We start from the raw sequence: 144,179 nt of genomic DNA, 5'->3' as shown, positions 1-144,179 counted from the left end.
GCAATGGCGAGGCGCTAAACAACTCCGTGAGACCCCGTCTCTACATAAAATACAAAATAGGGCTGGGGATGTGGCTCAAGTGCCCCTGAGTTCAATCCCTGGTACCCAAAACAAACAACAACAACAAACCCGAGTTTGACACAGGCATTTGCTTAATTGCCCAGGCAGCCTGACTGGCATCAACCTGCCTCAGCCCCCTGGTGTGTGTGATTACAGGCGAGCGCCAAGACGCCAACCATAAATGCTGTCTTTTACCGGCACAGAAACTACCCAGGTAATTATTCAGACTAGTTTTTATGGTCGGTGTTTGTATTCTTTAAAAATCTATCTTTGCCCCCCACCCCCATCAATGAGGGTAACCCCCTGCTTTGGCTTCCAGTGGGGTTGTGGGTGTGGTTTTGCTGGTCTCTATGAAGTGAGCTGGTTAAAAGGAGGGTGGTGGGCTGCAGGCACAGCTCAGTGGTAGAGGCCCCCGCAGCATGCGTGGGAGCCTGGCTTCGGCCCCGCACCTCAAATGAGTAGCCCGGGAAAAACACGCCTATTTGTCTCACAAGGGTTTTCTGGCCCCAGGGCAATAAATACAGCTATTTTTTATTCACAAACTTGTTGTGAGACTCTGTGCTGCTCTATATATCTCTATCTATGCCTAACTTGCTCCAGGACCATGCGATTGGACTTACATTAGCTTTTATAGTAAATCTAGTATCTAGAAGTATGTGTCTTCCAACCGTTGTTTAATTTCTTAAAGACTGTTTGGATTGTTTAAGACTTTGGTTTCCATTTTTGTATTACCAGCTTGTCTGTGCAAAATGAGCATGGTGAGATTTTAGAGAAGATTGCCAGAATCATTCTGGGAAGAACAAGAAAGCTTGTTTGTTTTGGTTTTGGTAGAGGGGATTGAACTCATTCGATGGTGCTTGTTGCCCAGAGCCACATACCCAGCCTCCCCTATTTATATTTTATCTAGTGACAGGAATTGCAAAGTTTCTCAAGGCCTAGCTAAATTGCTGTAGCTGGCTTTGAATTTCCGATCCTCCTGCCTCAGGATCCTGAGCTGCTGGGATTCAGGCATGCATGACCACACTTGGTGACCGGAAAGTTTGAATAAGGATTGAACTCGGGCATGCTTTCCGACTGACCCATCTCCCCAGACCCCCCTTTTTCACATTTTATCTAGAAACCGGTCTTGGTAATTTTACCGGGGCCTCATTAATGTGCTGAGGCTGGTTTGCAATTGAGATCCTCTTGCCCCAACCGCCCAGGCTGCTGGGATTTGGGCATGCGCAGCGCCCCCTCCCCACCATTAGGCTTTAACAAGGACTCATCCCAAGCACAGAAAGACCATTTGTCTCCACTTAAGCAGCTCTTCAGTTTCTCTCCATGATCTTTTCTCTTCGTGGAATGCCCCAGCACATCATCATTACATTGTGTGCCTACATTTTCAGTGATTTGGGCACTGTTTTCAGTGGGGCTTAAATTTTCTTTCTGGTGACTTGGTGCTCTTATACGGATGTGCTGGTGGTGTTTGAAGAGTGTTGCTGGATCCAGCAACTTCCTACAGTCACTTCCTACCTGCAGTGACTTTGTATCCTTCCGAATATTCTCCCTACATAGAAATGTCCTCAGAGAAAGACTGAAAGTTCCACTTGAAACATTATACGGTTCTGTTTATCTGGCTGTAGTGCACTTGGGGGACCTTCAACACCTTATTGACTATATGGTAGACACCCTCATCTTGTTGACGAATTTGGGGACAAAATGAGCAATACTTCACCTGTAATTTGGGTGGTTCCATGTTTTTTTTTTTGTTTTTTTTTTTTAATTTTCATTGAATTGTTTTGGGGTGTTGGTTTGTTTTTGGAGGTGGGGGAGAAGATTTTTCTTAAGTTAAGGAAGTTTCCTTCTATTATAAGATACTGATCGTTTTCAATCATGAATAGGAGTTGCAAATTAACCAAAATATAAAAATGATCATGTGAATTCCCTTATTTCCTTCTGCTTCTTGTTGTTAATGTGGTTAACTCTGACTGATTTGAGGATGTGGACAGGTCTTGCCTTCCTGCATTACAAGGTGCCATGCCTTGATGTATGTGTTTTTATCTATCATTGCACTGGGTTGGCTTTTATTTTACTTAGGATTTTCATCAGTGTTGTCAGGACAGATGTTGGCCCATGGTTTTCTTTCCTTCTAATGTCCTTGCTAGCTGTTGGCATCAAGTTGACATTGGCCTCACAAAGTGAGCCGAAAACTTGTTCCTTTTATCTACTCTACAAAGGAGTTTGTGTAAAACACATTTCTCACCTGAGTATTTGGAGGACTCATTAGGGAGATGTCTGAACTGGAAGGTGTGCATTTTTTCTTTGTTAATAATTTTACCATCCCAGTGGCTCAGGGAGGCTGGAGCAGGAGGATCTCGAGTTCAAAGACAGCCTCGGCCACTTTGCAAGGCCCTAAGCAACTCATTGAGACCCTGTCTCAAAATTAAGAAATAAAAAGGGTTGGGGGTGTTGCTCAGTGGTTAAGCGCCCATGGGTTGAATCCCCGGTACCATGACAAAAATTTTACCAGACATGAGAGCATTCAGATTTCCTCTTTCACATGGGATTGAATTTTATTTTTTTTCTACAAGTGTTTTCTGCTCCATCTCATTTTTCAAATCTGAAGTCATCATTTTCACATTAATCCCAACCTCTTCTTTTCCTTCTCTTAGCATGCTTTATTTTCAGGTAAAATTTTCCTTTTTCTCTCTTCTCCTTAAAAATTTATGGAATGTTCCACAAATTTGCATGTCATCCTTGCTCAAGGGCCATGCTAATAATTCTCTGAGTCGTTCCAATTTTAGCGTACGCACTGCCCCGGGAAGCACTAAGATTTTTGTTGCTTGGTGAAGTCAGACATGTCTACCTTTGGTGTGTGTTTTAAAAGATCAACTTTGCCAGTGTTGGTCTTTGCTATTGTTGCTTTCTCATTCCATTTCATCTGCTTTGCTTCCCCTTAAATAGTAAAGTGGGGCTGGGTGTGTAAGTTAGTGGTGTTAGTGGTAGAGCCCCTGCCTGCCTGTGCTACAACCCCAGCTTCCCCCTCATACCCACCCCCCGCCGATAAAAGTAAAGCTCCTTCTCCTATTTTCTTTGCATTTGGATTTCTTGTACTCCTCTTTTACCTTACTGAAACTCACAGCTTAGGAATTTTCAGAATTTTTTTTTTTTTTTCTTTTCTAATACTGCATTCCACATGTTATGTTATGAGATCTATTCCTCGGAGCTCGATCACTTCTGTTGATTTCAGTTTAATTTATATTTTTGAGATGGGGTTTCAACATGTTGGCCACGTGGGCCTCACACTCGCTGCTTAGGATGAATGGGGCTGGGGCTGGGGCGGGGTATGAGACAGCAAGAGGGAGAGGGAAGAAATGTGTGTCACTGTAAAGGCCCACGCCCAGTGACCCATGGCTTCCAACTCGGCTCCACCTCCTAAGGTTGCTAAGCACCAACCAATAATGAACCCCACTGAGGACCAAGCCTTTAGCCCATGGCTTGGGATCAAACCATAACAGGCAGGAAGAACCCACAGGGTTGCCATGTTCCCTGGCTGCAGAGGGAGTCACTTGGTGGTGGTGATGTCTCTAGGGGCTGCTCAGCTCTCACATCACCACCAGAGACTCGGGCTGATGTGCAGCCTTTTGGGTTCAAACTTCAGTCTAGCAGCTTCCTGGGGCTTGAGAATTCCAACAAGTGTTGATTCACACAGAAATGTCACAAGAGCTTTCCAGAGAGCCAAAATGCCCAGGGTGGAGTGAGAAGCCTGGTACTGCTGGGCAGACGGCATTGCTCTTTTGCTCTATCCTGCTTCCTAGGTGCCTGGCAACTGTCACTGAATGAAGCCCCTGGAGCTTCCTCCTGTGCAGTTCAGCAGTCCTCCATTTCCTTTCTTGCTGGCCTCAGGGCTGACCACCCCTGTCACTTATCTTCCTGTCTTCCCCAGATGTTCCTCCTTCACGTCCAGAGGGGTTCGCTTAGCAGGTGATTCTTGGGGCAGAGTGCTTGTGACTGGAACAGTTTACCTGTAGGACAAGCCATCCCTGCCAAGGGGGCTGAACCTTCCTAACCACTAAATCTTCTCTTCCCAGAATTGTGCTTTGCCAAATAGCCAGCTAAGACGTGGAAGGCATCGGAACAAGTTATGCTGTGTGCGTGGATGAGGATATGAAAACGCATCTCATTCTTATGTATAATTCTAATCCACAAGGAAAAGTAATGACAAATAAAACAAGGAATTCCTGGCCGTTATTCAATGACCTCTGGAAAATTCTTCCCTCCTCTTTTGCACTCCTCTTCATGGGTAATACAGGAGGCTCACAAAACGTGTTGTACTGATTTTATTCCAGTAATGCTGGGGAGATTCTTGGGTTTCGCCTGGACAATAGGGCCTTACGTTAAGTCTTCTCTGTCACTGCCTCTCACCTTTACCTGCCACCAACACTGCATGGTGCACATGCAAGCTTTTCAGTGCCACCGTTGTGGTATGTAATGAACTCTCTCTCCTGAGAACAGGAAAAGGAATTCCATCTCCAAACACGGGTAGCCACAGAATAGTGGGGAGTTACTCACTGAGGTCACTGTGTGTTCCAATGTGGTTGCCGATATCCGCTCATTCCACAAGTACTAATTAATCGTGAGCCATGTCTGGGTGTGAGCAGCACCTTGCATGTCACTTCCTCCACGATCCACCTAGACTGGCCTAACATTAGGTTAGTTTTCTGAGAACAGTGTTTGTGAGGTATGGCCAAACTTGGCCCACGGGTGAACTCACATGGGGACACAAGCACACAATTCTTTCTGCATGCAAAGTCTGCTGGCACTTACGTGATGGTCACATTTAGTAATGAGCAGAATGTATCCGCTGGTGTGTTTCAGAAAACCATGGCTAACAAAGCAGATGAATTCTCGGGCGGACCTAGGCCAAGTCCTAGACCACACAAGCGGAGACGCACTATGTCCCTGATGTCAGTGCCAGAGGAAGGAGAGGGCCACTCCCGTTGGAAGGACTCCACCAAGCCCCAGGGAGATGGTAATTGCGTCCTGGGTGGGTGGACAAGCCTGCAGTTGGCGTGTCAGATGCAGTACCTCCGAGAACAGGAACCTATTGGGAGAGGCTGCAGGAGGCCAGCATGAAGCAGCTTCCTGCAGGGCAGGATGGGGGCAGCAGCAAAGGAGGATGCATGGGAAGGCCCTCTCTGCCTGGCTCTTCTGTGGGTCAGGACACAGCGCGCCCTCAATCTGGCCTCTCCTCACACTGTCCAACAGGGGCTTCGCCTCCTGCCTCCGCACGCCACAGAAAGCAGGGTGGAGAAGGCCAGCTTGGCAGCTGGCACTGCCAGTCATTTCTCAGCTGCATTTGACCCGTTGTTCACTGGCTCCGTGATGGCGACGTTCAGGGATTTCCATCTCTCCAGGCTTCTTTCTTCCTTGAGGTGGATCCTGATCTTTCGTTTATCTGCCTCTCCAATCTCACTATTGTGATGACTTTAAAATCACACCATGTTCCTCCTCGAGTCTTTGCTCCTACTCTGACGTGATTGATTGCCACTATGTTCCAGTAACATTTTCCCGTCCTTGTGCTTCTCATTCCTCCCCTTTCACCCCTCCCCTCTCCCCCTGCATCCAGACTGATGGTGTCAGCAGGTAAGGAATGGGCCCGTTGTGTGTCTTTCCTGGAAGAGCATCGTCCTCTATGTTCCCAAGCACACAGAGCACAACCTCAAGTCCTGGTCCTGACGGTGGACCACAGTCTCTGCGTGGCCCCACATGGGTTCTGGGGGCCTCCTCCTCTGTCTCTCTGCTTCTCTCCTCCACTCCTTGGTCCTCAGCAGGTCCCCCTCTGACCCTCACCCTTACTGCAGCCTGAACTGTCCCTCTAAATCTGCACAAGCCTGCTCTAAGTCTCCTCCTCAGGCTCTGCTCAGAGGACACCACCCAGAAGGCCCTGCCACCACCCTCAGCCCTGGAGGCCCCTCTGCTGCTCCCTCCCACTCCCCTGCCCACATCTCCCCCAACAGGAGTCCAGCTGGGATGGCCTGTTGCCCTCCATGCACTTCCTCTCTGACTTCCCATCTCGGTGTAGGTTCCATCAGGGCAGGTGCAGTTTCTGTCTGCTTCACTGCTGGTGGCCAGCTCCTGGCACCAAGGGGGTGGCGTAATTAGAGGTGTCGCACTTGAGGGACATAAATGCCTTTTTCTGATACTCCAAACATGAGTGAGGAGGGTCTGTCCTCTTGACAGGGATCTCTGGTGACTAAGTGTGAATCTCATCAGGCATCTTGACACCACATGAACCTTCCAGCTTTTTGACACCTAAAGTACATCACAGGGCAACAGACTCATGAGTGCCATGGCTCTGTGAATGTTTTACTGATAGATGTCCCGTCCCCTGTGTTTCTACATGCAGTCACAGAGCCACAACTTAGGAGGTGCTTTCCCTGTCCTCTGTGTCGCGATGTCCACTTTGGAGGTCCAAGAATTCTCTGGTGCTCCCAGCTGCTCTGAGAAAAGTAATCGCAGGACACGAGCTTGTAAATGTCCCGTGTAGGGCGTAGGGGGGTGAAGCCCACCTGCCTCATAGCTGAGCCTCTCCATTGGTTTCCAGATGCTACTGCCAGCCGCGTTGTCCCTGAGGAGACAGTGCAAAGTGGTCCCACCACAGTGAGAGGCTCCTTGGCCACAAGCATGGCAGCTGGCAGCGTCCCCTTCTATCTGCTGGCTTCTCCACCTGATGCCTCCACTGGTCCCAGTCAAGGGGGGCTGCTTCTCCAGGCTGGTGGGGACCCCTCTGGGGCAGGATTCGTGAGCAGCGGCCCCTCTGCACGTGGCCCTGAAGTTCCTGCCATGCCCATGGTGGCGGTGGTGCCTGATCCATTTCCACAGAGTATTGAGGAAATCAACGTTGGTATCAAACATCAGCTCATGAAGGAAGTTCGACAGTTTGGACGAAGTAAGTGGCGGGAGGATGGTAGCGATGAAAACGCAGGAAGGCTCTCTCAACCTGTGGTTTAGAAGAGCTTGGAACTGCCCGAGTGGACTCGGCCTCGGCCAGAGTTGAGTCCTCGCTAATTTCAGACGGTTCCCCTCCCCTCTACTTTGCTTAGTGTGTCCCCCATACCTCTTTCCTTGTCTTGTCTTTGATGGTGGCTGTTTCCTAGAACTCTTTAGTGGCTGTGTGCAGAGGTCTCCATTTCAGCATTTCAGCCCCACACACTCTGTACCTTTGCAGCCCAGAGGGCATGGTTAGTGAGGGCCACAAACGGCAAGACTGAGTTCTGTTTCTTCCTCAATATTGAGGTGTTCTTAATGCCTTCAGAATACGAAAAGATCTTCAAGTTGCTTGAAGAAGTGCGAGGCCCTGTGGAAGTCAAGAAGCAGTTTGTTGAGTTTACCATCAAGGAAGCAGCAAGGTGGGTGGCCGAGGAACTGGTGGAGTTCTTTCAGCAGTTGGGCTGGGGCAGTGTGGGGGCTGAGTGGTGGGGGCAGGGCCTGCCCCTGCTTGAGCATCCTGGGTCCTGCCCCCACTCACACTTAAGGCTTGCTCTGTGTTGTTCAGCCTGTGTCCTCTGAGTCTGACTCGCCCTCCCACACCCACTGGGCCTGGCCATCTCGCCATGGTCTGGGCTGGTTGCCGGCCCCTGTGGACACTCCTTGTGCACCTGAGCGTCTCTCCCCAGGTGTGTGTTCCTTTCCTTCCCGTGTAGACCGTGAGCTCCCTGCCTGTCTGCCACAGTGCCCCCCACTTCCTGGTGTCTTTGGGATTCCGCTGGGTGATGGCATGTCTCTTCATTTTCAGATTTAAACGCCGTGACTTAATTAAGCACCTTGAGAAGATCCTGGAGAAAACAGGTTCTGGCAACTAAGGTATCGGACCTGAACACAGTCCTGCTCTCACAATGATCAGATAGAAACCAGAACCCATTCGCTGTGCTTGAGAACGCAGCAAGATGTCACTGAAGCCTCGTGGCCTGTGTTGCTTAGGAGACTTGCCTTCCAGAGGCTGAGTCGAAGGGGCGGAGCATTTTGATGTTATGAATTTCCATTAGTAAAAGTTGGCTTTTGCCCTCATTGTTTGGAAAGAGTCGTTTTTTTTGTTACTCATCTGAGCTGGGGATGTTTTTATCTCAGCAAGCCAGATGCACCTTAGTCCTCAAGTGTCAGTCAGCTTGTCATCATTGTGACCAAAGTACCTGGCAAGAACAACCTAGAGCAGAAATTTCGTTTGGGTTCACAGTTTCAGAATCTCAGTCCATGGACAGCTAGCACCGTCCCTCTGGGGCTGAAGTGAGGCAGAACATCATGGTGGACCGCCACGGTGGAGGAAAGTTGCTGTGTCCAGACAGCCGGGAAGCAGAGAGTGAGACAGACAGAGACAGAGAGAGCAAGGGGCCAGCAACAAATAGGGCCCAGAGCTCGTGCCTTTGAGGTCTATCTCCTCTAGCCACGCCCCACCTGCCTGTAGGTACTACCCAGTTAGTTGATTCAGTTCATCCACCAGATGGATCAGTCCGTGGCTTAGGTCACAGCTCTCATAATCATCTCACCTCTTGCATCAGCACAGGGCTTTTGGAGGGACTCCTCCTTCAAACCAGAACACCTCATTTCTGTAGAAGGTCACAAGGTGATAGCTGCTATTTATAACCATCTTCTGCACTGCCTATTTCTTATTCCTTTTGCCCTGGGACAGCCCCACAGCAGGCCCTGGTGCTTGGGGTGGCAGGATGACATACAGAGTTCTTACTGAAGGCTCTATGCCACTACATTTCCTGCTGAATTGGCTTCTTGCCCTATTCCATGGTCTCTAGTCACAGAACCCGTCAGTACTAAAAAGGGCTATGGATGTTCTACACACATTTCCTCTACACACATTTGAGAAGGAAATTCTATGCACTGCATAAATGTCTATTGAAGTAAGTATAAAAATTCTTTGGTCAGCTTCCAAAATAATCAGCCTACCTCCTGGAAGCCCATTAATCACTCTGGAAGGTAATTCATTATTGGTTCCTCAGTGTTGATTACTCATGGTGGTAGGTTGTATAGTTAGCTGTGTCTGTGGTAGGATTGATCTTGGCATGGAAGTTAATTAACCTCCATCCTTGCCACCATTCACTAAATACAATATGAGAAAGATTCAGATGTGCACTTAGGGAAGTATAGGTGTGGCCCTGTAATTCAGAGTGTTTTTTTAATACCTGTAACCTTAAAAATTAGACTTACCAGTACCCTGAATTATCTTGCATATTGTTTATCTCTGAATCTCCCTTAATCATCAGCCTGATTGATACCTTCACTTTGATTCTGTGATAATGGAAGCTGAGGCACACATAAATGTCTGTTTCTGTAATTTTGTTGTAGTAATCTTTTGTTGTTCCAGGTAGTTTGTTTTGTAGCAGTAGGAAAATGATGCAGATGATGCCTGCAAACATGAAGTAACAACTGAAAACCAGGCATGATCTTTTTGTTGTTGTTGTTGTTTGTTTTTCTTGGTTTTTCTAGTAAATTGATGACAGGAAATTATACATAAGAGCACAGATAATGCCAGAAAAGCTCTTTTTTTTTCTGGACCCCATTGTAGCAGGATTTCAGGACACTTATCAATTTGTCATAGTAGTGCACAACTATAGGGTATATGTTACTACCAGAACTATTAGGCAACTCATTGCGGTATTCCCTTTTAGTGGTAATAAGAAAGGCAAAATGTAGGAACTTGTTTTTTACCTTGCAAGAATTATCTTTTGTTAAAAATTTTCTATTCTAATTTGTTATATATGACAGCAGAATGCATTTCAATTCATAGTTCACATATAGAGCTTAATTTTTCCTTCTCTGGTTGTACACAAAGTAGAGTGACACCATTTGTGTATTCATACTTGTATTTGGGGTAATGATGTCTGTCTCATTCCACTGTCTGTCTTGCCCTCTTTCCCCCTCCATTCCACTCCCTCCCCTTTTCCCTATCTAAAAATCATCTATTACTCCCACGCTCTCTCCCTCATTCCCATTATGGATCAGCATCCTCATATCAGAGAAAACATTCAGCATTTGGTTTTGTGGGATTATCTTACTTCACTTAGTGTAATATTCTCAGACTCCATCCATTTACCTGCAAATGCCATGATTTTATTCTCTTAATGCTGAATAATATCCCATTGTATATATACACCACAGTTTCTTTATCCATTCATCTGCATCTGGGTTGGTTCCACAATTTAGCTATTGTGAATTGTGCTGCTATAAACATTGATGTGGCTCCGTCACTATAGTATGCAGTTTTTAAGACCTTTGGGTATAAACTGAGGAGTGGGATAGCTGGGTCAAATGGTGGTTCCATTCCAAGTTTTCCAAGGAATCTCCATACTGCTTTCCATATTGGCTGCACCAATTTGTAGTCCCACTAGCAATGTGTGAGTGTGCCTTTGTACCCACATTGTTGCCAACTCATATTGTTTGTATTTTTAATAACTGCCATTCTGACTGGAGTGAGATGATATCTTAGAGTAGTTTTGATTTGCATTTCTCTGATTGCCAGAGATGTTGAACATTTTTTCATATATTTGCTGATTGATTGTATTTCATCTTCTGAGAATTGTCTGTTCAGCTCCTTAGCCCATTTATTGATTGGATTGTTTTTTGTTGTTGTTTTGGTTTTTTTTTTTTTTTTTTTTTTTTGGTGTTAAGATTTTTTATTTCTTTATATATCCTAGAGATTAGTGCTGTATCTGAAGTGTGTGTGGTATAAATTTGCTCCCATTCTGTAAGCTCTCTATTCACCTCACTGATTTTTTTTCTTTTGCTGAGGAGAAGCTTTTTTGTTTGAACCCATTTATTGATTCGTGATTTTATTTCTTGTGCCATAGGAGTCATATAAAGGAATTTAGGGCCTAATCTGACATGATGAAGATTTGGGCCTACTCTTTCTTCCATTAGGTACAGGGTCTCTGGTTTAATTCCTAGATTATTGATCCACTTTGAGTTGAGTTTTGTGCATGGTGAGAGATAGGGGCTTAATTTCATTTTGTTGCATATGGATTTCCAGTTTTCCCAGCACCATTTGTTGAAGATGCTATCTTTAGAGAAATGCAAATCAAAACTACTCTAACACATCACCTCACTCCAGTCAGAATGGCAGCTATTATGAAGACAAACAACAATAAGTGTTGGTGAGGATGTGGGGAAAAAGGCACACTCATACACTACTGGTGGGACTGCAAATTGGTGCAGTCAATACGGAAAACAGTAAGGAGATTCCTTGGTAATCTGGGAATGGAACCACCATTTGACCCAGCTATCCCTCTCTTCAGTCTATACCCAAAAGACTTAAAAACTGCATACTACAGGGACATAGCCACATCAATGTTTACAGCAGCACAATTCACAATAGCTAAACTGTGGAGCCAACCTAGATATCTTTCAGTGGATGAATGGATAAAAAATGTGGCATATACACACAATGGAATTTTACTCAGCAATAAAAGAGAACAAAATTATGGCATTTGCAGGTAAATGGATGGCGCTGGAGAAGATAATGCTAAGTGAATTTAGTCAATCCCAAAAAACCAAATGGTGAATGTTTTCTCTGATATAAAGGGGGTGACTCAGAGTGGGGTAGGGAGGGGGAACATGGGAGGAATAGATGAATTCTAGATAGGGCAGAGGGGTAGGAGGGAATGGAAGGGGGCAGGGGATTAGCAAGGATGGTGGAATGTAATGTACATCATTATCCAAAGTATGAAGACATGAATTGGTATCAACATACTATATATACATCCAGAGATATGAAAAAAATTTTGCTGTATACATGTAATAAGAATTGTAATGCATTCTGGTGTCATTATTTTAAAAAATCAATAAAAAAGAAATGATGTTATGTATGGTATAAGGGAAAAGTGATCAAGGACCCTAATGAACTTTTGTATGTAAATCTAGAAAGTTGATATAACCCTGAGGTAAAAAGTGATAGTGCTTAGTTCAAAACATTTTTTATTTGTTTTTCTTATGCTTTCTTCCTTGACTACTGAGATATTTATAAGTGTGCCATTTAATTTTGAAATAATTGACACGTGGGGATGGGGTTCTATATATCTTAAGGTGATTGATTTCTAATGTAATAAATCGTGCAGGAAATAGTCTGCATGATTTCAAATTTTAAAAAGTAATGGAAATTTTAAATTTATTTCATTGGTTACATACATCTCAAAACTGATCAAATTGCGTACTTCAAATGTGTGTGTTTTATTGTACTTCAATTTTACCTCAATAAAGCTATGGAAAAAGTAGTGATAGAGCATTGCTGCCCTTTCCAACTGAAGCCAAACTCTTCCTTTATTATAATTAGGTACACAGGAGTGTATTGATAACTAAAATAAGGAAACCACATATAGAAGGGCATCTGTGATTTCAGTAATCATCTGGTCAAGATTATTATAATCATTATCATTCACTATGATTCATGTTTTTCTGTACATGGCATAAGGATCACCAACCTTCATCTTTGAAATCCTTGATGATGTTACCAATCACTACATTCCTTCTGAGAATGATGTGTTGCTTTTAGTTTACTGTAATTATGGGTAGGCTGTTCTAGTGGTTCACATTTGACCTTTTCTACCATAATAGCTTTCACTCCATAGGTGAGTGAACCAAAGTATGAAATCTGCCATTTTCTGAACACATCTCCTCTAATGATACCTTCTGAATCTGGGGACATATGAGGGTGAATTCAGGGACCAACCAGTGAGATGGATCTGAGGTAAAACTAGGTTGATCACATGACTTCCATAAGCTACTAGAGTGATCCATTAACCATAGTGAAATTTTGGCTCCTCAGAAATTAGTACTATTTCAGAGCCAGTATCAAATAATCCCTGAGAATTCAGATTATTTCTGTAATAATAGTGCATCAACCTGACTGTACTATGGGTAAAACATTATTTCTGAATGAATTTATGATGATTCTGGTTTAGACTAGCATTTGAATTGGTACATTCAGTAAAGTAGACTGCCCTTCCATCTTAGACCATTTTGTGCTGCTATAACAGAATATCTGGGACTAGGTAGTTTATTAAAAATAGAGATTTATTTCTTGCAGTTTGGGAAGCTGGGAAGTCCAAGGTCAAGTGGCATCACATCTGATGAAGACCTTCTTGCTGTGTCATGACATGGTAGATAGCATCAAATGGCTACAGAAATCAAGGAAGAGCCAAACTTGCTTTTGTAACAAAACAATTCTGGTGATAACTCACTTCCACAATAATAACATTAATCTGTTTCTGTGGAAAGAGACCTCATGGTGTAATCACCTGTTCAAGGTCCCACCTTTCAATATTCTTACACTGGTATAGCTCCCATGGTTCTCAGGCTTTCAGACTCAGACTGAATTACCTCACAAACTGTGCTGGGTCTCCAGCTTGTGGGACTATTCAGCCTGCATAACTGCATAAGCCAATTCTTCATAAAAAATAAAATCTTCCTCTCAGTACACATCTGTAATCCCAGAGGCTCAGGAGGCTGAGGAAAGAGGATCATGAGTTCAAAGCCAGCCTCAGAAACTTAGTGAGTCCTTAAGCAACTTGGTGAGACCCTGTCTCTAAAATATATAAGAAAAGGGATGGGAATTTAGCTCAGTGGTTAAGCACCCCTGGGTTCATTCTTTGGTACAAAGAAATATAAAACTCCCTCTCTCCAATAAGATATATCCATATATGTATATATCTTATAGTCATATATCTTATTGGTTCTATTTCTCTGGATAACCTTAAGGAGTCCACTTACCTTTTAATAAATACATCATTACACTAGTAATTGGTCACAGTTCCATTTGGTGAAGGTTGGGACAATAAACAGCATAATTATTTCTCATTTCTCAAAATGTCCCATCCCATATTCTCCCTTAGACAATATTGGGTTTCCAACCATAATCCATAATCTTATACCACAAGCATCTGTAGGTTTCCAAAATGCCTTATAGCTTTTGCAACCAGTACTGCTACTTTCCCCACATGTTCTGAGTTATGCAAAAGACAGATGAACACTTTGCCTCAGGATTTTTTTATTTTTTGATCCACGCAAATTAAAACAAATTAACACAATAATATATAAATAAAATTTTCTATGTTTTAAACAGCATAATTATTTAGCTATGTTGGTAGCAATTCTTCCTCAAGATCGAGTACACAGTATTTTCTTACCAACAGAGCAGAACCACCAGAGTTCTTCACAGATGCCTGGGCTCTGTGAAGTCATTCACCACTGCCTTGCTGAAAGTCATGTCTTCCAGGCCTACCAAGGTTGGTGAAAAGTTCTTGCATGATCAATTCCCTCTAGCATTGCGATCTCCTAAAGCATTCATATCTCTTCTTGTGCACACCAAGTTTTTACATTTGAGTTTAATTTGGACACCTTTGGGCTGACCAAACAAGTGAACTATGAGAAGTTTCCCTAACATCTGAAATTAAACCATTGAATCCAGATATTATGTATAATATTTAGCATTGATATGAGCCCATATCAATAAATTTGGTGTCATTTGATATGAATTTCTTCCTACCTTCATAGTCAACCCTCAAGAACCATTCCCACACAAATTTTCCTGACTTTGTTGTCTATATGCATTGGTTTTAAAAATAATTGATCTCTTCAGTGCATTCTATACCTCCACAAGGGTCAAAACTTTACCTCCAACTTTTTTGGTCTCTGGGAATCTGAGGCTCATTAAATATTTTCAAAACAATAAGAGGTGGTGAGTGTTGGTCCTAAAGAGGATCAGTAGTGCCCTGCAAGAACATTACTTCAGGTGAGTTAATTACAGGTTCTTCAGATAATGGAGAAATAACTACATCAAACACAAGGAGAAGGTGTTTTTCTACTGGCAAAAACAATTTACATATTTTTTTCGTTTGGTATCTCTAAGCAATTTTTAAGTATACTATACATTGCTATTGCAATAAATTATTATCAACTATAATCACCAGGTTGTACAATAGATATTTTGCACTTATTGCTCCTAACTAAATTTTTGATTTTTGACCAACATCTCTGAATCCCCCCAACCCTCAGGCCCTGGCAACCACCATTCTGTCTGCTTTTATGAATTTTACTTTTTGGACTCTCCATGTGAGTGAAATCATACAGTATTTGTCTTTCAGCTAGCATAATGACTTCCAGTTACAACCATATTATGACAAATGACAAAATTTCCTTCTTTTTAAAGGATAAATAATACTCCATTATGTATATACCACATTTTAAAATTTTGTTTAGTTGTCAATGGACCTTTATTTATTTATATGCAGTGCTGAGAACTGAACCTAGTGCCTCATACATACTAGGCAAGTGCTCTACCACTGAGACACAACCCCAGCTCTATACCACATTTTTTTATCCATTCATTTGTTGACGGGCATGTAGGATGGTTCCACAAATTGGGTATTGTAAACAACTGCCATAGTGAACATGAGAGTGTGGACATCTCTTCAAGATCCAGATTTTATCTCCTTTGGATATATACTCAGAAGTGGGATTGCTAAATCATAAGTAGTGATATTTTTAGTTTTTTATATAGCTGTATTAATTCACAAAATTATCAACAGTGTGCCCTTCTTTCCACAGGGTTCTCTTCTTTGAACATCCTTGGCAATATTTATTATTTCTTATTTTGTTTTGGGTTTTTTTTTTAAATAAAGCAGTTCTGACAGAAATGAGGTGATATTTCATTGTGGTTCTACCCATAAATTTTCATGATCCCGCTTATTTCCAATAAGTGCCCTAAGATTAACAGAATGGACCCCCTGAGGTTAAAAATTCAATATGTGTTATAATTTACCTAATCACATGATTAGCCTTTGGGTTTGGTTTTCCCATATCTCAATACCACAGCTATAGGAGGTAATAGGTTCAGGCTCTTCATGTAGATTTTGATATGGAACATGAAATATCTGAACACATGTTTTTCTTTGGCTGGTTCTCCAGTTTGGGAAGCCACCCACCCATAAGCTAAGCAGCCTCCCTCAGCCTTGAGTAAGGGGGCGTTGGTCTGGCATTGCAAGCCTTGTGCTGTGCGATGCAAGTGGCCTCCACCTTCGCTCAGCAAAGAAGTTTGCTGAAGCTCTGGACTTGGGCGTTACCCAATGGGATTGGACAACCCCCCTTGAAACCTTATCCCTGCCTTATTTGGTGAAAAACATTCTATGGAAACTCCTTTGTGGGTCCCCCTATAAAAATAAAGAGATTCCAGGTGCATGCTTTCCTTTCTAGTGCTCTTTCCAGCACGGAAGCTGACTTTTAAGGTTGCAGAGCAGTCCCGCCCTCTATATGAAATTACTTCTGTGTCCTGTGCTTTCTTGCTGTTTTCTTAGCTTAATGTCGCAGCCAGATCTTTTGAGCCCAGTTCATCTGGTCAGCACAGGTTGCTGCTGAGACTCCAGCACATTAAGAGACAAAAAGTCATCTATATTATCTTTCTCATTGTGACTACAGTGTTCCCAGGGAGCACCTACTTTATCACCTAGACCCTTGCATTTTGTGATAGACTATAGGTATCTAAAATGTGATTATTTGAGAATCTCTCTTGGTACATCCTGCCATAGACTAAGAGCCCCCCTTTACCATTGGGAACTAGGTCACTAATGCCTTTAAATATAATTTAAATCAGATTATAGAAGGTTTTCCAGAAACCCAAAGTAATTTCAGGAAACTCATCCTTAATATTGTTCTCTAAAATGTCTTTCAGTATCAGAGTCTCTATTAGTTAGGCTTTAATCAGAAAAGGGAAATCAGTAGATAACAATATCAGAAGACAATATGTGTGTCCATATGTATATAACTACATATATGATCATGCATACATGTACACATGTGTTTGTGTTATGGATTTGTCACAGGGAAATGGCTTTGTGCAATGGCAGAAGCAATCCTTGTCTGGTCGATATCCCCTCACTTGATGCGGTGGCAGGGCAGAACTCTAAGAAAAGACAGGGAGCAGGCCACAATCCATGCACACGAACTGGAGCCCCCGCCAAAGGACACGGGCTCTTTTCCTTTTGCACTCACCTCAGGGAAGAGTATTCTGAACCCAGGAGGCATTTCACAATAGCACAAAGAGCCCAAGGCCCTCCTCTCCTTCCTCAGTAGCTGTCTTCTCAGGGAGGTCTCCTTCGCTGCCAGTCACCTGTTGGTATCACACCATCTGCTCATTTCCCAGCTCCTCACCCAACTTCATCCTTCTGGCAGTGCACCCACCTGATCTCACTTTGGCTCTGGCGGCTCAGTGTCTTATCTCCCAGTTGGAACCCAAGGTCCATGGAAATGGTGGTCTGTTCACTGTTTCTTCCTGCCTAGATAACTGCATGGCCCTTGGGTCTTCAATAGATGTAGAATGAATAAATGATTTTTAATTCTTATAATAGGACTAAGCGGTAGAAGCTTCCATCACCATCAGTTTACACAAGAGGGTATGGAAGCACAAAGAGGTAAGGTAACTATCCCCAGGTCACAGGTAAATAAAGGCATACCTGGAAAAACACTTCCAACAAGGTCTGTTTTGAACCCAAAGTATTTTGCATTCATCCAATGTGGCCTCACCAGACTACACAGGCATAGACTCCTGCTCACCAACCCATTGTCACCTATTGGTCTCTACTCATCAAGTGATCCTGAGTCTAGTGTCAGGAGTCATTTGTGAAATGTGCATGGAACAGATCGGCATGGAAGCCAGTGAATGGAAAAGTCTGGTGTTTGGAAACTCACAGCAGCACTCCTATTGTTGAGATGGCCCAAATACAAGTGAACTCCCACTCAGCTCTGCCAAAGGTCTCACCCAGCTCTGCCAAAGGTCCCACACAATGCCGGAGATGGGGTGACCTTCTACAGCCACATAGATACACAGCCTCTCAGAGATGGGTGGCTTGACAAGATGCCAATCAACCTGTTGACTGCAAGATACCATAAAGTGAGATTCCACCTGCTAAAACCTTATCCCTGCCTTTGAAGTACTCCCTTAAAGAACTGGAGCTATTTTTTAGCTGTTCTGTTTCAGCTCCTATGAAAACTGGAAGAAACTTTGTTTTTAAGGGAAATTTTCTGACTCTGAACCCAGCCTAATTCCAGCTTAAGATTGGGAGTCATCTTGTCACAAAGTCATGAAAAGTTAATTTCTGTTTTACTATAAATTACTATGATTTCTAAACTTGTTTGGAATTCCTGCCCATGCCTTGAACTCACCCATGCCTGGCTTTCCCTGACCAGATAACAACCCTCTCTAAAATCCTAGCGGCACCTCATAAATCTTGGCTCCCCCTGACCAGATAATAACCCTCTCTAAAACCTCAGTGGTGCCTCATAAGTTCTGATGATGGGATCTGAATTTACTCCCTATCTTGAAATATCATGCCATGCAGATCATTAACCTACTATCTGCCTTTGTATTATGCTTGTCAAGTTCCTGTTAGCTGTAAGTTCTCAAGACACCCCCCCCTTTGCAACTTTTTGTGCTATAAAACTTTGTTCCTGGAAAGCTGAGTTGCTAATCTCTACCCTGCATTAGGAGAGACAGCTGCTACTCAGCTCTCTTTGTGTACACAAATACAAGCTTGTTTTAATTTGATCTAAAATTGGAGTCAGTGCTCTTTTCTTTCCATCAGGGTTCAACGATCCCCTTCTGAGCAGGAAAAATTACCCTGGTGAGATGCTGGCCACCTCACAATAGTCCAGAACATTCTCTATTCTTGCCCTGTCAGGATCACTCAGGGGATGAAGGAACTAACTTTCATGTGCATTTGCCTCATGTTCATCATATTTTTATTTTGGTGAAAAACACATGACATTTAATTTTCCACCTTAACCACTTTATTCATTGTTTATTGTTACTGGGGGTTGAACCCAGGGATGCTTAACCACTGAGCCACATCCCCAGCCTTTTTGCTTTTTTTAAAAGACAGGATCTTACTAAGTTGCTTAAGGTCTGCTTAGCTGCTTTGGCTGGCCGAGGACTTGTGATCTGCCTGCCTCAGCCTCCTGAACTGCTGGGATTACAGGTGTGCACCACCGCACCTGGCTCTCAATCATCTTTAAGTGAATAGTTTAGTAATGTTAAGTTTATTCAAATCATTGTACAACAGATCTCTATAACTTTTTCATCAGCAACACTAAAATTCTATGCCTACTGAACACTCATTCATTCCTCTGTTCCTCCCCCTAGCTCCTTTTAACTTTCTTTTTTAGTGACGAATCCACTGAAAGAGAAACTAGGAAAACTACCCCATTTACAACAGCTTCAAAAAAATAATAAAATACTTGGGAATACATCTACAATGAAAACTACAGTACACTAAAGAAATTAAAGAGGACCTTAGAAGATGGAAATATCTCCTTTGTTCTTGGATAGGCAGAATTAATATTGTCCAAATAACCATACTACCAAAAGCACTATATAGATTTAATGCAATTCCCATCAAAATCCCAATGACATTCCTCATAGAAGTAAAAAAGGCAGTCGTGAAACACATCTGGAAAAATAAGAGACCCAGAATAGCCAAAGCAATCCTTATCAAGAAGAGTGAATCAGGTGGCATCGCTATACCAGACCTTAAACTATACTACAGAGCAATAGAAATAAAAGCAGCATGATATTAACATCAAAGTAGACTTATTGACCAATGGTACAGAATAGAAGACACACAGACAAAACTACATAAATAGAGTTATCTCATATTAGACAAAGGTGTCAAAAACATATTGGAGAAAGGATAGCCTCTTCAATAAATGGGGTTGGGAAATCTCAAAATCCATATGCAATAAAAAGAAATTAAGCCCCTGTCTCTCACCATGCACAAAACTCAACTCAAAGTAGATCAATAATCTAAGAATTAAACCAGAGACCCTGCATCTAATAGAAGAAAGAGTAGGCCCAGGCCTTCATCATATCAGATTAGGTTCCAACTTCCTTTATAAGACTCTTATAGCACAAGAAATAAAACCAAGAATCAATAAATGGGATGGATTCAAACTAAAAAGCTTCTTCTCAGCAAAAGAAAAAATCAGTGAGGTGAATAGAGAGCCTACAGAATGGGAGCAAATTTTTACCACACACACTTCAGATAGAACACTAATCAAAAAATATAAATATAAAATATAAATACAATATATAATATAAAGAAATAAAAAAATCTTAACACCAAAAAAGAAGCAAAAAAGCCTAAATAACCCAATTAGTAAATGGGCTTAGGAGCTGAACAGACAATTCTCAGAAGATGATATACAATCAATCAACAAATACATGAAAATATGTTCAACATCTCTAGCAATCAGAGAAATGCAAATCAGAACTATTCTAAGACTTCATCTCACTCCAGTCAGAATGGCAGATATCATGAAGACAAACAACAATAAGTGTTGGCGAGGATGTGAGGGGAAAGGTACACTCATACATTGCTGGTGGGACTGCAAATTGGTGCAGCCAGTATGGAAAGCAGTATGGAGATTCCTTGGAAAACTGGGAATAGAACCACCATTTGACCCAGCTATCCCACTCCTCAGTTTATACCCAAAGGACTTAAAAATAGCATACTATAGTGACACAGCCACATCTATATTTATAGCAGCACAACTCCCAATAGCTAAATTGTGGAACCAACCTAGATGCCCTTCAGTAAATGAATGGATAATGAAACTGTGATATATAGACATAATGGAATATTACTCAGCATTAAGAGAGAATAAAATCATGGCATTTGTAGGTAAATAGATAGAGTTGGAGAACACTGTGCTAAGTAAGCCAATCTGAAAAACCAAATGTTGAATGTTTTCTCTGATATTTGGATGCTGATCCATAATAGGGATAGGGGGAGGAATGGAAGAACTTTAGATAGGGCAAAGGGGAGGGAAAGGTAATAAGGGGAATGGGGGTAGGAAAGACGGTGGAATGAGATGGACATTATTACCCCAAGTACATGTATGAAGACACGAATGGTGTGACTCTATTGTGTGAACACCAGAGACATGAGAAATTGTGCTCTATATGAATTGAAATGCATTCTTCTGTCATATACAATAAATTAGAATAAATAAATAAAAAGAAAATGCTAATCCAATTTTTACTCTTCCCTTTCTGTTATCAATGACACAAATAACCTCTTTTTATATTGTACATCCATTAACATAAATTGGTAATTATGCTTTATGTTTTTTGTTTTTAAAGTCTATGCTAAATTTAAATATGACTCATGTACCTGTGATACAGTATTACAGAATTCTCTAATATACCTTCACCAGGAAATTTTATATTTTCATATGGTTGTGTATTTCTGTGTGTCACATTCTCATTGAATCTTGAAGGGCTTTTCAGAATTTTGTGTGTAGTGTGGATGGGGGGAGACAGTTCCACTGGTGACAAACTCCCTCAGCTTTTGCTCACCCAGGACAAAAGTCCCATTGCTCCTTTGTTTTTGAAAGACAGTTTTGCCATATACAGTATTTTTGATTGGCAGCTTTTATTCATTGAAGACTTTGAATATATCATCCCATTCCCTTCTAGCTTACAAGGAGTTTTCTGGGAAATCTGCAGATGATCTGATTAAAGCCTCCTTATATGTGACAAATTGCTTTTCCTTTTGCTGCTTTCAAGGTGCTCTCTGTATTTGACTTTTAGAGTATGATTATGATGTGTCCTAGTATAGGTCACTTTACATTAATTTTATATTTGGAACTCTTTGGGCTTCTATTAGTATGTCCATGTCTGTCCTTAGATTTGGTTTTTATTTTGTTGTTGGTGTTGTTGATAGATCTTTAAATTGTTTTTCTGCCCTTTTCACTCTTTTTTCGTAATCTGAGACTCCCTAGTACCTTGTTCCAGATATCTTATTCTGCTTGATGGTAGTCTTATAAATCCCTTAGGATCTCTTCATTTTTCTTCATATATATATATATATATATATATATATATATATATATATATATATATATATATATTGATCCTCTACTTTGGTAATTTCAAAAGTCTTAACTTTAAGTTCATTAATTCTTTTGCCTATTATGGGTCCCTCTAGTGATTCTTTCAATTCACTTATTGTATATTTCCATTCCAGAATTTCTTTTTTTTTTTTTTTTTGTAGTTTCTCTGTTTTAATCTCTGTAATCTAATTTCACACTTATATAATTTCCCTGATTTCATTTGGTTATCTTATCTGTATTCTCTTGAATTCATTAAACATCCTTTCTGATTGTTATTTGAATTTTTGTCAGACAACTAATATATTCCTGGTTTTTTTTAGAGTTTGTTTTTGGAGATTTAATCAACTACTCTAACAGGGCCATGTTTGCTTTTTTATTTTTGTGTCTCTCATTGCCTTCTGTTAGGATTTCAGCTTTTGAAAAATCAACCATTTATTCCAGACCTTGTGGTCTGCGTTCAGAGAAAGAAGATTTTATCTACTCTTTCTGGGTATCAATGCGGGACCCTCCTAAGTCTTTCTGTGGATGAATCCTAATTGTTTTGCTGATTTCTACTCTGAAGTACCTCTGTGCCTATTCGTGGTACTGCAGCCTCACCGATGCCATGCTACTCCGTGGTACACGCCCTCCACCTAGTGTCTATCTATGATATTGTAGACTCCGGTGCATGCTGACCTCAGTAAACTCCAATCTGGAGCCCAGTTGTAATCAGTGCTTGAATTCAGGCGAGACTGAAACTGGTCCTTTGGGCAGCCCCCAAAGAGTCAGAACATCGAACATATATTTCACATCTTTCCCTGTCTAGGGAGAAGATGGCAGTTGAGGATTTCCTCCAAAATTTGCTGAACTGCCCCAGGGTCAAGGGAGAGTTTCTCTGATGAGAGGGAATGTCATAAACTTTCCTGCTAGTCTTAAATGTGATTGGTTTTATGCTCACCTGGGGTGCAGAAACTTAACTGGTTTCTGTATTTTTGAGAGTGGTAATTTTTTGTCTATTGTTAATTGTGGAGGACAGGGGAGAGAAGCTCTAAGAGCTTCCCATTCTGAAGTCTTGCTGACATCACCTGCATCAGTCCATTGTATTTAAAAAGTAAAATATGATACAAGAGAGCTTATGTGGAATGTGCAAGTCTTTTGATTCAAGATTGTGGTTGTTGAATGAAATAGTATCTGCCATTGATAACATACCTAGTATCATTTTGAACTATCACATTTAATTCTCAGAACCATTCTGCAAGGTGGGACTTACTCTGTTCTCTCCAATAAGAAATTAAAGGCAGCCAGGGTTGTGACTCAGTGGTAGAGTGCTTCCCTAGCATGTGTGAGGCACTGGGTTTGATCTCTGGCACCACATAAAAATAAACAGATAAGATAAATAAAGATATTGTGGAAAAATAAAGAAATTAAAGCACACAGTGGTCAACAGCTTGCCAGAGTGATAGCTTAGAAGAGATAAAGCTAGGAATTGAACCCATAGCATTCTGGCTCTGGAGTCTAGATACTTTCCCACTCATCCATAATTAATCTGTTAATGTCAAGATCAAGTAAACTGTGATCTTGATATTAACAGACTTAGTGTGAATGTACTGTGTTCTTGACATTAAAAGATTGAGTAAGAACTGGTGGGAAAGAATCTGGTTGTGATGGTGCACACTAGTAATCCCAGCAACTCTGGAGGCTCAGACAGGAGGATGGCAAGTTCAAGGCCAGCTTGGGAAAGTTACCGAAACCTTTTCTTAAAGTAAAAAATAAAAATAAATAAAAATTTCTGGGGATGCAGCTCAGTGGTAAAGCACACACTCTGGCATTTGGCTTCTAAACTCTGCTCTGGCCCTAGATGCCTTTATCTTAGGTGCAACCTTTCCTTATTAGGACCTCATTTGTAGCTCTGTAAGATGGTGACTCCAATACAGACAATGTCTGAAAGTCCTTGCAGTCTTGATATTCCTGTCTGGGGACCTTGCTTCCCCTATTCACAAGAGTAGTGTTCCTCTGTAATTCCTTTATTTTAAAGATTGAAAGTCACTTTACTGGCAATCAATCCAAGTGAGCAACTTAAATAATCCTCAGACATGTGTTATGGTGTTTCCTTTACTAGGCAAATGTTTCTGGAGAGTCTTCTATGGTTGGGTTTTCTCCTACATGCTGGGGAGATAGTGACAAAGATATTGGGTGATTGGCTTTCTCATCCCACAGTTCAGTAGTGGTGTGACTTAGGAGTGCAGCTGGGTGTAATAAGCAAACAGTCTGCCTGGGGTTTCTCAGGGGCTCACCATTGACAAGTCCCCAGAGAGGTAGGTAGGCTGACAGGCAGGAGGGTCCAGGTTGGGAGGAGTGAGCCACTCACCTCAGGTGCAAAATTTAGCACTTGGTAATTAAGATGAATAATAGTTTATTGTAATTTTTTAAAAGTCAAAACACCCACGATGAGCAAAACATTTAAATTATAAATAAAGACAGGATCTCACTTGCACAATCTGAAAGTCATGTGTGCAAAGGAGGCAGGTAGGGGCCACAGGCTAAAAACTAAAACAAAAAAACAGGTTCTCTTGCAATTTCCTCCATAGTCATGCCTTTCTTCTGCCCCAGGGTGCCTGGACTCCTCATTGCTGTGTAATGATCACAGGACAGCAGACTCTGGTGAGGTCTGAACACAGAAGGAGAAATGGGGAAGGGGTAGAGATGTCTGTCACAAAGGGCAGCCAGGAGACAGGTGACCATACATTTTAGAGGCAGGAAAACAGACCAGATTTGAGATATTACATCATAGCTTTAAGCGGAATTTCTGCTGTATGGTATGAATTGGTTTTATGAGTACCTCCTGTTGAGAGGAGACTTGTTGTAAGTGCAAGTTACACATACCAAGGGCAAGTTTTTAGTAATGAGAACCTCCTTTCTTCCTTGAAAAGGTCCAAATTGCCGATGTTGCCCTTGTATTGTATTCTCTTATACCCAGGAGAGAGTTGCATTGTGCTTTGAGAAGAAAAAGGTTCTTGCCATGGACTTCACCTGGTAAGGCAAACCTTTTGCACTTTTGAGTTTTTAATCTCTCAGTTTAGTAAAGAATGTAGTCTTCCTTTTATGTAGTACAGTCACATTGTTGTAAAGTTCTTTAGAGATGGGCAGCAGTGAAAGACTGGGTTTAAGTCTGGGTTCCACTGCCAGCCAGGAATCTGATCTTATGGGATGACTGAATCTCTCAGTTTCCTCAGTTGTTAAGGGGAAATCATAGCCCCTCCCTCAAAAGGTTGTATAAGGGTTTAAAGTGAACATGATGGCAGAATGGGATGACCAGTGCCTGGCATGCTTTGCATGTTACATGGGAATATGTTCTCATGAAATAGACTCCTTCTGAAATTAAGAGAAACTTCTATGGTTTTAACTTCTATACTTCTGCATACTGAAAGTGGAAGCTGAAGAGCACACCATACTCCAAATACCTAGGAAATTAAGACTGACAGGTTCTGGGTTAACTAATTTTGCATATATATTTCCTGTCTTTTCTCCCAATTTGCCATCTCTTCTATAAAAACGTCCCTTACCCTTAAGTTCTCTGATAATGGTGATGTGAAACAAGTTTCCGCTATCTTCCTTCAAAGATAGCTTTGAATAAACATTTTTCCTGCTAATATGATAGTTGAGTATTTGTGGAGCACAAGGGGTGGTAGAACATAGCCTCTTGCCTACTGTGTAGTAAGATTCTCAATATTCTTGATGCAAAAAAAGAGTCATGGTCAAGTACCTAGTGGAGGCTGCAAGTTCTGGGACAGAGAATTCAAGGTGGGTCACTGATTGATTTCAAGTGTCTGTTTGAGGGAATAGAGAGAGGCCAGCTGGGATGGCCAAGGATAAACTGAGTGAGAATAGTGGGGCCCATCCTGGCAGGGGCAGCTTCCTGGGAGATCAGAGCTGACAGGCTGCGGCAGAAGCTGATACAGGGGAGTGCTTGCCCTTTCTTCTCCTGGAAGATCCTATCAAGGAGGGAAAATAAGTAGAGAATGTTCTGAATCCAGGGTCACTTGATGAATAAGAACCCATAGGAGACAGTAGGTCAGGGGAAGCCTGAGGGTCTATAGTCTGGTAAGGCCACATAGTTGGAGTGGAAAGTACTTTGGGTTGAGGCAGATCTGGCTTTGAAGTGTTGCTCCAAGTATGCCCGTATTTACCTATGACCTGGGGCTAGTTACCTTGCCTCTTCCTGTTTTCAAAGTCTCTCTTAAAGCTGAAGGTCCTAACAGCACATAATACCTGTGATATTGCTAAACTGAGGAGACTAATGGAGATGACTGGTTATCGCTGATGTGCTGGAGCTCTGGAGGAAGAAAATGATGAGCCAAGGGCTTTACACTCCCAGCAAAGTGTCCACATAAGTGAAATGAAATAGTCTGTGATTGCTGTGAAATAGTAACCTAAAATGCTCCCCAACCCCCCTCCCCCCCACACACACACACACACATTTTCTCCTATAGCCTCAGGGTCAGGACTAATCCATCTAGGGCTAAAGGACGTGACTTTCAGAAACATTATGGTAAATGATTTTCTAAGGCAATCTCAGATATCTGTGGTGACCCCTGTGGTGGCTTTGTTCTGTTGGTCATACATTGCTGTGGTCCTGCCCTTCAGGAAGGACCATGTGTGATGGTTTATATGAGTGTCCCCCAAAGATCAATGCATTAGGGCTGGAGCTGTGGCTCAGTGGTAGAGTATTCACCTGGCACACATAAGACACTGGGATCCATCCTCAGCACCACATAAAAATAAAATAAAGGTATTGTGTCCATCTACAACTAAAAAAATATTTTAAAAATTCATGTGTTAAAAGCTTGGTTTTTCAGAGTGAAATGTGGTGGCACCTTTAGAAGGTGAGGCCCTGAGTGCAGTGTTTGGGTCTTTGGGGATGTGCTCCTGAAGGGGAATGTAGGACCCCAATCCATCTTGTCTTTTGCTTCCTGGATTGTGATGTCAGTAGAGTTACCCCACTATGCCTGCCTGCCATGATGTGCTACCTTCACCAGGCATCCAAAGCAAAGGTATCACCTGATCAGGTAATCCTGATCTTGGACTAGAACCTCTGCAACCATGAGACAAAATATAACTTTTTCCTTTATAAGTTAAAAACCTTAGGTATCTCCTTATAATAATATGCAGCTGACTAATATACCATGCTGCACTGCCAAATGTTTATGCTATTAATTGTCCCAACCTTCCTCAAATGGACCTGTGACCAATTAATAGTGTGTCAGTACATGGTAGAAAGTTAAGTATCCCAATTTTCAGGGGTAACAGATGCTGGATCTGAATGGCACTAGTTTCAAGGGTGCCAATATGACACTGTAGGCCCCCAGTCGAAGTAGAGGCTTATGGAAGTCAGGTGATCAAGGACTTTTGCCTCAGTTATGCCTTATAGTAGGCCCAGGTTTTCCCCAAATCTGCCCTGTGATGGTTTGTGATATTATCAAGGATTTGAAATATGCAGGGTAGTTATTACTACACCATCCATTTAAACTTGTCTATTTTTTCTATGCAGAAACAGTTGGATCATGGAGAATGACAAGCAATTATAAATCAAATCTGCTATTTGTTTCAGTAACTGCCGCAGTCTGGCTGGGCACAAATGCCGCAGTCTGGCTGGGCACACAATCACGAGCCACCACACAGCTTGTAGATTCAAACAGCAACTCTTTATTCCCGAACTCACACCAGCCGTCTACAATCACGTTCTGGGGAAATCCACGTTCTCTTCCCAAATCCACCTTCTCTCCCAAATTCACCTCCACTGGGCTTCTATCTCCAAAATATACTGTCTGAATCCCGTGAGAACTCAAGGGGAACTCAGGCAGCAGGATACGCCCTATTCCCAGCAGGAATAATCTTAAACCTTAAACCTGGAACCTAAACTGGGAACGCCCTAAACAAGATTATCTTAAAACCGGGAACACCCTAATCTGCCTTGGTCCTTGAGCAAGGTTAAGTACATTCAATGTCACTGCAACATGGGGTACGCTGGCAAGGAAATTGTCATACTTACTTGGCTAATGGCTCCCAGCAAGTAACCACTGCTGTTCTACCTGTGGTTTTGATGCTTGGGCAATTAACACATCCCTGAACACCTGATAACCATGTACTTATTGGACAAATGTGATTTTTGTTTTCCTTTCAGTAATTTTCACAAGGAAGAGTTTGGCTTCTCATGGAAAGGGTAGCAATACACCATTACTTACTACTTCAGATTGATATTAACTCTCCAGACATATGTCATGAACTACTCCTTAGGGATTTTGATCATCTTTCCCTTATACCACACATAACATCATTCTGCAACATCAATGACATGATTCTGATAAGAAGAAAGTAGCAACTAATTCACACACACATCAACAGCATGCTTGCAAGAGAATTTGGGACATCAATTCCACACATCATCAGAGCCTTGTGAATGAGTGAAATTTTTGATGATCTAGTAGACTACGGGCATGTCAAGATAGTTATAAGCTAAAGAGCAAACTGATATAGCTGAACCTTCTTATTGCAAAAAAAAAAAAAGGAAGCAACAATAAGTTGGCGTATTAGATGCTGGTAGTAACATAAAATTTAATGTTCTGTGCTACATTGACAAATTGGAAAGTCACTTGAAAGCCTGCTAGCTTAGAGTAGAGTCCAGATTGAGAGAAAAATTCTCTGTGGCCTCACAGGGAGTTCCCTATTACCCGTCAATTGGGAAAGAAAAACACATTGCACCTGATTTTCAATTTCTTCTAAATACACACATACCTCTTGTATTAGGTTTCTATTATTGAATAACAAAATAGCCCCAATTTAGCAGCTTACAAAGCCACAAATATACAGTTCTGTAGGTCAGAATTCCTGGAAAAACTGCTTAGGGTCTCACAAAATCGACATCAAGGCATTAATCAGGTTTGTGACTGAGTACTCAGTACGATGTTGATTTTTGGATGTTAATGACTGGATTAAATGACACCAAGATAGCTAGTAAAGCATTAATGATTCTCAATGCTTCAGTGGGCATTGAGCCTGTCCCTCTTCTATTGAGAGAAATCCAGGGGGGTTGACATTGAATTAGAATGAATGGACTACCACAGGTATGTGTGAGAGGGTATTTCCAGATGGTATTGGCTTGTGGGTCTGTGGATTGAGAGAAGATACACTCTCAATATGGGCAGGCACCATGCAATTGGCTGGAGGCCTGGATGGGAAAGAAAACAGAAAAGGGTGAACTCTGTTTTTGAAATGAGGACATCTTTCACCTCCCCTTGGATTTTAGAACTTCATATTCTTTTGCCTTTGCACACCACAACCACACCAGCCTCCTCCAGCCCAGGCTCTGGGATCTGTAACATTGGCCTGACAAATATACACATTGGCATCCCTGGTTCTAAGGCCTTCAGATTTAGACTGAGTCATGGTAATGGGTTTCCTAGTGTTTCAGCTTGGCCTAATGTGGGACTTTTCAGTCTCCATAATCAAGTGAGCAATTTCCCCTAATAAATTTATTTTCACATTTCTATATTTCCTATTGTTTCTGTCTCTGGAGAACCATGACTAAAAGACAAACACACACACACACACACACACAAAATGTTTTAAAGCTCATTTGCATTACTGGCAGGTCTAGGTTCTTAATGTTGTAAGATCAAGGTCCCCATTTCATTGTTATTTCTACTGAGGCCAATCTAAGCTCCTAGAACCAAGATTATATCTCCTTACGTACACCCCTGAATATTCTAAGTAGTAGTGGTGCATCATGTTCATGGAGTCAGGAACAGAAGTTATACATAGGCCCATAAAAATGAATTTCTATTTACCAAGATTGATGTTGGCATAGCCACTGTCAACTGTCCAGTTTACCAGGACCAGAAACAAATACTGAACCCTCAATAGGCACCATAGCCCAGTGTGGTCAGTGAGATATCAGATTACAACTTAGCTTGGTCTATGTCCATCAGGAAAAATGTAGCTTTTTTTTTCACTAGAGTAGACACACACTCTAAATATGGATTTTCATTCACACCTAATGTACTTTCAAAATACATTCTTAGGAAAGGGCAAATCCTCCATGATGGTCTTTTGACAGTGCACCACATCTAAATATGGAACTTGCTAATAGGAAATGAAGTACAGCAATGGGCTTGTGCTAACAGATTATTCACTAGACTGGCTAAATTTCTCACCATTCTAAACTATAGGAAAATCTTATAAAGTTTCAGTTATAGTTCTAGATTTATGGCAGTCATTTTGGAGCTAGATCAAATAATATAGGAGATAATATTCTCTTGGGTCTCCACCCACCACTGCCACCCCCACTCTTCCATCCAGGATGAGAAGCTGTTGCTCACATTGGTATATTCATGTCTTCAGCAATGAAAGCAATGCAAAGTCTCCTCTACTTACTGAGTATCCAGGAGCACAATTTTGCTTCCCATACCAACAACTTGGCTCCTGTAGACTACATCTTGTCATTGCAAATTGGATCCCTTTTCATAGTGGGATACAAAAATGACTCCATTGAAATGGAAGTTAAGGCATTGAGCAAGTTCATCACTGTGGATTGTTCCTCCCTGTCAATCAACAGATAGAAAGAAAGGCTTCCTTAATGTCTGGAATGACCATCAGAGGGGAATGGGATGCTGCCAAACAGAGACCAAGGAGGAAATGTGTGTAGAACATCCATAGCCCTTTTTAGTACTGACGGGTTCTGTGACTAGAGACCATGGAATAGGGCAAGAAGCCAATTCAGCAGGAAATGTAGTGGCATAGAGCCTTCAGTAAGAACTCTGTATGTCATCCTGCCACCCCAAGCACCAGGGCCTGCTGTGGGGCTGTCCCAGGGCAAAAGGAATAAGAAATAGGCAGTGCAGAAGATGGTTATAAATAGCAGCTATCACCTTGTGACCTTCTACAGAAATGAGGTGTTCTGGTTTGAAGGAGGAGTCCCTCCAAAAGCCCTGTGCTGATGCAAGAGGTGAGATGATTATGAGAGCTGTGACCTAAGCCACGGACTGATCCATCTGGTGGATGAACTGAATCAACTAACTGGGTAGTACCTACAGGCAGGTGGGGCGTGGCTAGAGGAGATAGACCTCAAAGGCACGAGCTCTGGGCCCTATTTGTTGCTGGCCCCTTGCTCTCTCTGTCTCTGTCTGTCTCACTCTCTGCTTCCCGGCTGTCTGGACACAGCAACTTTCCTCCACCGTGGCGGTCCACCATGATGTTCTGCCTCACTTCAGCCCCAGAGGGACGGTGCTAGCTGTCCATGGACTGAGATTCTGAAACTGTGAACCCAAACGAAATTTCTGCTCTAGGTTGTTCTTGCCAGGTACTTTGGTCACAATGATGACAAGCTGACTGACACTTGAGGACTAAGGTGCATCTGGCTTGCTGAGATAAAAACATCCCCAGCTCAGATGAGTAACAAAAAAAACGACTCTTTCCAAACAATGAGGGCAAAAGCCAACTTTTACTAATGGAAATTCATAACATCAAAATGCTCCGCCCCTTCGACTCAGCCTCTGGAAGGCAAGTCTCCTAAGCAACACAGGCCACGAGGCTTCAGTGACATCTTGCTGCGTTCTCAAGCACAGCGAATGGGTTCTGGTTTCTATCTGATCATTGTGAGAGCAGGACTGTGTTCAGGTCCGATACCTTAGTTGCCAGAACCTGTTTTCTCCAGGATCTTCTCAAGGTGCTTAATTAAGTCACGGCGTTTAAATCTGAAAATGAAGAGACATGCCATCACCCAGCGGAATCCCAAAGACACCAGGAAGTGGGGGGCACTGTGGCAGACAGGCAGGGAGCTCACGGTCTACACGGGAAGGAAAGGAACACACACCTGGGGAGAGACGCTCAGGTGCACAAGGAGTGTCCACAGGGGCCGGCAACCAGCCCAGACCATGGCGAGATGGCCAGGCCCAGTGGGTGTGGGAGGGCGAGTCAGACTCAGAGGACACAGGCTGAACAACACAGAGCAAGCCTTAAGTGTGAGTGGGGGCAGGACCCAGGATGCTCAAGCAGGGGCAGGCCCTGCCCCCACCACTCAGCCCCCACACTGCCCCAGCCCAACTGCTGAAAGAACTCCACCAGTTCCTCGGCCACCCACCTTGCTGCTTCCTTGATGGTAAACTCAACAAACTGCTTCTTGACTTCCACAGGGCCTCGCACTTCTTCAAGCAACTTGAAGATCTTTTCGTATTCTGAAGGCATTAAGAACACCTCAATATTGAGGAAGAAACAGAACTCAGTCTTGCCGTTTGTGGCCCTCACTAACCATGCCCTCTGGGCTGCAAAGGTACAGAGTGTGTGGGGCTGAAATGCTGAAATGGAGACCTCTGCACACAGCCACTAAAGAGTTCTAGGAAACAGCCACCATCAAAGACAAGACAAGGAAAGAGGTATGGGGGACACACTAAGCAAAGTAGAGGGGAGGGGAACCGTCTGAAATTAGCGAGGACTCAACTCTGGCCGAGGCCGAGTCCACTCGGGCAGTTCCAAGCTCTTCTAAACCACAGGTTGAGAGAGCCTTCCTGCGTTTTCATCGCTACCATCCTCCCGCCACTTACTTCGTCCAAACTGTCGAACTTCCTTCATGAGCTGATGTTTGATACCAACGTTGATTTCCTCAATACTCTGTGGAAATGGATCAGGCACCACCGCCACCATGGGCATGGCAGGAACTTCAGGGCCACGTGCAGAGGGGCCGCTGCTCACGAATCCTGCCCCAGAGGGGTCCCCACCAGCCTGGAGAAGCAGCCCCCCTTGACTGGGACCAGTGGAGGCATCAGGTGGAGAAGCCAGCAGATAGAAGGGGACGCTGCCAGCTGCCATGCTTGTGGCCAAGGAGCCTCTCACTGTGGTGGGACCACTTTGCACTGTCTCCTCAGGGACAACGCGGCTGGCAGTAGCATCTGGAAACCAATGGAGAGGCTCAGCTATGAGGCAGGTGGGCTTCACCCCCCTACGCCCTACACGGGACATTTACAAGCTCGTGTCCTGCGATTACTTTTCTCAGAGCAGCTGGGAGCACCAGAGAATTCTTGGACCTCCAAAGTGGACATCGCGACACAGAGGACAGGGAAAGCACCTCCTAAGTTGTGGCTCTGTGACTGCATGTAGAAACACAGGGGACGGGACATCTATCAGTAAAACATTCACAGAGCCATGGCACTCATGAGTCTGTTGCCCTGTGATGTACTTTAGGTGTCAAAAAGCTGGAAGGTTCATGTGGTGTCAAGATGCCTGATGAGATTCACACTTAGTCACCAGAGATCCCTGTCAAGAGGACAGACCCTCCTCACTCATGTTTGGAGTATCAGAAAAAGGCATTTATGTCCCTCAAGTGCGACACCTCTAATTACGCCACCCCCTTGGTGCCAGGAGCTGGCCACCAGCAGTGAAGCAGACAGAAACTGCACCTGCCCTGATGGAACCTACACCGAGATGGGAAGTCAGAGAGGAAGTGCATGGAGGGCAACAGGCCATCCCAGCTGGACTCCTGTTGGGGGAGATGTGGGCAGGGGAGTGGGAGGGAGCAGCAGAGGGGCCTCCAGGGCTGAGGGTGGTGGCAGGGCCTTCTGGGTGGTGTCCTCTGAGCAGAGCCTGAGGAGGAGACTTAGAGCAGGCTTGTGCAGATTTAGAGGGACAGTTCAGGCTGCAGTAAGGGTGAGGGTCAGAGGGGGACCTGCTGAGGACCAAGGAGTGGAGGAGAGAAGCAGAGAGACAGAGGAGGAGGCCCCCAGAACCCATGTGGGGCCACGCAGAGACTGTGGTCCACCGTCAGGACCAGGACTTGAGGTTGTGCTCTGTGTGCTTGGGAACATAGAGGACGATGCTCTTCCAGGAAAGACACACAACGGGCCCATTCCTTACCTGCTGACACCATCAGTCTGGATGCAGGGGGAGAGGGGAGGGGTGAAAGGGGAGGAATGAGAAGCACAAGGACGGGAAAATGTTACTGGAACATAGTGGCAATCAATCACGTCAGAGTAGGAGCAAAGACTCGAGGAGGAACATGGTGTGATTTTAAAGTCATCACAATAGTGAGATTGGAGAGGCAGATAAACGAAAGATCAGGATCCACCTCAAGGAAGAAAGAAGCCTGGAGAGATGGAAATCCCTGAACGTCGCCATCACGGAGCCAGTGAACAACGGGTCAAATGCAGCTGAGAAATGACTGGCAGTGCCAGCTGCCAAGCTGGCCTTCTCCACCCTGCTTTCTGTGGCGTGCGGAGGCAGGAGGCGAAGCCCCTGTTGGACAGTGTGAGGAGAGGCCAGATTGAGGGCGCGCTGTGTCCTGACCCACAGAAGAGCCAGGCAGAGAGGGCCTTCCCATGCATCCTCCTTTGCTGCTGCCCCCATCCTGCCCTGCAGGAAGCTGCTTCATGCTGGCCTCCTGCAGCCTCTCCCAATAGGTTCCTGTTCTCGGAGGTACTGCATCTGACACGCCAACTGCAGGCTTGTCCACCCACCCAGGACGCAATTACCATCTCCCTGGGGCTTGGTGGAGTCCTTCCAACGGGAGTGGCCCTCTCCTTCCTCTGGCACTGACATCAGGGACATAGTGCGTCTCCGCTTGTGTGGTCTAGGACTTGGCCTAGGTCCGCCCGAGAATTCATCTGCTTTGTTAGCCATGGTTTTCTGAAACACACCAGCGGATACATTCTGCTCATTACTAAATGTGACCATCACGTAAGTGCCAGCAGACTTTGCATGCAGAAAGAATTGTGTGCTTGTGTCCCCATGTGAGTTCACCCGTGGGCCAAGTTTGGCCATACCTCACAAACACTGTTCTCAGAAAACTAACCTAATGTTAGGCCAGTCTAGGTGGATCGTGGAGGAAGTGACATGCAAGGTGCTGCTCACACCCAGACATGGCTCACGATTAATTAGTACTTGTGGAATGAGCGGATATCGGCAACCACATTGGAACACACAGTGACCTCAGTGAGTAACTCCCCACTATTCTGTGGCTACCCGTGTTTGGAGATGGAATTCCTTTTCCTGTTCTCAGGAGAGAGAGTTCATTACATACCACAACGGTGGCACTGAAAAGCTTGCATGTGCACCATGCAGTGTTGGTGGCAGGTAAAGGTGAGAGGCAGTGACAGAGAAGACTTAACGTAAGGCCCTATTGTCCAGGCGAAACCCAAGAATCTCCCCAGCATTACTGGAATAAAATCAGTACAACACGTTTTGTGAGCCTCCTGTATTACCCATGAAGAGGAGTGCAAAAGAGGAGGGAAGAATTTTCCAGAGGTCATTGAATAACGGCCAGGAATTCCTTGTTTTATTTGTCATTACTTTTCCTTGTGGATTAGAATTATACATAAGAATGAGATGCGTTTTCATATCCTCATCCACGCACACAGCATAACTTGTTCCGATGCCTTCCACGTCTTAGCTGGCTATTTGGCAAAGCACAATTCTGGGAAGAGAAGATTTAGTGGTTAGGAAGGTTCAGCCCCCTTGGCAGGGATGGCTTGTCCTACAGGTAAACTGTTCCAGTCACAAGCACTCTGCCCCAAGAATCACCTGCTAAGCGAACCCCTCTGGACGTGAAGGAGGAACATCTGGGGAAGACAGGAAGATAAGTGACAGGGGTGGTCAGCCCTGAGGCCAGCAAGAAAGGAAATGGAGGACTGCTGAACTGCACAGGAGGAAGCTCCAGGGGCTTCATTCAGTGACAGTTGCCAGGCACCTAGGAAGCAGGATAGAGCAAAAGAGCAATGCCGTCTGCCCAGCAGTACCAGGCTTCTCACTCCACCCTGGGCATTTTGGCTCTCTGGAAAGCTCTTGTGACATTTCTGTGTGAATCAACACTTGTTGGAATTCTCAAGCCCCAGGAAGCTGCTAGACTGAAGTTTGAACCCAAAAGGCTGCACATCAGCCCGAGTCTCTGGTGGTGATGTGAGAGCTGAGCAGCCCCTAGAGACATCACCACCACCAAGTGACTCCCTCTGCAGCCAGGGAACATGGCAACCCTGTGGGTTCTTCCTGCCTGTTATGGTTTGATCCCAAGCCATGGGCTAAAGGCTTGGTCCTCAGTGGGGTTCATTATTGGTTGGTGCTTAGCAACCTTAGGAGGTGGAGCCGAGTTGGAAGCCATGGGTCACTGGGCGTGGGCCTTTACAGTGACACACATTTCTTCCCTCTCCCTCTTGCTGTCTCATACCCCGCCCCAGCCCCAGCCCCATTCATCCTAAGCAGCGAGTGTGAGGCCCACGTGGCCAACATGTTGAAACCCCATCTCAAAAATATAAATTAAACTGAAATCAACAGAAGTGATCGAGCTCCGAGGAATAGATCTCATAACATAACATGTGGAATGCAGTATTAGAAAAGAAAAAAAAAAAAAAATTCTGAAAATTCCTAAGCTGTGAGTTTCAGTAAGGTAAAAGAGGAGTACAAGAAATCCAAATGCAAAGAAAATAGGAGAAGGAGCTTTACTTTTATCGGCGGGGGGTGGGTATGAGGGGGAAGCTGGGGTTGTAGCACAGGCAGGCAGGGGCTCTACCACTAACACCACTAACTTACACACCCAGCCCCACTTTACTATTTAAGGGGAAGCAAAGCAGATGAAATGGAATGAGAAAGCAACAATAGCAAAGACCAACACTGGCAAAGTTGATCTTTTAAAACACACACCAAAGGTAGACATGTCTGACTTCACCAAGCAACAAAAATCTTAGTGCTTCCCGGGGCAGTGCGTACGCTAAAATTGGAACGACTCAGAGAATTATTAGCATGGCCCTTGAGCAAGGATGACATGCAAATTTGTGGAACATTCCATAAATTTTTAAGGAGAAGAGAGAAAAAGGAAAATTTTACCTGAAAATAAAGCATGCTAAGAGAAGGAAAAGAAGAGGTTGGGATTAATGTGAAAATGATGACTTCAGATTTGAAAAATGAGATGGAGCAGAAAACACTTGTAGAAAAAAAATAAAATTCAATCCCATGTGAAAGAGGAAATCTGAATGCTCTCATGTCTGGTAAAATTTTTGTCATGGTACCGGGGATTCAACCCATGGGCGCTTAACCACTGAGCAACACCCCCAACCCTTTTTATTTCTTAATTTTGAGACAGGGTCTCAATGAGTTGCTTAGGGCCTTGCAAAGTGGCCGAGGCTGTCTTTGAACTCGAGATCCTCCTGCTCCAGCCTCCCTGAGCCACTGGGATGGTAAAATTATTAACAAAGAAAAAATGCACACCTTCCAGTTCAGACATCTCCCTAATGAGTCCTCCAAATACTCAGGTGAGAAATGTGTTTTACACAAACTCCTTTGTAGAGTAGATAAAAGGAACAAGTTTTCGGCTCACTTTGTGAGGCCAATGTCAACTTGATGCCAACAGCTAGCAAGGACATTAGAAGGAAAGAAAACCATGGGCCAACATCTGTCCTGACAACACTGATGAAAATCCTAAGTAAAATAAAAGCCAACCCAGTGCAATGATAGATAAAAACACATACATCAAGGCATGGCACCTTGTAATGCAGGAAGGCAAGACCTGTCCACATCCTCAAATCAGTCAGAGTTAACCACATTAACAACAAGAAGCAGAAGGAAATAAGGGAATTCACATGATCATTTTTATATTTTGGTTAATTTGCAACTCCTATTCATGATTGAAAACGATCAGTATCTTATAATAGAAGGAAACTTCCTTAACTTAAGAAAAATCTTCTCCCCCACCTCCAAAAACAAACCAACACCCCAAAACAATTCAATGAAAATTAAAAAAAAAAAACAAAAAAAAAAACATGGAACCACCCAAATTACAGGTGAAGTATTGCTCATTTTGTCCCCAAATTCGTCAACAAGATGAGGGTGTCTACCATATAGTCAATAAGGTGTTGAAGGTCCCCCAAGTGCACTACAGCCAGATAAACAGAACCGTATAATGTTTCAAGTGGAACTTTCAGTCTTTCTCTGAGGACATTTCTATGTAGGGAGAATATTCGGAAGGATACAAAGTCACTGCAGGTAGGAAGTGACTGTAGGAAGTTGCTGGATCCAGCAACACTCTTCAAACACCACCAGCACATCCGTATAAGAGCACCAAGTCACCAGAAAGAAAATTTAAGCCCCACTGAAAACAGTGCCCAAATCACTGAAAATGTAGGCACACAATGTAATGATGATGTGCTGGGGCATTCCACGAAGAGAAAAGATCATGGAGAGAAACTGAAGAGCTGCTTAAGTGGAGACAAATGGTCTTTCTGTGCTTGGGATGAGTCCTTGTTAAAGCCTAATGGTGGGGAGGGGGCGCTGCGCATGCCCAAATCCCAGCAGCCTGGGCGGTTGGGGCAAGAGGATCTCAATTGCAAACCAGCCTCAGCACATTAATGAGGCCCCGGTAAAATTACCAAGACCGGTTTCTAGATAAAATGTGAAAAAGGGGGGTCTGGGGAGATGGGTCAGTCGGAAAGCATGCCCGAGTTCAATCCTTATTCAAACTTTCCGGTCACCAAGTGTGGTCATGCATGCCTGAATCCCAGCAGCTCAGGATCCTGAGGCAGGAGGATCGGAAATTCAAAGCCAGCTACAGCAATTTAGCTAGGCCTTGAGAAACTTTGCAATTCCTGTCACTAGATAAAATATAAATAGGGGAGGCTGGGTATGTGGCTCTGGGCAACAAGCACCATCGAATGAGTTCAATCCCCTCTACCAAAACCAAAACAAACAAGCTTTCTTGTTCTTCCCAGAATGATTCTGGCAATCTTCTCTAAAATCTCACCATGCTCATTTTGCACAGACAAGCTGGTAATACAAAAATGGAAACCAAAGTCTTAAACAATCCAAACAGTCTTTAAGAAATTAAACAACGGTTGGAAGACACATACTTCTAGATACTAGATTTACTATAAAAGCTAATGTAAGTCCAATCGCATGGTCCTGGAGCAAGTTAGGCATAGATAGAGATATATAGAGCAGCACAGAGTCTCACAACAAGTTTGTGAATAAAAAATAGCTGTATTTATTGCCCTGGGGCCAGAAAACCCTTGTGAGACAAATAGGCGTGTTTTTCCCGGGCTACTCATTTGAGGTGCGGGGCCGAAGCCAGGCTCCCACGCATGCTGCGGGGGCCTCTACCACTGAGCTGTGCCTGCAGCCCACCACCCTCCTTTTAACCAGCTCACTTCATAGAGACCAGCAAAACCACACCCACAACCCCACTGGAAGCCAAAGCAGGGGGTTACCCTCATTGATGGGGGTGGGGGGCAAAGATAGATTTTTAAAGAATACAAACACCGACCATAAAAACTAGTCTGAATAATTACCTGGGTAGTTTCTGTGCCGGTAAAAGACAGCATTTATGGTTGGCGTCTTGGCGCTCGCCTGTAATCACACACACCAGGGGGCTGAGGCAGGTTGATGCCAGTCAGGCTGCCTGGGCAATTAAGCAAATGCCTGTGTCAAACTCGGGTTTGTTGTTGTTGTTTGTTTTGGGTACCAGGGATTGAACTCAGGGGCACTTGAGCCACATCCCCAGCCCTATTTTGTATTTTATGTAGAGACGGGGTCTCACGGAGTTGTTTAGCGCCTCGCCATTGCTGAGGCCAGCTTTGAACTTGCCATCCTCCTGTCTCAGCCTCCTGAGCCTCTGGGATTACAGGCATGCACCAACCAGCCTGGCTCAAACTCTTAAAGTTAACACATAAGAGAGGACTTAGGGTGTCCTTCAGTGGTGGTAGGGTACTCCCGAATTGAATCTCCAGTAACAGGGAAAAAAAACACTGTAAGACGAAAACAAAGATTTGAATCAAAACTCAAACTTGTGCTTTTGTCGATGTGCTTACGTACATAAAAGTATGTAAGTGAAAAAATCTGAGTGGAACCCTGACATAGTGGAGCTACATATTTCGCCACTCCTGCAAGTACAAACACGCCAATGGAGTTTGTGCACAAGTCCTGAACACTGAAACCCTCCTCAAACTCATCAACCAGCAGAGAAATGCAAGTGCAGACAGAGGGGATGGCTGCACACCCGCCAGGGTGGCGGATGTTCCAGCGTGACTGACTGGGCAGCGCAGCTTCCAGTATGAGGGGCTACTGGAACCTTCCGACACCCAGATTCACACCCAGGCGCCCAAGGCCACGGTGAAAGAGCTCCGTGGGGGCTGAGGCCCAGCAACCCCTCGCCACAGCCCAGAGGTGCAGGACTGCTCGCCGACAATGTGCCCCGGGCAAGGGCGGCGGGAATCCCCACCAGACAGACAGTGGCTGAGACCCAAGGCAGGCGAGATGACGCTGCCACCCCCATGCCGCGGAGCTGGACTGGCCAAGGAATGCACCTCACCTGGGGCTAAGAGCCGTCAGGAAAGAAGCCCCTTCTGTGTGGAGATCCACACTTCGGGGAGCAGTCCCAAGGTAAGGAGCGAAGCCCTGGTGGCCAGGCAGCACGGAAGGTAGGGAAGAGTCCCCTCGTGGGGCTCCTACCCAGGACGCCAGGAACACTGCCCCCTTAAGGATGGCTGCTCGCCTGCAGAGAACTGCCACACGGGTGGGTGGGTGTGTGTGTGTGTGTGTGTGTGTGTAGAGAGAGGTAGAGAGAGAGAGAGAGAGAGAGAGAGAGAGAGAGAGAGAGAGAGAGAGAGTCACCAGCACAGTGTCCCTCCCAGAACTGTGGGGGCTTCCTGAGGACCTCTGCAGAGCTGAAAAGGGGTGCCAAGGGAAAGCCCTCCTGGACTGAGCGCATCGCCTCACCAGGCGTCCATATAGGGCTGAGCAGAACCTCCCCAGGTCTAGGACCCCAGACTGCACTGAGACCCCCGTGATAAGCACACCTCCTGGGCTGAAGGACAGCACCCCAGGAAAAGTGGCCGCTCCACAGCTGAAATGCCGACCTTGTAAGGGAGCCTGGGATGAAGCACCTCCCCAAAGGGCAGTGAGGTTGGGGCACACCCCCCCACCCTCGCAGTGGGCTTTCTAGAATGCGCCCCCTGGGGCATCTGCGGGTCAATGGGGGGTGTTTTTCCGGAAGCATCTGGTACATGCCTGCCAAGGGAGACCCAGGGAAGTCGCTGGAACCAGAGTGTGGCTGGCCTCTGCGCCCTGCCCAGCCGGGTCCTGGGGGAGCCGCCTGCAGTGCCCAGAGCTCCGTGGGGGACAAACCCGGTGACCAGCAGACCCTCTGTGTCAGCCACAGAAAACGGGGGGGGGGGGGCGCCACTTTCCCTTTCCCTGTCTCTGGCGCCCTCCAGGCACAACCTTCCCTGACAACTGCCACAAGAAACATCTCCAAAGGAACCAGTACCTCTTCAGCTGAGCGGGATAAAAGCGTAAATTTGGAGCCGACCGGTAGTGCAAGTGCCACCCGACTTGACGGAAGACGCTGGTGGATCTTCCTACCGGGTAAAAAATTCGTAGGATCAAATCCCACGACTCCCCGTGAGGAAAAAAATAAAGCATTTGTGCGAGCCCGGTGCATCGCGCACACCTGTGATGTCAGGGGCTCAGGAAGCTGAGGCAGGAGGATTGCAAATTCAAAGCCCGCTGCACCAATTTAACAAGGCCAAGAGGTAGTTAGGGAGAACTGTCTCCAGATAAAATCTTAAAGGGGAGGGGGCTGGTGATGTGGCCCAGTGGGAAAGCAGCCTGGGATTCAATTCCTGAAACGGAAAAAAAAAAAAAAAGGGGGGGGAGGGGCTGGGATTCTAGGATTGTAGCTCAGTGCTACAGCACTAGTGGAGCCTGTGCGAGGCACTGGGTTCGATCCCCGGCACACAAATAAATAAACAAATAAATAATACGATATAAAAAAAAAAAAACTGAAGCTTCAAAAAATAAAGGACTTGTTGGGAAGCACGCTCCCCAGAACCAAAGGTACGCATTATTCCCATGCACAATGTTAGAAGCAATCCTAATAGGGTCCAAGTGAGACGATGACGGCCACTGTCTTTCTTGTGTGGACCACTATGCTCCAGGGGTTCCCAGCTCGCACCTGCAGGTGGCAGGTGAAGCTGTTCCCACCCAGCGAGTTCTCTGGAACAGCCTTGAGAATGGCGCTTTTCAGGGGTCGTCCTGCATGTGGAGCAGTGACAATTGGGTCGGAATAGAGATCTGAGGGCAGCCGCCCCTCCAGTGGCAGACAGATGCTCCAGTCCTGAGCTCCCACAGAGTAAGATTGCTGGTTTCAAGGCTTCTGTGGAGGCGAGGGTGGGGGATGGCGATGGGGCAAGTTGAAACACCACAGAGCTTGCTGGCCATGTTGAGATTCCACCTTTTGGGCTGAAGAAAGGCTCTTCCTGTGGTTGCAAGCGTCTGGTTAATTTTAGGGTTCTGAAAACCTGTGTTTTGTTTTTACTCTGTGAGTCCGGGTCTCACTGTGTTGCCCAGGCTGTTGTGGAACTCCTTCCACCTCAGCCCAGGGAGAAGCTGGGACCACAGGAGGGCGCCCGTCCCTGGGGAAAACATTTACTCAGCTGATATTTACCAGTATTTTTACCAGTGATATTTATGACTGATATATGCCAGTGTTTGCCTTGTTTTTATGCAACAGTGGCTCCCCGTCCACCATCCCTCCCACTTTCTCTGTAGATTTGCCAATTCTTTATATTTTAACACAAATGGAATCACAACTTGTGCCCTATTTTGATTGTCTTCTTTGACTAGCATAATATATTTAATATTCACCTACTCTGTGGCATGTATAAATACTTTATTTCCTTTTATGACCACGTGCTATCCCGTTGTAAGTATATATCACATTATGTTTATCTAATCACCCATTGCAAGACATTTGTACTGTTTCTACCTTTTTGATTTTGTGAAGAGCGCTATTATCAATTGTGAAAAGAACTTTGTGTGCACCTGTTTTTCAAGTCTTTAGAAAACATATGTTGGAATAGAATTTCTGGGTCATATAGGGACCCTATGTATAACTTAAAACTAAGTATCAAAATTTTTGTCCCAGGGGGCTTTACCATTTATTTTCTAAGCAGGAGTGTATGAGGATTCCAATTGGGGCTGGGGCTGGAGCTCAGAGGTAGAGCACTTGCCTGGCATGTGTGAGGCACTGGGTTCTATTCTCAGCACCACATATAAATAAATAAAATAAAGGTACATTAACAACAACAAAATTTTTTAAAAAAAATTATGGTCATTATATGTGAGCTTCTACCTTGTTGTAATTTTGATATGATTATCCCTAATTACTAAAGATTTTGTGCGTCTTTCATGTTTGTCAATTTTATATATTCACTGAGGTTTTCTTCATCTTCTTTGCCTGTGATACATTGGGTCATCTTTTTGTTGTGAGTTGGAAGAGTTTTTTAAATATTATTAATGCTTGATCCTTATCATATGTATGCATTGCAAGTATTTTCTCCCATCCTGTGGGTTGTCTTTCACTCTCTTGATACAAAAAAAAAAAAAAAAACTAACATTTTTTTGATGCAAAAATGTTTCTACCTTTGTTAAAATCAAATGATCTCCATTTTTCTTCTTTTGCTTGGGCTTTGATGTCCTATTTGAGAAATCATTGCCAAATTCAAGGGTATTAACATTTACTCCAAAGTTTTCATCCTAAGAGTTTTATGGTTTTAGTTCTAATGTTTAGGTATTGGTATTGATCCATTTTGAGTTATTTTTTTTGTATGATGAGGTAAGTGTCCAACTGCTCTTGATTTTTAGTTTGACTCTCTTTTAATCAAATAAGGTACTTTTTCAATATTTTAAAATTTGTTTTTACTTGTTTTGTGGCCTAATATATCAATCCTAAAGAATACTCCATGAGTTTAGAAAAATGAGTAATTGATTTTTGTTGGGTGGATTGTTTTACAGGTATCTGTTAGATATAATTGGTTATACTATTATTCAAGTCTTCTATTTCTTTATTTGTCTTTTCACTAGTTGTTCTATCTATTCTTGAAGTCCCAACAATATTATAGAACAGTGTATTTCTCTCTTCAATCTGTCAATTTTTGCTTCATTTATTCTGACACTCTCTTTTGAGTAGATGTTTATAATTTTTACATTTTCTTGATGGATTAACCTGTTTATCAATATATAACATCCCTTTTTGTCTCTTGTAGCAATTTTTTACTTCAAGGTTTTTTTTTATGATATTAGTATAGCCACCCATCTCATTTTCAGTTATTTGTGTGGATTTTTTTTTAATCCTTTCAGTTTCTCTCTACTTGAGGCTTCAAATCTACAGTGAGTCTCTTTTACATAGCATGTAGTTGAATCATATCCTTTTTAACCATTTTACTAATCTTTAGCAAACAACTTTTTTGAGACATGATTCACATCCAGTAATTCAGCCATTTGAAGTATATGATTCAATGCCTTTTGGTAGATTACCTAGTTAATGTTTTAAAAAATTGGTTGAAATATATAATCTAAAATTTGCTATTTTAACCAATTTTAAGCATACAATTCAGTGCCTTTGATTACATTCACAATGCTATGCAAACATCACCAATGCCTATTTCCAACTTTTTCATCACTCAAGCATAAACTATGTAACCATCAGCAACAACTCTACATTGTCTCCTCCCCACAGCCCTAATCAAAATCCCTTTCTCGTAGGGAAAGTCCACTAGTAATGAACTACCTTTGTTTTTCTGATAATGTCTTAATTTCTCCTTCCTCTTTGAAGTTTACTTTGGCCCAGGACAGACAACTTGGTTGAGGTTTTCTTTTTTTTGTCTTTTTTTTGTCTTTGTGTGTGTGTGTGTGTGTGTGTGTGTGTGTGTGTTTTGTTTTGTTTTGTTTTCAGTGCTAGGAATCAATCCTGGGTCTCATTCTTGCTAGGCAAGTGCTCTACCACTGAGCTACACCCTCAGCCCCATTTTTAGAATTTTAAACATCATTATATTACCTTCTGACCTCCCATGCTTCTGATAAGAAATTAGCTGTTAATCTTGGTGTTGATCTCTTGTTATGACAGGTGTTTTCTCTCTGGCTGCCTTCAGGAGTCTCTTTGTCTTTGAACATTTTGATTATAATATCTCTCAGTTTGTCTCCAATGCAGTTCTTTGAGCTCCTTGGGTATATGGATTCATGTATATTATTAAACCTGGGAGTTCGAGGCCAACATTTACTTAAAATTATTTCCCCCCATCTTTCATTCCATGCTTGATGATGTTATTTGGGCTAAGTTTCTTAGGTTCTATTTGTTGTTGAATTTCTGTTTTCTTTATGCTTCTCATGCTGGATAATTTCTGAGTCTTTCTTCTGTCTGCTCATATCTGCTATAGAACCCTCTGAGAGAATTTTCCATCTCAATTATTGTATATTCCAGGTCCATAATTTTTATTTGGTTCCCTTTATTCATTTTGCTTTGTTCATCATTCTCCTGGTTGTTTGGTGTTTATGCAGGGTTTCCCTTAGCTCTTCAATCATATTGAAGACAGTAAAGACATTTGTTTAAAGTATTTGTTTATTGAGTTCAATTCCCATGCCTTCTGAGGGATACTTTGTGTTAATTTCTTCCTCTCCCCCATTGTTTTTAAAATATTTTTAGTTGTTGATGGACCTTTATTTTATTTATTTGTATGTGGTGCTAAGAATCAAACCCAGTGCCTCACAGATACTAGGCAAGCATGCTACCACTGAGCCACAATCCCAGCCCCTTATCTCCCTCATTATTGGTCCATACTTTTTTTCTCTGCAAACCTCACATTTTTTTTTTATTAAAAACTGGCCTTTTTTAATATTATGATATAATGACCCTAGAAATTCTGACTCCTCCCAGGGTTTATTGTTTACTTGTGGGTTATTTTGTCTTATTTCTTGCCACAGTCTGGCTGAGCACAAAATAACCGAGCCACCACGAGTCACTTGTAGGTTCAAAACAGAAACTCCTTTATTATCCGAACTCCCTCGAACACCACCCACACAGCCCATCCAGGAACCACCAACCAGAAATCCCTCCTCCGGCACTTCCCCAACCAACTCGAACTCTCCAGGAATCCCCAGGAGAACTCCAAAGTAGCATGAGAACTCCAAAGTAGGCGGACAGCAGGGGTCTAAAATACAATTGAATACACAGCTTAACATAACCATCATCATCTCAATGGCTCGCTGGCGTCACCTCTCAACTACTCACTTCTGGCAAAAATGCCATGCATCATTCCGACTCGGCTGTGGCTCTCAGCAATTTTTTAAAATATTTTTTTAGTTGTAGTTGGACACAATATCTTTATTTTTTATGTGGTGCTAAGGATCGAACCCAGTGCCTCACATGTGCGAGGCAGGCACTCTACCAATGAGCCACAGCCCCATCCCTATTTTGTCAATTATTTATTAACTTCTCTAAACTCTTTTTAAGGACTATATTCTTTGTCATGTATAGTCTCTGAAGTCTTTGTTCCTATAACTTGGAGGTCATCTAGTAGTTCAAAAGGTTTTCTCATGAACCTGGAATAAAAAGAAAAAAAAATATTCTCCAAGTGATAGTATATTAGCTGTCTATTGGGATGCTTCTTCAACACTTAAACAGGTTGTTTACAACTTTGCCTTATTTTAGCCTTCATTTCCTGCTTGAACTGGGTCTAAAGATCAGACAGAGGTGAAATCTGTGCTCTCAGGTCTTTTATAGATAGGAGTTCTAACTTTGGGTATGTATATGGTTTCCTAGATTTCCAGGTATATGTGGGAGAATTTTAAAGCCCTAATTCTCTAAAGTGTCATATAACCCCCAATTTCCTCCCAGCCTTTTTCCATATTATTTTCTGCAGCTTATTCGTCTGCCTTGAAATATTTTTGAGAAATATCCTCCACATAGATGCTGAGAGACTTTGGAGTTATGTAAAACAAAGGCAATTAATCCCTTTTCGTCAGTTTAGGGAGTCCTCCAGACAGGTGCAAACATACACTCCCTCCAGAAACGGGAGCCCAATACTTGGAATGCAGGCTGCCATCTTCAAAATCACTGCCATGCCATGGTGGGGGCGGGGAGGGGGAGGCATGGACAAGGGTAAACTGAAATGCATCAAAGTTCTTATCATACTCAATGGTTTTTCTCATGATATAGCATTTGCTTGGTTGCTATAAACTTTTGACTTATATTCTAGAAATTCAATAAACTTGATTCTGACAGTTTTTCCTCTTCAGTGTTTCTTAGGAGAGACTGGCCTCCCCAGTACTTTCACTAACATCACTCAGTCCTGTGAGTGATATTTGGAAGCTTAAAGCCTATGTTAATATCTTAATCATTGAATAGTAAGCACTTTTCTGAAAATGACACAAGAATCACACCACTAGAAATTTCTCTATCATCAATAAACTGTGAAAATCAATAAAATGATTAATTTTTTTATATGCAAAGTCAAAAATCTCTTTGAATACTTAAATTTTTACAAATAATACAAACATAACAATACTGTTCCATATAAACTTTTATATAAACATTAAAGGACACATACACATTTTTTTTTCTTTTAGTGCTTCCAAAGCACTTAAGTCCACCTGAAGATGTTCTGTTATCACATGCAAGAACAAAAGCCAGAGCATAGGGCAGCCTCAGGTGCACTTTGTAATGTCTTTAGACAAAATACAAGAGAGTTGGAGGTAGATTGTTTGGTGACTCTCCCTGCCCCTTCCCACAGAGAAATAAGTTACCCAAATAGCAGCTTCTTACTCTTTGATTCAAACTTTCCAAAATATTGCATGGTTTAAAAGGCACAACTAGGAATTGTTGAAAGTTCTGTTTAGCACACACATGACTAATACTTGGATTCTGTAAGCTTATTCTTTCTAAAAGACATTGTAAGAACATCAAGTGGTGTTCCACTTGCAGGTAGCCCCTCATTACTTTGAAAATGCCTGAAATGGCAGTTTAAATGAGTGATTCCCTTATTGCCTGTGGTAGGGACAGCAGGGTTTTATGAAGTTAGCCTACTGAATTAACACCACCACTTTCCTTTAATTTGGGAAAATAAACAAGAAAATTTTAAAAAATGATGCTTTTCACAAAAATTTTTAAGGCAAAAGTCCAACATTTACTGCCAGATAATCATAAAATTTAAAGCTCTACCACTTTCTCTTAGACTCTTTGAGGCTTCAACAATATCCTGACCAGTCCTACAGTTCAGAAATCTTATCTTTTTTTTTCACTTGTCTCTGCATTAACTTGATGATCTGCTGTTGATGTGATTCACATTGTTGAGAAGGTGATGAGAATCTATTTTTTCTAGCACCTTCTCAAGTTGCTGAATTAAGACTCGTCTTTTAAACCTGAAAAAAGAGAAAATTTTATTAACTAAATGATACTTAGAGCACTTATGGTGTGGAAGGTACCAAATGGGATACAAAGCAGAACTTTCCACCTACAGGGGGATATACAATTTGTCCTTACAGGAAGATATGATTTACCAAATACAATGAGTGCCAGCTGAAGGCCCAAGCTCACATTAGTCTAGAGTAATGAATGAGTTGGATACAGATAACATCAATCTAAATACCTCTAGAGACAGCCTTAACTATGACTTAGGACCAGAGTTTGCGAAAATCAAGGCAAAGCCTATTCTTCTCTGTCTTGCATTGGGCCATGCTGCTAAAACAAAACTAAAACAAAACATACTCTGAAGAGCTTGTTTATACTCACCTTGCAGCTTCCTTGATGGTAAATTCAACAAACTGCTTCTTTATCTCCAGAGGTCCTTGAACTTTTTCAAGCAAAATGAAGATTCTTTCATACTCTGAAGAGATTTAAAAAACTTTAGTATTTTTAAAAATATGAATAATATATAGTATTGAATCATGATTCATCCTCAGTAATCATTCTTCATGGGTATTTTAAACACTCAAATGAAAATATTTGCTTGTATCTACTAAAGAAACTCTTGCAAACACTACCAAATGTGGAAGGCTAAAAAATGGCTCCCTCAAATTGCCCTAATCCCTGGAGCCTGTGAAAGTGTTACTTTTAATGTTACCTAATAAACGTTATTTGCAGATAAAATTAAGTCAAGGATGTTGAGATGGGGAAATCATCCAGGTTTTTATGTGCAGGTCCAATGTAATCACACAAATATCCTTATAAGGTGGGACAGTAAATGCCAGAGAGAAGAAAGATGGAAGGACAGAAGTAGTGGTTAGAGAGAAGAAAAAGTGATAATTCTGTTGACTCAAAGATGAGGAAAAGGGCTAAGAACCAAGGAATACAGGCAGCCTTTGGAAGTTGGAAAAGATTCTTGCCAGAGCCCTCAGAACACTGGCCTACCAATACCTTCATATTAGCCTAGTGAAAGTATCTTCAGAATTCTAACTTCTTAAACTATCAGATAATAAATTTGTGTTGTTTTAAATAACTCAATGATACATGATGTAATAAACAAAATAATTTGTTATAGCAGCAAAAGGGAACTATTACAAGAAGCAAGAAGAAAGGTGATTATATCTTTTTAAAGTCAGAAGGAACCGCATTAAATTATGTGAGAACCCAATATTGCCCAAAAATGCACATCAAGAGGTGGTTTGGATCTTTTCAGAATCATAGAATTAGAGGTACCGCCTGTTTTACTGTTACATTATTGATAGATGGTCCTACTTACTTCGTCCAAACTTTCGAACTTCTTTCATTAATTGATGTTTGATATCAGCATTGATTCCTTGTGCCATTGCAGGAGTGATCTGCAATGCATTTGGTGCAGTTCCCAAAGTAGATACTACTGCAATTTTTTGGTCATCCACGGAGAGATTGCAGTTTGGGGCTCCTCCTCTAAGTACGTTATTACCAAGTTTGTGAAATGGTCCATCTCTCTTGAGACTAGTGAAGTCATCAGACAGAGAATCTAATTGGCTGGGTGGGACACCATCTCCTGTTGTGTTCATAAGCTCTGCTGGAGCAGATTTTGACAAGAAGCCATCAGGTGGGGTTTGCCCATTTTCCATCTTCTCTTCATGCACATCATGAATGACAGTGGCATCTGGAAAGCAATTTAAGAAGTTGAGCTATGAGGTAGTTGCATTATGTCAATCCCACAGGTACATCCCTGTGCTTCTAAGTTTCAAGGAAGTTATTTACTTCACAGAGCAGAAATATGTACCAGGTGGAAATCTGAAACCCCTCACACTGAGCTCAGGAAAATAATACTACATGATCACCTTTTTCCCTCTTGCTACTATGAAAACATGTAGAAACTGAGATAGCACAACAAACATTGGGAAGTCTCTGGTACTCATGATTTAGTGCCATCCTATTACTCTTTACAAAGCAAAAAGCACCAAGTCTCACTTGATGACATGATTTCTCAAAGTCACATATAAACTACCATGCATTGCCTGAGCTAGCTGTTACCTGAGCTTTAAGCCAGGTAACATGAATAGACAATTCTGCCTCACTTCTATCTAAAATATTCTGAGAAAATACATTGGGGCTGAATATGCTCTCTCTACTCCATCACCCCAAATCAATCTATCTATCTATCTATGTCTGTCTGTCTGTCTATCTATCTATCTCATTGTCCTCATCCTTCGTCCCTTCTGTGTCAAAGTGGGTTTCTTTTTACTCCAAGCCTGACATATCTTTTACTCATCTTTTGCTATCCCAAGAGATGGATCATCACTGAAGCAGACAGAAACTGCACCTGCCCTGATGGAACCTACACCGAGATGGGAAGTCAGAGAGGAAGTGCATGGAGAGCAACAGGCCATCCCAGCTGGATTCCTGTTGGGGGAGATGTGGGCAGGGGAGTGGGAGGGAGCAGCAGAGGGGCCTCCAGGGCTGAGGGTGGTGGCAGGGCCTTCTGGGTGGTGTCCTCTGAGCAGAGCCTGAGGAGGAGACAGAGCAGGCTTGTGCAGATTTAGAGGGACAGTTCAGGCTGCAGTAAGGGTGAGGGTCAGAGGGGGACCTGCTGAGGACCATGGAGTGGAGGAAGAGGCTGCCTGCCTCCAGGTGAAGCTGTGCAGAGCCTGTGACCCACAGTCAGGAGTTCAGGGTGTGTTCTAAGTGCTTGGGAAAGTGGAGGATGCACTTCCAGAATAGGCATGGCATGGACCCATTTACCTGCTGACACTATCACTCTGGATTCAGGGCCAGGAGTGAGTTAGGAGCAAGAATGTGAATCAGAACCTGAGTGCCACTGTGGTGCACACCTATAATCCCAGCAACTCAGGAGACTGAGTCAGAAATATCACGAGTTCAAAGTCAGCCTCAGCAACTTTGTGAGGCCCTAAGCAAGGTAGCAAGATCCTGTCTCTAAATAAAATACAAAAAAGGGTTGAGGATGTGGCTCAGTGGTTAAGCATCCCTGGGTTCCATCCCAAGTACAAACAGGGATGCCCTCTCTCATCACTTCTATCTAAGATAGTTCTTGAAACACTGGCCAGAGCAATTAGATGAAAAAAATTAATGGGATACGTATAGGAAAATAAGAACTTAATTTAGCACTATTTGCTGATGATATGATTCTATACCTAGAAGACCCAAAAAGCTCCACCAGAAAACTTCTAGAACTAGTAAATGAATTCAGCAAAGTAGCAGAATATAAAATCAACACCCATAAATCAAAGGCATTTCTTATATCAATGACATATCCTATGACAGGGAAATGAGGAAAACTACCCTATTTACAATAGCCTAAAAAAAATAAAATATTTGGGAATCAACTTAACAAAAGAGATGAAAGATCTATACAATGAAAACTACAGAGCCCTAAAGAAAGAAATCAAAGAAAATCTTAGAAGATGGAAAGATTTACCTTGCTCTTGGATAGGCAGAATATTATCAAAATGACCATACTACCAAAAGCACAAACAATAAGAAATAAAAGAACAGGAATCAGGGAGATCAGAAAAGAAGCTATCATAGTAGCATGGTGAGAGATCATGGTAGTGTAGAGTCATGGAATAGAAAAAATGGTAGAGTACAGGGATTATATTAAATGTCAAGTTCCTGGATTTGATAAATTGATGGAAGTAAGAGAAGAATAAAATAATAAATCAGACTGACTCTAAAGTTTGTAACCTGAACTACTGAGTAAATAACAATGCCAGTGGTATGAATGAGCCAGTTTTCTACTGCTCTTGAGAGGGAATTGCGCCCAATTCTTCCTGACTCTAATTCAATAGTCTCAGATTGCTATTCTGGCATTAATACTATTAGCATTATTTACTCTAGAGAAATCTGAAAATGCTATATAGAGTTTCTCTGCCATCTCAGTCCCCACAGGTGCTGTAGCTTTACCAGCATGTCACTGGATGAAGTCATTAATTGCTATGCATAAGGATGTCAGCAGAGTTATTTTGAAGAGGGGAAAGGTTGGGAGCCTAGTTGAAACACATGCAACCTATTGAGTTTTATATGTCTATTAGATACCTAAGTGGAGAACCCATGTCCATGGTAAAATAAGAATCTGGAGCTAAGGAGCAAGCTCTCATCTAGAGGTATAAATATTGAAGTTGTTGAAATCTAAATCAATTTAATAGCCACCAGACTGCATGGGATCACCCAGGGAGAAAACACAGTGAAGAGAAGATGCCCTGGAATTGAGCTTTGAGGCCCTCCAATTTCTAGAGGTAGGAAAGGGGGGAAAACACAGAAAAAGGATGGAAAGAGCCATTTTTAAAGGGAAAAGAAAACGAGGTATCTGGGAACTCATGAAGGTCTTCACGGAGAAGGGAATGGACAACGGTGTCCAAATGCTGTTGAGAGGTAATGGCAAGGTGCAGCAGACACTGGTGAGCCTGAGAAGGGTTTTAGTGGGGTCAAGGTGGCAGACACCATGCTGTACTTGGCTAGAGCATGAACAGGAGGTGACAGCACAGGGAGCAAGTGTAGATTCACGCTCTAGCCAATTCACTCCGACTGCCTTGGAAACCTACTTTGTCCCAACCCTTGAAGCTGCTCCAAATGGCTACAATGAACATGCCCATAACTCTCCATCTCTCTATTAATTACTGTTATTTATTTACTTACTAAGTTATGAATTAATTAGTAATTACTATGTCCATGCCATGTGTTAATTGCTGTGTTATTATGAATCTCTTCTCCTCATATATACTAAGATCCTTGAAACAGGTTGTCTGCTCCCCATGGGGTCTTTTGCACCTACCACATAGATGGTTTAATAAATGACTTACTTAATAAACAACAACTAAACATAAAAAAAGGAATACAAAAGAAAATAAAACTGTTTAGCGTCTTAGTCCTCTAGGAGCCATAAGGAAATCACAACCACTACTCTATACCTGGATGTACAAGGGTGGGTTTTATGAGGTTTGGATAAGATGGGAACCACGAGGCTGAGAGTGGTCCCTTTCCGCCCACATGGTTAGTTACAGTAGGCGGTGTTTGTGGTTTCCTCAACTGCAGGGACATACTCCGCCTTCTCTTAGATGACATAGGACTGTTGAGTTCTCCAGGACGTTTCACTTTGTTCTGTGGCCCTGCTACAAACTCATCTGCTTCATCAATCATCATTCCCTAAAAGACATTAACAAACATATTCTATTGAAAACAAAGATTCCACTATCAAAAAACTGCAAACACTTGTCTTATACATATACAATCAATCAATTACACATTACATTACTTTACATAAGTATAAACACAGGCCAAATATTTATCAACTCTATTCTCAGAAAATGACTCAATTTTAATCCAGTCTAAGTGGAACGAAGAGGAAACTAACATACAAGGTGTTGTCCAAGGCCAAACATGCTATAATAATAATCAGAAAGCTTCAGGAATGAGCAGTTCTGACCAAACAAAATGGGATAAACTCATAGTTACCTTTTTGGAGAAGTATAAACCACTTTGCATACCTGCCCACCCCTACCCCAGTAAGTTCTCCTTTTGGTGCTTTTGTGCTTAAAACTAATCATTAAGAAACACTGATTATCATTGTACAGTTAGATTATGCTACAGTTAGATTAGGAAAGGCAGATAGATGGAAAAAGTGATTTTTCCAACCAGAACTTCCAATATGAATTCAAATACGTTCACCTTGGTGCTAGCAAAGTAGCAAGGAGACTTTTTGCTCTTGAGGGTAGATGAAGGATGAGAGCCAGAAATATAGAAGAATAACCTAAGAGTATGTACCCTATAATTTGAACAAAATCATGAAAAATGACTTTTCCAGAGGAACCCCCCATATACTATACTGGAAGGGGAAAACATTTTCACGGAGGATTTATTACATGCCCAGTAATGTTCTAAACAGTGTGCATGTACTAACTTGCTTAATATTTCACAGAGCTCTGCCTGTTAGGTGCAATTATTATCCCCAATGTTACGTAAGGACACTAAGGTACAGAAAGATAAAACATACTTTAATTAGTTAACCTTTGCGGTGAGGTGAAATACTTTTAAGTTCAGAGATATAAAAGAGATTATAAAAGAGATTACTGCCTGGTCTGTGCCTTAATAGCAATGGTCTCCTCCATGAGGACATATATAATCTCATTTGTTTTCATGCTAAAATGGTCAAGTTGATATATCACACATGTACCACATTGAGAGCTCTAGATGATAATTCCAAAAAATTGACATCACCCCAAAAAAAGTTCACATCACCTAGTATTCCATATTTCAAGGGACACACTCATCACCATCTAGCTAGAGCCTGCTACCTGATTCATGGAAACAGATGAAATAAAATAATTGGTGAAATTAATGTGTGGTGGTAGGACTGAATATAGACTCTGGAGCCAGAAAGATGTGGGTTCAAATCCTGGTTCTTATTACTTATGTCACAGAACTTTGAAACTTGCTCAATATAAGCCTTGCAAAACAGTTGTAAGCATTAAAATGTAATCATTAAAGTCACCAGCTCCTACCAGGTACTTAAAAAATGGCAGGTATTATTTTACTCATTCAACACATTCTTGCATCGGGAGGCTCCCATTTCCATCCACAAAGAGCCCTGGGATCACATTTTATCTCTCATTTGTATTCCTCTTACCAAAAAAGAAGAGAATCAAAGGGGTATCACAATTTAGACAGAAATAGAAATAGGCATCCTACCTTCTTATCTTGTTTAAATGGATTGCCAAAAGTATGCAGTCGTTTTGGTTGGTCTGGATCAATCTCTCGTAATGGGGAGGCCACTGTCTTTAGATATTCCTGATAGTTACCCATTTGTGCAACTGGAACACTATGAAGGGAATCTGTAAAAATCACCAGCAATTAAATTGATGCTCTACAGTTGGAGTGCATGTCCCTTTTGAGATGACTTGATCATCATTGGGTTTAACAATGTGCATCTTGGCATCCAATAAAGTCAAAAATCTTGAATCTGGCATTCTGGGATCTTGAATCATTTCTCTCTTCATCCCAATCATTATTTAGTCTATCATTACTACTGCCTTCAGGCTCATATCCCTAGGATGAGAACAACTCCCTTACCTTCAAGCCAGGTTTAAGAATGGGCTGACCTTCTATTCTTCCAGTGGATTACACAAAGGGGAATGAAGAGAAGGGAGAGAGGATGGGGATGGGAAAGACAGTAGAATGAATTGGACATAACTTTCCTATATTTGTATATGAATACACCAGTGAAACTCCATATCATGTACAGCCACAAGAATGGGATCCTAATTAGAATAAGTTCTACTCCATGTAGGTACGATATGTAAAAATACACTTTACTGTCATGTATACCTAAAAGGAACAAATTAATAATAAAAAAGAATGGATGACCTGCTTCATACCTTTCATCTTAACCCAAAACACTATGAATCTGCTACATTTGAAAGAGCTGAGGTTCCATGGCATTCTCTTATTATACAGAGAATCTTGGTTAGTGGGCCATAACCTGAGGATTTAATTAAATGTGTATGCTATCTTTCTAGCTAAGTCCCCTTACACAAAATTTTGTGAGGGGTTTCTGAGGATTGTCCAATTTAAGATTTGCTGATTTTTCTAGATGGATGAACCCATTTAAAATGAACAAAACTGAGTAAGGGGAAATTGCAAACGATCATGATTCTCCAGTTCATTACTATTCTAGAAATGAGGTATTCTCTTTATCACAGTAAGCTGAGTGGTAGAGTGGGTAGTAGAGTTCTGGGTGTGCAGATTGGAGAATCTGACAGACCTAAGTTCTGTTACTTTGGGCTATACCTGGGAAAACTACAAAAATGCTCATTGTCAATTTTAATGCCCATTTTATGAGCATAAACACACTATCTGTCTAATGGGGTTGTTTGAGGCAAAGTATGGTGAGTGTGGTGTATGTGCTGATGAATGCACACTTGCCTTTAAACTTGAGAAAAATAAATTATGTCTGAGCAGATGTAGGGATTCCATGAAAACAGGCACTTGGAAACATTAAACTATTACAACAAACTACTCATAATGAGAGAAAATTTCATGAAAGTCATGCCTGGCATTTTCCTAGTGAAAATTACTCCCCTGTTCAATTTACCTTCATCTTGTCCAACAATAAACTTGTGAGTTTTCAGCAGATTGGATCTCATTCTGGTCAACTGGTCCAAAAGACCTCTTCGTGGAATATCATAAGCATTTCTGTATGTCTGAGGCTTCAAATCCTGTTTGAAATGAAACAATTTCAATTACTCCTGAGGCTTCTAATCTAGAAATGTAATACCTGACCTCTTAAACTCTTTGAAAAGAGCTATATTTACTTTAACTAACTATCGTAGAATTTTCACAGTGAAAAATTTCCATTTGTTGTTCTGATTATTCTAAGACACCCACAACACTATTAAAGTCACTAGGAATATCCATTTTCTTTTTCTTTTTTTAATTTTTTAAATAAATATTTAATTTTTAGTTTTAGGTGGACACAATATCTTAATTTTACATTTATGTGGTGCTGAGGATCGAACCCAGTGCCTCATGCATGCTAGACAAGCACTCTACCACTGAGCCACAAACCCAGCCCTGGAATATCCCTTTTCAAGTATATCATTTTAAATTCAAAATCCTGAGATTTATTCCTGTGGTCACCTTGCATGACCACTGCTTGTAATCTAGACATAGTCTTTTGGCAGCTATAGAGGTGGGCTGCTGGAATCTCCCCATAGGACAGCAATGGTTGACTCCAAAGGGAGTACAGTGAGCTGCGTCCAGCTGTAGGGACTTAGGCAACTGCTACAGAACTGAGCTGAGGTCCTGCTCCTTCTAAGAATGGAGAAAATGGTAGAGCCTGGCCAGTTCTGCCAGTGGATCTTCTCCATGGGAAAAGCTCATACCAGATGTCCCCACTGGGCTGGCCCAGACTTTCTCCAAGCTGCACCAACATCTGCGTCTCTTCATTCTCAATCCTCCTTCCTACCTGCTCTCTCACAGATGCTAGATTAGCATGGCAGCCTGGAGGCTCTCTCCATTACCTATCACAGGTGCTGTTTCCCAAACATTCCTTGTACATTTAATTCCATCTTGGCATCACTAGCAGGAGAATTCCTAAACTGTTCCATTAATAACTACTAACTCCAAAATAGGACTGTCATTATCTCAAAACTAAAGCCATATGAATAACATAAATGTATCAGACAAGTTCAAACGTATACAATCTCTTTATGTCACCATTTACCTTGTTTAAGAGCCCTACTTGGAAGCCAGCAAATTCTTTGGTATTCAATTCTGTCAGTCTCAGTGCAGTTTCCCCTGTAATCTCTTTCAATAGTTTTCTAAAATTCTTATTGTGAACCAAGGACACACCACCTCCAGAATGATTTTTCACTTTGATACCAGTTTCCTGGGGAGGTTTCTTCCCCACTGATGCTAGTATTCGTTCTGATTCTAGTTTGGTCTAAAATGAAAGTACATAGTATGTTATGAAAACATCTACCTTACTGCTGTCCATTTTTACTACTTAAGAAAGATAATACTTTAAGAACCTCAAAGAACAACTTCAATTGCAAATTACAGAAAAACAGATAATTAAACATTTTCCTGTGCTTCTCTGTACTATCATAGCAAACAAAGAGGGGGCTGGAAAGGCAAATAATATATTTTGTCTCTTGTCTATTGTCAAAACTATGGCTGAATTGTAGAAAGAATGGAAACCATGGGGAAGAATTTCATTCATAGTAATTTTAAAGCATCTAGTCTACATCAACATATTTGTTTCAGAAACAGACATAAAGGTTTAGACTCTATTTACACATGTAAATTAGTGCTAAAATTCAGATTATATAGACTGGCGTTATATATAAAAAATTAAACTGTTTATTTTTAACATTGGACTACATAAAAAGCCTTATATTGTAATGCTTAATTTAACAAATGTTACCAAACCAATAATTTGTAATGTGTACTCAATAAGTTTTTCACTAATTTATGATGAAAAATTCTTTTAATAGACATTTTATACTATCTTGATTAATTTTGCTTGAGAATGCACTGTAGCAAGATATTTAACATATTTTGTGTTCTATATACATCTGAGATGGTTCAAGGAGCACTGATGACATAGTTATTCAAGTAGTAATTAAGTTAGTAATTAGAAATATTATAAATTATTTATGATATCTTTCTCTCTAAAAGGTAAAATTCCACCAATGTTCATTAAGTCCCCCCAAAACTTTGGATTTATTTTGGTTTGGTCATGGATATTTATTGATCTTCCCTAATAGTTGGAACTGAGTCTATGTTTATTAGCTCTAAAAAATTCTTAAATATGACTTAAGAGCAAATGAGTGGTCTACTTCATTAAATTTTCTTGAAAGCTCATTTATAAAACTATATATAATCAATGTGCCCGAGAAGGTCCAAGAACTTGCATTAGTTTCAAATCTGTTCATTATTCTTCCTTGTGGCCATACCCTGCTGACACAGCCTTAAAGGCCTAAGGTAAACATCATGTTAAAAAAAAATAAATGGACCAATAGATAGATAAATAAATAACCAAATCAAAACATTTACAACAAAAACAAAAAAACTTAGCAGAGAGGAAAAGGGGTTGGGGGGACACTTGGCAGATAAGATCTCTGGGTTTGCTTTTACTTTCTTTTTTCATTTTGGAGCACACTGGACCAGTAGGAACCAGTAAGCTCTTAACAGTATTGAAGTTTTTGCCAGTTCCTAGCGAGATGTGTCAGCATGCCAGTTGTGGACTCCTTTCGGTCCTTTAGTAAAATGACACTTTGCTTACTATTCTTGGTTTTTGCAAAGGCCAAACATCCAAATCTATTTGTTTTGAAGCATTGTAGCCACTGCAAATGCTACTACTGTTCCCTACCTGGGCATACAATTTTTTTTTTTTAATTTTTCTGGGCATACAATTTGCACAAGACAGTAAAACTGCTGCCTGAATTTGTCACATAATATAGAACAATTGTATGGTAGTAGAGTGCTAACTCAATAGTTCCTAAACATTTACATCCTATAAGAATGGGCTAGGTAGAGGTGAGAAATATGGTAAGGAGGGGTGAGTGGAGGATGAGGTACTAATAGAGAGGGGCATCCAAGGGACAAAGTGAATAATGAATGGCACATGAGGTGGGGTCTAAAGGAACAGATGGAGTTCGAGGGCAAGAAGAGAGGAGGCTGAATCCCACTCTTCAGGTTGAGGAACACTGGTCTCATCTTCACCTTCTCCAGGGTAAAGCAGATAGCTGTTTATCCAAGGGCTAGTAGCATGTGAGAGTGTAAGTCCTTTACATGCTGCCTAAAAATGAATTTCAAGCAAGTCATTTCACCATACCAGGCCTCAGTGTGCTGACCTACAAAAGGGGGATGCTCTAGCCCAAAGTGATTCAAGGAGAAACTAGGTTGAGAATAGACAAAATGTGACCCAGGAGAGAATTCTTTTAAGCCTCTGTCCCTCTTAGGCCACAAAATATCAGCCAGTTGTGAATAGGACAAACCAGCAGGCAGAAGGAAAAATGGCACAGCATCAAACGATACTGACAGACCCTTAACTGCAGTTTAAATGGTGAAGCTAGAAGCCATAGAAAATCACATTATTACTAGCCAATAAAGTGTAGATATATATATATATATATATACATTTAATTGGAAAAATTACAATTATACTAAAGAATAAGGAAATGCACTTCTGAGGGCAAAGGATTTTTGTTTGTTTGTTTTTACCAATACTACCTGTTGGCTGAGTTTTTTAAGGTAAGAGATAACACTGTAACTAAGTCCACAATCTAAATTATCTGATATCAGATTTGGAGCTCCCATCATCCTTAGTGCTTTCTTTAATGGCTATAAGGAAACAAAATACACAACAGTAAGAATAGAATAAATCTTAAAATACTCAAAGTTCAGTTATAAGGGGCAAAGGGACATGATTAATTTTTTAGAAGTCAAGGCGCTGCACATAAAACCAAACATGGAACATTAAAAAGTGGCAATGAAAATAGCAGAGAGGTAAGGAGCAGAAAGTAAAAAAAAAAATCAGAAGAGAGTGGGATAAGAAGAGCAAGTAACAGCAAATTCAGATAAGTAAATTGCTTTCAGTCTTAATTCCAAAGTCATAAAATCATTTCACATTGCATTTTATTGTGGACCCCATTCCTGCCATGGTCAATACTAACACACCCCAATTTCTCCTCCCAGTGACACCAATGAAGATTCTGCCTTTTCACCTCTAGAAAATTGGTTTTAAGTTACCACATCAACCTCTGAAATAGGTTTGAGAATCTGGATTTAGATTACATTACAAGTTCAAAGTCATTGTGAGTGTTTGTCTCCAACTATAATACCCAAAATGAGGCCAAGTAATGTTTACAGTGCCTCTACTTCTTGCTGTGCCTAGAACATAAACAACTACAATGTCTTCAGCATTTTGTTTTCAGAGGGAGTCCCCAAGATTGAGAATTTCTAGAGTTAAAAAGGGAAGTTGGTATAACACATGAATCAATACCCATTTATTCTTCATTCCAAAATTATAATTTCATAAGATCAGTTTTAATAAGAGAAACATGGATGTGTTTCATAAAAATAGCCATGGCAGTTAAAAGAAACAAGAAAGAGAAAACAGTGCTCTTTTATGCTATCATGACATCTCTAAACTCTTACATGGTTTGAGAAGACAGTGATGACACAAATGTTCATAAAATAAATAAAAAAGATAACTATCTTATAGCAAGGTAAAGCTTTTGATTCATTGACATTTCTTATGACAAGAATCATCATTGACACAGTTAATACATATACACATCAATACATACTAATAAATAGTATGGAGGCAGAGTTTTTAAGTAGCTGTCAAAAGCCTGTCGCCACTTCAGATTTGGCTTAAGCTTGTGAACTTTGAACAAGTCATCTGTAACAGAAAAACAAATAAAATACTACATTATTTTAATATAATAAATCCCAACATCTGAATTCCAATATCTAAATCAAGCAGTTAGTAACTTGCATCCATAAATGTCAGATTTTAATTACTGAGATGAATATTCCATCATTTATATTATTGTGTTTTTTTTGGTGGTTGTATTTTTCAAAATTATATAGAGATGACCCAAGCTCACAACAGTTCAACTCATGATTTTTCAACTTTACAACAGTGTGAAAACAATATGCATTTGGTAGAAACCAAGCTTCAAATTTTGATCTTTTCCCAGCCTAGAAATATGCAGCACAATCAACTCTCTCTCACAATGCTGGGTAGCAACTGTGGGCTGCAGCTCCCAGTCAACCATGCAATCATCAGGGGAAACAATTGACACTCTACAGTGTACTGTGTTGCTAAGCTATGGTGGGGTGGTTAGTAGATTAGGGCATTTACCACCTAAAGATGGTTTATCTGACTTGACTCCATCACAAGTTGGAAAGCATCTGTATTGTAGAATTTTTCTAGAAAATGAAACAAATTATTGAGAAACACACTCCTCTTCCATCTACAAAGCTACATGTTGACTCTGATTCACTTGAAATATTTTTCCTGATCTATTACATATGATGATTCCACTGTAGTAAATTTTCATCAGAGGGTGGCTCCATAGTCAGTGGTGGATGGAATAATATTTCTTTCATTTAAACATAGAATATGTTATTAGTTTTGCTGAAAGGTTAAGGTAAAGAGATTTTACAGCGGCTGGGGTTGTGGCTCAGCGGTAGAGCACTCGCCTAGCATACGCAGGGCTCTGTGTTCGATCCTCAGCATCACATAAAAATAAATGAATGGAATAAAGGTATTGTGTCCAACTACAACTAAAAAATAACATTTTTTAAAAGAGAGAGATTTTACAAAACATCTGAGAAGAAAAGCTCAGCCTCTAGTTTCAAGGCAGTGAAGGGCAAGCTCGAAGTTATATTTTGGATTCTCCTCAATTGGCTCCTATTTGTTCATCCATATTTCCCTTCCTCTTCATTGCTTCATTTTCTGTGTTCAAGCATTTTGAGCCAAACTTTGTGTCACTTAAATTTTAGTTATTGGGTGATAGTAAAAGCACATAGAGATGTTAGGATAAAGTTGAAAATTCGGTACAGATGAATATGTTTCATATATATATATATATATATATATATATATATATATATATATATATGTTTATTTTATTTACTTATTTTTATGTGATGCTGATGATCAAACCCCAGGCCTCATGTGTGCTAGGTGAGTGCTCTACCGCTGAGCCACAACCCCAGCCCTGAATATGTTTCTTAAGTACCATGTATATCAATGTAACTGAAGATATTTAACTTAAATATGCAGACATTCCCTACCTTTTCACACTTTAATTATTTTGATAATCTAAATATATTTTATATACTGTAAGAAAATTTCCAAAACATCTCATTATTTCCTTCATACTTTATTATTTCCTTTCAAGGGTAAGAAGCATATATAATAATTCAAAATTGGCATCCCCAGACATCAAAATGAATCTGACACACATACTACAAATATAAAATATACCATGAATTCATTCTCTACTCTGTTTCTTCAGGTTTTATTAATTTTTACTTTTAAAAAAGCAAATATTTACTTCCAGAAATAAAACCATGCTTAATTTCTCTACAAATAGGCTTTTCTTTGAAATTCTGAATTACTTTAGTTAAGAAAAGCAACTATAGGGCTGGGGCTGTAGCTCAGTGGTACAGCGCTTGCCTCGCATGTGTGAGGCACTGGGTTCGATCCTCGGCACCACATAAAAATAAATAAAGACACTGTATCCAAGTACAACTAAAAATATATTTTTAAAAAAGGCAACTATAAGCTGGATATGGTGGTGCACACCTGAAATCTCAGCAATTTGGGAGGCTGAGGCAGGAGGATTGTTGGTTCAAAGCCAGCCTTGGCAATTTAAGAAGGCCCTAAGCAACTTAGCAAGGCCCTGTCTCAAAATAAAAATAAATAAAATAAAAAAAGGGCTGGGGATGTGGCTCAGTGGTTAAGTACCCCTGGGTTCAATCCTCAGTACCTAAATAAATAAATAAATAAAAAGCAACTACACATTTTCTTCCTTTTAGTGCTATAACAAATTATTCACTCCTGCTGAAATGAATTTACAGAGCCATAAAATGTAGGTCTTTCATTCTTTGGTATAGGCTTAAAAACAAAAACAAAAAAGATCTGAAGAGATTTCTGGTTCATTGCAGCATGCCAGTCCTTTAAAGACCATTCAGATCTTCATTCATATCTTGATACCATGAGACACCATGGAAATATCCCATCATACTGTGTCTTTACATGGAATCTGTTTGGAATTAGGCAGATTTTTGAAAACTGACAAATAAAAACACTGAAGAGACTTTTAGATACAAATAGATTAGATAACCAGAGTCAGTAATACACTTAGTATTTCTAACAAGGCCAAGTGCAATGATTCTGCCCAGAAGTTGGCTGAGTCTAAATATTTCTTGTCCAATTTTTTAAATGAGGGTCAGGGGAAGGAAGAAAATGTTCCATAGTCTAGAATAATAGTAGGAATACTGCGTTAGTTGCTACCTCTGTGGCTCAGAAAATGGTTTCTATGCTATTAGATGTCTATTTGCATGGGGTCTCTAGGATGGTACAGTAAAGACTTCATCAACAATTAGCTGATTCATATTTGAAAGAATAGGAGATAAAAGTGTAGAATAAAGAAAAATAATACAGGCAATACCTCAAAAGCTACTGATATTTTTTCTTCCAGTTTCTTTCTTTCTACTCCACTCTCCTACAGAGAGTAGACCTGTTTTGGAGTGCAAGCTCAGTCACTTCCCTAGCTAAGTGAGTCTGGATAAGTCAATTCACCTTTCTGAGCACCCATTTCAGCTATAAAATGGTTTAAGTGATAACTGCCTTACCACAATAACATTCTAAGGAACTGAATTAGTATGGAATGTAAACTATCAAGCATGAGATATATAGAAACTTATACAAATTATTCTTCTTTAGTCTTTTTTTCTGACACATCTTCCTTTCTTCTTCCTGATCATAACTGAAGTATTCTTTTCTTTTTGAGGTGCTGGGGATTGAACTCACTGCCTAGTGCAGGCTAGGCAAGTGCTCTACCACTGAGCTACAGCCCCACCTCCCATAACTGATCTTAATATAAAACAGAATTTTATTTTTTACATAAGTCCCCAGACTTCAATTTAAAAAAGGAAAAAAAGAAACCTACAAGCCAGGCATAAGTGTCACTCGCCTGTAATTCCAGTGACTCGGGAGGCTGACAGGAGGATTACAAGTTGGAGGCCAACCTGAGCAACTTAGGAAGACCCAGGCTCAAGATTAAAAAAAAAAAAAAATTTAAAAGGGGCTTGGGATGCAGTTTATTGGTGGAGCACTTGCATAGCATGTATGAGGCCCCAGGTTCCATTCCTAGTACTGCCAAAAAATAAAAAATAGAAATCCAGAGACCCATAATATTGAAAATGTATAGATTTCAACTGGGAAAAAAAATCACTCATCATACCAGAAGCCAGAAAGATATCAAAATAAATTTTAAAACACAAAAGATGGGGCTGGGGTTGTGGCTCAGTAGTAGCGCACTTGCCTAGCAGGCGTGAGGCACTAGGTTCGATTCTCAGCACCACATACAAATAAATAAAAATAAAGGTCCATCAACAACTAAAAATATTTTAAAATATTTTAAAAAAACCAAAAGATGCCAACAACAAGGTATCAATATTAGAAATATTTATAAGAATTTTAAAGAAGCCATTATAAAATTTGTTTCAATAAATAATGATGAATAGGCTTGTTAAAACATGGACAGCCTCAGCAAGCAGATGGAAAATAAGTAGAAGATATAAAGAAGCAGCAAATGGACATTTTAGGACTGAAAGGTACAATAACCAAAATTTTAAAAGCTCAGTGAATAGTCTCAACAGCGGAATGAAGGGGACAGAAGAAGTAATCAGTGAACTGGAAAACAGAATTATAGAAATAATCTAATCTGAAGAACAGAGAAAGTAGAATGGAAAAAAATGAACAGAGCCTCAGAAATCCATGAGATTATAGGGGTTATGGAAGGAGACGAGAAAGAAGGTGGTTTGAACAAGTATTCAAGATAATAATAATTGAAAATGTCCAAATTTGGAAAGACACATAAATAGATTCTTGAAGCTAAATGAATTCCAAACAGAACAAACTCAAAGAAATGCATGCCAAGACACATCCTAATTATACTTTTAAAAACTAAAGACAGAAATATGTCTTAAAAGCAGAGAAAATCAACACCTCACCTATAGTAGTAAAACAATCAGAATAAAAGTGGATTTGTTTCTATAAACCAAAGAGTAGAAGGAAGTAGCACAGAAATTTCAGGTGTTGAAATACAAATGCTGTCAACCCAGAGTCCTATATCCAACAAAAACATCTTTTTCACAAAAACATTCTTTTGTGTGTTTTTCCCCAAGTATTGGGGTTCAAACCCAGTAGCATTCTACCACTGAGCTCCATCTTCAGTCCTTTTTATCTTTGAGACAGGGTCTTACTAAGTTGCTGAGGCTGGCCTTGAACTTGTTACCTTCCTGCCTCGCCTCTTGAGTCATGGTGATTACAGGTATGCACCACCAGGCCTGGCTAAAATTAGGACATTCTTAGATAAAAGGAAACTAAGCGAATTTGTCAATAGCAGACTGCCCCCGCCCCCGCAAACAAACAAACAAAAAAACAGCTATAGAAGTTCTTGAAACAGAAATTAAACAATAAAAAAATGAACCTTAGAGCATCAGGAAGGAAGAAATAATATGATAAGCAAAAATAAGAGTCAAAACAATAGGCTTTCTTTTTCCTGTTTGACAGTTGAAACAAAAGTTGTGCCTCACATGTTTCTAAATATTTAGGGAATAGCTAGGCTAATTTTATCATAAATGGAAAAGGATAAAGTAATGTAAAGATTCTATATTTCCCTCGAATTTATACAATAATGACACTGGTATACTGCCTAAGTTATGTATATATAACATCTAGAAAAGTTCCTTACAGATCTATCCAAACAGATATACTCAAAAACACTACAGAAAAATGAAGATGGAATCTTTAAAAATGTCCAAATAACCCAAAACAAGTCAGGAAGATGAAAATAGAGAAATGAAAACCAGAGAAAACAAAGAATAAAAATATCAAAATGCAGATTTAAGCCCTAACATATAACAATAATTATATCAAATTATATATTATATATAATATTATATTAGATGTGTAAACATACCAATTAAAAGGCTGAGATTTGCAGAATGGATGAAAAAACATGAATTCAAACATGTTTACAAGAAATTCATTAAAACTTAGTGGTCATAGTCATGTTAAAAATAAAATATTGGGCCAGATCTGGTGGTACATGCCTGTAATCCCAGCAGCTCAGAAGGCTGAGCAGGAGGATAAAGCTAGCCTCAGAAACTAGCAACTCAGTGAGACCCTGCCTCTAGATGAAAGTCAAGAGGACTGGGGATGTGGCTCAGTAGTTAAATGCCACTAGGTTCAATCCCCAGTACCAATAGATAGATAGATAGATAGATGAAATAATGGAAAAGGAAATCCTACAAACATTAAAGAATAGCAGGATTGGCTATATTAATATCTGATAAAGTGCACTTAAGAGCAAAGAAAATTAGAAGAGATTCATTACAGGAAGAATATACAGCACTTCCAAATGTGTAGGCACCAAATAACAAGCAGAGTTGCAAAGTATTTGAAGGAAAACTTGATGGAAGTGAAAAAGAAACTGACAAATCCATAATTACAGTTGGGGACTTTAACATTTCTGTCTCAACAAATGCAAGAGCAAGTAGAAAAAGAACAAAAACATAGCAGAACACTAACCAACAGGAACAATTTAACAGCTATAAAATACTCCATCCAGCAACAGTGTACCACACATTATTCTTAAGCATCCATGGAACGTATACCAAGACAGACAATAGCATTTGCCATAAAACAAATGTCAACATATTTAGAAGAATGGATGTCATGCAGTGTGTGTTCTGATCACGATGGTATCAAGCTAGAAACTGCTAAAAGAAAAGTAACAGGAAAATTTCAAAATACTTGGAAATCCAACAATACACTTCTAAGTAATATTTGAGTCAAAGAGTGTCAAGAGACATCAAAAGATATTGAAGTGAATGAAAATGAAATATAGCATATTAAAATTTGACAATTTTCATGTTAAGATTACATCAGTGCTGAGAGAGAAATTTTAAAAATGAAAAGATTCAAACCAATAATCTAAGATTCTATCCAGAGAATAAAAAAATATAACAAACTCAAAGAAAGGAAATAGCAACAACAAAAAAGACACCAATGAAACTGAACAAAAGAAAAATGATAAAATTAAGACACAAAATAGCTGTTTCTTTGATAAGACCAATTAAAGGGACAATCCTCAAATGAGACTGACAAAAAAGACATGAGACTCTATTATCAATACCATGAATGAAATAAGTGATATCCTCATAGAACCACATACCAAAAGAATAGTAAAGGATTACTAAGAACTATCCTCTATACTTAAATGTAACAATTTAGATGAAATGGTCAAATTCCACAGAAGCACAACTAACCATTATTCACCCCCCAAATTGAAAGACATCCTGTGTTCATGAATTTGAAGAATTAATATTGTTAAAGTGCCTACACTACTCAAATAATCTACAGATTCACTGCAATCCCTATCAACACACCAATGACATTCTTCACAGAATTAGAGAAAAATAATCTTAAAAATTTGTACGTAATCCCTTAAATTCCTGAATAGCAAAATGAATCTTAAGCAAAAAGAGCAAAGAATGAATGAGGCATTATGCTATCTGACTTCAAAATATACAACAAAGCTATAGTAATCAAATGAGCATGGTATTGGCATAAAAACAAACCAAAGGAATCTGAATAGAGACCTGCACATAAACTCACACATCTACAGCCAATTGATTTTCCATAAGGGTGCTAGAACATTCACACAGCAGAGAAAAGGCAATCTGTTCAATAAATGGTGCTGGGAAATTTGGATATCCACATGCAGAAGAATGCAACTAGATTCCTTTCATCAGTTATAAACATCAAACCAAAATCTAATTAAAGACTTAAATATGTGATCTGAAACTATGAAACTACTAGTAGAAGATATATGGAAAACACTACAGGACATTGGTATGGGCAAGGATTTTTTGGACAAGACCCCAAAGCACAAGAACCAAAAGCAAAAAACTAGACAAATAAATGGACAAATACATTAAACTAAAATGTTTTTGCACAGTCAAAATGACAATCAACACAATGAAGACACAACCTGCAGAAGGGGAGGGAGCAAATATTTGCAAATTGTATATCTGACAAGAGGTTGATATCCAGAATATATAAGGAACTGCAAACAAACAGCCCAATTAAAAATGGGCAACAGACCTGATAAACACTTCACAAAAGAGATATAGATGACCAACAGGTATTTGAGAAAATTCCCAACAGCACTAATCATCAGAGAAATGCAAAGCAAAACCACATTGAGATAACACCTCATTGCAGTAAGAATGACTCATGTCAAAAAGACAAGCAATACAAGTGCTGATGAGGATGTGGAGAAAAGGGAACCTTTGCAAATTGTGGGGGGAGAATGTAAATTGTTATAGTCGTTTTAAAAAAGAGTATAAAGGTTCCTCAAAAAATTTTCTTTTAAATTAAAATAGAACTACCATATGATCCAGCAATCTTACTACTGGATATACATCTAAAGGAAATGAAATCAATATATTGAAGAGACACATGCACTCCCATGTTTATTGCAGCAGTATTCACAGTTACCAAGAAATCAAAAGTTACTTACATGTCCATCAACTGATGAATAGATAAAAAAATGAATCTGGAATTCCTGAAGATGGCAAAGTAAAGGAGGTTGCTTTTCAAGCTGCTCCATGGCATGAGACCAGGAAAACAGGTAAACAGATTCTCAGTGAGGTAAGTGAGAGGGATTATACTGGGATTTAGACAGTAGACTCCCAGAACAGCTTAGGGACTTAGAAGGCTAGATATAATAAAATAGAAGAAGAAAACCCACCACTGGCAGCAGTGGCCACCAGAGCTGATCCACCACAGGTAAAGCAGGGAGGGAGACTAAGAGAACCTGCATTTCAGGTGACATGTTGGCATGTGTTGATACAGAAAAAGAGATCAAGGACACTGCCTGACTGATCCAGAGAGTGAGCTAAACCATATGCTGGTGCAGGAAAGATGCTCCTTATCTCCTGGCTGTCCATGGAGATGAGGCAGATGTCATTTTTCCCACCATGCTATGGTAGCTGGTGGTTATGGGAACAAGTCCAGGAGCCCAGGCCTGTGTCATCCAAGCTGGGTCCAAGAATCAGACTGGGCCGATGCCTACCACATGATTGACAGTGTGCACAGTTGACCAGGATAAATTCAGGACTGGAAAGTGTTTTACCCAGGAAAATACAGGTCATTGAGACTTGAGAGATCCCAGGTCCTTTCCACCCTTTGGGTTTGGTGGCTAGCTGGAATGGGCGAGAATTCGATCAAGCAGGTAGGTATGCTTGGGGACCGGACCCAGGAGACCAGGAAGGACGGCATCCACAGGTGGCAGAGGGGATGAAAGATTACCTACTCTGCCACACAAATGGAACCTAGTGGGGACTCCTGGGACCAGGATCCCAGAATGGGTTTCTATCCTCATATCCGATAAAGTAGACTTCAAGCCAAAGTTAATCAGAAGGGACAAAGAAGGTCATTTCATACTGCTTAAGGGAATTATACATCAATAAGATAAAACAGTCATAAATATTTATGCCCCTACATACATCAAACAAACTCTAGTGAATATCAAGAATCTAAGAGACCACAACACAATAATACTGGGTGACTTTAACACCCCTCTCTCATCCCTGGATGGATCTTTGAAACAAAAACTAAAGAAGCTATACAACCAAAATATAATTAATGATTTAGATTTAACAGACATATATAAAATATTTCATGCATCAATGACTGAATACACTTTCTTCTTAGGAGTGCCTGGACCATTTTCTAAAATAGACCACATCTTAGGCCACAAAGCAACTCTTAGCAAATACAAAAAATAGGGATAATACCTTGCATTCTATCAGATTGTAATGGAAAAAATTAGAAATCAATGACAAAGTTAAAAAGGTTAAATGAGAACTCTGATATGTAGAAGCTCACCCACAACAAGGGGATAAAAATAGAAGTTCACTGGATTAGACAAAGGGGAATTAAGGGAAGGGAAGGGTGATAGGAATAGGAAAGACAGAGGAAGGAATCTGACACAGCTTTCCTATGTATATATATGAATACATCAAAGTGAATCTCAACATTGTGTATATTGACAAGACTGGGATACTAATTAGAATAAGATATATTACATGTTCGTATGAATATATCAAAATAGATTCTACTGTCATGTGTAACTAAAAAGAACAAAAATATGTGGTACTTCGACAGAATGGAATATTATTCATTCCTGAAAAAGAATGAAATCCTGTTATGCTAAATGAAATAAACCAGGCACAGAATGCCAAGTATGATATAATCTCCCTCATGTGGAATCTAAATGTTGACTTCATAGAAGTTGAGAGTAGAATGGTAGTTTCAAGACACTTGGGAAAGCAAGGGCGGGGGGGATAGAGAGCTGGGGAGAAATCGATCAACAGGTACCAAGTTATAGTGAGAGTAAGAAGCTGTGCTGTGCTATTGCACAGTAGGGTGAATACAGATAACTATAATGTACTATATATTTCAAAAAGTTAGAAGGAAGGATTTTGAATGTGTTTTACCAAAAAGAAATAATAAATGTCTGAGGACATGTTTGCCCTGATTTATACAATATACAATGCATACATGCATGGAAACATCACATAATGCCCCAAATTATGTATTATTTTTGTTTTTATTTATCAGTCATATAAGTAGACTATAAAAACAAAATAAAGTGCATGGGATGATATGTGTAGGTTACATGTACTTTACTACTATACACCAGGGACTTGAGTATCTATAGATTTTAGTATTTGTGTGTGTGTTGGGGGGTGGGGGATAGTGAAAGATGCTTGTATCATTCAATACCTAAACCAAAACAATACAAAATAATAAAGAAAACTATAGACTAGTATCTCTCATGAATATAAATACAAAAATACTTAATAAAAATGTAACCAAATAGAACTCAATAAGATTTAAAAGAATGATATGCCATGACCAATGGGGTTTATTTCAGGAATACAAATCTGGTTCAATATTCCAAAACCAATCAGTATAATCACGTGGTCATGTTAATTGATAAATAAAAGACATTTGAAAGAACTTCAACACTTATGATTTTAAAAAAAATATTTATTTTTTAGTTGTAGTTGGACACAGTACCTTTATTTATTCTTTTTTTAAAGAGAGAGAGAGAGAGAGAGAGAGAGAGAGAGAGAGAGAATCTTTTTTGTAGATGGACACAACACAATGCCTTTATTTTTATGTGGTGCTGAGAATGGAACCCAGGTCCCGCCCGTGCTAGGCGAGCACTCTACCGCTGAGCCACAATCCCAGCCCTATTTATTTATTCTTCTGTGGTGCTGAGGATTGAACCCAGGGCTTCATGCAGGCTAGGCAAGCACTCCACTGCTAAGCCACAACCCCAGCCCCCTTATTCATGATTTTTAAAACTCAAAAAATAAGACTGGAGGTTAACATCTACAACCTGATTACGAGCATTTACAAAAACATATTTCGCAATGAACAAAATGAATGCTTTCCCCCATAAGACTGGGAACAAGGCGTGGCTGCCTGTTCTTACCATTGCTATTTCAGAGTTCAATACAGCAAGAAAAGGAAATAAATGGTAAATAGATCAGATGGGATGAGGTAAAATTGTCTCCATTTGCAGATGACATGAATGTCTCCATAGAAAACTCCCAGGGATCTACAAAATGCTCCTACAACTTGAAAGTGAGTTAAGGGAGGTTCCAGGATACAATATACACATTAAAAAGTCAATTGCATTTCTATATACCACAAATGAACATGTGGATGCCAACATTCAAAATACAATACCATTTGTAAGCGCTCAAAAAACTGAAATACTTTGATGCAAATCTAACAAAATATGCACGGTACCTGAATGCCAAACACTGCCCAAAGAAGATCCACGTCAATCTTTGCAAGCCACATATCTGACCACAGACTGATATCTCCATCATATGGAGATCTCTACAAACTCTGCACTAATGAAAGCAAACTACCCAAGTAAATATAAGCAAAAGTCAGTTCACCAAATAGGATATATAGATGGTATATAAACATATTATAGAGATGATCAATATAATTAGCCATTAGAAAAATGCAAATTAAAATCACAATTTGTATCAACATACACCTATTGGAATGGCTTAAAACAACAAGAAATAAGTAAATAAATTACCACCAACAAAGTTTGGTGAGGATGCAGAGAAATTGGATCATTCATACACTGATCATGGAAATATAATCTGGTAGAGGTGCTTTGAAAACACTTAGGCAGTTTCTTAAATAACTAAACATACAACTACCATTAGATTGTAGTCCTGCATATTTATGCTGTAGAAATAAAGATGCTGAAGTTCACAGAAAAACTGTACATAAATGTTTATAGTAGCTTCATTCACCACAACACTTCATTCAAAAGAGTAGACAGCTAAGATGCCCTTCAATGGCTACTATACAAAATGTGATATACCCATGACATGATTTATTATTCAGCATTAAAAAGAAACAAACTACTGGTTCATGTAATAACCTGGATTAATCTCTAGAAAATAATGTTGAGTGAAAAAAATCCAGTCCTATAAGATCACATACTAACTGATTCTATTTATATACCATTCTTGATATGATAAAATTATAGCAATGTAGAATATATTAGTGGTTGCCAGTAGTTAAGGAGGGGTGGGGACAAGAGGAAGGGTAGAACTACAAAAGGGCCACATGAGGGCGCCTTGTGGTGATGAAAATGTTCTGCATCTTGACTTTATCAATGCAGTATCATGGTTGTGATAATGTACTATAGTTTTGCAAGTAATCTAATTGGAAAATCTGGGTAAAGAATATATGAGGGTCTTTATATAATTTAAGTTATTTTTAAAATTGTTTTAAAACCATGAAATATTTACTATCTTAACCATTTTAAGTATACAATTCAGTAGGGTTAACTATTTTCACACTGTTGTGCAACAGATCTGTAGAGTTTTTATATCTTACAAAACTGAAACCCTACACCCACTTAACAACTCCTCATTCCTCCCTCCCCAGCCTGTTTTTAAGAATGTGATACCTCATATAAGTGGAATCACACAGTATGTCTTTTTGTGAATGTCATTTTGCATAAGTTCATCCAGGTTCATCTATGTTGTAGCATGTGATTTATTTTTCCTTTTTCAAATTTGAATAATAGGCCATTGTATGTATACATCAAATTTTCTTTCTTTCTGTGCTGGGGATCAAAGGCACAGCCTCTGTTTGTGCTCTACCTCTAAGCTACACTACATCCCCAGCCTACCATATTTCCTTTATCCATTCATCCATCAACAGACACTTGGGTTGCTTCCACTTCCTGGCTATTATGAATAATGATGCAATGAATGCAGATGAATAACTGTATCTTCAAAATCCTGGATTAAATATTTTTTGGATATATACCCAGAAATAGGAATGCTACATCATATGATAATTCTATTTTTAATAGTCTGAGGAATCTACCTACTGTTGTCCATAATAGTTCTGTCATTTTACATTCCTAGGGACAGTGCACAAGGATTCTAATTTCTCCACATCCTCACCAGCACTTTTTTTTAATCATAGTAACTTTAATGAGGTAATAGCTTATGGTAGCTTTTATTTGTATTTCTCCAGTGATTAGTGATGTTGAGTGCTTTTTCATATGCTTGTTGGCCATTTGTATACATCTTTGTAGAAATGCCTATTTTTCATTGGGATATTTGTTGTTCTTATTGTTGAGCTGTAGGAGTTCTTTATATAGTTTGGATATTAAACCCTTATGAGATATATGATTTGCAAATATTTCCCCATTCCATAGGCTACCTTTTCAAAGTATTGATTGTGTCCTTTGATATAGAGTTTTTAGAGGAAACTTTTGGAAGTGATGGATAGGTTTACATCATAAACTGTGGTATGGTTTCATGGTTGTACACCTATCTCCAAACTCATCAAGTTGTATACTTTAAATATGCACAGCTTTTGTATGTCAATCAACAATCAATAGCATGGATCAAAAAAAGTACGCTTAAAAATAGAAAAAAATACAATTAACAGTTAACAGTGTAAGTGAAGATTAACTGGTCTAATCTCTTTAATAATGGAAACTTAAGAAAAAGGAAAAATGAATATAAAAGATAGATTATCTTATTGGCAGTTTTATGCATCTCCAAGACATAACCTACATTTTGAATTACTGACAACAACTCTTGGAAAGAAGTTTTTTTTTTTTTCAGATTGGACTAAGAAATAATGTCGCTAGACTGTGCAAAACAATCATGCTACTATATTTATGATGACCCATTCTTAAACTTCTTAACATTTTAAAGTACTACTTTTTCAGTACTCAATGTGTACTATTTATAGTATGTAAAGTCTTATACTTGTAATGATCAAACTTAGTAAAGATTTGACCCTCTGTATAAAAACTTTATAACGATTGATCCTTTTCACAAAAATGAAAAATCCCACCAAACAAAATTTCTTACAACTTTATGACTAAACAGACACCATGAAGTGTCTATAACTCTAAATAGATATAGCTCTTCAAATGAGAAAAAAAATCTCCACACATTTTCATTAGTCTCTGAGTAACAAGTGCTTGAAAAATTTCAGAACTTTTCCATGGAAACCATAGCTCTATAACCACAGTGACTGCAGAATTCATTCTTGTTATATAACTTCCTGCCTTGCCTAAAACAGAGACCTCAAGAGCACTTAATATTCTGAGGAGAAAGGAGTGTAAGCCAATACCCTAAAGGAAGCCCATTTTTTTTCATTTATTAATTTACTATCAAATACATATTTTACTGATGGACTTGAATTATACACAATAATATGAATCATTATGCCATTATTTGTACATGCACATAACATAATTTGATAAATTTCATTCCTGTGTACCTTTCTTTTCTGTTCCCTCCACCCTCCCCCTCATCCACTAGCTCTACTGTATGAATTCCCCTTCTATTTCTATTATTATTATTATTTTAATTGGCACATTGTAATTATATATAAAACTTCATTCATTGTGATATATTTGTACATGGACAAAGTGTAATTTGTTCAATTTCATTCTCCAGTACTTCCCATTCCCTCCCTTTCTCCCTCCCTATTGATTCCCTTCTTCAACTCTCCTGGTCTCTCCTCTATTTTCAGTAGATCATTCTTTTTACTCCTTTTCTTTCTTTCTTCCTCTCACCTCTACCCCTCCCACACCTAGCTTCCACATGAGAAAAACATTTGACCCTTAACTTTCTGAGTCTGGCTTTATTTCAACCAGCATGATGTTTTCCAGTTTCATCCACTTGTCAGCAATTAACATAAGTTAGTTCTTTATGGCTCAGTAAAACTCCATTGTGTATATATACCACATATATATGCCACTTTTTCTCAATGCATTTATCTGTTGAGAGGCACTTTTCCATTTTTGGCTATTGAGAATTGTGCTGCTATAAATATTGTTGTGGATGTATCCCTGCAGTATGCTGATTTTAGATCTTGTGGTATATATACTGAGGAGTGGGATAACTATGTCATATGGTGGCTCAGTCCTAGTCTTTTGAGTAACCTCCTTACCGATTTCCAGAGTGGTTGTACTAATTTGCAACCCTACCCCACATCCTTGCCAGCAATTACTATTTTGTGTTCATGATGATTGCCATTCTGACTATAGTGAGAAGAAATTTCAGGGTAGTTTCCATTTGTATTTCCTTGATTGCTAAAGATGTTGAACATTTTTTCATATATTTGTTGGCCATTTGTAGTTCTTCTCCAAAATGTCTGTTTAGGTCATTTGCCCATTTATTTATTGGGTTATTTGATTTCCATTGTTAAGGTTTTCTTAATTCTTTATATATTCTTTATATTATAGTATATATAGTTCATATTCTTTATATATATTCTAGATATTGATCCCCTGGAGGAATAGTATCTGGCAAACACTTTCTCCCAATCTGTAGGCTCTCTCTTGACCCTCTTAATCTTTTCCTTTACTGTGTGGAAGCTTTTTAATTTGATGCTATCCTACATAGTGAATCTGGTTTTGTTTTGGTTTTTTTCTTGAGCTTTAGGAGTCTTACTAAGGAAGTCAGTGCCTGGGCCAATTTGACAGAGGGTTGACCCTATGTTTTCTTCTAGCAATTGTAGTGTTTCTATTCTAATTCCTTTGTCTTCAATCCACTTTGAGTTGGCTTTTGTGAAGAGTGAGAGATAGGGATCTAGTTTCATTCTTATACATGTGAATATCCAGTTTTCCAGCACTATTGTTAAAAATATCCAGCACTATTGTTAAAAAAGCTATGTTTTTTCCAACATATGCTGTTGGTACCTTTCTTTTTGAGTATCAAATGACTATCTAGTCGATTTGTCCTGTGTCTTCTATTCTATTCCATTGGCCTTTATATCGGTTTTGATGCCAGACCATGCTGTTTTTGTTACTATAGCTCTGCAGTGTAATTTGAGATCAGGTATTATGATGCATCCAGCACCATTTTCTTACTCAGGAATTGAAAACCCTATTTTCTGAAGAAAACTACCAATTCTTAGAAGGTCAACCACAATAAAACCCTTATTTTTTGGCCCAAACCTGTTTACAAAAAAGGCCAGGTACATTTTAAAAATGAAGAGGGGGATTTCATTGGGGCTTGCTACCTTAAGAACAGCATAATAATCACACAGCAGAGGTCAGGTATCTCTTCTATTTGATGTACAATCAATAAAAGAATGGTATATAATCAATTTTTATACTTTTATTTATTCTGGTATCAAGTATTATCTGGTTAATTTGAAATACTTAATTCATATCTACTTTTTGCTGTATTTTAAAGATGATTAAATGACATATTTTACTTACCTAAAAGAGGAAGTAAAACTGGGTAGTTGTAAGGCATCACAAAGAGGTTCACACAAGTTAAAGTTGTACTGGCTTTTAAATAACCAAATGGATATCCAAGTTCATTGTATTTTCCACTACTAGTAACAAATACCTAAAAGAACATGAATTAATGTACAGTTAGTACAATAATGATTTTATGTAAAGCCAAACTCATAGCAACATTTCATGGCAACATCTGTGGTACAGTTTAATTCAAGTTTAAAAATAGTATAGTGCTTTTAGCCTATGGTTAAGTCATAATATATGACACTAAATATGAATGTTGAGATTATAATTTTTCCATATATTACATTAAGAAATGAAACAATGGGCAGGGGTTGTAGCTCGGCAGTAGAGTGCTCGCTTTGCATCTGTGAGGCCCTAGGTTCAATCCTCAGGACCACATAAAAAATAAATAAAAATAAAAATATCATGTCCATCTACAACTAAAAAAGAATTTAAAAAAATAAAAAGAAAAAAATGAAACAAAACTATGCAATAACCATTCAGAGACCACAGGCCACATCAACAATATACAAATATTTACTTGATTAGTACAACGGAAAATAAGGCTGAAATACTATTAAATGATAATAGCCATTAAAACAAATTAACTACTCAAAAGAACAAGTAGTGATTAGGGTAGACTTCTAGGAAAATGGAACATGGTTCCATGCCTAAAGCAGCAACTACAAAAACAAAGCCCATTTAAAAGATGTGTGAACAGTCCTCATATGTACTGCTATTAACTTGCTCTATTTCCCTTCACTGTACCATTCCGCTACCCATGTATTCACTTTTCATTTGATAAGCATTTTTTTAGTAACCTACTATAAGGCAGGCACTGTTGCAGATAATTATGAGGCAGCAAGGAGATGCTTTGATTCAATCTGGAAGGCATTTTTTCCTATAAGGTACACTGCTAGAGCAAACATTCAATAAAGATTAAAACATTAATCTTATCCTACATGACTATCTTCTTATTCCTTATTGATATCTTTGTGATATATATTATCATCCCCTGTACACTTCATTGTGCTGTGCCAGAGTCCTCTAGCTACTATGCTTTCTGTATTCCATGTTCATATTCTTTGGTCCAAATCAGGACACCAGTATATACTTGTAGTGACACCAAGTTTTTTTTCCAAAGTCCTTTGGCAGGATCACTTAAGACAAAGTCAAAACCTGATGTTAGTAACATCCATTTATCTTGCTAGCTCTTGGTACCAGCAATATCACCTACCAGTTCACTAAATTCTTGTTTTATTTAGTAATTACAAAGAATATATCTTTTTCCATGTGACTTAAAGCTCCACAAAGCATGAGCTGTGCTAAATCACAATTCAAGATTTTGTGTTATGTTTTGAACCTCAATATAAATGTACAACTGTAATTAACCATGCTAGATTTTATTCCCTGTGTGTGTATACATTAGAAGAAGGGGAAAATTCATCATGAAAGATAAAAAAAAAAAATATATACACATAGCAGTCAGGGGCCAGACCAGTGATTACCATGAAAGGAAAAGCACTGTTTTGGGGTTCTTTCTCTTCTACCCTTACTTTCTCCATCCATTTCTTTCCTTTGTATAAAACCCTTAACTTTTTCTAAATTTATTATCACTCACAAATTTAGATTGCTAGAAGAAAACAGGGTCTTTAGAGGCTATTTCAGAGAAAGTAAGTGCCCAGTACAAGGCCACATAGTTGGTGGCAGAGCTAGGGTTAGAATCCACTCTCACGATGGTTTTGCCAAACATCCTGGCTCCTGATTTATTTTATTCTTTTTCACTCCTAATAATTCATCACATTAAAAATACTCTAAAACAAAGTAACATAACATCAGGATAAAGGACTAAGGTATATTTGAGGTGCTGTGCAGTAATGAATACTGGATATCTTAAGTTTCATGGGAGAAGGTGTACAAGGAATGTACTATATAGAAAAAATGTTTTATTTTAAGGGAAAAGTGTCATTTGTAACTTTATTTGCATTTGTTGCAAAAATGCTTTACAACCTATGAATTCAAGCTTCACATATTTATTTTAAGCAATCTATTATCCATATCTCTACCTTTCTAACATTTTGGAGGATAAATTATAAGTGTATGATTAAATGGATGTTTATAAAGTGGATGTATATATGCAAACAGCACCCAGGTAAAGAAACATAACACAACTAGAAACATCCTCCTGTCCTTTTCCAGTTACTACCCTGCTGCCCCCAACAAGAACCACTATCCTGACTTATAACAGAGTAAGGCAATTTTAACTCTTTTTGAACATTAAGTGGAATTATATAATAATATGTAATAATTTTTGTCTGGCTTCTTTTGCTCAATATTATGTTTCTGATATTGTTCTGTTTCTTGCACTCTTAAATCTTTGCTTCAACCCTGTTCCCTTTTTGCTGTTTTAAGCATCTTGGTGAATTCAGTAAGCTTACAGACAGAGAACTAGTAATAATAATGTCATATTTTAGGATGAAACAGATGGAAATCTGAAAGTGCTCTTGCACCAACAGAACTTAAAAATCAGTGATTGCTATATGGCCCTGTAATTTAGAAATAGAACAAACATCTTTAAAGTGCAGAATTTTTGTTGAATACAAATAAAAAGAGTATGTGACTACTATGTCCAGATTTTTACAACTCAAACTCCACAGGTGACTATTAACCAATCAGCAAGTCTTTCCAACTGAACCATAATACTCAGAAGAGCCAGAGTATGATATCTGTCTCATCCACACAAAATCCCAAAACATACAGTGTGGTTTGTATTATAAGAAGAGTTTATTATATTATACTAATATAGTCTTATGGTTTTCTGCCCCAAATATCCTGCACTTCTAATCTTTCAAGTTCAAACCAAGAGCTGAAAACTTCATTTCAACTGCAGAGGCCATACCATAATAGAATTACAATCTTTAAGTTAGGGTTTTTTAACCTGGGGTTCATGGATAAGCTTTAGGGCCGCCTGAAGTTTTCAAATACATAGATTTCATCAGATTATATGGCCTTAAATGGCAATGTACAGAAGGCTAATGATTCATATCAGTCTAAAATTATTGGGTTGGTTCTATTGCCTATTTGTTAGCATTTCAGAGAAAAAAAAACTTAGTCTAATATTTCCAGATTAACCTTTGAAACTTCTTAAGACAATTCCCATATCTCAGAGTGGTTAAAGACATTTGGCTAATTGACAAGGATAAATACCTGCCAGCAGGTATGGGGAGATTTTCGTTCCAAGATGTACTGAGTCAAGGGAGAGGGTTCAAGTTCATATTTGTCGAAGGGCAGTTTGTCTATTACCATTGGCTCACAGTCTATACAGGAGAACCTCACAACAGGATGAGATGTTCGTGGAGGCTTAAAAAATTTAAAAATAATAAGAAAACATTAAAAAAAAGAAGAAAACATGATCAGATATCAAGCAAGCTTACATTTCTGACAATTCTTCAAGCCCTTTTATATTCTATTACCCATCACTGAAATATAAACTAGTGTTTTGAGAAAACACTACATGTGGACATGAGCAAAAAGCTACAAGATCTATAGGAATCATCAGAGGCTTCTACAGCGGGAGAGGACTCAGATTCTTTATCTCTACCACCTACTTAGCACTGGGAAGAAGAAAGGTATATTACAACACTCATACTAGAATTTTAGTGAAGTAAAAACCCAGCTTTAAATATGTTTAAGCCATTATGATCCATAGGATAAACCCTTAATTACATTTACAACCTCTAAGCATTGCTTGCTCTTCATTTCTTTGTGTCATGAGGTTAGATAATCCAGATACCACTGGGGAAGAAAAAAATCTATGAAACTTTCTAATGAGGTAATTAAGGGCAAAGCTACAGCCAATTATAAGCAAAATTCAAAACAGCAAAGATACGAGAAAGGGCAAGATAGCGACCGAAAAGGAGCCAGTTGCAACTAGAGGGTCCAGGTGGAGTTCTGTAGTATTGCTCATGTCCACATACTTGCCTCAAATAGCTAGAGCTGTGTATGATTTTGGTAGGGTTGCAAAGGCCTGTGTGACTGGGGTAGCCCAGCAGGTTTAATGGAGAAGTCATGATATTTTGGTTTAACTTGTATGACTAGAAAGCACCAGAGAGAGAAAAGGGGACAGCAAGGGCACAGAGATCTGGAAGGTTAACAGAAATACAATAAAATACTAATACCCTTTATAAAAAGGAAAAATACATTCATTTGCTCCTATCATTTACAATCCTACAAGATGTTTGAGGGTTGAGAAAAATAGCCCTCAAATGAGTTTTAAATTAAATTTAATGTTTTTGGTAGTGGGGATTGAATCTTCTTTCTTCATCCTCCCTCACAAGTCACTTATATTAAGGAAGTGAGTCATCACTCCCAGCTCCAATGAGCTTTTAAAGATAGAAGAATGGAAACACAATTTAACTGCAGATTATTTGGAAGTTCTTTTATTCTAGATTTTCCTGAGTTCAGTTTCAATTCATCTTATGAAACATTTGAGTTCCTAGATTTGTAAAAGGGCAATAAAGATATGAGTGAAGCCCTATCATTAGCAACTATGAGTAAATTTGCCACTGAAACATTCACTTGGGTGTTTGAAGTAGCTGAGATTTAACACATGTGCCTCCTTGGAGCACCAGGGTGAGGAGGGAGACACTTACTCTCACTCAGAGCAAGGACCAAAGAGCTCTTTAGTTTTACAAGCAAACCTTCCATGGATACTCCTGAAAAGAAATGCAGGGGCTTCAAAATAGTAATCTAGGAGAAAATGAAGTTTTCTAGGAATTTCTAGAATTTATAATACAGATAAGCTGAACAAGGAAGGTGTTAAACTAGAGTAACAGTATGTTTGTGTCCCCCCCATCCACTCCTCAGCCCAAACAAGAGTTATTACTCAGGCTTTCTTACACTGGGGGCTGGGGAGAGAGTATACTTCACAGTCTTCCTCATTATAGACCATCCACTTGGTACTAGGAATAACAATAGTATCAAGCCCTATTATACCAATTGAAGTGATCAAAAAGACAAGTCTTAAATATCATTTAAAAATATTACTTAATTATTCATCACTTAAAAGTGCACTGCTACAGAACAGAAGATCATTGATTTAAAAAGATTCTGGCACTGAAAAAATAAAAATGATGAAAGTAGGTCTACCACATTCCAGTAGGGATTAAGGACTCCTTTAGTAGAACTTTGAAGATACTTTGAATATGCTTCTAGAACCTATATAAGGTGTAAACTACGTTCAAAATTTCCTGAGGCTATTAGACATTTTAATTACAAGTAAATCAAGTCAGCCCCTCTAAAATGAAAACCAAGTCACAGATTTTGACAATATTAAAAACAATAATGCTTTAACATCCAAAGAGGGCAGTTTAAGCAGCAAAGGCAAATGAAAGAATGGAAAGCGCCAGAAAATAAAGGAAGCCCTTCTCTCTTGCTTTAAGGCACAAGCTACACATTCAGGAAGAGACAGAAGGCAAAGGAGAAAAGGCCCATTTGGGGGCTAGGGTTGTGGTTCAGTGGCAGAGTGATTGCCTTGCACATGTGAGGCACTGGGTTCAATCCTCAGTACCACATAAAAATAAATAAAAAATAAAGATATTAAAAAATAGATCCATTTGCCTGTGGTACAGCTCAAAAGTCTCAAAGATATTTTTTAAAAGTTCACTGTAATCAGCAAATTGAAAAATCCACAATGATGTTTACCTTTTTGTTTATGATACTTACTAGTGAAGGTAAATTCTGATCTGGCCAAAAAGATTCTGGAATTGGCCAATGTCCAACAGGAACACCGGTTTTAGAGTTAGGTCGCACATAAATGAGTTTATGACAACTATGCCACGGTTGAGCAGCAAATGAATTGCTTGGCCTAAATGAATCCATAAGTCCATCTAAAAATTAAACAAAAGATAGATGGAGGCATGAATTTATTTTCATAATTGCTGATCGTCTTATACAAATTTTCCAGCTAAAAGCAATGAAGAAAGCAAAACAAAAAGCTATTCATGAAAAATGGAAGAAAAGACAATATTACTAAGATTTCCAAATGTCCTCTCTAGCAACTCTTCCTCTAATCCATCCCCTCTAGTTCAACACCTCTGGCTATCCTTCAACTATTATGAGAATATATAGATGTGTGGAAAAATATTATAAAATCAGTTTTAAATTTTATGAGACTTGGACACATAAATTAAACATACCAATACACTATAGTTGTTTTTCAAGAAGTCAATTACTAAATTAAGCAAATGAAATCATTTGTTTCCCAGCAGAGTTTTTATATTTTTGGAATTTGATAAAATAGATCATGAATTCCATTTATATACTCTTTCTATGCTAATTAGATGAAAAAATTATTCTTTACGGAACAGTTAGAGCTAATGTCCACATAGCAAAATAAAATCTATCCAAATTCACTTGAAGGTAGAAGGCATGCTGAAGATACCATCTATGTGTGTCATTAGGGGTGATAAACAAAAAGCAAATGCATCAAAGTTATTTTGGGTTAATTCACTATTGTTTTCCCACTCACCATTAAAATTCCATGGAAACTGAGCATTGTATGACACTGAGTAACGTGCATGTCCTGAATGAATTTTAATTATTTAAACTAGCCTATTTCATTTGCCCCCACCCAGTAGGTGGAGTGACATAACCTTTTATCCCATGATTCATTAGTCTAAATTATATTTTTTAAAAATATGTTTTAATGATTTAAGTCTCATTTTTCTTAAATTACATCCATTTGATTTTCTTATTTCAGTATTACTTTAACAAGTAATTACTTCAGATCAAATTTTCTGGGGTCCCTTGTGTTCTAGGGAGAACATATAATGGCTTCAGAGGACCCCTGTGAAATTGAGATCACAATTCTGGGGATGTGCATTTTCCTAAGAAAAGAGTTCTTTGCTTTCATCAGAGTGTGAAAGGTTAAGAACTCTGGTCAAAGGGGAACTGGAGCTAGAAAGAAAATGTGAGCCATTTATATGACATCAATTCCCACTAGGATTTCCACATGAAAGTTTTCAGTTCACATCAAAGTAGTAAACACAAAATTATGGCCTGGGCAGTCAGTTGCTAGCAATATAGCATGCCCTTCCAATATGATTGATTTAAAATAGGCTGAGAGGCCTCAGTATTCTATGGAAGCTATTTTTAATTTCAGAGTTCAAGAAACTCCTAAAATTACACATAAAGTTGTGTTTGATATATATACACAATGGAGTAATACTCAGCCTGAAGAATGAGATTATGGCATTTGCAGGTAGATGGATGAAACTGGTGAGTATCATGCTAAGTGAAACAAGCCAGTCCCAAAAAGTTAAAGGTGGAATGTTTTCTCAGATATGCAGAAGCTAATCCAAAATAAGGAGGAGGGAGTTTAAAAGAAAGAGAGAGAGAGAGAAATGAAAAAAAGGGAGAGAGAATTTCATTAATATAGAGGAACAATCTGTAGAGTAGATGAAGAGGATCGAGGAGGAGGAAGGAACTGATTTAGGAGGAGGAAGGAACAGGAAAAGGGAAGAACAGTGGAATGAATCTGATCAACCTTTTATATGTGCATGCATGGATGTGGTTCAGTGAGTCTTGGCATCAGGTGTATCCTTAGGACACTAATTAAAAAAAAAAAGAAGTAAATGGATTGAAGAGGGATCAGTAGAGGGAGGTGAGTGGGGGATGGGAGGGAGAAATCCTGGTAGAAAAACTTGTTTATGAGCTGTCATTTTTTTGTAGGGAAAAGACTCCACATTTTTCCAACATCTTCTCAAAAGGATCCAAGAACTAAAGAGAAAAAAAGTCAAGAACCACAGAATGGACTACTTCAGATAGAAATGTGTAACTTCCTGTTTTATCCCTTTAGCCTTGGCCAAGGCAATTAAAATGTATGGATCAGATCAGATAAGCACCATGGTTAACAATGGAACCTATATATGCATATGTATATATGTGTTTGAACTGACACATGAGGAAAAATAATAACCTAGATCAGAAGTCTAAGGAAGTCCTGCAATTACTATAGTATGGTTTAGTTCCCTGGTCCCTTTGAAATCCACACATATTCAATAGTTACAAACATCCATTCACAAAGCATCTAAAGAATGACTATGGCCAACTTCCCCCATGCAAAAGTAGCTTTACTTTTATCTATTTCTAGATGTCAAAACTTTTTGTAAAATCTCATTTGAAAAGGTTCTGCAGTTAAAAAGTGATAAGGAAAATACCAGCATAGGACCTTATGGAATATTATAAGTTCCTAGATAAACATTCACAATCTCTTGTTTCAGTGAGGTTAACTAACAAATATCATAAAGACAGGCACCTTTAAATATAGTGCTCACAATCCCCAAAACAGACTGCTACTGAAGTACCATACCATAGTGAATATCCGGATATTTTGGGAATAGAGAGGTAAATGAATTAGTGTCATCTCCACAGTGGGACCAGGGAATATAAAAGAGGTCAGGAAAAGGAGGAATTTTCTTAGAAACATTCATGTGAAAAATTAAGGTTATTAGAATTTGGCTACCTGATATGCATACATACGCAATTATTTGAAGGATATTGTAACTATTCAAATGCATATGGATAATAAAAGCTATCTCTATTACTAATTCCTGAATATCTTCTGAATCTCAAGTCATTCTCCTATGAAACACTTAAGGGTTAAAAATAAGTTGATTTACCTTACCTTCTCCAACAGGAAGTGGATCTGGTCCCGTCTTTTCAAAATTAATAACTACACCACTCTGAACTTTTTGAACTAGAGATTCTAAACACTGATTCAACATTCTTTGTGTCCTAACACAGTAGGAGCGACCTATATCAGAGAGAAAAACAAAGTGCACAAGTTTGATAGAACAAAATACTATTTCATGGGCTGGGGTTGTGTCTCAGTGGTAAAGCACTTGCCTAGCATGTATGAGGCACTGGGTTTGATCCTCAGCACCACATATAAACAAATAAAAAATAAAGGTCCATCGACAACTAAAAAAATATTTTTTAAAAAATACTATTTCATAATACAAGCATTTGAAATCCTAAAATAAAGCTTGGAATGATCATAACTACACTGACTGCAAATATAATACAATGAGCTTAAGCAGTAGAGTTAAAAGGTTTTGAAGGAAAACAAGCCAAGTCTATATATGGCACTATATAGACACTCTGCTGCCCTAATTTCTTCCTTCAGAAATAGGAAATATTGCCAATACCTCCTGTGACTTCACACATCTGTGTGATGGCCGATTCATCTGTGGGTACACTCCCTAGTTGCTCTGGTTCAGTAGAAGCCACTCCAGGCAAACGTAACACCAGGGCAAATAACCTTTGATCCCAACGAAAAGGTTCTTTGGTTAGTTCACTTCCAGGCAGAGGAGAATTTAAAGGAAGATGAAGCTATAAGGCAAAATTTGAAAAGGTTCATCATAACAACCCATATAAAAATGAGGAAAGAGTTAAAAGGTTCACTTTTCTTTCATGGAACTCAATAAAATTAAGCAATCTCTCAAGGATTACCAAGACGGGAGGTTTGTCCAAACTTGATTCTTAACTGGAAATACATGCCTCCCACACAAATAGCTGCATGTTCTCTGCCATGAAAGTGAAATGTAAAAAAAAAAAAAAAATTAAATCTCACCTCTTCTTGAACGCTAGCAGTACTTGTTAACTTGTTTCCATCTGTGATGGTAATTAAAATAGATGGTTCTAAAAAAAATGGATTTCTTCCCTAAAATACAGTTAAAAAGCATTAGAGCTATATAAAGTAATAAAATTGTATTTCAAGTTTTACATTTGCCCTGCCAATGACCTCTCAAATAAATGATAAAATCTGCTTGGATAAATAAGAAGAAAAGATTAGAGACCAAAATATGTGAGAATCAAAATAACAATACCTCCTGTGGAGAGGTAATACTTGTATAAACTGAGAAATTCTTACAATTCAGAAACTCCCTAATCCCTAATATTCAAAATACTTTTTTCCTCTCTCTTCTTTTCAAGTAATGACAAAATAATGATATTAAAGGGATCATAATAGTAGTATCATCTATATTCATTAATCAATTCACCTGAGTCAAAATCTTGGTAGATTCACTCTGCAACCTTAAGAGTGACTCTGGAGACTATGGGCATTTTTTAGAGTAGAAAAGGACAATGATAGAAGCAACAAATGCTTTTCAGCCTTCTTATTCTAGAGCTTTTTCATCAGACTGGGAGGAGCAAGGTGGATTAAGGACAGAGTTTCTCTCCAACTGTCTTGTTCCAATATTTCTCAGCAATTTATTCATTCCATTCTCTGATGATCTGATGGTAGGTGATTTTAACTATTTTGTCATCAAACAATATACAAGAATCAAACAAGAGGATTTCTTTTTGCAAAGTACATTCTTAAAAGGCATGTGAACCTCTTTTTTGGAGGATGTGAAAAGTAACAGAAATCTTGGTAACCATGCCCAAGTTTGAATTCTTACCCCAAGTCATCAAAATAAATTAGCTGTACTCACTCAAATTTTTTTTTACCTGTCCATAATTGTCTATTCCAGATATTAATCTATTGAGATTTAACAAATCAAATGAGGATCTTAGAGCCTGACCAAGAGTAGTCAGTCCAGAAGCCTGAAGATTTTTTAGTTCGCTCATGAATGTTGCGTGATTTTCCTTCCAACCAGCCTGAAAACCAAACATTTACAAAGAAATTCCCGATTATACAATGAACAATATAAAAAGTATGAACAAGAACTAAACAGCAAGTATCGAGCCTCTGTCTGGGAAATTAATCACTCCTTAACCTAATTCTATTTTATATTTTGCCTGCTTGAGTTGAACTAAAGTAAGCAGTTTGAGAAAGATCTGCTAACTTTAATGATCAACAGCAAAAATCTCAAGCAAATATATTCAGTTACTAGGGCAGGAGAGCTTTGACTCAAGAAGTCTATTTTTGTATTTAGGCTCAACCAAACTGACCAAGACACTTCTGTTACCTTATCTTGACACTGAAGAACAAGGAGCAGTTTTTAAACACATTATTCTCAATAGAGACAAATGGTTAGCTACTAAGTGTCTGATCTTCATGAATTTTGCTAGTCAGGATTCCTCCTCCCAAGAAAATTACTTTGACTTTTCAATCAGAGTAAAGGGAATTATAATAGAGCCACACTTCTTGGGAGATAACCCTTCTAGTCTCTCAAGCATTCAGAAAGCACCAACTCTAGAATAAGGGGAAAAAGAAAAGAAACAAAAAGTTTTGGCAAAGGAACAGCATTCTCTAGGCACCCCATGAACAGTAGCAAAGAACCAATGACCTCAGGTCAACAGTCAACATGATTTCATTGACTGGTCTGTAGAAAAAAAGGAAGGAAAGGATGGTGCTGACTGGTCAGGGATGGATATAAAAACAAATCAGTACAAAATGTCAAGAAGAGAAGCCAAAAGAAATAGACCAACAGAAACAGATGCAATTACGAGTAAGTCCCAGGAGTGGAGCAGCAAGGATGACAGCCAATAGCACATCTTGGCAACATGGTGGACCTGAGCATGGTAGTCCTAAAGACAGCAGGGTGATATCCTGAATGCTACAATTATGCCAAGCAGGCCAGTATAGCTGGAGGTAGAAAGCAAGAGCAAATAATACTGAGATGAATTAAATTATTTGGATTTCATATTCAATTGTCCATTATTCATATAACTACAGTACTCTTTTCCAATTTCATGGTCTTTCATAGCACTAGGAAGTATGGAGGCAATATGAAGGCTGAAAGAACAGATGATGAGAGTGAGAGAATAAGCCTGAAGATCATGAGACTCAAGGGGTGGAGGGGGCTACCCAAGGGAAGAGAAGAGAGTTCACAAAAGGATAGGACTTACTGGAGAACCAGGAGTAACCTGATTATCATTGTTCTGGGTACATGGCAGGAGGCACAACAGATCCAATAATTTGGGCTCTGACTTACAGTGATTTTTATACCATGTTTAATAGTTTAGATTGTATCTGTCAGCCCTGGGAAGAGCTTGGTGTTTTTAATTAGGGGAGTAGCATGATCAGATCTGCATTCTAGCCAGATAATTCTGTTGCGAGTTGGAGGCTAAATTGCAGGGTGGAGAGGAGGCTGAAGCTTAGGGCTGGGAAACTGGTTTAGAGACTGTTGCAATAGGGTATGAAAAGAGTAATGAAAGCCTGTCTAGGGCAGTGAGGACAGAGAAGAAGTTGCAGATTAAAGAAGGATTTCAAAAGGTGGAGTTGTACGGATTAGGCAGCTAATTACAGGGATAGGTGAGGGAGAAAGGGTTATACATTAGGTTAGTGTTTCTGGCTTGGGCAAACTTAGGAATGGTAGGGTTCTTTACCAAGAAGCTGCCTTATAAAGTTAACTATTTGGGATGTTACTTCATTTAGCAATCTTCCTTCCACACTGTAACCTTATGGCAATATCTATATTAAGTGTCGAATTCCTAAAGGACCATGTGACAGTTCAGGGTATGACTAAAGAAAAATGGACTATTTGGCTTGACAAAACCCTAGGATAAGATTTGGGTGTCACTTTATAACTCATCAACATTTTTAAAAAATGTCCTAATTCTTCTTATTCAATCTGTCAGAATAATTACTATTTAAATATTCTTCTGTACTATGATTTTAAAGCATTTTTACATTTTCTGCCATCTGAAACTCTGACATTCTGTTTTTAGGTCAATTCTGATCCTTTGCAATAAACTGGACAATATGAGCAAATTGTAATCCTCCTACCTCATTACTAAAAAGTGTGTGCACTGCATTACCAAAGACAATGAATTTCTTGCTAACGGTCCCCCTCCCATTTCAAGAGAAAAACTAAATGCTCCTATATCCATTTTTCAAAATGCCAAAGGAAAAACAATAAAAGAACCACAGATTAAAATATTTAGAGAACTTTAATAATGTGACAAATCTCTTTATAATAGTCTATTATAAAGAGATAGCAAGAGAAAGTGCGTGTTATAGTCTCTATTCATTGCTTGAAGTGAAGTTTTTCAGAAATGAATTTAGGACAGCTAATTTGCCATGTTTTTTTGTGTGTTATGCTTGGAATTTGAACCCAAGGCCTCTCGCAAGCTAAGCAAATGCTGAATGAGCTATATTCCCCAGACCCTAATTTGCCATCTTAATATGGTCTTTCTTTCAAATTACTTTATTTCAAAGATATCTTCCTCTCAGGATGGTGAAATTTGTACATTCTTGCAAAATTGTAGCTTACAAAGCACCTTCATACTTTACAGTGGTTTAGAACAACCTATACAACAGCACATTACAAACTCTATTTTTTAAAATGAGGAAGAAAAGGAGACTTAGGTATATCTTATTTGTGGGAGTGATAGTGGTGACAAGTCACATTTTGGAACTGTAGTATCTGATTCAGAAGCCCTCAGCCACAAGTAGCCAGGGAACACTTCAAATATGACTAGTCTAAATGAAGATTTGATGTAGGTATAGGATACGTGTGTGTGTATGTGTGTGTGTGTGTGTGTGTTTGTGTTACTGGTGATTTAACCTAGGGTCTCATGCAGGCCAGGCAAGCATTCTACCACAAGCTATATTGCTAGACCTAAACATGGGGATTTTGAGAATGTAGATCCCCAAACTGTAAAATATCTCATTATTCCTTTTTATATTGCCTGTTAAAATGATACTACTTTGGATATTTTAAGTTACATATATTAATAGAAAGAAGTTTCATGTTTTCTTTTTACTTTTTAATGTGACAACTAGAATACTTTGTGTTGATGGCTGCCATTATATTCCTATTGGACACTGGTTTTTTAGAAGGACTGAAGACAGGCAGAAGAGCTTGGCATTGAGGCAGCAGACAATGGATTCATTACAGGTTCCAAGGCAGGGCAAATAGAATAAAAGCAGGGTCTCAGGGAGATAAGTCTGGTTCTAACATAGAAGACAGACTGAGGAAGGAGAAACTAGTCAGAAAAAGAAGTGAGGAGATTTAAATAGTAATCCAGGCCTGTGGGAATCAGGGTGTGACTTAGGATGAGAATAGAGAAGGGGTTAATTGAGAAACATTTGAAACAACAAGATAGGATTTAGTGACAGAGCAGGTACCATAATGTGGGGTGAGAGGAAAAAAGATGATTATAAAGTTTCTATCCTGAGAGACATAAATAAGGGAGGTTTAGGACAAAGGAGGATCTTAGCATGGGTAGAATCCTAAGTTAAGGATTTATTGTCTTTGCAGATCAAGTTTTAAAAGTCTCTCAGAGGTAAATGAAAATGGTGATGAATGATGACAGATTATATTTATAAGTGCCTACATGCTAGGAACTCACTTATGCCAAGCACAGTAACTTATATAAACCCTTCTCATCTGAGTCTCCTTACCACCCTCCAGGTGGGTGCTATTACGATATCCATTTAATAGATGAGGATACTGAGTCTCAGCAAGGTGAAGGAACTTGTACAGGTCAGACAACTATAATTGGTGCAGCCAGAATTTGATCCCAGGTAGCCTAAACTCTGAGCCACCCTCCTCCCATTTAAACCACTATATTACACACTCACATATTTCATATAGAACTATTTGTCTAACAGTTCTTAAACTTAATGGATTTTCCAAATTTCATTTAATTTAAGCCTACTTTCCCTGATGACTAAATACAGAACAATTGGGTGTAGGGCAGACATTAAGTTTGGAATTAGAAGACCCTGGTCTATTCCGGGCTGTCACTAGCTTGACAAGTGAGTGGTCCATAGTAATTCACTTAGCCCTCTGGGCTTCTGTTTTCTCATTCAAGGAACAAAAGGGCTAAAAAAGAAAAAAAAACCCTATTCTAAGCTCTCTTCCAGTTTTCATATCCTGTAATTTGATACCTCAAAGCAATCCTTTATATAAATTGGACTTATGTGTCCTATTATTCTACACCTTATAACAGCCCTTTAAATAAATCAGAAAGAAAACACCTCCTGCTTTAGAAAATGTAGTGCAGACCTGGTTTAAATTTGCATAGTCAACTAAAAATGACCTTCCATACTAAAAAAGCATGGGCCTTTCAGTCTATTGATGGCCTGGGTTCTGGTCTCAGCTCTATCTGGCTAGCCACTAGCTATTTATTCCCCACCCATATCACCACAGAACAGAGAAAATTTGCACTTTTTTGCTCAGAAAGGCAAAAACCAAAAGAAATCCTTTCCTACTACCATCTTGCACCCTTGTTTCCATTTTCTAACCTGACTGCTGTGTTTGGGAACAGGAAACCAGGATATTCTCTCTAGGCCTGTTGCTAAAGCTCTTTTTCATTTTCTGTATATTCTCTGACGTGTGTGTGTCTGTGTGTGTGTGTGTGTATATATATATTGTCGATAGACCTTCCTTCCTTCCTTTCTTCTTCCCTTCCCCTTCCTTCCTTCCTTCTTTCCACTGAGAATGAAACCCAGTGCTTCACACACATGCTTGGCGACTGCTCTATCACTGAACCACAATCCCAGCCCTGACATGTGGTTCTTAGTTATACATATATTACAACAGACCTACAGGGAGGTCTGCCAATATGTAAGCCATTTGGACGCTTTGGTGAACATACATCTAGGCTATGTCCTCAGCTCTAGCTTTTATCAGGAATAAAACTGGTACTTAGAACTCAGGCTGGTTCTTGGGACATATTTCTCCATTGATTTCAAATGAAAGAAGAAAAGGAGGGGGTATTACTTAGTGTCTTCCTCAAACCTCAGCTTCCTAATCCTTATCCTTCCTGAACTTCATCCCATTTTGGCCAGACTATTTCTCATTGATTTTTATTTTTTTTAAAATGAGGAACTCTTTCCTTCATCAAAATCTTGACAGGAACTATAAACAAGTAAAAGAGAAAAAAGCAAATCAACTGTCCTTGAAGAGGATGTGAGAACAGTGTTAGAGCCCTTTCTGAAAACTGTCACTCTATCTCCAAAGGTCATTTGTAATCATTTTCCAAAATACTGGTGACATTGCTTGAGTATAATGCAAAGGTTTCATAAACATACTATTAATTTCCCCTCCAAGTTAACTTATAAAAGAAATTTCGGCCAGCTGCGCCTAACTTTCCACACAAGAAATCCTCCTTACAAAATGTACGTAAATTGAGCACATGTAAATAAAAAAAAAAACTGAATAACTAAGATTCTCTAAGGTGGTAGCTATTTAAAGGGACTGGAAGTGGATTTTTACCAAAATATAAATAAATAAAATAGAATCCCATATATTACATCAGGGAGAGAACTCCCTGGAAGGCACCACTTGCTGTGTCCCAAACTTGGTGCTGAGCCACTACACAGACGATTTGGGGCACACTTCTCCACTAAGCCTATTTGGATGTCCCCCTAAAGAATGGTGCAGTGCATCCCAAATCTTCCCAGCTTGTCAACAAGCCTTTTGCAATAAAGACATAACATGTGTCACTGACATGCACAGGTAATCCATGTAGCTTTCCCTTCTCAACAGATATTTTATCTTTTATTAAAGGAAATAAAATCAGCCCAATACTATTTGCCCTTTATAAGACCATCTTAGAGCTATTCTGGACTTTGGGCTTCTTTCTAGATAGTTACAAACTAGATGAGTAACAGATTGGAGTGTTTTCCCAGATGTCCCAAGTTAAAGCTGGAGAGTCTAAATTTAGCTGGGCCATCAATTCTCTTGGTGAAAGATAAACTATTTTCCTTTTGCTCTCTGTAAGTTTAGGGGAAACTTGCTCTGCAAAAACCCAGACAATTGGAATAAATCAATTTCAACAGTGTTTCTTAACCAACTTTCTTCTTCAATTTAACATTCTATCATCTTTGTCATTACAAAATGTTCCTATGTTGGTAAACTGACTAGTAAAATGGAATGAAGTGAACAATAAGAAGTCCTGCTTTTCCAATCAACTCTGTCTCCCAAGGAGACACATGGCTTTTCTCTTTGTCTCTGTTCTTAGCCTTATATTGAACATTTATGCAAGTTAAAACTTTTCTATGGCAAGGATTTTCTTCTTGCAATTAAAATGGATTCCAATTCTGATAGATACAAGACAAGATTTACCTGTTCTCTTAACAGAACACTGACAGCTGAATCACCTTAAAAAATTAAAATATCCTTTAAAATATGTTTACACCTTTAAAGGAGGTTGTTAAAATCATGAAGGACATGTTAGGAAGAAGCTTTACCGTTACAAGAATAGACTTATCTTTCTTCTTGTACCTCCTTTTCAGACTCATTTTTGCATTATATTTTCTGACCCTGTCTGACACATTTTTCCCCTTAATACTCTAGCAATTTGGCCTGATTTGATTTCCCATTTTTTGTGATTTTCTCACTTACTCAAGTACCAATCAATTATCTCAAGGTATTGATACACTTTTGGGCACAAAGGAGGCATTTCACTATTCTTTAATTTATATGTACTTTTAATTTCTTTTGTTAATTTCTTATAAAATTCTTGTTTTAAGACTATCTAGTTCTCTTGGATTCCCTTTTGTCAAAGTCACCTCCCAAAGTCCCTTCTTGGTGTCCTGAACTTGCTAAAATGTATGTGCAAAGTCCATTTTACTTGATTAAATGAGTTCTCTCCCAGTGAGTTCTAAATGCTATCATTCTGGGGTTCAATCTACCAATTTCTATCCACATCCTTCAGGAAATATTACCAATCAAGATCACATAAAAGAAGTCTACCTTATTTGAGTCTTCTACGTTAAAACTATTCTTAAGAAGTTACCTAATATAACAGAAACTTGTTTGACAGTCTAGGACCACTGAATTGCTTTTCAGCAGATGGTTAAAGACTCTTAGAGGGCTGGGGCTGTAGCTCAGTGGCACAGCACTTGTCTAGCATGTGTGAGGCACTGGGTTCAATCCTCAGAACCACATAAAAATAAACAAATAAAATAAAGGCATTTATTTTTTAAAGACTCATAGGACTACATATTTTAAGTGAACCTGGCAAAGAAATGATGCACATTTTGATTCCATTGATACAGTTCACCATCGCACATTGTCTATATAATATCTATGAATTTTTTTAGTGGCTGAATGATCATAAAGATTAATAAAGCAAATTTTCAAAATACTTTTGTAAAGTTTTCCAATTCCTACCCTAGGAATTTGGATAAAAGTAGGAAGCACCACATCTCTCCAGAGTTTAATGGAGGACTGGGGGTGCAGCTCAGTGGTAGAGCACTTGTCTAATATATGCAAGGCCTTGGGTTCCATCCCCAGTCCTACAAAAAAAAAAGTGCACTGGAAAATATAAGATGAAAAGAAAATTTATCTTCACTAGTGGATGTTAACACATAGAAACAAATAGGTTTTAGAAACTTTTCTCCTCTGTGCAAGAGTCAATTGCAGTGCTGTTGCAACAGAAATGTCTTAGAATTTAGAAAGCTTGGTAGGATATAATTGTTAAATTTCCTTTACCCTGGGGCTGTGGATGTAGAGTGCTTGCCCAGCATGCTTGAGATCCTGGGTTAAATCACTGTGTGTGTGTGTGTGTGTGTGTGTGTGTGAGGAGGGGATTCCTTTTCCACGCTCAGACTGTTTCAATTGTAGCTATTTTCAGGGAAAAAATAGTACTGTGCAGATCACATGCATGTTTACTTAAGTTTTGGCTTCTAAAATGAGACTTTTTTTTATGAACACACACACAAGATAAAAATTAACAAAGGTAGTTTTAGGGGAAAAAACACATGGACAGGAATATGTTTAGCTAACTAAACACTGCAAAAAGAGTTGAAAATAAATAACAGAATGGCCATTTATAAATTTCTAAAGATTAGATAGCATCTCTTTCCCCTAGACTAATTTTTTTAAAGCCTGAAATAATTTTATGAGCTATTTATTACATGATAAAAGGAACTCAAATTAATTTTTGAAAATCTCAACAGAAAAACAAAATTAGTCACTCTGTCCATCATTTCAAAGTAACCATCAGTAGGACTCTGTCCTGAACATTTAACTATTTATTAGTGGCAAAGGGAAACAACATCAATAAGACAGGGTGACAATTACAGATTTAACTGCTAAGTGTGTGATATTGCACATTAAGCACATCTAGGAACTGTTTTCTAAAGTTTAAAGTAATTTTGAAATCACCTTAAATTCCAATCCTCAATTATTCCACTTCCTGCCTTTCAGTTATACAATCTCTCCTGTACTTTTTTTCCAGAAAGACCCCTTGAAACAATCCAGTCTACTCTGTTCATTTAATAGATGGGGAAACTGACACCATAAAAGGTTAAATGACTTGCCTGAGGTCATGTGTATAATTCTACTGCCTTCCAGTCTAGTACTCTTTACAGAGCTGCCAAAGTAGCACAGCTTGCCATATAACATGGCAGTGGATGGTGTGATCTACCTGAAAGGATTACTATGACCACTTTTTATAAGTACCCAGCGATGGTGTAAATCTGCTTCTAATATACAGCTCAAAAGCATCACTATGGAGTATTTGATGTCTATGCATCTATGTAAGATTTCAAGAGAAATGGAAATTTTGCTTTGTATATCACCAGCATTCTCATTCAAGAAAGAATACAAGGGAATGCAGCTAAGTGGTTAAGTGCCCCTGGATTCAATCCCTGGTAGAAAAAAAAGAAGAAGAAAGAAGGAAGAAGAAAGAGGAGGAGGAGAAGTGGGGAAGGGAGAGATGGAGGGCGAGGAAGAGGAAGAAGAAGAAGAGGAGGAGGAGGAGGAAGAGGAGGAAGAAGGAGAAGGAGGAAGAGGAGGAGGAGGAAGAAAAAAAGAATGAATGAACAAATACAGGAAGGAGCCCTAACTTTTCAGTGCCAAATCTGTATTAAATGCTAGATATTCCCTAGAATCCTTTAGTCCACTGCCTAGTTCTATGGGCCCTCTTCCTATGATACAGAAATGCAAAGAGAAATGGGTTTCTTATTAAATAGCAGTGCCAATTTAAATCAAACCATCTTGGTCTAGTTCAGGCTAATCAACCACTAAAGGTCATACTCCAGCTCCCTCCCCCATTCCTTCTGCAACTTCTAATCATTATAATAGCACTTTAAAGCATCTTCCATCACAGCTTTCCCCTCAAGTCACACCCTTAATGGGATGCTGTCAGTTCATTTCCTTTCCTCACCCAGGCCTTCAACTCCTGGCTCTGGATCTCTTTTTCTTTTGTTGACTGTTGTTCTAAGGGCTGTCATCAGGAGTGGGTAGAAAAGACAGGTCTGTCTAAAGTGTATGTCCATAAATGATGGGAATAAGTTTATACAAACACATGGAGCAGATTCCAAAGCTCTGAATGCCAAGCTGAGCAATTTAGACTTAACTCCATTGGCGTGGGGAGTCTTTGAAGGTTTGTTGGGAGGGTGATATGAGGGAACCAGCTTTAGTGGAAAGTGAGCAGTTGATTACTATGACCACTTTTTATAAGTACCCAGCAATGGTGTAAATGTGCTTCTAATATACAGCTCAAAAGCTTCTTTTTTGTCAGTTGGTGTGAGTGGGGAGTAGGAATTTGGGAAATACTTGAGAGATCAGTTAGAAGGTTGATAGAGTGGTCAAAACATTAAAACATAAGGGCCTGGATTAAAGTAATGGCAGTAGAAATTGAGTTGAATGAATGTAGGAGACATTTCATAGGGAAGACAGATGGTCCTTAGAAGATGGAAGAAAAGAATCACAGCTGAATAATGACTTTGCTTTTAATCCTGAGTGAATAAAAGATGAGGAATGTAGAAGAGATGGTAAGATTATAGAGACATAGGAGGTCTAACTGTGAGCTGATAGTAGGACAGAGAGCCAGGGGAGATGACCTGGAGTCAGTTGAGAAACCTGGGTGAAAAGTTGGAAATGTTGAGGCATCAGTATAGATGAAATATTTGAAACTATTAGTAAGGTGGGGTGCACTTATCAGGGGGAATAATTTAGAAGATAAAACAAGAATAAAAAGAGAGAGGTAGGGAAACAGAATAAAGGAGGTTACAAGTTTCTGGAAGGAAGGAGTAGCTACTTTCAAATGCAGTCAAGAGTAAGTAGAAGAAACAGTAAATTTGCCCAAGAAGCCCTATAGTAAATCCTAAGACCTTAATAAATCATATTTACTTTTCTCAATAGGACTGTTCCTCAGTTGTACAAACAAAAACAATAATGTTCAGAGGCTTTGTTTCTATAGCATTCAAATCCAGAGCTTGGCTCTTGGTATTTAATTCACTGAACTATTCAAACTAAAGGGGGAAATCTACACAATGAAAACAGCAACAGGCATCAATGAGTAGTATCATCAAGTGAATAAGGCTTGAGATACAGTACATTACTTTTTCTAAAAACATGTTACACATCACACCAAAAGCCTTCATGTAATGTTTCCCTAGTTAGGACCCCAATGGTTGAGTTGACAGCATCTGTTTCTTTTCTGAATCCGCCCCTCTATGGTAGGCCATCTGACTAAACAGTAGAGTGGAAAGCCATCTAGCTATGACAGATTTTGCTGGAGAAGACAGTGGGAGATCTGGGTGAAATGAGGATCACACCAGAAAATGAGGCATATAAAACTCTAAGATGCAGTATGGTACATCCAGGCCTTAAAAAATAAATGTCTTCCTCAGTCACAGTCTGTGAGTTAAAAGAAGCCAAGTAGCTACCAAAGAAAGTGTGGACTGTCTTTCTTTTCTACACAGAAAAAAAAAAAAACAAAACATTTATCAGGAGATTAGTAAAGTGATAATGGCATTTCAATTTTTGGTGCCACTAGACAGTCAAGGACTACCTAGTTACTTTTCGAAGCCTACCACCCTTCCTATAGGGCCCACTCAGCCCAGTCACCAGATCACTCCAACTTTCACCAACATATACACTCAATCTGAAGCTCCATCAACTCAGAATCTCAACAACTCCTTGTAAGGGCATATCTGTGGAACATCAAAGGCAGAAGTGTAGCAGGGCATGGTGGCACCAGCTATAATCCCCGCTACCCGAGAGGCTGAGGCAGGAGGATTGCAAGTTTGAGGCAGCCTCAGCAACTCAGCATGGCCCTGTATCAGAATACAAAGTAAAAAGGGTTGGGGTTGTAGCTCAGTGGTAGAGTGCTTCTGGGTTCAATTCTCAGTATCCTCCCAAACAAATTTATGCAAACAAATGCATAATGATATTCACCCAGAAATAGACAGAGAAATAATAAAAATAATGCTAGTACTAATAATTTTCATCCATTGAATGTTTGCTATATTATCAAACAGTTATATTAAATGCAGATATAAATAATAGCATTCTGACTCTGAAAAATGATGGTTTTGGGACATATGGTAATAAAAAATACCTATGAGAAGTTATCAAAACAAAACTCCTATCACAATTTATAGAAAAAGTGAAGTGGTTAATTACTTAAGTCTTTGGAATAGGTCTAGACCTATGTTGCTATCGGTTTTGTTTCTTAACCTCTCCAGGCCCCAGATAAAACCTCTTCCTTATCTATTAAATGGTGATAATAATAGTACCTATGACAACATAAGCTGACGGGGAAGATAAGCTAAATAATACTTTATGTTCATTGGCACACTGCCCTGTACATAAGCATTACTCAATAAATGTCAGCTGCTATTATTAGAAACCAATTATATGATCATTCATGATTACAAGGAAGCAGATATAAGTTATCTCATAGATGAAATACAGGGTATGCTATAAAAGCTAGATAACACCTTTGACTGCAAGATAGGACTTAGAGGGATCCAAAACTAGGGCTATAAAATGGTCCCACCTCTTTGGCACTGGGAATTGAGTCCAGCATCTTAGGAATGCTAGACAAACTCTCTCCCACTGAGCTATAGCCCTGTCCTCCTCTCTCACCTCTTATATGTGGCTACTCATTACTCTATCTGTATTTCCATTCAGCTTCACAATCAAATATTCCTTAAATAGGAGCAATTATAGTGATAAAAATACAAAGACACACTCTTGGAAATGCCACTAGGAAGTTGACTAACACCAGCAGTAAGAATCCTGGGAGCCTTCCTGTCCAGTGGACCTCCCCTGTCATTTTAATGCTACTGATGACTTCCTATGATAAGACAAAGAGGCTCTGCTAGGAACATCAAAAAAGGCTTCAGTAAGAACAATGATACAAACTCCTCTTTGTTTCCTAGGTTTAACATTATGCCAAGGTGGAGAATTTATTCTTTATCCTACTTTTTCCCGAAAAAGGGTTGTTCTGGAGAAATTTTAGGCAAGGTGGCTAAGTAAATCTAAAAAGGGACATGATATATATTTGTAATAATACCCAAAGCTTGAAAAATGTACTACTACCAATGACCATGTTTTATGAACAGAATTCTTAACTACTACAGTTAGATTAGTTCACATATATACTCTTGCCATATTTAACCCAGAGGCGGGGGGACTTCTAACCCAACCAGTTGGATCAGCAACTGGATCCAAAAGTCTAAGCAACAAACCGGCTCTCAATACAAATAAGAATAGGATGCTTTCATATTCTGCCCCAGGGCAAAGGATTATCAAGCTATCAACTCTGAACTGTATGATAACCTTTAGTGCTTAAATGAGTCCTTTATGGCATTATTCATTTTAAATAGAACTTCGAAAGGATCCTCCCTCAGAAACAAATTTTAGGGCATGAATATCAGAAAATACCTTCTGAAAGAATACAGACCAACACTGCTCTCTAACAGAAATACAGTGCAAGTCATGTATGTAATTTTATATTTTCAAGCAATCACATTAAAACAGTAAAAGGTGGGCATGATGGAGCATGCCTATAGTCCCAGCTACTTGGGACACTGAGGCAAGAGGTTTGCTTGAGCTCAGGAGACCATGGCCAGTCTGGGCAACAGAGGGAGACCCTGGATCAAAAAAAAAAAAAAAAAAAAAAAAAAAACGTAAAAGAAACAAGCAATATTAATAACATAATTTATTGCCAAGCATGGTGGCATATGCCCATAATCCTAGAGGCTCCGGAAGCTGAGGCAGGAGGATCACGAGTTCAAAGCCAGCCTCAGCAACTTAGTGAAGCCCTAAGCAACTTAGTGAGACCCTGTCTCTAAGTAAAATATAAAAAGGGGCTGGGGATGGGGCTCAGTGGTTAAGCAACCCTGGGTTCAATCCTCAGTACTAAAACAAACAAACAAAAGACATAGTTTATTTAGCTTCATATATTCAAAATATTAAATTTTCCATTATTCGGTACAGCATCTACTTACAGACTAGCAACTTTTCAAGTGCTCAATAACCACACATAGCTCATAGATACTGTGCTGAAGAGTATAGATAAAGTCAATCTACACATATGAAAAACTGCCATATTGGAAGAGCCATGCCAACCTCCTCTGCCATTTCAGCCCCTCACTGTCTCTGATGGAAGTTGTGAGGAAGAAGCTGGGAGGATGTGCTTTTAACAAATCAAGTTGGAAACCCAAACCCATTTATCAATAGTAGAAACAAAAATACACACAATACTTGTGGTTTTTGGTTTTGGTTTTGGTTTTGGTTTTTTTTTTTTTTTTTTGCTTTTTGCAGGTGCTGGGGACCAAATCCAGGGCCTCTGAGTATGCTAGGCCAGTTCTCTACCACTGAGTACACCCGCTACCAGTAAGCTGTACCCCCAACCCATAAACACAATAGTTCTATGGCTAAGTGACCACTAAGGGTTAAAAAGGCTTTCCTAAGGAGGAAGTTCTGGGAAGTTAATCATCATTTCCAACCTTGTACTCAGGAGATAATGTGTTCTAAGCTCCCAGTACACGTACCAAGGATCTGCCTGGATCTCTCATTTACACTCTATTGGTCAAAGGGAACTGGCCATGTTTACAAAGTTTCAGGTTCCTTTCTTCACATCCTCTACGCCAAACAGAGGGTCCTTCAATCTGGCCTTTCCCCAGAAAGCAATTTCTCCATGAGACATGAAGCAGCTGCCTGATTTGGTCACTCTGTTGAAACTGAGAACCCTGTGTTCCAAGCATTTCAAATTAGCTTCCTGACGCAAAGGCAAACTGAAAAGGAAAACATTTGCCCTCTCCTTTTCTGCTCCCCACTGCCTGCTACCACTCCCATCCCGATGCCAAGGCCAAACACTTTCAAGCAACCATCTTATTAATGCAAAACTAGGCAACGTCAACTACATCTTCTGGGTTTCCCTCACCTTTCAATTTCCCCTCTCATCATCCCATTTCAAGGAATGCTGTATAATAATAATCAAACAAGCACAGAGACAGATAACAACCTTGCCCCATTTTTCTTCAAATCCGCTGAATAGCTCTTCATCTCAAAATAAATATACACACTCTAGCCTGTAGGCTTCAAAGTCCTTTTGCTGTCTAGCCTGAACTAGTTACAATCTTGACCAGATGAACTGAATTCTCGCAGAGGCCTGTGCATCCTCCCTCCATCCTTCCTCTCTAATTCTTTGGTTAAGAGTCCACTAGTCTTGACAGCACCCATACCCTCACCTACCTTCTCCAGTCACCTTTTCCCAACAACTATTCTCAAGACCCCTGACGAGTAGAGCCATATCTTTTACTATTCTGATCCCTTTAGGGCACATGTTTCTTGGTGTCACTTTAAGTCCTTATAACAAAGTCTGGTGCACAGGGGATGCTCAATAATCTTATGGTAAATAAATAGCTAGACTGCTGTAGCAGCAAACCACCTTCAGACTATACCTTGGAAGTCAGGCCAAGGTATTCAGACTATCCATGGAAAAAAAACATTTTAATCATATCACTGCAATATTTATATAAGCCAGACCCATATTTACCTGCAAGGGGGGAGGGAGGCATTGTAGAAGACGCAAGAGACATTTTCTGGGTTGATGGAAACGATCTCTATCTTGGCATGGGGAGGTGGTTGCATGAATGTATAAATATAAAAATGCATCAAGTCATTAGGATTCCTGTATTTTACTGTATATAAAGTATACTTTGATAAGCAAAAGAGAGAAAAAGGAGGTGTATACACTCATTTTATAAAAATATAATTCTATCATATCATAAACTGAACCCATATGAAAATGTTAACTGTAATAAACAATAAACATATTAAACTGTTAACAGTGGTCACCTTCTGGTGAATAGTTGTAGCAATGAGAGGGGAAAGGGGGTAAGTAGCTTTCACTCATACATATTGCCTCAAATTTTTTTCTCCACTTATTGAGTATCTACTAAAATCGAGGCACTCCCATAGGTATCAGAGGTACAAATATAGCAATGTTCCAATGTATGCCCTTAAAAAGATTGCATTTTTAGGCCAATATGAATTCTAACATTCACCATCTAATGCATATGCTGGGACTGGGGATGTAGCTCGGTGGTAGAATGCTTGCTTGGCATTCATGAGGACATGGGTTTGAACCTCAGCATCACACACACATAATATAACATGCTAAATGTGTATGTGTATGTGTTCAGATACACACACACAGAGATGTGGATATATAGTTAAGGTATGTGGAAAGTGTTAAGGGATCACAGAAGGAATTGTTATACTGTTTGGAGTAGGGGTGGGGAAGAGGAGCCAGGTAAGTTTTGGTAATTGTGGAATGAAGAGCTAAGATGTCAGGCTAACTAGTATGTCCCAGACAGAGAGAACAAGGTATGAAATAGCAAAAGGTACAGTAAGTTTGGAAAAGGGGGCTTAATTTCTCCTTGTGATTGGATCCTGATGCCCATTAGAAGAGAACAACGTGGAAAGAAATTGTTGGAAAGGTAACACAGGGCCAGATCGCAAAGGGCCTTGGAAGTCAGGCCAAGGTATTTGGACTTTATTCTGAAATGTAATGAGAAGCCACTGGAAGATTTTTTTTTCATAGAGGAATGATGATTTTATTGCACTTCATTGTGTTTTATTAAGTTTATCAGGCAGTGTGGTACATGCCTGTAACCCTAGTCACTCGAGAGGCTGAGGCAGGAGAACTGCCAAGGTTGAAGCCAACCTCAGCAACTTAGCAAAACCCTGTACCAAAATAAATAAACATAAAAATGGCTAGGGATGTGGCTCAGTGGTAGAGCACTCCTGGGTTCAGTCCCCAGTAGAAGAAGGAGGAGGAGGAGGAGAAGGAGGAGGAGGAGAGAAGAAGAAAGGAGGACAAGAAAGAAGGAGGAGAAGAGAAGGAGAAGGAGAAGAGCAATCTGTTGGCAATGAAGGGGGAAATTTGTTGAAAAGCAAGACTATCAATTGAGTGGCTGATGTGACAATGGTCCAGGGAAGAAATGATGAAGGTTAAAACGTGGAGCAAATAAGAGTGAATGGATACAAGAGAGGTTGAAGATACAAAATAGAGAGGCATCCATAATTTTGTCAATGTCCCCTAGTTATCTTAGAGTTTGGACCCTAGTCTGAAAATTGTACTTACTCCCTTGCCCAGAGATCTAGTCTCCTACATTAACCCTTCCCTTTTCTTTTTGATTTTTTTTTTTAATTTTTTGATGGACTTTTATTTTATTCATTTATTTATATGCAGTGCTTAAAATTAAACCCAGTGTCTTAAAACATGCTAGCAAGTACTCTACCCCTAAGCCTCAACCCAAGCCCCAACCGTTCCCTTTTCTTATCTCAAAATAACTACTGCCAAATGCCTCCAATGGCCAGTGAGGAAGGTGAAAAATAAAGCAAAATCACAAGTGAAACAATCCATCATGAAAATCATTGCACTGCCTTCCAGCATTTTGTATTAAAATCACCTTGCATTTTCTAAGATGTCACCCAAAGCACTTCCTCAGCTTCCTAGACAATGAAGGGCACCCTTCAAAGTCGTCCCTTTTCCAAATAAGGGCCATGGAATATATTCATGGGTATATGTAAAAGGTATGTCTTAGTTAAAATTCCAATAAATGTCTATAACACATGTCATTTTAAAAGCTTAAGTTAACTTCCTTAATCTGTAAGGCAAAATTCTGCTTTTTTCTGATACATGCAGACACCAGGAAGACAAGCTAGCTACAGAACGTGAAAAAAAGCAACCTTCAAGGGAAATTTCCCCCTTTTCAAATGTTTCAGGTTTTCAAATTGCTGGATTAGGATATATCTTTGAAACAGTATCTCTTCCTATTTATATATTTTTTAAAAATTCTGTACACTATTTTTATACATGTGTTTCAACTATTTCTAGAAAAATGACTCCATTTTATGTTAAAAATAATTTCCCTCAGGCTGGGGCTGTAGCTCAGTGGTAGAGTGTTTGCCTCATACATGCTAGGCACTGGGTTGATCCTCAGCACCATGTAAAAATAAATACATAAAAGATACTGTATCTATTTACAACTAAAAAAACTTTAAAAAAAAACCCTTAATAAAATAGAAATAATTTTAAGAAACTAGCTTCAAATATAAAAGTATTTTGATTACTTATGCTAATATAAATCCCAGGCTGGTGGCTTACATTCTTTCAACAAGCATTCCTCTCCTCATCACTGAATAAAAGGAACTTGTAATTCATAACAAAACATACAAGACAGCAGAACCTCAGCCAAGATGATTAAGGATTATTATGCACATACACACACATTTTTTAAAGCCACATTCTGTATTAGTCTTATAAGGTGTATTGGTAATTTCAAAGTATTAAATAGGGTTTCATCCTAGCTGTGAACACCAAAGATGCATTGTATAAATAAATGTTAACAGTTGTGATACTATTTATAAAACTTGTTTACAGAGTAACACTTAAAACAGATGTGGCACACTATGCTTACATTCCATATGCTTTTTTATATGATCCCCAAATCAAGCTTAATTCCATCCATGCAAAGCTAAGTGCAAATAAAAGGTATGACTAATTTTAAAAGAACACACAGCTATTTGCCAAGAGGTATGCAATAAAAAGTTACTATGTCTTTGGCGAAATACTATATTTACATACTCAACAGTATACATCAGGAAAAATTCCAGTCACAGTAACTTTTCACAAGATTTATTATCAGAACTTGTAAGCAGATATACTGGGAATAGTGGCATGCCTGTTAGGGAAAAATCTCCCAACCAAATGCACAACTCATGCCTGTTACAATACCAATAGAAATGGCTCCTCTAGTAGAAAATAAAATTCATTTTACAGTATTTACAGTTGGATATAACCAAAACCTGACAAAAACAGTTACAATGATTCTCTAACCTTAGAGAAATTTAAAAAACACACAGAGATTATTCTTCAAAGAATAATCTACTAATAAAACCGTAACATCACTTTGCTCAAAGGACCTCAGACTCCTAATGAAGAATGAACCTTTTTAAGTAGGAACTAAAATACCTGCTGACAATCAAAGAAAGGCCTGTTTCATAAACAGTGAGATGACGGAAATCAGATCTATGATTCCTAACTGTTAGCAAGTAAAAGACTAGAGTAAATCTTAAGAAAAAAAAATCACCAGATGTTCTAAAATATCTAACCTTCCAAGCAGACTAGATCCTAAAAGCAAAAGAACAGAATGATGGGGTAGGGGGCGGTTAGGAGTGAATGATCAAAAAGAGGCTCAGAAGAGGAAAATATTACCAAAATATGACCTATGTTTTTTGAATTTGTAGTATGAAAAACAAAATGAAAAGAACATCATGAGATCATTAACCTTTTTCTAGAACATGTAGTTATCACCTAAGAGTAAAGTTGAAGCCCTTAAAAACTGTGGAAAAGCAAAAAGACTAAGATAATCAATGATCAATAACAAAACACATAATCAAAGTAGCTTACCATATTTGACCTAATGAGGAAAAAAATCAAATGTTTTTTGCTTTTGAAAAAATAAATATAGTATATAAGGTAACAGGATAAAAAGAGCCAACAGATGAAATTTCTACTGAACTAACATCCATCTTTTTTCCCTTCTGTTCCATCTGGAGCTTCTTTAAAACCACAGTTAAGATATATAAGCACTAAAAAAATTTAAGTATTGAAAACTATGTGGCAGCTGGAGTTAAAAGAGTAGGATAAAACTTTCTTTTTCCTTTCCAAAGAAAATGATTCTATAAACATTGCCATGCAAGTTTTATAGATAATATATACGTGTGTATGTGTGTATATATATGTGTGTGTCCCCCTCTCTCTCTCTCTCTCTCTCTCTCTCTCTCTCTCTCTCTCTCTCTATATATATATATATATATATATATATGTAAGTCTTAGCATTTTTTTAAATGTAAGTAAGCTGTTCCTTTAAAGGAAAAACACAGGTACACTACTTTGTAGTTTATCCTTTTTACTTTTCCACATTGAGGAGCATGCCTTCAAACGTTCACAGTACAAATGATGTGTTCTCATCTGTATTAGTAGTCAAAAAGGTGTGGCCATTTAAACCCAGGATGTACAAATATGTGCTTTAGTAGGTGTAAAAAAAATTGTCAGAAAACTGACATTTTTCAAAAAGCTAATGGCATTTTGAAAGATATATACTTTGTAAAAAGATATATTAAAAAACTGAAAACAAAGCAATGAAACCAGAACAGTGTCAAGAGGGACCTATTAATGAAATTGTTAACGGAAGCTACAGGTTACCAAATTAGCTTCCCTTTGGTTTTGTTATGTCTGAAGGGAACTCTTTGACCAACTATTCAGTCTGGTAGATTCCAGTCATTAAAACACTTCAGTCTGCTGAAACGGATTACAACACCTGCAGACCGCACCTCTGCAGCACTATGGAGATAATTCCGAGGGGGAAAAAGTCTAGTGAAAGACGTCAAGGATTATAGTAATAACTTTAAATTGACAATATATTCAAGCATGCCTCTTACACAGGTTGATTTACCAGTTTGAGTTTTATTTTATCTGGCAACTTCAGGCGAAGAAGTTCTTTATCTCCTCACCATGAGAGCATAAATGAACTATCCCACATAGGCTAAGTCCTCCCTACTTTCCTCCGGTGGATCAGAACCCTGAAAATCTACTCATCGAATGGGGTGGGTATAACTGCTCACATTTTAGTCTTCCCTTCCTTTCTTGCTTGTCCCTGGACAAATCCCTACGTGGCTGGCAGAAACCTAATTTCTGATGCAAATAGGTAGGCCAGGTCCCTAAAAAGTTCTGCCCCTTGCGGGTTGTGCATGGGCATCTCTCCCACGTCGTTGCTTCGCTGGAATCTCAGATGAAACACTAACAGTAGCTAAGGTAACAGAATGGGGCTGAACCTGACCGAGTCCCCAGCAGAAACAGTCTCTGGGCCTGGGGGTTGGGAGTTGGCTGGGCGGACAGATTTCCGATTGGGCGGGGGTAGGTTTGAGGCTGCAGAGTGCAAAAGCAGTGTGTGGCCTTTGAAGGCCAGCGGCTGGCGCTGCCAAGCTTTGGCAGGAAGGGGAGGGGAGCGAGAGGAAGAGGAGGAGAAGGAGAAGCAGCGAAAAGTCTGAGGGGGGGAGGAAGACTGGGCAGGCCGGCGGAGGGGAGGAAGGAGGAACCTGAGGAGGAGCTGGGGCTCCAGGAAAGCCCGCGCGCCCAGCCCGCAGCACCTCCCGGTGGAGTTTCAGGCTCCGCCCGCCCGCCCGGGCCAGGGCCGCGCGTGAAGCTCTCCGAAGGGGCGGGCCCGCCTTACAGCCTCCCTCCCGGGCTCGGCCCTCCTTCCTCCTTCTTCTCCTCCCTCCCCTCCTCCTTTCCATCTCCGCAGCGCCCTCAAACTCGCTCTCTCTGCCTCATACAAAAGCAAAATGTCCGCCATCTTCCGAGGCGGCTGCCGTCGTCGCGCCAAGACCTCTGCCCTCCCGCTGTTTCTCGGGGGGGGGGGCGCAGGGGGGCTCCCCTATCCCGGATCCCGGGCGCCTTGGCTCCTCGGAAGTGGCTGACTGCACTGCTCCGCCCGCCCTCTGCGTCCCCCACCCACGCCCGCACGCCCGCACGCCCGCTGGGGACGCAGGACCGTGGCGGGAGGGGGCCGAGGCGCCGGCAGCCCCAGCCCACTTGCTGCTGCTTCTCACCCACCACTCCCTGGATGGCCCGCTTACCTTGATGCAGTATGGGGGCTCGTCGTAGGTGACCAGCATGTACCTGTCTCCGCGGCTGGCCGGGTCCCGGGCACGCAGCTGCGGAACGAGGGATGACGGAGGGGGTCGCGTAGAAAAGGAGGGGAATGACAAGAGCGTTACAGAAGCACCTAAATCCACCTCCCAATCCCTCAGGAAAGAGACCCATCACTCCCCTCCCCTCCCATTACCTTCAAAAATAACTCCACAGCGCCTTTGGCAATGTCCAAATAGGAGGTGCCCAGGTCAGTGCGCTGGTTCATGGAGGCGGACGTGTCTATGAGGAACAGCAGGATGGGCATCTTGCCCCGCACCCCTGGCTCTGCTCCCCACTCTCCTGGCCCTCTTGCCTTCACTGCCACGTACGGCCACCCGAACTCTGAACTCTGGCAGAGCCAGGGGGCAGGGAGAAAGAGGAAGAGGGGGAGACGGGACGGGACAGATGGGACAGCTCCTGGAGTCCTCTTTTAGCAGCCCCACCTCCTTTCCCTGCACGGGAATTTGAAAATGTGAGCGTGTGTAGCCCTCGGGGGCCTGCCCCCTCCCCTCTCCTCCTGCCACCACAACTGCTGCCGCTGCCGCTGCCAGGACTACTGCCTAAGCATCCGTCTGCACTGACTAGAGTGCTCGCCCCTGACTGAGAGCTCTCTCTGTTCACCGACACACAACTTCTGTCTGCTCACCTACCATCAGTACCATGTGACCACAATCCACGCCATTGGCTGCCAATTATCTTGAATTTGCATATTCATCAGATGACAGGACACAGGGAGGGACTTGGGCGAACCCAGGGTGTTGAAATTAGAACCAAGACAGGGGGTAAAGGGAAATGTAAAGGACCCTTAGTAGGTTCAGATTCTCTGTTAAAGGACTTGGAAGACTTTAGGATGATTCGTGCGGGTGGCTTGGATAGATTTTCTCTTGCTCCTCAAAGATGGTAATTCGAAAGGAATAGTGAATTGAGCAACAGTTGTACAGAAGCAGATGCTTGGACGGGCCGCACAGAGAATGCTTTACTAACTGCAATCGATCAATCCTGCCAGTGGCTAAAACCAAAACATTTCAGAAGCGGCAAAGTTTCCTGGTCAGAATTACTCGCATTCCTTTGGATTCAGCACTAGCTTGATCGGTATTTGTGCATTATTTGCTGACCTTGTATTCCATATATATCTAGTTAGAAAGGAAACTAAATCTTTAACAGATACGGAAACTGGCGTTTTGTATACACAGACTTCTTCAGTTTTATTCAGCTCTTTGAAGCATTGGCAAGCCTGTGATAATTCCACCACTGTGTGTCTGCACAGCCTTTACACATGGGAGGTTTGCCAACCTAAATTCAGCTTCAATTCACAATTGAGCACCCATGAAGTGCCAGGCACCCATGGTAGACTTATTTAATCTTTGAAATAATTATGGTAGATGACATCATACTCAATTTTCAGAATAGGAAATTGCAGCTCCAGAGATTAGGGTAACAATGGGGATGCAGTCAGGTCTGTCTCTGTGGAAGGGGTCAGTAAGTAAGTGGTCAGCTAGACATGGTGGTGATCATGTGACACAATTTTTAAATACAGAGTATTTCTAGCAACATGCTATGCACACATGATGTAGAATCCTGAGCCTCAATGAGTTCGTACTTTTGGTGAGTAGAGATGATCTCTCTCACACACACATGTATAATCTTTTAAATGTTCTATGTAGACATCCTATGCATTTATTCTATGTGTTATATATATTCCATATACATATTCAATAGTATTTTCAGGGAAATAAGATTTCAAAAGAGGTCATGTGGCAGTGTATGAATCAGGGACAAACAGTGATGCAAATAAAAAGTGCAATGGAAGCAATGGTCCAGTGTTCTAGAAGTTCAGAAAGTTTCAAGGTCAAGGCACAAAGAGGGAACGGAGGGACTCTAGGTTGGAAGGAATGGTATGAACGAAAATTCAGTCAGAGACTGTACTATGCATGGTGTATTTCAGGCCAGTGTGGTGGAATGTTAGAGAAACTGATGGAGAAATAAAGATGAAAAAGATACAATATTTGTATCCTGCTGATACAAATATTATGGAGGACAATAGCTTTATGGACTAGGGTACTAAAAGCATGGGAATGATGGGGGCCTGTGTATTAGTTTTGTATTTCTTTGTAACAAGTTAGCACAAATTCAGCAGCTTAAAATGGCACATGCATCTATTACCTATCTCATGGTTTCAAGAAGTCAGGGGTCTGGGTTTAGCTGGCTGATTCTCAGTCTCACAAGGCTATAGTGAAGGCCTGGTCAGGCCATTTTCTTCTGGAGGCTCAACTGGAAAAAGAATCATTTTCTGAGCTCATGCAGACTCTTGGCAGAACTCATTTCCTTGAGGCTGTATGTATGCAAGCTAGATGCCTCCGTCAGGCCCACCTACTATTGCAGTTCCCAGCCATAGGGGCATGGCCTCTTCTTCAGGGCCAGCAGGGAAATCTGTCACTCAGATCTGCTAATGTGGAACCTCATATAACATAATCATTACCTTTGTCATGTTCTATTCACTAGAAGAAAGCCACAGGTCCTGCAGGAGATTACATTGGATGTAATAATACTAGTAGATGTAGATAATGGGAACCATCTAAGAATTCAGCCTATCATTAGGTAGGGAGAAGATCATTACCTGGAAACACCTAGCTCAATTTTTGTTAAAGTCAATTCTGAGTAATAATATGACATGTTCAGCCTGCCAAAATACATGCATTGGGTTAGTTGATTGCTTAGACTATCCTTTTGTTGAAGAATTATAGAATTTCTTATTGTAAGTTTATATTTTATTGTGATTGATATATATGTAGGTATATATACATATATACCTACATATACATATATACATATATTTATATACATATATGTATATATATATGTGGGTGTATACACACACACACACATATATATATATATATATATATATATATATATATATATATATATGAAAAGGCTGCTAAGCCATGATATTCCCCAGTTCACAAGTGGCATTTTAAGATGACATTTTAAAAAAACTCCTCTACACTTTCTCTCAATTTTTTTCCAACTAGCGTGCCTTGCTTTAATAATCAGAAAAGACGCTATGTTAAAAATCACGTACAAAGAACTTGAAAAAGTCCCTCCCAGGTGAATAATATGGAAACTCTTTTCAAACATGATTGCCACAGTCTGGCTGGACACAAAATAACCAAGCCCCCACAAAGCCTTGTAGGTTCAAACAGCAACACTTTATTCCCCAACTCTCACCGGCACTCAACACACACTTCCCGGGAACACACTCCCTCCACCGGGCTCCTCGCGCCAATTCTCCCAGAACCCGCGAGAACTCAACTGGGAACGCCAAAGTAGTGGGTGCCTGAGGCAGCAGGATCCGCCCTAATCCCAGCAGGATCCGCCCTAATCCCGGAGCCACCCTAATCCCAGAGCAGGGTCACCTTTCAACCATTCACTCTAGCAAAATGCCAGGCGTCATTCCGACTAAACTGTGGCTCTCAACACATGATTTAACAGCATTAGTGAACAAATAGTTTCATTTACACAATTCTGCAGTGGCTGAGGACATGCAGCTCTCACAGTGTGGACCTCTGAAAAAAGGTATTCTTTCCAGGCAGGCAAATGCCTTTTAATATATTTGTGTGTTTTTTTTTTTTTTTCTAACAAGGCATGTTGTTTATTCTTTGTGGCATGAGCTCAAATGTAATTGAAATAATGAAAACATAGAATCTGAAAAATACCACGTCTCATAAAATACAAAAATGGTGACAATATACAAAAAATAACAATTTACTGAATGTATTATTTATTCACATTAAACCAAAACCCAAGCCCTCAGTGTGCAACCACTCTTCCTTTTCTGAAGGAAAATAAACTCTCTATCATAGTAGAGGGTATATAGACCTCTATAGCATGTTTCTTTGGCATACATCAACACTAAAATTCCAGAGCTCTTTTGACATATTTTTGCTACAGAATATCAACCCCCTTGTATTGGGGTTATTTGTGCCTTGAATGGACTTATCTGTCCCACCAGAACGCAAACTCCTTGAGCTCAGTCAGTACCTGTAACAAATGTGTGGTATAAAATATTTGCTTAATAAATGTTTGTTGGGCTGGGGATGTAGCTTAGTGGTAGGGCCCTCATCTAGCTTGTTTGAGGCCACAGGTTCAATTCCAAGTACTTCAAAAATAAATAAATACATAATAAAACAAAAATACATGGCTGCAGAAAGAAATTGTCAACTATGCTGTTGTTCTCATTCTTTCCCTGTTTTCCTACTTGGGTATTATCCTGTGGCTCTTTTCCTGGGGCTACTCAGCCCTGCTGTGTTGCTCCTGCCTGCCAGCCACTATCAAAGCTGGCTTGTAGGACCAAGTCCTTGTCCCTAGGGATCAACAGCCTTTGAATTTGGGGCACCAGTAGGCCCCTTCAGACTAAGACCTTGAATTGACATCCTTCCCCTCCCAACTCTGGCAGCATCCCTTATGTTCCAATCATCCTACTTTATAAAGTGACTCTTTGGCGGGGGGGGGGGGGGGGGGGGGGGGCACTGCTCACTGTCACCCTCAGTCAAATCTTCTTCCCAACTGTTACCTAACTTCAGGCTCATTTTTCACTGTCAGGCCTCTGGCCGGTAAACTGATTCTTTTTTTTTTTTTTTTTTAATTGTAGTTCTAACCATCCTGTCTTCTGTCTAGTCATCTCATGTTTTTTGAACTTGTGGGCTCTTGAAAATAGTTTCCTCTTTCTTCTGTATGTCTCTGGTCTTTATCTGCTTTTCATTCACTAGGAGCCCCTAAATCAATTTGCTTTTCTACCTTATCACACTCCCCTATTCCAGAACTCTCTACCTCATGTCTGAGGGCCCATTTGCTTCTTGGGAAGGAATTTTCTACAAAGTACTACTCTCCTGGCTTCTGTTCCCTTCACACAAATGTTAGCAGACTTTCCCCTTGTTTACCCTTCATATGGCTGGCCACCATGTAGTCCACCACCATGTAGGAGACCGACACTTTGCTTTGGTGAAGGCCTCTTTGACTTCTCCCTCTGAAGATTTCTTCCCTCTTGACTTCAAGCAGCTCCTAATCACCTCATCTTGACAAAAACACCTTACTTAACCTCCTCCCCAAACCTGCCTTTCATGGCTCAGAGGGGAATTCAACCTCCCGCCTGCTTTCTCCACCACCCACTCACTCCTCAACCACGCACAATCTGGTTTCTCTTCCCAGCACTCCATGGAAACCGCTCAGAGGTCCCCAGTGGCCTGCCCCTGGCCAAGTCCAATGGTCTGTTCTATATTTTCCTTTGGAGCTGTTTGTCACTTGCCTTCCTGAGCTCCCCCCACCCCCATCTACCTTGCTTTTCATCACCTGCCATTTCTCCTGGAGTCTTTTGACCCCTTGGACTTTTTCCCCCAACATTTGCTAATTCCTAGCTTAATCTCTTTCCCATTCTGTAGCTACTTATTTCTTCCCTCTGCCCTCACAAAGGACTGTGTTATTTCCACATCTGTTCATTTAGTCATCCTTTCTTTGTTTTTGTTTTTTTTTTTTCAAATATTTCTTGGGTAGGCCTTGCAGATGACAGGCAATGACAATACATAGGGGAATAAGGGAACCAGCACACTTTAGTGATTAAATCCTTGGATTTGGGGGGTTGAATTCCAGCTCTGCCATTTATCAGATTGTGACCTTAGGCAAGTTATTTAACCTCTCCCTGTCCCAGCTTTATCATCTAAATAACAGTAATAATAACAGCATCTCAGGATTGTTTTGAAGATTATATGAATTAATACTTATAAAGCTCATATAGAAGTGCTTAGTAGAGAGTAAGCTCTTCATATGTATTAAATAAAAGGAATAATAGACATAGTCCAGGACTGAGGCTGTGGCTCAGTGGTAGAGCGCTTGCCTAGCATGTGTGAGGCACTGGGTTCATTTCTCAGCACCACATATAAATAAATAAATAAATAAATAAATAAATAAATAAAGGTCCATCAACAACTAGAATATTAAAAAAATAGACATAGTCCACTGGGCACGGCGGTGCATTTCTGTAATCCCAGCTACTTGGGAGGCTGAGGCATGAGGATCATAAATTCAAGGCTAGCCTGGGCAATTCAGCAAGACCTCATCTCAAAATAAATTTAAAAATAGTTGAACCAGTAGCTCACTGGTAGAACACTTGCCTAGCATATGCAAGGTCCTGGGTTTAATCTCCATCACTGCAAAAAAAGTTATAGTTCATACCCTCATAAAGCTTATATTCTAGAAGGAAAATAAGCAAAAGAGCAGATGCAATAACATATTAAATGCTGTCAGACAGGAAATACAGGAAGTTATGGCAGCAACAAGAATGAGGACATATTCTAAAAGGAGTAGAGAGTTTAGGGATGCATACACAGGTTTCCTGAAGGATCTGACTTTGTAACTCTCTATTATTATCTTGATCTGAGGTGTCCTTCAAAAATTCATGTGTGAGATAATGCAAGAATGTTCAGAGGTGAAAATATGAGAGCTGTGTCTTTAATTTAAACTCCCTTAGGATTTTCCCACGTAGCCAAACCGTTCACACCGACTGCGCTGGCTGCAGACTAAAGGTAATTCTGTGTGCAGGGGGACAAGGTGAGTTTGAATTGCCTGTGGGCCACCCAAGTAGAAATAACCAGGAACCAATCTGGTGTGGTGAAGTATAAACATAAACCTCAGAAGGAGGAGAAGCTGCACAGGCAGCTTTTTTTTTAATATAGTAGAGTTTTCAATGCTTCATTGCTTACATTTTACTATGTGCAAGGCAAGGACCTTGCACTTTGCACACCTTATCTTGGGGCCATAGTCCGGTGAGATAGGGACTATTCTTCCGAGAGAAGGTGAGGAAACCTAGGTCCCTCTGCTGGTCAGTTACCTGACCCTAAGTCCAAGCTCACCTTCCCCACTGGGCAGAAATAATATCACAATGAAAGAGTGTGTGCTGGGTACCTGAGAGCCCAGATATATGAGAGCAGTTCAGCATGGAATCAGGTTGCCAACAGAGAAGCCCAGGGAGCCAGGACAGCAGGATGCAGATGGCCCACAGAGAGGAGGGCAGAAGTCAACCAGCTTCAAGCAGCAACACACTCTAGAGACTGCCCTCCTGCATTCCCCAAAAGACTGGCCTTGGGTAATCCATCTTGTGGGACTGTATGGAGCCTCAATTTGCTGTGATCTACCTACTGATAACTTCTGATCAACTTGTGCTGGGGGTGGGGCTGGGGTTGTGGCTCAGTGGTAGAGCACTTGTCTAGCATGTGTGAGGCAGTGGGTTCGAGTCTCAGCACCACATATAAGCAAATAAATAAATAAAGATTCATGAATAACTAATAAAATATTTTTAAAAAACTTTTGTGCGCAGGGAACCCTCTTTCTGAAACCCAATGGGAGGAGAGCTGCTGAGGGATGGTGATGATAGTGAGACACCCAGAAAGTCAAAGTGAAATCCAGGCATCTGTCAATCAAAGGCAGCCAAGTGCCCAGCAGAAGGCCAAATACAATTCTTTTTTATTAGCTGTTCCCTTCTGCCAAGTTCCAGGCACAGCTAACTGTATGGATGTTTATAGACCTGGTTGCTCTGAGAGGTGGTGTAGGCTAAAAATAAAATAGCTGGTGAAGAAACTAGGCCCAGGGCAGTCCCCACAAAGATCCCCAGCGGGTTATGCCACTTGAGTAACTTCCTGCCACAAGTCAGGGTGCATGAGTGTCTGCACTGAGGCCTCAGAATCTCCATCTTTCCTCTTCATAAATTCTGTGGAGCCCTCCTCCTTCTACTTTACTTCCCTGAGGCCACCACCCCATACCCGCTGTAGTATGGAATGATAGGAACTCACCAGGCAAGAGAATCATTATTCTGTTTGTGAAGCCCCAGGGGTGCACGACACACAGAGTGATTCTAAACACAGTGGCGAGGGAGGCCTGTCACAACCAGTCTTATCCTCTCCTGCCTCTAGAAACCTAGAATCTTTTTCCATCTCTTGTTTCCATTACATCCACCAGGCCATCAAGTACTGTGGAGTTATTACTTTTTGGATATCACTTGAATCCCCCTCTCTGCTGCCTTTCTTTTGGTTTAGGCCCTTTGCATGTTATTTAGCCCATAGTGCCAATATATTTTAGTTTTCCATTTAACTTCATAGGAGGATCTGTGATGTGAAGAATTCTAAACCAGCTTTTACACAAACCATTTCCACTAATTAAAAAAACAAACATTTTGATTCCTGCTAAAGTATAGGCTTCTTTGTTCTCTCTCCCCTTCCAAGGCTATTTTTAAAAATTGACAACATGGAATCAATGTTAGAATGTGTCCTTTAAAATGTATCCATAGGGCTGAGTGTAGTTCACTGGTAGAGTGCTTACCTATCATGCTGGAGCCCTGGGTTCCATCCATAGTACTGCAAAGAAAAAAAAAGGATAGTAGAATCATACTTTTACTTTAATATGGTGAGAACCCTTAGTTTTTATATCATAAATCACTTAATTCATCCTAAGAATATTGCTAGTCTCTGATTTTCCCTCATCCCACATGGAAGAGTTCTTGGCAGCAGAGCCAGCTGGACTTACGTGGCCACAGAAGCCATTTACTTGGTGTTCAGTTCATCAGATATTTACTTAGGTTCTGCTTGGCCCTTTTGCTACATGCCTGAGGTCGAAAGACAAACAGGACATGGTTCCTGCCTTGGTAAGCTGCTACTCCACTGTAAAAGCCTGATATAGAGACAGATGTTTTTAATATGGTGCAGTAAATGCTCACAGACAGAGAGGTACACAAGGTTCTACATGAATATAGATGAAGAGGATGTAGCTGAAGAGTTACCATGGAAAGCTTCCTGGAAGAGGTGCACCTGAACTTCACCTGAGATGAAGAAGAGCTATTGATAAGAGAGGCAATTATCTCCCAGAATAAGGAAATAATAGGAACCATAGACTGAAGCCTTGAAACTGGTTCATTTGTGTGATGCCCCCACAGGTAGCCTTCCCAGGTTCCCAAGTTCCCAGCTTCCCTTTACTGGCCAGAGTTCCAATCCTACAGCTGCCTCATTTGAAAACTACTCCCATTTCTCCAGAATACTGCCCTTAGGAGTGGAAGCCACCTTGGATGGAGGCCAGGCCCTATCATATCAGCAGCCTGCCATGACCCCTTCCCCAACCTGCAGCCAATGACTGCCTGACACTTGCCTCAGAATGGCATTACCTTTGTGGTGTCCCTCCGGACCTACACTCGACTGTAAATCAGCCCACATTCTTGCTTTGCTCTGTCCCCTGCCCCATCCTGCTTCTATCACTCCCTTCTTCCTGCGTGGTCTCCATCAGTAAATTACAAGGGCCCAAATCCCTGTGTTAGAGTCTGTAAACAAGTCAAAATAACACCTGGCATTTTGCCAGGGGAATGTTAGAGTTCCTAAACAAGTCTGGATGGTGCCTGGCAAAATGCCAGAGGGAGTGGTTTGAGAAGTAACAAAAGCAAGCCATTAAGTGTGGAGATTCCTTATTGGTTGACTGATGTATCTAGTTTATGCTAATTAGATAAGCTGTGTGGAATGTATAAATACTGCTCCTGTCCTGCAATAAACGGCTCCCACTCCTGCTGTATCAACGTACACAAGTTATTCGTCACCCCCCTGATTATTCTGCTGCAGCCGGACTGCGGCATCCCTGCCTCACACTCTGCTTCTATAGAAGCTGACTTAAGAGAGTTTATTTGATAAGCTTCTAGGCATTTGGCATGCATTGAAGTTAAGATGTAAATTAAGGAATAGATGTGCTGAGAGCCATAGCCAAGTAGGAATGATGCATGGCATTTTTGGTTGAAAGGTGACGCCAGCAAGCCATTGAGATGATATGATTATGTTAAGATCTGCATTCATTTGGATATTAGACCCCTGCTGTCCGCCTCCGCCTGCTACTTTGGAGCTCTAGCTGGACTCCCCGAGAGTTCCCATTGGTTGGGGAAGTGCGGTAGGAGGGAATTCCGGAGGAGGGATTACCTGTTGGGGTAGTGTGGCCCGGGAGAACACCGAGTGTGTGGTTCGGCATATTTCCCGGGAGCGTGCGTGGCATTGGCGGGAGTTTTAGAAATAAAGTTTGTTCCTGCTTGAGTGGCTCGTGATTTTGTGCCCAGCCAGACTGCGGCATTCCTACTTGGCTATGGCTCTCAGCAATGAAGTATGACAGATTTGTTTTCCAAAGATGGACACAACTATACATTTATTTCAACCCACATGCTCTTAAAATATAACACTCTCCAATCTGGGAGGTGGGGTCTATTTTTCTCACCCTTGAATCTGAAGAAGAGGGCTTGTGACTGCTATGGCCAGTGGCATACAGCAGAGCAGTGTGTTGTGATGACCAAGGCAAGGTCCTAAAAGGCAATATGATTGTCACCTGGATCTCTCTCTGTATTTCCCTCATCAGAATGCTCCCTCAATTAGAACCCAGCCACCAAGTTGTATGGAAGCCAGGCCACATGAAGAGGCCACTTACTGGTGTATTGGTCAATAGCCCCTGCCAGGCTCCCAACTGGCACCAATCACCAGTTGCATCAATCATTAGACATGCAAGTAAAAGGATCATCAGAGATTCTAGTCCCCAGTTTTGGGATCTTCCAACTTAGGCACAGAGATCATGGGTAGAAACAAGTTTTTTAGCCACTAAGTTTAGGAGAAATTTATTTGGTAGCAATAAACTAATACATATGTCTAGACCCTGAAGTCGTGATTTCCCCCTCAAAATCAGCTCCTCTAGCTTCACCACACAGGTTAATGCTATCTCCAAATTTCTTTCAGTGTCTTAACTCACCCCCATCTCTCCACTTATATATAATTCATTGTCAGGTCATATAGATTTTCCTTTCCACAATGGCTCTGCTATCTGTCCTTTGGTACTTGCCTTTCTGCCCATTAAACTAAAGCCAAGCTGTAATTGTTCATATTTATTCCTGCTCTAAAACTGTCAATTTTCTCAGAAACAACTTCCAGATGGAAATTCCCATACACACACGCACATACACACACACACACACACACACACACATATATATATATATATATATATATATATATATATATATATATATATATAATCCTAAATGTGTATTCTAAATAATTATCTTTTATATATATCTTTGCAAAAATAACACTTGGATTTTTCATTGTAACAAATCATATTTGTTAAAATAAAGAGAAATGTCTCATCACCAGAGGTAGTTACTATTAACATTTGGTGTTATGGTCCAGACATTTTTCTAGTGTGAGTGTGTGCCTATTCTAAGTATATACATATGTATGTGCATGTGCTTGTGTCACAAATACACAGAAATGCATATATAAATACATATACTATAGATACAGTTAAGAAACTTTTTTTAAAAAAATAGGATAACAGCATGAATATTATTGTGCAATTTAGGTGTGTTTTTTTTTTACCTAAAATTATTTCCTGTATATTTTTTCATGATAATACATGAATATTTACTTCATTCATGGAAAGTTTCAGAGTATTGCACCATCATTTATTTAACCATTTCCCTATTGGAAAATTACTGGTTGGTTCCACATTTTGCTCCCAAATATTGCTGCAATATGTGGAATTGTTCATATTTCTTTATGCACTCATTCATTTCTATAGGTTAGAGTCCTAGAAATGCAACCATTGTATCATAGGGTATAGATATTTTAAATATCAAAATGGAAGGCAAAATTGTCCTTTTGATGTGGTTGTGCCAATTTTCACACTCGTAACAGTGAAGGAAGCTCTGCTTTCCCACACTCAAAGCTAATAGGCAAAAGTACTATTGCATTGTTGTTTTAATTTTTATTTAATTAGTACAATTGAACAGCATTTCACAAGATTATGGGCCACTTGTATTTCACTTAATATGAATTGACTAATATCACTTATCCCATGTTCCTACTTAATTTTGAACTTTTCTTACTACTTTCTGTGAGCTGAGCTTGTTGCACAGCAACACTATGACTTCTGTCATGTGTTGTGACAATTTAATCCAATCTGTTAGTACATGTTTTAACTTTGTTAACTGTATCAGTTAAATTTTTTTAAGTATTCTGCCATCAGGGTTGATTGGCATATTCTTTATAGTTTCTGGGGGGTTTTGCCATGGTTTAAGAAGCTCTTCCTAATTCATGGTGATAAGTATACTGTACTTTTTCACCTAGTATATTTATTGTTTTCTTTTTAAATGTTTAAATCTTTATTTCAAAGGCAAAGAACACAGTAGCAACAAAATGGATTACAACAGCTTTTAAGTATACTGATGACATAAGTTGCTATACACACACACATACAAGACACACATATCCACATGCAATGAAATGGCACACTGTTATTAAGAAAGATAAGCTTTTAAAAATGTTTTTCTTAGTTTTCTTAGTGCTTTATAGTTATACATAATAGCAGGGTTCATTTTGACCTATTCTTACATGTGTGGAATATAATTTGATACATTTCAATACCCAATACTTCCATTTTCCCTCCCCTCCTCCCTCCCCTGTACCCCTTCCCCTACTCTAGTGGTCTTCCTTCTATTTATTTGTTGTTTTTTAGTTGGTGGATAAGAAAAAAAAATAAAATATTGAAATAAAAATTTTTCACCACATTAAGTGAAAAAATACAAGTTATATTATAATTCCACTTTTGTATATACACATCAGATGTCTGAAAGTAAATACACTACAGTGTTAACAGAAGTTATTTCTGGGAAGTAGACACGTATACAGAAACCTTAACTTTTTACTTTATTGCTTGATTATTTTTAAAAAGTACTGTCAGAAGGGAAAGAAATTTTTCATTTTGAAAAACATTGTATAAATGATGTAATTTTTAGAATGTGCTACATATGAGTTGAAGGAAAAAGGAACAAGACAGGGCAAACTATGAGAAAGTATATAGAAATCTACAGTTGACACAAATTAACATCTGTTAACTGTGGGAACAAACTATGGAGACATAATTAGACTTAACATCAAATGAACTTTACAAATACAGAGAACATTTCTCATTGTTTAAAACAGCTCAATTATATGAAGACTTCATTTCTCTTGGACAAACATATGTGGTAAATTAAAATTCTGATTAAATTAAGTGACTTCTACCAAAACAATGAGACATTTTAGAAAATAACATAATTTTCTTTTATTTGGTACTGGGGTTCTAACCCAGGGGTGCTTTACCACTGAGCCACATCCCCAGCCCTATTTTGTATTTTATTTAGAGACAAGTTCTCACTCTGTTGCTTAGGGCCTCACTAAGTTGCTAAGGCTGACCTCGAACTTGTGATCCTTCTTCCTTCCTCAATTCCCGAGTCACTACACCAGGCTTAATATAATCTTCAATTGCAAGAGAAAAAGCTTTTGATGGCTCCCCATTACCTAAGTCTATTTTTTAAGTTCTACATTACAGCAGAATGCATTTTGACACAGTGTACGCAAATGGAGCACAACTTCTCATTCCTGTGACTGAACATGGTGCTGAGTCACACCAGCAGTATAATCATACATGTATATAGGGTAATAATGTCCATCTCATTCCACTGTCTGCCGCAGTCTGTCTGGGCACAAAATAGGTTCAAACAGCAACCTTTATTCCCGAACTCTCACCGGCACTCTACACACACTTCCTGGGAACACACTCCCTCCACCAGGCTCTGGCGCGCGTCATTCCAACTAAACTGTGGCTCTCAACAACAGTCCTTTTAATCCCCACAACCCCTCCCCTCCCCTCACTCCCCTCTGCACAATACAATGTTCCTGTATTCTTCCCCACCCACCCACTCCCATTATGGATTACCATCTGCTTATCAGAAAACATTTGGTCTTTGGTTTTTTGGGTTTGGTTTATTTCACATAGCATGATATTCTCCAGCTGCATCCATTTATCTTCAAATACCATAATTTCATTCTTCTTTAAGGCTGAGTAATATTCCATTGTGTATATATACCACATTTTCTTTATCCATTCATCTTTTGAAGGGCTTTTCAAACTTGCTTGAAAAATCAAAATCACTCCAGGTAAATGTTAAAAGAACAGATTACAGGTACCATTATAGACCTAAATCTGATTATAATCCAAAAATCTAGACCATTACTGAAGGAGTTTAAGACTCTGTATTTTCAACAAGATCTCAGTTTATTCTTCTTTTCTTTTAAAATTTTTTTTAGATATTGATGGACCTTTATTTTATTCATTTATTTATATGTCATGATGAGATGAACCCAGTGCCTCACACATGCTAGGCAAGCGCTCTACCACTGAGTCACAACCCCAGCCCTCAGTTTATTCTTTTAATCAGGTAAGTTTAGAAAATTCTGACCTACATAAATAGAAACAGACCCTTTACCTGGATATTAGTTAGCACTTGTGACTTCTTGTGAAGTATTATGTTATATTGTTGTAGTTATTGGAATATATTGGATGTCATTTGGCAAGAATTTTTTATTGCTATAAAGTTCCCATACCAGAATATTCACCCTTTTAAAGAGTATAATTCAGTGATGTTTAGTATATTCAGAAGGTTATACAATGCTCACAACTATCTAATTCCAGAACATTTCATCATTCCAAAAAGAAATTCTACAGCAACTAGATTTCTTCCAATCTCACCAACTCTTACAACCACTAAGTTTTAACTATAAAGATTTTCCATTTCTAGACATTTCGATAAGTACAACCATATAATGTGGCCTTTTGTAATTGACTTCTTTCACTTTATGTAATATTTATAAGGTTTATTCATATTGTAGCTGGTATCAGTATTTCACTTCTTTTATTGGATGAATATTATCACATTTTATGGATATTTTATTTGTATTTCTATATTTTGTTTGATGGTATATTTGATATTTGATTGTATGAATTTGATCATGTATTCATTTATATATATTTAGTTTACTTCCACTTTGGGGTTATTATGAATAATGCTGCTATGAACATTCATATCTGGGAAACTTTTTTTTCTTCAACCCTATTGTCTTATTTTTATGGATGCATTCAAATTATACATAATAGTTGGTTTCATTTGTACATACCCATACATGCACACTGCATAATTTGGTCAATTTTATTCCTCAGTACTTCCCCTTTCCCTCCTCTTCTCTCTTCCTCTGGTCCCTGTCCTCTACTAGTCTCTCTTCTATTTTAATGAGATGCCCCCCTCTTCATCCCCCTTTTTCTCTCTAGCTTCCACATATGAGAGGAAACATATGACTGTTGACTTTCTGAGTTTAGCTTATTTTGCTTAACATAATGTTCTCAAGTCCCATTCATTTTCCTTAAAATTCCATAATTTCATTCTTTATTGCTAAATAAAACTCTATTGTATGAATATATTTTGTATATTCTCTTGTCATTCATCTGTTGAAAAATACCTAGGCTGGTTCCATAATGTGGATACTGTCAATTGCATTGCTATAAATTGGGCATGAATGTATTGCTATAGTATAATGGCTGTAATTCTTTAGGATAAATACCAAGAAGTAGTATAAATGGGTCATATGGTGGTTCCGTTCTTGGTCTTTTGAGGAACTTCCATATGGATTTCCATAGTGATTGTACTAATTTAATAATAATTTAAAATCCCACCAAGAATGTATGAGTGCACCTTTTTCTTTGGGAAACTTTCAAAACTATTCAATTTCCAGGTCTAGTTCCAAACCAATAGAATCAAAATATCTGTAGAGCAGAGGTAGGGATGCCTGGGCACCCCCCCCCTTTTTAAATTAAGGGCACCACAATCTTTGCCACCTGCACCTCAGATAGAGCATTAATCTCCAGAATGTATCGAGAACTCAAAACACTTAACACCAGAAAAAATATAACCCAATCAATAAATGGGCAAAAGGAACTGAAGAAACATTTCAGACAGAAAAAGAAATACAATTGATCAACAAATATATGAAAAAAAGTTCAACATCTCTAGCAATAAGAGAAATGCAAATTAAAACTACACTGAGATTTCATCACACTCTAGTCAGAATGGGAATTATCAAGAATACAAACAATAATAAGTGTTGGCGAGAATTTGGAGGAAAATGTATACACATACAATGCTGGTGGGACTGCAAATTGGTGCATCCAATATAGAAAGCAGTATGGAGATTCCTCAGAAAACTTGGAATGGAACCATCATTTGACCCAGTTATCCCACTCCTCACTATATACCCAAAGGACTTAAAATCAGCATACTACAGGGACACAGACACATCAATGTTTATAGCAGCTCAATTCACAATAGCTAAATTATGGGATCAACCTAGGTGCCCTGCAACAGATGAATAGATAAAGAAAATGTGGCATATATAGACAATGGAATATTACTCAGCATTAAAGGTGTACAATTATATATTGGATACTTGTAAATTATTTTTAATTTTACAGGAGCTTACAATGTGAGATTGCCTTCAGCCTCAGAGAAATCTTGGATTCTAACTCTGAGCAATCTCAGAATTGTAGAGACAATGGGGACTTTGGAAAAAAACTAAATGTATTTTGCATTATCAGATGAATGCAAGCTTTTGGGGGCCAGGTCAGAATGTTATGGTTTGGATGTGAAGTGTTCCCCAAAAGGACACATGTGAGACAATGCAAGCAGGTTTGGAGGAGAAATGATCGAGTTATTTATAGTCTAATTGGGTTATAGCCCTAATAAGTGAATTACTCCTCACCTAATCAGTAGATTAATCACCTGATAGGTATTAATTGGGTGGTAACTGAAGGCAGGTAGGGTGGGTCTGAGAAGGTAGGTCACTGGGCTGTGCCTTTGGGGTTTATATTTTGTTTCTGGAGACCAGAGCTCGCTCCTGCGCTCGCTCGCTCTCTCTCTCTCTCTTTCTCTCATTCCTGGTTGCCATGTCCTAAGCTGCTTTCCTTCTCTACATCCTTCCACTATGATGTTCTGCCCTACCTTGGACCCAGAACAATGAAGTTGGCTATCTATAGACTGAGGCCTCTGAAACAATGAGCCCCCAAAGAAACTTTTCCTTCAATTGTTCTTGCCAGGACTTTTGGGTACAGCAACAAAAAGCTGACGAAAACAAGCCACTGGGACTTACCAGTTTGGAATTTTCTTTAAAACTAAACATATGCTTTTTATATGACCCACAAGAAGTGCCATTTCTGGGCATTTGCTCCGGAGAAATGAAAACTGATCTCAACACTAAAACCTGGCACTGTTGAGACCCAGTCCCCCAGAACAGAAATAGGAGCTAGTATGAGCCTGCCTTTCTATAGCCCTATTTCCACCTATTAAATTTTTGCTTATCCTTAAAAATATTTGAATATAAGCAACTTCATACTTCTCTACCTAAATACTTATGCTATGGCACCCTGTTCAGTGATCATGCTATGACTTTCAGTTATTGACATACAGCTTTCCTCTCCCCTACTAGGCTATGAGATCCCCGATTTACTGTTTCATTTTGTAACCCACCATTTCACCAGGCCCAGGGCTTTGCATCTACAGTTGGTGGGAGTGGCCACTCCCTAGGACCTGAAGTTCTCTGTGCCTCAGAACAATGGCAGATGCTTGTTCCAATGCAGATTCATGGGCCTCATCTCAGACCTGTGGGATAAATACCTGTGAGTTTGGTATTCAGAATTCAGGATTCAACAAGCTCCCCAACAGATTCAGACACTTAGAGGATTGCACATTGAGAACCTCTGGTTAGGGCTGAAGTGTTCCAGCTAAAGATAAGGTCTTGTTCAAAATCACAAATGTCCAAAGCCTTATTGCGTCTTTTAGTATTCTTTGTAATGCAGCATCTAAACCTTGGCTACATATGAGAATCACCTTGAAAGCTTAAAAAAAATCCATATGCCTAGACCACATGCCAGAGCAATTAAATCAGAATCTCTTGGGGGAGGAGAAAGCCCTGGATATCAGTATTTTTTTTTTTTGATAGGACTAGGGATTGAACCTGGCCTAGCATGGTACTGGTGTTCTTATAAGTTCTCTGAGCAATTTCACTGTACAGCCATGGTCAGGAACCACAGTGAAAACAGAAATGGTAGGGTGAGAATTCAGTCTAAAATAGTGAAAAAGCAAAAAGAAGAAAAGTGACCAGGTCAGGGTGGTACTTTTTGGTACTTGCTGGGTGTTTAAATGTGGAAATGGACATAGAGTAAGTAGAGCCACTTCTACAGATCAAGCCTTAGATTATCATTACAAATTTAAAACTATTAGATGTAGTACTTTTGGTTATTGTTTCTTGCCTTCCACTAGAATATGAATTCTCTGAGGGAAGGAACTGCCTCTCTTGTTCCCTGCTCTCTGCTAGCATCCAGCACTAATTAAGCACTTGTGGCATGAACCGAAAAAAGAGTCCCATTTTGGAACCATGTACCATGAAATCACTTAGGATTCTCAAACAGCAGATGCCCTTCACTTTTGCAATATTGCTCTTCTTTATACTCTGTCCAGTTCCACTAATGTTCCCTTTTCTTTTTCATCAGGCCAGTCTACAACATCCTCCAAAATATTCCATTATGCAATCCTTTTCAAGCTAATTAGCAAGATAAACACATTCATTCATTCACTTGCCAAATATTTATTGACAAGTGCTAAACACTGGAGATGCTGTATGTTAGCAGTGAACACATGCAATAAACAAATGAAATCACCAACTAATATAAGACTATAAATTGTGCTATATTCCATGAAAGATATAACAAGATGCACCATAAGAATGATGTATGGGAAACTCTAACAGACTGAAGAAGTTGGGAAGGACTCTTAAAGAAATAGCATTCCAATGTATTTACAAAATGTATGCAAGTTTATCAGTAAAAGAGGGTCAAGGAAGAGTTCTCTGGGAAGAAAAACAGTTGGAGTCCAGAGCCATGAAAGAGCTTGGTGTTTTGAACTGAAAGAAGGCCAGAGAAGCTACAGAACAGGAATAAGTGGCAGGGTGGCTGGAGGCTAGGAGGGCAGGACATGTCTTTGCAGGACTTCGTAGGAGAGAGAGAAAAAAAATCTTCCATTTCTTTCTAAATGTGCTGGGAAAGCATTAAAAGGCTTAAGCAGGAGTGCATCCTGATCTGATTAAAATAACCCCTGCGCAGAGAAAGGATTGCAGTGGGGCAGGATTGGAAGCAGGGTGTCCACATAGGAGGTTATAAGTAAAGTAAGTACTGGAGGTGTGAAATATTGTATGGATTCAGGAGGTTTTTGCTCAAGAAATGACTCTTTTTTATGACAGATAGCGGTGAAAGCCTCATTTCAGAGATTTCAGTTAGAAGGAAACAGGCATGTTAGGTTAAATCAATGACAAGTAGATTAAAAGTAAAATTAATCCATTGGTTCATTCACTTTTTTGAGGTATGATTTAATTGAGTTAAAGGTCTCCTTGTGCCTCCTTCCACACCCTCATAGGCTCCAATTCTGTTCTGAATTACATCACCATTGGTTATTTTTGTCTGTGTTTGAACTTGGTATAAATGGAATCAGTTTTTTTTTTTTCTTTTCTTTCTCCTTTTTTTTTCCTTTAATTTTTGGCAGTGCTGGGGATTGAACCTAGGCCCTTGTACATGCTAAATAAGTGCTGTATCACTGAGTTACATCCCCAGCCCCAGTGGAACCGTATTGTATATATTCTTTTGAGTCTGACTTTTTTCATTTCCCATGGTGTTGCCGAGATTCATCTACTGCTGTGTATTATCAACAATCCATTCCTTTCTATTATTGGATAGCACTCCATAGTAAAAATACCCCAGAATTTGTTTGTCCAGCTTTCTGTTAATGGACATTTGAATAACCTTCCACTGGTTAACTTTCAGTCTGACTCATTTCATTAATAGACTAAGATATAGTTTCAAGTTACTTTTCACTTTTTAACCATATCTCATGGCATTTTCAACTCCAAATTTCCACCTATGCTTACATATTTACCCTTCTATACACCAATTTCATTCCTTAAATTTTTTTATTCTTGTCTATGGGAACTCTTTTGTTTTTATTCCAAACAAATCCATTTATACATTTTTCAGGGTCCTCATATTTGTACTCTTGTTGTGTCTATCTCTAGAAAAAAAAGATGAAAAAAAAGCTAGATTCTTACTTAAAATATATTTTCTTTCAGAATGGTGATTCATAGGTGTGATAGAAAGCCAGATAGATGACGAGGGCTGTGTCCCATTTAGAATTTTAATTCCATATTGATTTCAGGTATTTCCCCAAACTGGCAAAATAAAATTTTAAAACCTTATGTTTCCCAAGCAAATAAATTAATGAGAAAAGTGGCATTGTTCTGCATTTTTGCAAATCTCTTTAATGCCTGGTATAATAAAAGACAGCTGGATCCTCATATCTGCTTCTGTGTTCAATCAGTTGCCATATGTTTTTCTGGTTAGAGTGTGTGAAAGACAATCAGGGCTCACATAGATATGTAGTTGGAAAAAAAGGAGTATTTTAATAACTTTTGCAGATATATTCCTTATAATTTATTGAAGTATAACTGATGTATGATAAACTGCATGTACTTAAATAGACTATTTAAAAAATTTATATAGACATAAATTTTGATAATATAAACAAACTCAGTCATCATATAAAACATATGGAGATTCCTCAAAAATACAAAATAGAACTACCATATGATCCATCAACTCCACTACTAGGTATATATCCAAAACAAATGAAATCAATATGTTGAAGGGACATCTATACTACTATGTTTATTGCAGCTCTGTTTTCAATAGCCAAGAAATAATGTCTATCAAGTGATAAATAGATAAAGAAAATGTGGTACATATACATAACAGAACATTATTTAACCATAAAAAAAAATAAAGTTCTGTCATTTGCAACAACATGGATAGAACTGGAGATCTTTTGTCTTTTTTTTTTTTTTTTTGATACCAGGTATTGAACTTGGGGCACTCACCACTGAGCCACAACCCCTATTTTGTATTTTATTTAGAGACAGGGTGTCACTGAGTTGCTAAGCGCCTTACCATCTCTGAGGCTGGCTTTGAACTCATGATTCTCCTGACTCAGCCTCCTGAGTTGCTAGGATTACAGGCATGCACTACTGCACCCGCTATGGAACTGGAGATCTTTATGTTAAGTAAAATAAGCCAGCAGAGAAAAACAAGTATGGAATGATCTCACTTACATGTGGAGTCTAAAAAATTGATATTATAGAAGTTGAAAATAGAATGATGATTATCAAAGGCTAGGGAGAGTAGAGGGGAGAAGCAGGTGGGAAGAAGTTGATCCATGGGTACTATGTTACAGTTAGATAGAAGTAAGAAATTCTGGTGTGCGATTGCACCATAGTGTAATTATAGATAACTATAATTTACTGTATATTTTAAAAAGCTAGAAGAATTTTTTAATGTTTCCACCATAAAAATGATAAATGAGGAAAGATATTATTACCTGATTATACAATGTATACATGTATCAAAACATCACTTGGACTGGCCCTGCCACCTGTGTGGGAGTCCAGGCCTAGTTTAGGCCCAGGACCACCTCCACCAACAGACAGACCCACACCAGAGCCCAGACCTGGCCATCATCATATCCCTCCCCATGCCATATCCTCCACCTTGCAACAGCAGACAGGGCCTAAAAGCACCTGCATCTTCAAACAGGCATCCCAAAACCAGTGTAAGGCCCACCATTCCAGCCCCATCTCTGAAAGAGGTTTCATCCATCTATCACAAGTTACCTCCACTATTGCTGCCACCACCTTTAGTTTCAGTAGCATCCATGGTGGGACACGGGCAGGGTATGGAAGTCCAACACCAAGGTGAGGTACAGATAATCTGCACAGATAGTACAAGATTATAGGGTAGAAACTGTAATATCTCAGATCCACAGTGCAAGAAAGGAAGACACATAGGCAACATGAAGAAACAAGGGAGGAAAGTGCCCCAAACAAACCAGGATACTATAATAAGAGAACCCATGGACAGTGAAGTTGATGAAATGTCAGAGAAGGAGTTCAGAAGGTTCATAATTAAAATGATCTGGGAAATAAAGAATGACCTAAATGAGCAAATACAGGCAAAAATTGATCACTCCAACAATGAGATAAGAGAACAAATACAGGCAACCATTGATTACACCAATAAACAGATACAGGAACAAATACAGGCAAACATTTATCACACCAACAAGGCAATAAGGGAGCAAATACAGGTAGCAAAAGACTACTTCAAGAAAGAGAGATTCTGAAGAAAACCAATCAGAAATCCTTGAAATGATGGATACAATAAATCAAATTAAAAAAACTCAATAGAAAGTATCACCAACAGACTAGATCGCTTGGAAGACAGAACATCAGATAATAAAGACAAAGTATACAATCTGGAAAATAAAGTTGATCACACAGTGAAGATGGTAAGAAACCATGAACAGAACATCTAAGAACTATGGGACAGCATCAAAAGACCAAATCTAAGAGTTATTGGGATAGAGGAAGGCACAGAGATTCAAAGCAAAGGAATGAACAATCTCTTCAATGAAATAATATTGGAAAATTTTTTGAACATAAATAATGACCTGGAAAATCAAATAAAGAGGCTTACAGGACACTAAATGTACAAAATCACAACAGACCCACACCAAGGCACATTATAATGTACCACTCACATAGACTGCAGATATAAGCAAGGGTTTCCATCCTCATATCAAATAAAGTAGACTTCAAGCCAGCGTTAATCAAAAGGGATAAAGATATTTTGTACTGCTTAAGGGATTCATATATCAACAAAACATAACAATCATAAATGCCTAGCATACAGAATAAGGACAGAATCTTAAAGGCCACAGGAGAGAGGAATCAAATCACATATAGGGGGAGACTAATTTGTATCTCAGCAGATTTTTTAACCCAGACCCTCAAAGCCAGGAACAACATATACCAAACTCTGAAAGAAAGTGGACGCCAATCAAGAATCTTACATCCAGCAAAATGAAGTTTCATATTTGATGACAAAATAAAAACCTTTCATGATAAACAAAAGTTAAAAGAATTTACAGTGAGGAAGCCTGCACTACAGAGCATCCTCAGCAAAATAGTCCATGAGGAGGAAATGAAAAACAACAATGAAAAGGGAGGAACTACACTAAAGGAAAGGCCAATCAAAGGAGAATCCAAGTCAAGTTAAAAAGCAAGAATAAACCAAAATGTCCGGGAATACAAATCATATTTCAATAATAATCCTGAAAGTGAATGGCCTAAATTCATCATTTAAAAGACACAGACTGACAGATTGGAGTAAAAAAGAGACGGAACAATATGTTGCCTTCAAGAGACTCATCTCACAGGAAAAAAACATCCACAGAGTGAAGGTGAAAGGGTGGGAAAAAACGTACCACTCACATGGACTGCAGATATAAGCAAGGGTTTCCATCCTCATATCAACTAAAGTAGACTTCAAGTCAGAGTTAATCAAAAGGGATAAAGATGGACATTACATACTGCTTAAGGGATTCATTCATACATCAACAAAACATAACAATCATAAATACCTATACCCCAAACAATGGGGCATGTATGTCAAACAAACCCTTCTCAAATACAAGAACCAAATAGACCACAACACACTCCATTAACGTCTTGTTAAGAAAGTCAGGTCCTATGTAGCAAAATGAAAATAAACCCCTATCTCTCAATATGCACAAAACTCAACTCAAAGTGGATCAAGGACCTAGGAATTAGTTCAGAGACCCTGCGCCTAAAAAAGGAAAAAGTAGGCCCAAATCTCCATCATGTGGGATTAGGCCCCAACTTCCTTAACAAAGACTCCTATAGCTCACAAAATAAAATCAAGAATTAATAAATAGGATGGACTCAAACTAAAAAGCTTCTTCTCAGCAAAAAAAAAAAAAAAAAAAAAAATCAATGAGGTTAATGGAGAGCATACATTTGGGAGCAATTTTTTGCCACATGCACATCAGATAGAGCACTAATCTCTAGCATATATAAAGGACTTTAAAAACTTAACACCAAAAAAAAAAAAAACAATCTGTAAATGGACTAAGGAGCTAAACAGACATTTCTCAGAAGAAGATGTATATTCAATCAACAAATATATGAAACAATGTTCAACATCTCTAGCAATTAGAGAAATGCAAATCAAAACTACTCTAAGATATCATCTCACTCCAGTCAGAATGGCAGCTATTAAGAATACAAACAACAATAAGTGTTGGTGAGGATGTGGGGACAAAGGCACACACATTGATGGTGAGACTGCAAATTGGTGCAACCAATATGGAAAGCAGTATGGAGATTCTTTGGAAAACTTGGAATGGAACCACCAATTTGACCCAGTTATCCAACTCCTCAGTCTATACCCAAAGGACTTAAAAACAGCATACTACAGTGTCACAGCCACATCATATAGCACAATTCACAATAGCTAAACTGTGGAAGCAACCTAGATGCCCTTCAGTAGATGAATGGATAAAGAAACTGTGGTATATATACACAATGGAATATTACTCAGCATTAAAAGAGAATAAAATCATGGCATTTTCAGGTAAATGGATGGAGTTGGAGAATATCATGCTAAGCAAAGTACTCCAATCCCCATAAAACAAATGCTGAATGTTCTCTCTGATAAGTGGATGCTGATCCATAATGGGATGGGGGAGGCATGGGAAAAATGGAGGAACTTTGATTGGGTAAAGAGGAGGGAGGGGAGGGGAGGGTATATGGGGGAAGGAAAGATGGTGGAATGAGATGGACATCATTACCCTAGGTACATGTATGACTGCACGTATGGTGCAACAGTACATCATATACAATCAGAGAAATGAAAAGTTGTGCTGCAATTGTGTACAATGAATCAAAATGCATTCTTCTGTCATGTATACCTAATTAAAATAAATTAATTAATAAAAAATCACCTGATGCCCTATTAATATTACAATTTTTGTTTTTATATTTTTATATTCTTATATTTATTTGTTTTGTTTTTTGTTTTATATATCAGTTAATATTTTTAAAAAACAGAGGATACTCAAGTCTCTTATATGAAATGGGGTAGTATTTGCATATAAATTATTCAAATCCTCCTATGTACTTTAAATCATCTCTAGATTGCTTATAATACCTAATATAATGTAAATGCCATGTAAGTAGATATTACACTATATATATTTTTTTTAGGGAATAAAGACAAGAAAAACAGTCTTGGACTGGGGATGTGGCTTAATGGTAGAGCAGCTGCATAGTGTGTATAAGCCCCTGGGTCAAATCTCGAACATCACACATTAAAAAAAAGTCTATATGTATTTAAACAGATACAATTTTTTAATAAATTCTATCTGGGAATAATAGAATCTACCATACAGATCCCACGGATGGGAGGCAAGTACTGATTATATATCCATGAAATAATTTCCACAATCAAGATAATGAATATGTCTATCATACACCAAAGTTTCCATATGCCCCTCTGTATTCACTAACTCTTGCCCTTGAGAGTTCCCCACCTGGGCCAGGCAACCACTGAAATCCTGTCACTATAGAATCATTTGCATTTTATTCAATGTTCTATAAGTTAAATCATAATGTCTGAACTTTTTTGTCTATTTTTTTCCACTCAGCATATTTGTTTTGAGATTCATCTATGGTTTCATGTCTTAAAAGTTAATTCCTTTTTATTCTGAGTAGTAGTCAATTGTGAAGATAAACAATGTTTTGCTTATTCTGTCACCTATTGATAGATAATTGTGTGGTTTTCTATTTGAGTATCTTGCAAATAAAGTTATAAAGAAGAACTGCATCTGCAAGTTTTTGTGTGGACATAGACTATCCTTCTCAAGCAAATACCTAAGAGTGAAATGGTTAAATCATATGGTAGGTGTGTGGTGAAGTTTTTTTAATTGTTCTTTTTTTAAAAAAAAATGTTTATTTTTTAGTTGTAGTTGGACAAAATACCTTTATTTTATTTATTTTTTAATGTGGTCATAAGGCTCAAACCCAGGGCCTTCCATGTGCCAGGTGAGTGCTCTACCACTGAGCCACAACCCCAGCCCATTTTTTTCTTCTTTTTAATTACACATGACAGTAGAATGAATTTTGACATATCATACATACATGGAGTAAACTTCCCATTCTTGTAGTTGTACATGATGTGGAGTTACACTGTTGTGTATTCATATGTGAACACAGGAAAGTTATATCTGATTCATTCCACTGTCTTTCCTATTCTCATCCCCCTCCCTTCCCTTTATTCCCCTTTGTCTAATCCAATGAACTTCTATTCTTCCTCTCCCTCTACCCCGTGTTGAACTTTTTAACTACAAAACTGTTCTCCAAAGTAGTTATTTTTAAATTTTAAATTCTCACCAGCAGTGTTTGACAATTGTAATTATCTTACATCTTCACCAACATTTGGAATGGCCATCCTTTTCAAATTAGCTATTCTCACTAATTTGCTGAAACTGGCTTCAAACTTGGACTCCTCCTGCCTCAGCCTCCCCAGCTGCTGGGATTATAGGCATGCTCCGCCATGCCCAGCTGTATTATTAATCTTTAAGTGAGTGACAGAATATACCAGTGAAGCCATGTGACTTGGTAGTTTATTTTGTTTAAAATATTTTTTGTTGTTGTACATGAACACAATACCTTTATTTTATTTTTATGTGGTTGTAAGGATCGAACCCAGTGCCTCACACATGGTAGGCAAGGACTCTACCACTGAGCTACAACCCCAGCCTGACTTGGTAATTTATTTCTTTTTTACTTCTTTTTTTAGTTGTAGATGGACACAATATCTTTTTTATTTATTTATTTATTTATTTTTTATGTGGTGCTGAGGATTGAACCCAGTGCCTCAAGCATGTGAGGCAAGTGCTCAACTACTGAGCTACAACCCCAGCCCCATGACTTGATAATTTCTTAAAGGTAAGTTGCATTGTGAAATGCAAAAGCTTATCAATGAATTTTTTCATATTCAGCTTTCAACTCAAACAACTGGACAAGAGCTTTCCATTGAAACAAACTTCAGACTTCAGTATGAAGTGTAAGTACTTTATAAACTTTTCATTTTATCAGTGCAGAATATAAAAGGATTAGGATTTAATATAGCCAACAATTTTTGCTCTTTTACCAAAGCCATTCCTTTTTTTTTTTTTTTTTGGTCTCTTCAGGAAGCATTTTATTGTTGCTCCATGTTTAAGAATTTTCACTGATAGAAAATCAACACTTTTAGATACTCTCCCACATAGCCCAGCTCAGCTTCTGAATCTTGGTTTTTGCAGACATATCAACATATTTCTCTCCAATACAGATAATCATTCCACCCATGATTGCTGGATCAGTCTTAACATCTAATTTCAATACTTGTCCTTGACTTAGGAAGCTCTTTAGGACTGTCTTTAACTCAGAAGGAGAAGCTTCATGTAAAGGAGAACTGGTGGTCACTGTGCAAGGTACTTCTGCTACTCATAATGGTAGAAAAGGCAGAAATTATGTTAAGGGCATTGTCTAGGCAACCATTTTCAGCAAGCAAGTTGATCAGGTTAGATTTGGGGGAAAACCTCTCTTTTACTGTCATGTCATTTATGCTTTTCATTTTGTTTTATATGGATGAACTTTTATTTATTTTTAAAATTTTTTAAATTAATTTTTTTAAATTTATGTATGACAGCAGAATGCATTACAACTCATATTACACATATAGAGCACAATTTTTCATATCTCTGATTAGGCTTTTCATTTTTTTAATATTTATTTTTTAGTTGTAGTTGGACACAATATCTTTATTTTATTTATTTATTTTATGTGGTGCTGAGAATCGAACCCAAGGCCTCACACATGCTAGGCAAGCGCTCTACCACTGAGCCCCAGGCCCAGCCCAAGGCTTTTCATTTTGATGGTATGCTTACTTTAGGGATTCAGAATGGAAGCAACCACCTTGGGTTCTTTCAGTAGTTGTGCTACAATCAATAACTCCTTTTCTACTTGTTCCAGCTTATTCTGTTTAGATGCAGCAGAATAAAGAGCATAGCGACCTTCAATGCCATATATCTGAACAGGTGACCTCACAAGCTTGGTAAACGGTCTGACCACAGACGTACTGAAGCATTGCACCTGGAGCTGGAGCCGGGATGCTGCTGGGGCGGCCATCTTCTCCTGACCAAAGGCATTGTTAAATGATACTGCTTTTTTCTTTTGCTCTGAGCATGTGGCATGAAGGATACAACGACTACTAGTGATTTCACTGCCTCGATTTTTAAGTGGCAGCGGTTTTACTTACCATTGCTTTGTGCTATTAGTGCAAACTTCAATATAATTAAAAAGGCAGATAATATTTGATATTATCATATTAGTTTTAACTTTATGGACTTCCTGAAAGCATCTCAGGGAATCTTAGGGGTCCACAGGTCACTCTTTGAGAACCACTGCATTTTAGTATGAAGCATTCAAATGTTTAATTCAAATGATTTAATATCCTAATTCCATTCCATGGTGCCTGCACTCATGACTCTCAAGTGAATATATAGAAATATAAAAATAATGAGAAATTCAAAAAGAGTTTCTCTTTACCCAAAATAAGATCTTAAAACAAGTAAATCACAACTAGAGAAACACAGCCCTTTGAAATTATACTAAACCATTCAAATCTGTCTCTCCCAATTGAATTATACCATATAACAGTTATTTTCCTTTGGTTGACAAAAATAAACTCTAAAGTTTCAAGATCTTGAGTACTTGTATGCTACCTGATTTCTTTGACTTCCATTTTCCTTATCTATAAAATGGGGGGGGGCAGGTGATCATAATAAGAACTACTTCACAATGCTATAAGAAACAAATGTAATACTCAATATAAAGCACAAGAATGATGAACAGATGTTAGCTATTATGCTCCATTTCATTCCCTTTATGGCTGCATTGTATTTTGTAGTATGAAGGATCAAAATTACTTTGCCTTTGTCATATATTCTTATAGCGCTGAGAACTTTGGAAAATAAGAACTCTGTGGTTAGATAATCCAATTTGGGAGATGTTAAAGGAGCTGTATACTTTCCAAGAGATTCTGAGCCAGGATTCAACCAAGACAGGTGTGCTCAGTGTTGACTTTATTGATATTTCAAATTGTATGATTCTTTTTATTGTTATTGTTGTTGTTTTGTGGTACCAGGGATTGAACTTGGGGGTACTCGGCCACTGAGCCACATCCCCAGTCCTATTTTGTATTTTATTTAGAGACAGGATCTCACTGTGTTGCTTAGTGCTTTGCTTTTGCTGAGGCTGGTTTTGAATTCACAATCCTCCTGCCTCAGCCTCCCAATACACTCAGATTACAGGCATGTGTCACTGCGCCCTGCCTATATGATTCTTTGATGTGTATGTGTACTATACATTGTAGGATGTGTAGAATCTTTCCTTGGTCTCTACCCACCAGATGCTTGTAGTGTTCTTCCCCTGGGAATGACCAAAAATGTTTCCAGACATAGTCAAATACTGCCTAATAAGAAAGGTTGCTCCAAATTGAGAGTGGCTGAACCAGGCAACCAGGAAAGATCCTTCTGGGTGGACTGAATAGTATAGGAACAGAGTTGTATAAGGAAGATATATTGTAGGTAATTTTAATTAAATGTCTGTGTTGGAAAGTACAACAACAATAACAGCTATCGTTTGCTAAGTGTTGTTAGTATTTTGCAAGCATGAATCCTCACAGCAACACCATGAGGTAGGTATTAATAATCCTATTTTTTTTAGATGAGGAAAACAATACTCAGAAAGGCCAAATGACATGCCCAAGAGAGGAGCAGAGCTAGGGTTAGTATCTGATCTAATTGACTCCCAAGCTCATGCTCTGAACCAACACAGTTTTATTGTTGTTCAAAATGCAGTTTCCTCCATGGGATATTAATATCTGGAACACATTGTATAATCCTGTCTTGTGACCCTATTGGGATAAGTTAGTTATGCATAATTTTAGATGAGAAATAGTATAGGGGGTGACTTCTTGATCTACTACCTGGGTAGATTTGGGATAAACTTAATTGAAGTATTGCTTTGATGGATTACAGAGAATTCTGAGGCAACATCAAAGAGATATTTGCATAGGCCTCGAAGGACAAAATTATCCATCTCATTGGTTCTAGAAGCCATGGCAATAATTAATCAAGCAGCCTTGTGAAGGGTTTGGCTGATACCTCTGATTATCTTTCTGGAGGGGGAACAATACCACCTTTGATTCACCCCATGCCTCACTGTTAAGCCCTTTGGTTTAATAGAGGAGAAAATCATTTGGGGGAATGTTAACCATGCATTCTAACCTCTAGGGCACTGTTCTCCCAACTGCTTGTCACAGCTCATTAGGGGTCATGAAATCAATTTGGTGGATCATGAACAACATTTAAACTCAGAGAAGACCAGAGTAGAAAGTATCAAGGATCTCACACATTATAAGCAGGACTTGCTACATGATTTGCAGGTCCAGTGCAAAATGGAAATGTGAGAGTACTTGACCAAAAAGCAGGAAGAGTGTTGCCAAAGGTACTCAAATACAAAGATTTTCCTTTTTTTTTCCTCCTGCAGTTTCTATTTGTCATGGTATTTTTTATTTGCTATTTATTTTCATGTTAATTAAAAAGTATTGACATTTATAATTGTTAACATGAATCTTACCATTCATTTATATGTTTTGCAAGGGTAGTTTAAAGGGCAAATGCAAAATCATTTAATTAACCTGTGGAATTGCCCATTACACAATTAGTATTTTGTAGCTCTTACTAGAACAATGGGAATGATGCACAAAACTAATTTGTTTTTAATTTCGCTATGGATACACATTCCACTAACATTTTCTGCTTTCAGTTTGCTAGTAAGGAAGGACAAAAGGAAAAGACTTGCTGTATCTTTTCCATTTCCTTCTATGTCATTGTTTCCAGCATACTATAGTCTCCCCTTATCCCCAGGGGATATGCTCCAAGACCCCCAGTGGAAGTCTGAAACTCAGAATACTACAGAACCATATGTGTGTGCATGTGTAGTGTGTGTGTGTATGTGTGTGTGTTTTGTTGTTCACACTTACCTATTACAAAATTTATTTATAAACTAGGCATAGTAAGAGATTAACAATAATAAAGTAAAACAATTATAACAACATACTATATATAGTAAAGTTGCCAGCATCATTGCTTTTGTGTTTTGGGGTTATGATTAAGTAAAATAAGGGTGACTCGAATGAACATAAGCACTACAATACTATGACAGTCCACCTGATATCCTAGAAGATTCCTAAGTGTCTAATGGGTGAGCACCTGGACAAAGGGATGATAAACATTCCAGGAGGACCAAGCAGAATGATAAAGGATTTTATCACACTACTCAGAGTGGCACATGATTTGAAATATGAATTGCTTACTTTTGGAAATTTCTACTTAATATTTTGTGGTTACTGCTAATAGTGGGTAACTGAAACCATCCATGTTAAGTGAAACTATGGATAAAGGGACACTAGTGTGATTGTTTGATTTTCATGTTTCTCAGAACTGCATTGCATTCTTTCTGTGTTGGAAACAAGTTCAAGTTCAAAAGGAAAGTGTGGTCTCTGGTGTGTCACTATCACTACTGCCCCCTGTCCCCTCCATACTCAGTGGTAGCTTATATTCCTTTCAAGTGTGGATGAACTGACAAGCAATGGGAACACTGGAGCTCAGCACTCCTGGGGCATCACAAACACATACAAACACGAAAGTAAGAACAGGCAGTACACACACTAACACATACACACATGCATGCAAGTGTACATGCTCAACTACTGCTTTTAACTCCACTTACAAAATGTGAGTTCAAAATTGTTTTTAAAATCATACCAGGGCTGGGGATGTGGTTCAAGCGGTAGTGTGCTTGCCTGGCGTGCGTGCGGCCTGGGTTCGATCCTCAGCACCACATACAAACAAAGATGTTGTGAGCAGAAAACTAAAAAATAAATATTTAAAAAATTCTCTCTCTCTCTCTCTCTCTCTCTCTCTCTCTCTCTCTCTCTCTCTCATATCTCATCTCCCTCTCTTAAAAAAAAGAAAGTTATAAGTTTATAACTTAAAAAAAATCATACCAGGTGGTTCTAATTGACAGCCAGGGTTGAGAAGCACTGGTTTTCCCTATAGAGAATCTAATTATATTGGGCTCTGTTTGCAAGTATCAGAACAGAATACTTCAATACTTAATAATTGATTATATTTCTTCATAATATCTTTAGGAATAAAAGGTACTTGGCATTTCTTAATTGGAAAGTAAAAAATAAAATTGTTAACAATTTCTATGCAGCAAGAACAGAACTTTAAATCAAGAATAGGCTCTTCTGAGCACAGAGCCCTGTGCTATCTACGGGTCACAAACCTAGGAAAAAGGCCCTGATGATAGGGTATTGTTTGTAGAACTTTTGTTTCAGATGTGTGCCAGAGTATGTGGTGTTTACTGGAGTTGTCAAAGTTGGAGAGCCCCTGCCTTAAGGGAATATCAGGCTTGTTCCCTTTTTCTTCCCTCCTACTAGGTGTTAGAGCATTCTCTGGGAAGATTCAAGAGATTTGAGTCAGAACAGGACTGGGGTTAATCTCTTCAGTGTGGGGCAACTTCTCTAGGTTCTCCTTGAGCTCCTTAATCTCATGTGGCTACTGTGACAAGACAGCCCAGGGTCCCTTGACGTTTCCTAAGAGGAACCAAGATGAGCCAAGGAGAAAAAGAATGGGCCATCCCACACACAGTTCAGGCCACTTTACCAGGATACTAAGTACTTAGTGATTCAATAACAAGTAGGCTGGGGGCTGGGGCTGTAGCTCAGTGGTAGAGTGCTTGCCTCACAGATGTGAGCCACTGCTGTTCCATCCTCAGCACCACATAAAAATAAATATATAAAAAGATATTGTGTCAATTTACAACTAAAAAAAGTGAGTAGGCTGCTTTCTGGGGCACCTTTGTAATTATATCCTACTCTTGGGAATTTGTCAGATGGGCGGAGGTTGGGCAACAAAATGGGGTTTAATGATCAAGAGAAACTTAACCGTATGTTTTCATTAGTAACACAATAGGCCTTGAAATTCATTTTAATTTTTACATTATAAAAATTCTGCCAGTTCCATAAAGAATTGGAAAAAGGCAGAATTACATATAAAAAATAAAAATTGTTTATTGCCTTAACTATCATAAACAGGGACTATATTTTGTATATTTTCCATACATTTTTTATATGTATACATTATAATTAAAGAGAATGGATTATACAGTTTAGAGAAACTTAAACTTGCTTATTAATATAGCATTATATTATGATATTCACCTTCTTTCCCTTAGTGCTGCATGTGCATACATGAAAATCAATCACATGGCCTCTCTCATTCTCTCTCCTTGTGCAATTTAGATGTATTAATATCATTGGTTAAGCTAAAGTTAAATCAGTTGCTCCTTGTAAATTGGATATTATGGTTTGCATGTGAGGTGTCCCATAAAAGCTTACATGTAGACAATGCAAGAAGGTTTGGAGGAGAAATGATTGGGTTATAGTCTTAAGTCAATCAGTGAATTAATTCCTGATGGGATTAACTGGGTGATAGCTGCAGACAGGTGGGCTGTGTCTTGGGGAGGTGTCATTGGGGGCGTGGCCATGGGGTATATATTTCCTGTCTGGACCTCTCACTGGCAGAGTCTCTAGCTCTGCTTTCTGATCATGAGCTACCTTCTACCACCACACTCTTCCACCAGAATGTTCTGCCTCATCTTGAGCCCTGAGGAGTGGAGCCGGCCTGCTATGGACTAAGACCTCTGAAACTGTGAGCCCTCAACCTTTTCCTTGTCTGTGATTGTTCTGGTTGGGTCTTTTAGTCCCAGCACCAAAAAAAAGGCTGATTAAAATAAAGATTGGGACCAAGAACTGAGGTCTTTCCTGTGATTGACCTGACCATGTGATTCATAAGTTTTCAGAACATTTTCAAACTGGTTGGTAGAATTTTGAGGTGGTTAGCAGTGCAAGCTGGAAATGCTTTAGATTGCTATACGCGGGGATGAATGGCCAATTGTGGCGGGAGCTCAGAAAACCAGAATGCCGGACTGGGGACATAGCTCAGTTGGTAGAGTGCTTGCCTTACATTCCCAAGGCCCTAGGTTCATCCCCAGCAACACACACACACACACACACACACACTGACACACACACACACAAGACCAAAATCCCAATAGGACCCTGTCTAGTGGAGACAGGGCTCAACAGGTCTCAGAAAAGAGACCTACTAGAATTTGGAGTAGAGGCCACTGGTGTCATATTCTTGACAAGGACTACTCTGCAATTTGCCTGTGTCATAAGCGCTTCTGTGCAACTGATTTTAAAAGCAATGGGCTTGGGGCTGAGACTGGGGCTCAGCGGTAGACCACTTGCCTCACAGAGGTGAGGCACTGGGTTGAATCCTCAGCACCACATAAAAATAAAGATGTTGGGTCCACCGAAAACTAAAAAATAAATATCAAAAACTTCTCTAAATAAATAAATAGCATATATTAAAAAAGCAATGGGCTTGTGAATATGGTGGAAGAAATATCTAGGCAGCATAGCATTTAGGAAGTGGTAGGGATATTGCTGGTGGCATTTAACCAAATTTATGTGAGAAAGAAAGAGCAGAAAGATTTGGAAAACTTGGACATGAATGTAGGAACAAAGCTGGGGCTCAGGAAGCTTGCAGTTGTCAAGGACTTTTTCCTCACAAAAAAAAAAAAAATGCGAAGGACTTTTCTCAGACACCAAGGAAGGCCTGAGGGTATCTCAGGAGCTGGCAACACCACACCCATCTCTTCTAGAAAATTCCCTAGTTCAGTTGCCTTTCAGAGTATATCAATTAGGACTCACCAGAGAAGCAGAATCAATAAGAGATATCTATCTACTCATAA

At 39.4% G+C, this 144,179-nt stretch overlaps 1 protein-coding gene, 2 non-coding genes and 1 pseudogene across 13 annotated transcripts; 1 reads left to right on the top strand and 3 right to left on the bottom strand.

Annotated features, from left to right (window-relative positions):
• Nucleotides 1–2,759: 2,759 nt before the first annotated feature.
• LOC124109499 (U6 spliceosomal RNA) lies at nt 2,760–2,867 on the bottom strand. Its single transcript, XR_006856980.1, has one exon. It is a non-coding gene; the product is annotated as a U6 spliceosomal RNA (small nuclear RNA).
• Nucleotides 2,868–31,630: 28,763 nt separating this feature from the next.
• LOC124109482 (integrator complex subunit 6-like) lies at nt 31,631–109,943 on the bottom strand. 11 transcript variants are annotated; one of them, XM_058586648.1, is made up of 18 exons: nt 109,460–109,943; nt 109,251–109,328; nt 87,901–88,050; nt 87,020–87,109; nt 86,595–86,778; nt 86,072–86,200; nt 83,110–83,273; nt 80,593–80,745; nt 77,359–77,491; nt 61,039–61,133; nt 59,960–60,070; nt 57,447–57,665; nt 56,316–56,439; nt 54,914–55,056; nt 53,137–53,371; nt 49,500–49,874; nt 32,099–32,192; nt 31,631–31,712 (listed from the first exon to the last, which is right to left on the bottom strand). In XM_058586648.1, exons 1-18 carry the CDS (start codon nt 109,568–109,570, stop codon nt 31,646–31,648), a joined length of 2,655 nt encoding a protein of 884 aa, XP_058442631.1. In that variant the 5' UTR covers nt 109,571–109,943; the 3' UTR covers nt 31,631–31,645. The 11 variants fall into 11 exon arrangements, 10 of the variants coding, with proteins under 10 accessions (XP_058442631.1, XP_046324079.1, XP_046324082.1 ...); XM_046468123.2 differs by lacking the exons at nt 31,631–31,712; nt 32,099–32,192 and adding exons at nt 45,784–48,180; nt 48,551–48,644; XM_046468126.2 differs by lacking the exons at nt 31,631–31,712; nt 32,099–32,192 and adding exons at nt 45,784–48,180; nt 48,551–48,644 and having other exon boundaries at nt 53,269–53,371; nt 109,460–109,942.
• Nucleotides 36,683–36,790, top strand: LOC124109498 (U6 spliceosomal RNA). Its single transcript, XR_006856979.1, has one exon. It is a non-coding gene; the product is annotated as a U6 spliceosomal RNA (small nuclear RNA).
• A 26,550-nt stretch (nt 109,944–136,493) lies between the features above and the next one.
• Nucleotides 136,494–137,414, bottom strand: LOC124109481 (ATP synthase subunit O, mitochondrial-like; annotated as a pseudogene).
• Nucleotides 137,415–144,179: the final 6,765 nt, after the last annotated feature.

Source organism: Marmota monax, unplaced genomic scaffold (genome assembly GCF_021218885.2).
Source record: "Marmota monax isolate L192 unplaced genomic scaffold, Marmota_monax_Labrador192_F-V1.1 WCK01_AAM20220418_F8-fsc00333, whole genome shotgun sequence".
Taxonomy (NCBI): domain Eukaryota; kingdom Metazoa; phylum Chordata; class Mammalia; order Rodentia; family Sciuridae; genus Marmota; species Marmota monax.
The sequence above is the reverse complement of the archived record's forward strand: the minus strand, read 5'-3'. Positions and strand labels throughout refer to the sequence as shown.

Coding starts and splice junctions, on each gene's coding strand:
- LOC124109482 (XM_046468123.2), bottom strand. CDS start 109,570: ATGCCCATCCTGCTGTTCCTCATAGACACGTCCGCCTCCATGAACCAG. Junction 88,051..109,250: donor AGCCCCCATACTGCATCAAG/GTAAGCGGGCCA, acceptor TTTGGTTTTCAG/GCTGGTTGGAAGGAAAATCA. Junction 48,645..49,499: donor AGTTCGAAAGTTTGGACGAA/GTAAGTAGGACC, acceptor AAATCTCTTCAG/AGTATGAAAGAATCTTCATT.